At 38.6% G+C, this 144,179-nt stretch overlaps 3 protein-coding genes across 9 annotated transcripts in view; 2 read left to right on the top strand and 1 right to left on the bottom strand.

The window, feature by feature from the left end:
- grk6 (G protein-coupled receptor kinase 6) overlaps positions 1 to 19,316 on the top strand; it is a 38,444-nt gene extending 19,128 nt beyond the window's left edge. The window contains exons 4-16 of the mRNA XM_062048856.1: positions 38 to 115; positions 401 to 501; positions 589 to 681; positions 3,236 to 3,299; positions 4,286 to 4,426; positions 10,695 to 10,885; positions 10,982 to 11,019; positions 13,229 to 13,318; positions 13,400 to 13,608; positions 13,672 to 13,809; positions 13,894 to 14,031; positions 14,105 to 14,239; positions 18,484 to 19,316. Of these exons, the coding sequence (XP_061904840.1) occupies positions 38 to 115; positions 401 to 501; positions 589 to 681; positions 3,236 to 3,299; positions 4,286 to 4,426; positions 10,695 to 10,885; positions 10,982 to 11,019; positions 13,229 to 13,318; positions 13,400 to 13,608; positions 13,672 to 13,809; positions 13,894 to 14,031; positions 14,105 to 14,239; positions 18,484 to 18,534 (1,467 nt within the window). The 3' untranslated portion in view covers positions 18,535 to 19,316. The remainder of the gene's footprint in view (positions 1 to 37; positions 116 to 400; positions 502 to 588; positions 682 to 3,235; positions 3,300 to 4,285; positions 4,427 to 10,694; positions 10,886 to 10,981; positions 11,020 to 13,228; positions 13,319 to 13,399; positions 13,609 to 13,671; positions 13,810 to 13,893; positions 14,032 to 14,104; positions 14,240 to 18,483) is intronic.
- Positions 19,317 to 37,649: 18,333 nt separating this feature from the next.
- Positions 37,650 to 57,069, top strand: LOC133651005 (proline-rich protein 7). 3 transcript variants are annotated; one of them, XM_062048858.1, is made up of 4 exons: positions 37,650 to 37,875; positions 37,946 to 38,114; positions 41,210 to 42,104; positions 55,734 to 57,069. In XM_062048858.1, the coding sequence occupies exons 3-4, from the start codon at positions 41,762 to 41,764 to the stop codon at positions 56,264 to 56,266; spliced, it is 876 nt and encodes a 291-aa protein (XP_061904842.1). In that variant the 5' UTR covers positions 37,650 to 37,875; positions 37,946 to 38,114; positions 41,210 to 41,761; the 3' UTR covers positions 56,267 to 57,069. The 3 variants fall into 3 exon arrangements, with proteins under 3 accessions (XP_061904842.1, XP_061904843.1, XP_061904841.1); XM_062048859.1 differs by having other exon boundaries at positions 37,650 to 38,114; positions 55,737 to 57,069; XM_062048857.1 differs by having other exon boundaries at positions 37,650 to 38,114.
- A 1,440-nt stretch (positions 57,070 to 58,509) lies between these two features.
- dbn1 (drebrin 1) lies at positions 58,510 to 142,193 on the bottom strand. 5 transcript variants are annotated; one of them, XM_062048851.1, is made up of 16 exons: positions 141,931 to 142,193; positions 82,361 to 82,416; positions 80,931 to 81,043; positions 80,278 to 80,352; positions 76,250 to 76,393; positions 76,094 to 76,171; positions 73,937 to 74,088; positions 73,733 to 73,790; positions 73,600 to 73,656; positions 73,394 to 73,514; positions 71,205 to 71,324; positions 68,419 to 68,535; positions 61,713 to 62,182; positions 61,318 to 61,417; positions 60,886 to 60,970; positions 58,510 to 58,749 (listed from the first exon to the last, which is right to left on the bottom strand). In XM_062048851.1, exons 1-15 carry the CDS (start codon positions 142,176 to 142,178, stop codon positions 60,915 to 60,917), a joined length of 1,965 nt encoding a protein of 654 aa, XP_061904835.1. In that variant the 5' UTR covers positions 142,179 to 142,193; the 3' UTR covers positions 58,510 to 58,749; positions 60,886 to 60,914. The 5 variants fall into 5 exon arrangements, with proteins under 5 accessions (XP_061904835.1, XP_061904834.1, XP_061904836.1 ...); XM_062048850.1 differs by having other exon boundaries at positions 58,510 to 60,970; XM_062048852.1 differs by having other exon boundaries at positions 58,510 to 60,970; positions 73,394 to 73,508.
- Positions 142,194 to 144,179: the final 1,986 nt, after the last annotated feature.

Raw genomic sequence — 144,179 nt, 5'->3', positions numbered from 1 at the left:
GTCAGAATTTGAATTCACATATTGTGTCCCCCCGCAGGCCGAGTACGAGGTGACGCCAGATGAGAAGAGGAGGGAATGCGGGGAGGAACTAATTGATGTATTCTTCGATCCAAAGGTTCTCCAAATTCACTCTACTCCCCTCTATTCTGTTATTACTTTCTCTTATTTGCCCTCGTTTGACCCTAATGCAACCAGACTGCAGCATTAGAAAAGTGACATTAATGCGTCAATCTGCACCATAGTATCATTGGTTCTTCCCTCACAACCGCAGTCTACAATGCCTTTACATTCAACACACAAACAGGAACACTTATTACTGTATTTTTATGTCTCCTAATGTGAACTTCCAAGTATGCAGTTGTTTGCTGTCACAATTGAGCAGCTTTTTTTTGCAACACAGGGAGAGGACCACTTGCCAGAGGTGGAGGAGACCATGAAGACTCAGTGCGCCGAGCGGCTGCATCAAGAGGCGTGCAAAGAGCTCTACAAAGACTGTACCAAGTAGGTTGGCAATCTCAACAGCGTTAACGCCTGTTGTTGTATTTAGGGCACCTGAATGATGCACATTTTTGGTGCCTTATCTTGTAGATTGATCCACGACTTCCTGAGCATGGCGCCCTTCGCGGACTACCTCGACAGCATGTACTACAACAGGTTCCTACAGTGGAAATGGCTGGAGAGGTGATATTTTTTTATCCCTTCCTTAAAAGCTCCTTTTATATCAGAAATATAAACTGAAAACACTACATATGGGATTTACCATTTGTGTAAGACCCTTTCACACGGTCTGTTAAAGCCAGAATTTTTCCATCCTAACTTTTGTATAAGCAAAATCAACCCAGTTATTTTCCTGCCTTTGGAGGTAGTTTCAGAGCCATAACAGAGGTGCAACACTGCCTTTGTGTAAGGTTTAACATCCAGCATTAAATTCTCCAGACATAAATCAGTCTGTCAAGTATTTTATACGTCACGTCACGCATCAAATTATGTGATTGCTAAATGCTGAGTCACTGTGTAAAAGCACACACAGGTGCAGCAATATCTCGCTTTCATAGATTCTGAATAAAAAGGTACAGGCAAATACATACCAGATCTGCAGTTACAGCTTTGATACTGCAATTTTGTAGAATTTCTGTGTGAAAGAAACCAAGACAGAGTCCAGTGAACTTGGATATTGTCAGAGCTTTGTGTGATTTCACACAGCAACATATGTTAAACTAGACCTTTGATGGTTTTAAACTACATTTAAAACACTTCCTTGTGGTCTAGACAATATGTTTTGGTGAAAATGATGGGTAAATTTTTTTCCACAGTCACTTTTTAAACCTGTTTTTTGAGTCTGTCTGCAAGATGTTCGCTCTTGGAGGCATTCCCAGATTGCAAATGAAACCACACCCCACCCTCTCCAAAGTTATCATAATAATGCTGTTAGTTTTTCTAGTTACGATTTATCTAATGAATTACTTTCATGTACGTTACAACTCTGTTATTGATACGTTTGATGTAATGTGGCATGCTACTTCTTGGTGCAGACAAGAAAACTTTAGAATCCCAGCAAATTCACTTCAGAGTGTAGCTCTTTACTAGTACAAGTACACACACGTGCACACTCTAATACTACTACTACTACGGGGGAATAATGAACATTCAATAAAGTGACAATCATCAACAATAATATTCTTACAATACCCAATTTGTGGACAAGGAGAGACACAGCTATTGATGCACGTTTAATCGCTTCATTCATTATCAGTAAAAAACATTCCACCAGCGCTGCTGTCAACAATCTCCTTTCAGTTCGCAGACTAGTGATGTACGGATCGATACTGAAATATCGATACCGCTGATACCAGACCTATATGCTCTAATTTCGATTATCAAATCAAAATATCAATACTTATGATACTTAAGTTATTTGAGATAATGTATATCATTAACAAGAACAGTGTTACGTAACTAAATGAATGAGATGTTGTCAAAATATAATCCGATTGGCGGGAACTACTTTTTTTTCCATAGAGGTAAGTATGTAATGCACAAACGGAGTAGCACACTGTGTTGTGCTCCGTCATTCAGTCTGTCATTTGTTTGTTTAAGAAAATTACTAGCAAATAAAATAAGTCATTAAGTATTATAAAACAGCAAATGTATGTTTCCTTTTATTGTAGGCTATTTGGAGACACTACATACAGAGTTGATTATAAATAAGATAACGCATTCTTTGCAGAGTTACGTCGTTTCTCCCTCTGAATTTATATGGTTTGAAGATGATTCCCCAAGAGCAGAAACACTTGAAATACAGTACAGTAAATTTTACCAGACACATTTGGTATATTTGCACAAAGTATCGGATCGGTATCGCAGAAACGAGCCTAAATTTTACTTGGTATTATATATAGTACTTCTGATTCTCTATGGGATTGGAAAGAAAATCAGTGGTTTTACACATCACTACCGCAGACTACCAATACTGAGCTAAAACAGTCAATGAGCGCACCCTCGCTAATGTCACGATTCACTTGGCAACAGGCGCTGCCTTTTAAAGGCACACACTCACACACTCTTCTCTCATGAAACATCTCAACTGAATACACCAGATATATGAAAGTAAAAAAAAGTAACACATTAATTACTCTTACTGGTATTTTTTTGTACATGTATCAAGAGTAATTATGTTAGTAATCCAATTACTTTTTGAGGAAAGTAATGAGTAACTATAATTAATTACTTTTTTAAACTAACTTTCCTAACTGGTCATCAGTAATCCATGATGACGTCTGTGCAAATTGCAGAGTCCATGCATGGCTCTACGTGATGTCATGTTTTCACCAAAAAAACCAAAAACAAGGTGTGGTTATAGCCTGAAGATGAGTTGCATAACAACATCGGGAAATCGGGACCTGATACAACATTAGTTGACGGTAATTATGAGGTAGCAGGTGGTAAAACAGGCCTGTTGGGACATGTAGTTTAAATTTGACCCTGAGAGCTACCTCAATGTACTGCATTACAAAATACAGCAATAAATTAGTGGGCTGTTCGCTTACTGAAATGTAATGAATTCTCAGTGTTCAGTGTTCTTTGGAACGTGTTAGTAGTTTTTGCGGGCTGGTAACAGAAAAACATATATGCTTTTTACTTAAAATGGCAAGTTTTAGATATGGTTATGTATCTCTGAGCTGCAGGCTATGTAACAAATGACTTCTGCCTTTTTCTCTCGCTATGTGTCCACCAGGCAACCAGTGACAAAGAACACATTCAGACAGTACAGAGTTTTAGGAAAAGGGGGATTTGGAGAGGTGAGTAATTATAAGATAATAGCTGCATGAGTTAATAAAAAGGGTGCAATTCTGTATACATTATTATGTTGAGATGTACCATATATGTTGGATTATATTATGCCTTGAAGTAATATATATTTTTATGCATAGAGCTGCAGGACACATTGGAATGAAAATTAACACAAAATTGCCCTTTAATAAGAACAAAATAGCTTTTTGTTCAGAATGTTTAAAAATAGGTATTACGTATTTTAGATTTTTTTATGAATACAATAATTTGTTATAAATGTGGTTATTATCAATACATTTGATTATACTCACTAATTTGTTTATGACTAATATTTGTTATTAGTAATTTAATAATAATTACAGTATACTGATGTTTTTTGAACAAAAACAATATGTTGTTGCATCATTTTAAAGTTACTATTAATATTTTTAGAGTGATAGGAAACATGCACATCATTTCTTTTTCCAGTATTATTTATAGAAATTAAAGTTGTATTTTTCTATTTATTAAAATGTGTTTTATTACATTACCATCTTCAATTGCTTTTTTATTTCATTCTGTTAATGTATTTGCTTAACCAAATATGTGTTTTGTTGTTTTATTAATCAAAACTCACATTTATTCGCAATATAAGACATAAAACATTTTCTTTTTGAACAAATACAACTATTCTGTGGTGTTTTTTGCATGTTTGGGCTCTGACAAAGAGTCTTAAGTTTGCTCACAATGTTTTACTTTTGAATGCGTTTTCTGTGCATTTGATGTCCAAGTGCAGGGTTATGAGAAAAATTGATAAAAGACACATTATTGACAGCACAGTGTATTTTTAGCTTGCAGTTGTCTATTAATTAACCGCCTGTGGCTTGACACACACATAGAATATATACTCCTGCTACAGCATGTGCTGTTAATAGTGAATGTAAATATGTGTCGGGATGTTATTTTAGGCTATAGATCCAATTATTCTTTTCTCCTCCTCTGCTTTGTCCCACAGGTGTGTGCGTGTCAGGTACGGGCCACAGGTAAAATGTACGCCTGTAAGAAGCTGGAAAAAAAGAGGATCAAGAAGCGCAAAGGAGAGTCCATGGCGCTCAATGAGAAGCAGATTTTGGAGAAAGTCAACAGCAGATTTGTGGTAAGCAAATTAAAACAGATACACCAAAGTGATGGTGACAGAAGCTAAAAGGATGTAACATTTCATCCGGCAAACAAATTAAAGATGTATCTATCTAAAGATAACACATTGGAGGGTCCATGTTAAATTGAAGTCATTCACATAAACACATTTCATAGCACATCCAGATAATCTAAATTCAAAAATTATTTGAAAAAACTCATGCGTAAAAGGGCAACAGTTGATCGGGCATGTATTGGTCAAACAGATTTCTATTAGCTGCTCAACGTGACACCCTGTAGCAGTTTGCCTAAGGCACACAGCTGCTAGTATGGATTCATTTTCAATACGTTTCTTTGTCTTTGGGAATTTTAGGGTTGTATATTAGGCTTTCATGACCCACATGATGAGCCATCCCCTGCCTTAAGGGATGCTTTTTATATGCTCACACATACAAGTTATATTAAATTATGTATAAGAGATTAATTTTTGTTAGCTCCAACCAAGCACACAAGTGATATGAACATGATAAATATGTTGCTCATAACTTCAGGAAACCCCCGGTCTTTGTTGTTTTTGCTGCTCCCTCTGTGTATTGAAAGAAGAACCCCTTCGGGTTATGGTAGCGTGCATTGCTACTCTTCTGCTCTCACTGCCTCAATTTGGTCAAATTCAAACGAGAGTGAAAACTTTGCTGCTTTGAATGCATTAGTCGGAAAAAGACACACTAGCGATGTGGACGACTGTGTCACCTTGTTGACACAATGGATGAGGAGATGCTGTTCTGAAGGTCCAAAATGAAAAAAATCATGTTTAAGTCATAGCCTGGTACAGTTTGAACTCTGATCTGACACGGGAGCGGGAGAAGCAGAGGAGTGTTTATTAGAAGTGTATGTGCCAGCTGGCCAGCGGAGTTGTTGCTGCATTAATGTTGCTTGCTGCAAGTAGTAAAAATATAAGGGAGTCGTTCTGCAAGGCAAAACTGTCGTCTTTTCCGCGGTTTTCCAGCACTTTGGAAATGTATTACATCGAATAGAAAGATTTACTAGGTGTGTGATAGGCTGTACTAAAGTATCTTGGTGTTTTTAAGCACAGCTGTGATAAGGTCATGGATGTCTTTTGACATCGAGTTGCCTATGTTTGTCATTAGACACCTCCTTCATGCAAAAATTATCAGTATTTTCCAGATGTATGTCTTCTGAATAAAGTACTGTGTCATTAAATTTATTTGATAGTTAATGCATTGAATAAAAAAACCCACACATTTTCAGAGCATTAGCCATAGACTCATTGTCATTAATGATGCTTCCTTGTACTTTAAGAGAGTCATTCTTTTGGTGTTTTACTTACTTGGATTAGTTAGGCCATTTATATGTTGCCAAAGTTTAGAGCTACTTCCCTTAGACTCTTCAATGTTTTTAGTTATGTAATTAGTTTTGCTTCCTAATAACTGACTAATAACTTGATTTCTGAGGCCAGTATAGGCCAAATTATTAATTGTATTTTTGTTTTTAGGGAGTTTTCAAGTGCCTTATCACCTTTTTTCATTGTTTGCCATATGTCATTGTTAAATCATGGGAGAGAGTAGTTTTTTGCTGTCTTTATCCAGGTCTTTGTGTACTTTTTAATTAACTCATTAAATGTGGTTAGAAATGTATTTGCGCCTATACTTATGTCAGACTTTTTTGTAACAATGTTCAAGTTTATTTGATTTACTTCTCCTTCAAAATCAGGCACCAGCCAGCAGAGGTGCCAGTCCAGGTAGCTGCTGTGGCTGTAGCACAGTGCTTAAAACAGGTTCAGGATTTTTCTTGTCTGTTCCCCGTGGTTCTCAGGGTTCATGGCCAGGTTTTGTGTTCGGTGTTAACGCCGTCTTTGGCGGATCTCGGCGAATTGCCATCTAAAACAGCATTGTGTGAACGCCCCTTAACGGCCTTTAAAACTGAGCCTCTAATGGACTATTTTCACAAAAATTTTAGGCTAAGTCAAAATAAATGAATCCCCTTCATACATTACAATGTTTTCTATGTCCGCCAAAACCTGCTGATTTCCTCTTTCACCTAATCAAAGACCTCATTCAGTGGCACTTTTTGCCAAAGTGTTTTCATTTTGACAAGAATGTTTTATTTGTACATGATCACAAGAACAAGGTGTCTGAATTTATACTTTAGTTGCTGCCCCATGATTGTAGTGTATATTGTTCTTTATAAACATTGTGACAAACGTTTCCTTTCATGAAACCCTAGCCAATTTTTAACTTGTTTTTCTGTATTATTTTATTTTTTATTTTTTTAATCATTTATAAACATCTTACTACATTTTAGAAGAACAACATTTTTCGGAACTACAGTACTGCCCAGTATTACAACGCTTTTAAAATGTAGACCAAATACCACAGTTATGTAAATGATTATACTTATATAACGCTTTTCTACCTTTAAGGTACTCTCTAAGCTCTTTGACACTTTTACTACATTCGCCTAGAGATGACGTGGCATCAGAAGCAACTGGGGGTTCAGCCTCTTGCTCAAGGATACTTCGACATAGTCACAGGGGGACTGAGGATCGAACCCGCAACCAAGGCCAAAATCAGGGCTCGAATTTAACCACGGCAAACGCGGCAATTGCTGCGACTGCCCTTGTCTCTTGCCGTAATGCCCTAAAAAAATGACCAGCATCCACGGCAACAACATGCCGTGACCGACCTCAACTTTCTACTTGTTAATGGTCTAGGGATGTAACGATAAACGGTATAATGATAAACCGCGGTAAATTTCCAGACGGTTAGTTATACCATTTAAATTTTTAATTACCGAAAAACCGTCATTCATTAATGCATTTTAGGCAACTGCTTACTTTCCGAATACTGAAACGCCGTTCGGCTCGGGAAACATGGCGGCAACTTCATGGACTTCGCTTTGAAAATGTTCTCTCCGAGCTAACAGCGCAGATCGCTTCGTTTCACTTCATTTCAATCGTTTCTACTTCCGTGGAGTGTCGGTGTACGTTCAAGAGCGCAATGCTGTTGGAGGAGAAAAATATTTGATGTTGCAGTTTAATTTTGAACGTGCTGCTAACGTCCTGCCGTCAGCTGCTGGGACTGACTTAGCATGCAGCAGGCGATGTGTCGGGAACGTTGCCACAACTTGTTAATAAAGTATTTAGTTTGTTTACTGGGATGCTCACTTGTCCTTCATTTAACTGCTAACTTTGTTAGTGTTCCAATAACATCATTACCAGCTAAAATGTTATGTCATTTCATCGAATTGAAAGCTGGCTGAGTTGTCGGAGAGGCACAAAGATTGTGTGTTAGACGTGAGAGGTGTCACTCCTCTTTATTTTTGTTGGCCAAACTGTTGCACTGAAGTACATGGTTGTTGTTGAAGAACAAAGCTTTGTTTATTTGACTTTATCTTCATTAGCCAAACTGCTTTGTGTTTTATATTGATATTAAAAAGTAAACACCATGTTTTTTACATTACTTGTGTTTTTCTCATTCCACAAAGTAATTCTTTTAATAACCATTCATGTGACATAGCATTTTGTTAATGTTTTATGGTGTATAATTAATTCCTATATGACCGATTTCTGCTCAAACTCTCAATGGATCTGTCCCGATACAGCATGTACATACATTAGTACAGGGGTCACCAACCTTTTTGAAACCAAGAGCTACTTCTTGGGTACTGATTAATGCGAAGGGCTACCAGTTTGATACACACTTAAATAAATTGCCAGAAATAGCCAATTTGCTCAATTTACCTTTAACTCTATGTTATTATTAATAATTAATGATATTTACACTTAATTGAACGGTTTAAAAGAGGAGAAAACAAGAAAAAAATGACTATTACATTTTGAAACATAGTTTATCTTCAATTTCGACTCTTTAAAATTCAAAATTCAACCGAAAAAAAAGAAGAGAAAAACTAGCTAATTCGGATCTTTTTGAAAAAATTAAAAAAATAATTTATGGAACATCATTAGTAATTTTTCCTGATTAAGATTAATTTTAGAATTTTGATGACATGTTTTAAATAGGTTAAAATCCAATCTACACTTTGTTAGAATATATAACAAATCGTCGAAAAAACAGAAGCTAAAATGAAGAATTAAATTAAAATGTATTCATTATTCTTTACAATAATAAAAAAAAATTACTTGAACATTGATTTAAATTGTCAGGAAAGAAGAGGAAATAATTTAAAAGGTAAAAAGGTATATGTGTTTAAAAATCCTAAAATCATTTTTAAGGTTGTATTTTTTCTCTAAAATTGTCTTTCTGAAAGTTATAAGAAGCAAAGTAAAAAAATTAATGAATTTATTTATTTAACCTACTCAGTGGCCTAGTGGTTAGAGTGTCCGCCCTGAGATCGGTAGGTCGTGAGTTCAAACCCCGGCCGAGTCATACCAAAGACTATAAAAATGGAACCCATCACCTCCCTGCTTGGCACTCAGCATCAAGGGTTGGAATTGGGGGTTAAATCACCAAAAATGATTCCCCGGCGCGGCACCGCTGCTGCCCGCTGCTCCCCTCACCTCCCAGGGGGTGAACAAGGGGATGGGTCAAATGCAGAGGACAAATTTCACCACACCTAGTGTGTGTGTGACAATCATTGGTACTTTAACTTAACTTAACTTAAGTGAAGACCAAGTCTTTAAAATATTTTCTTGGATTTTCAAATTCTATTTGAGTTTTGTCTCTCTTAGAATTAAAAATGTCGAGCAAAGCGAGACCAGCTTGCTAGTAAATAAATAAAATTAAAAAAATAGAGGCAGCTCACTGGTAAGTGCTGCTATTTGAGCTATTTTTAGAACAGGCCAGCGGGCGACTCATCTGGTCCTTACGGGCGACTTGGTGCCCGTGGGCACCGCGTTGGTGACTCCTGCATTAGTACATGTAAATGTGTGTGCATAACTTTAAAAATACAGATAAAGGCATCATGTAATAAAAAATCTGACACGCTGATACTATTCATGAACAAAAACACAAATATTTGTCTTTAAATATATAGATCTAGAATCTAGAGCATTTTTTATGACATATTACAAATTACACCCCAACACTGTTTTACCAAACAATGAATAATCATGATTAATAATCGTGATTTCAATATTGATAAAAAATAATTGTATTATTTTGCCCTTTATTGTGCAGTCCTATGTGTAAGACTTGACCTCATATATGAACACTATTTTTTTATCTATATGGACAAAAAGTGCAGTTACGTCTTGTGTCAAAAGGGTTCCATCTTGCGAATATTTCACATTTATTTATAGTATTATTTAGTTTCTGCCATATTACTTTGTTTATAATGCTTGTGTTGCTTTCATATATGCACATTCAACTTTCTACTTGAGGTACATATACACATTTTGAATGTGTTGTTTGTGTTTAAAAAAAAAAAAAAACTTGGTTAAAGGATTTTAATATATGGTAGGTAGTTTTTGAAAATTTTGAGTACATTTAAAATTACCACGATAATAATGATAACCGTGATAAGTGACATCTCTAATATATATATATATATATATATATATATATATATATATATATATATATATATATATATATATATATATATACATATATATATATATATATATATATATATATATATATATATATATGTGGCGAAGTTGGTAGAGTGGCTGTGCCAGCAATCGGAGTGTTGCTGGTTACTGGGGTTCAATTCCCACCTTCTACCTTCCTAGTCACGTCCGTTGTGTCCTTGGGCAAGACACTTCACCCTTTGTAGCGCCTTGCATGGCAGCTCCCGCCATCAGTGTGTGAATGTGTGTGTGAATGGGTAAATGTGGAAATACTGTCAAAGCGCTTTGAGTACCTTGAAGGTAGAAAAGCGCTATACAAGTACAACCCATTTATCATTTATTATATATATATATATATATATATATATTGCCTTGACCTTAAAAAAGTAAAAATTCGAGGCCTGCAACCTCTCTACCACCTGATCCATGCTGCCCGAAAGTCACCTTTTCATTAATCTCAACTTTTTTTCTGAACTAGTTTTGTTGTGTATTTTAATATAATTTAATCATATTTGATTATTATTCATGCTTATTTTACAACAGTTTAGAAAGACTACATGATTGGGAACTTTAGCACTTGCCTAGGCAACACAGCAAACATTTGTTGTCAGTCAAAATTTGTGGTCCATGCACCCATGATGACATCTAACAGGTTGTTCGACAGACGTAGCCATTATTATACACTTCATTTTGCAATTTTACCACTATAAAATAAGAAATTATGTCCTCTGTCCAGGTAAGCTTAGCCTACGCCTACGAGACCAAAGACACTCTCTGTCTCGTGTTGACTCTCATGAACGGAGGTGACCTCAAGTTTCACATCTACCACATGGGCGAGGCGGGCTTCGACGAAAAAAGAGCGGTTTTCTATTCAGCCGAGATCTGTTGCGGCCTGGAGGACCTGCACAGGGAACATATCGTCTACAGGTGGGAATGTAGCTCCCTCGTAGCTCCCTCACAGACAGATGTTTTGTCCCTTACATGTCTTTTAGGCTTTTCTTTCTTTCTTTTTTTGACAAACAGAGATCTCAAACCAGAAAACATCCTGCTGGACGACCATGGTTAGTAAAGCTTTTACTGTTTAGGAAGGTGACATTACATTAAATCTAAGGTTTGCTGTAGTTTGGACTATTAAAGAAGAGTTATAATAATAATAATATGAAGAAGAATTTGGACTGTCAATAATAACAAGTTAACTCATGTGATGAATTATCGCATTATAAAAGAATATATGCAGATAAATCACACAATTTATTTTGACCGTACATGCTCCTTCACCTTATAGGTAGCGAGGGTTGCTGCACGGTCAGTGATTAGGTCAATGCACATGCCAGTGCAATGATGAGTGAGGAGACTCTGACTGTTGTGCTCGCTGGCAGATTTCACTTAAAAAAATACCCCTAGAGGGACTTTAGCCGAAACTGTTAGCAAGTTTTGAGCAAATAAATTTAGTGCATTCCAGTAAAACATAAATTAAAAAAAGACGTTCCTGTATGACATTCTGACAATAACTGCATTTGTGTCCAACTGTGGGGCTTTTTTTAAGTTTACTAAAATTATGCAAGCGAGTAATAACTTCTGATTAATCATGAAAAATTAATCCAAATTCAAACCAGTGATTAATCTGATTTATCATTTGACAGCACTACTATTAGTAATAATATACTGTACTCTATTTATAGTGCCTATTCATAAAACAATAATAATGGGATAAAATAAGAATAATGATGGTGATAGTAATAACACCTACTCAGTGGCCTAGTGGTTAGAGTGAACACACCTAAACTGTTCAAACCCCGGCCGGGTCATACCAAAGACTATAAAAATGGGACCCATTACCTCCCTGCTTGGCACTCAGCATCAAGGGTTGGAATTGGGGGTTAAATCACCAAAAATGATTCCCGGGCGCGGCTACGCTGCTGCCCACTGCTCCCCTCACCTCCCAGGGGGTGATAAAGGGGATGGGTCAAATGCAGAGGACAAATTTCACCACACCTAGTGTGTGTGTGACAATCATTGGTACTTTAACTATAACTTTAATATAAAAAACAAGAACATTTAATACATTTAGGTGAAATATTCAATATAATAATATTAGATATTATTAATAATAGTCTTTAAGGACATTTCAAAGCTAACATTAAAACTGCAGTATCCATCCATCCATTTTCTACCGCTTGTCCCCCTCGGGGTTAAAACCACAGTATAAAATATAAAATTACCAGGCCGACAATGATAAAATACATACATATACATATATATATATATATATATATATATATATATATATATATATATATATATATATATATATATATATATATATATATATATATATATATATATATATATATATAATTTAAAAAATAAAATAAAATAGAAAACCTGGCTTGAAGGCATGTGTTGTACATAACTTGGAGTATTTATTTCATGCTTTACAAGTGCTTAACATGGCCACCAAGATGACATGAGAATTCCTCCCAAACGCGCCCCAGGATGTTGCAATCCATGATTGTGTTGATTGCTCCTGTTATTCGATCTTTCATGTTATGGAGGTCTTCCAGGACTCTTTCCTTTACACAAGCACCCAGTCTCTTTAAACTGTTTAACCCACCGTCAAATGCTTTCACGATAGGGTGGATAAATGCCAAATTATGTTTTAAAATCACGCTGCACTGTGACAATGGCATTTGTTTTTGCAAACTTAAGCACACAAAACGCCTGCTGTTGAGGAGTTTCCATTTTGAGGGTAAACAAACACGTGGTCTTCCTACAATTGAACCGCGCCGAAAGGATTACATGACCACAATGGTGAAATTGTAACACAATAAAACTTGGATAACTCCTGTATCAAATGACCATTGATTCAGTCTGTTACAGTGCTTAAGAACTTAATGAATGCGTGACGATTTTGGCGTATTATTTTTGAATCACACTTTTGTTATATTATGAAAAATATTTAAAGAAAAAAGGCATGGTAAAACAACTGAATGGGGTCAATTTTCAATCTGTAATTTAGTTTTTTAACTCTTTATTTGTAAAACGCTATACGTATTCCATATGTTTTTGAAAATTAGTAAGACTAATAGGGATATTAGTATCTTTTTCTTATTCTATAAAGAACATACAGCCTTATATCAACCATTTTATTAGACAGCATCATTGCAATTGCAGTTTTTGGATTAAAAAACAGATTGCCTAAGTATTTTCAGCTCTTCCCCTGGCAGAATGATTCCATCTGAAACCAACAGTTTTGTGTGTGGTTTATAGGACACATCAGGATATCAGACCTGGGCCTGGCCGTACACGTACCAGAGGGCCAGACCATCAAGGGCCGTGTGGGAACGGTAGGATACATGGGTAAGACGCATTAAATCCACCTCTAATGGACAAATGGTGGTCGCCTGGTATCTAAACGGTTTTATTGGTCTTCTCTCGCAGCTCCGGAAGTGGTGAAAAACGAATCTTACACCTTCAGCCCCGACTGGTGGGCGCTGGGTTGCCTGGTGTACGAGATGATAGAGGGCCAGTCGCCCTTCCAGCAGAGGAAGAAAAAGATCAAGCGTGAGGAAGTAGAGCGGCTGGTGAAGGAGGTGGAGGAAGAATATTCCAGCAAGTTCTCAGAGGAGGCCAAGTCACTCTGTAAAGCAGTGAGTGAATACTACTCAATAACTTCCTTCCATTGGCTCTAGAATGACAGGTTTTTCTTCCAGCTGTTAGCTAAGGACCCCAGCGTGAGAGTGGGCTGCCAGGGAGGCGGCCCTTCAGAGGTCAAAGCACATCCCATCTTTCGCTCCATTAATTTCAATAGGCTGGAAGCAGGCATGTTGCAAGCACCTTTCATTCCTGATGTAAGTCCTACAGAGATAGCCATTCACTGAATAAAAACACACCTAAACTGTGTATTGTTTTGGCTTGGTGATGTGTATGTGCAGCCACAGGCCATTTACTGCAAAGACGTGCTGGACATCGAGCAGTTCTCCACCGTTAAAGGCGTGGAGCTTGAGCCAAAAGACGAGTCCTTCTACAGCAAAGTGTCCACAGGCAGCGTTTCAATTCCCTGGCAGAACGAGGTATGGTCAGACATTTTTATCAGTATGCCTGAAACATTTTTAACTGTGACGACTGTTCATTTTTGTCCCGCAGATGATAGAGACGGAATGTTTTGCCCAGCTCAATGTTTTTTACCCGGATGGGACGATACCACCTGACCTGGATTGGCGAGGGCAACCGTCTCCGCCACCCAAACAGGGGCTGCTGCAGCGGCTGTTTGGCAGACAGGTTAGTTGAGTATATGTGGTATGACAATATTATCAACATGGCAGACAGAAAGTAGTACTTTCATTGCGATTATTCATTATTATGATTCAGTATTTCATTATAACTATATAATATTGTATATATGTACCGTATTTTTCGGATTATAAATCGCTCCGGAGTATACGTCGCACCGGCCGAAAATGCATAATAAAGAAGGAAAAAAACATATATACGTCGCACTCGAGTATAAGTCGCATTTTTGGGGGAAATTTATTTGATAAAATCCAACACCAAGAATAGACATTTGAAAGGCAATTTAAAATAAATAAACAATAGTGAACAACAGGCTGAATAAGTGTACGTTATATGAGGCATAAATAACCAACTGAGAATGTGCCTGGTGTGTTAACGTAACATATTATGGTAAGAGTCATTCAAATAACTATAACATATAGAACATGCTATACGTTTACCAAACAATCTGTCACTCCTGATCGCTAAATCCCATGAAATCTTCTTCCTCGTTGTCGCTCCTGGTATGCGCCGCTAGCGTCCTTTCTTTCTGCTGCTCGATCGCCGTTTTCTGCTGCATATTTCACTACGTCCAGCTTGTAATCTGCAGTATATGATTTCCTTTTCGGTGCCATTTTTGTTCAGCCCTTCTCAGTTTTTTTTTTAAATGATCCATTTTAATAGCATCCGATGACCCACAATGCACTTCTGCCATGACCCTCCCCCGCCGAATTCTTCTTGGTTGACGTGTGTGTGAGACGATTGCTGACATTTGCTTCGTCTCTTCCGTGAATTAGATCAATAATATTATTTGATATTTTACGGTAATGTGTTTATAATTTCACACATAAGTCGCTCCGGAGTATATGTCGCACCCACGGCCAAACTATAAAAAAAACTGCGACTTATAATCCGAAAAATACGGTATATATATTTTTTATTAATTTTATTTATTAGTTATTTATATTTATGATACAAAATTGGTGACCTGCTTCAATCTAGGACAACGATTACCAAACAGTGGTACCACTAGTGGTATAAAAAGTGGTACAAAATACCAGAGCCGAATTAGGTTAAGTTAGGCATTAATTACATTTTAAATGGCCATTGTGTTAATATACATTGACATATTGACAAAAAAATTACAGATCTAAAATAGCTTTTAATACTATCATTATATTGTGATAATGCATGTTGACACATTCTAGCTGTGTCCCGTAAATTTGACAGCGACAAGTGAATGAACACGTCCTCAACGCAATGTAGCGTCCTCACTAATGGCTATCGTCCCTCCACGGTGCAAATCTACTTCTAAATCAGCAATCCTCGCTTGCATGGCGGAAAATAAACTATGTGTCTTACAAGTATCATCAGAATTAGAATCTTCAGTAGAGGACAAGGAATATCCACACATGCTACACTACACACCGTAGGACAGGATTATTCAAATACATAATGAAGAGGGCCGTAGTTTTAAGAGTCCAAGGGGTCAGGGGCCAGACATCAAAATTTGATGTCTTTAGAAAGTGCCTCCACTGGTTATATTCCTTTGAGACTATGTGTACTTATATACAAACTAAACACATCAGCTATCACATTACACCGTCAATAAATGAATTATTTTGCCCTTGCTGCTCGTTTCCAGCGTGTGCAGCTAGACAGATAGTTAATAAACAGAAGGTAAGTTTTTAGTTTTTGATGATTGACGTTCCTTCTTTTGAATTAGTTTTCTTCCTCATTTTTGTTTCTTTGTACGTCTTCCTTTATTTAGGTTTGTTTTTGATTGATTGATTGAAATTTTTATTACTAGATTGCCCAGTGAAGTACATATTCCGTACAATTAACCACTAAATGGTAACACCCGAATAAGTTTTTCAACTTGTTTAAGTCGGGCGGGGTCCACTTAAATTGATTCATGATACAGATATATGCTATCTTCATAATACAGTCATCATACAAGATAATCATCAGAGTATATACATTGAATTATTTACATTATTTACAATCCGGGGTGTGGGATATGGAGGGTGGTGGGGGGATTTAGGTTTGGTTGGTATCAACACTTCAGTCATCAACAATTGCATCATCAGAGAAATGGACATTGAAACAGTGTAGGACTGACTTGGTAGGATATGTACAGCAAGTAGTGGACACAGAGAGAGAGATCAGAAAGTATACGAAAAAGTGTCTACATTTGATTATTTACATTTGATTATTTACAATCCGAAGAGGTATGATGTGGAAGGGAGGGTGTTAGTTAGGGTTGAAGTTGCCTGGAGTTGTTCAGTGTTGTAACACTGGAAAATGTAAACATTACAAAAATATAACGTTCATTGTGTATTTTACATAAATATTGTCCATTGTGTATGTTACATAAATTAAATAGAAGGTTTAGTTTTAATACGCACAGCAAACATTGCACACATGTAATTTAACACAATTAAACCTAAGGTGTAGCTTTATCGCCCTCTGCTGGTCAAATTCAGCGCTACATGTATTTAAATCAGTTTTGATCGCCAGAGTTAAACAGCCAAAAACAACACGACTACGAATACAAAAGACATCGCAAAGTCAGCAATTTCAATATATTCATACTTTGTTGTCCAGTCGCTGTTAAAAGATTTTAGTGATTTATTTAGATTTTTTTAGGGTTTATAGTGCCATCTTCTTCTACTCACCTACTGCTGCTTCATTGTGACACCTATGCTTTGCTGTTGTCCCCTGCGGGCTGGTGGGATACTGCACACATGTGCAACCCTGTTTTGAATGGTTTTATCAAGCCTACTTGGGTGATGTTCGGCGGGCCAAATTAAAATCTTTGGCGGCCCGCCAGTTGAATAGGCCTACCGTAGGATGATATAATAACCGCTAACCACAAGCTAGAGCTCTTGAATGTAAACAAAAGTGGGCGGATCGATACAAGTATCAACAGTAAGGATAACAAGTATAGTATCAGTCAATACTACAGTAGTTCAATTTTAAAAAATTGTTATCGTCATTTTTGGTAGTTTTTTGCAGGAAATAAGTCCCTGAACACAGGATGGCTTTAAGGGCAAAAACCAAATGATTTAAATCAGAGCCAATAATAGGAAATAATTTAAATATTTAATTGATATTGTTACACTGCCATACTGTCTTTTTGTCTGATAATAATTTCCATTTAAAAATTCATTCAATGATCTTAAAAATGTTAAATATCTGTATCAGTTGTAACTACTTGGTATTGTATACCAACATTTGTAGTATCACAAAAAAAGAATGTAAGGTAACTAAAAAAACAGAATAATACGTGCTTAAAGTACGGTAACCAGATATTAACATTAAATTAGCAAGTACATTTATAGTAGTTTTGACAAAATAATACAACCAGAAATGACACAATATGTTGAGTTGAGTTGAGTTTGTGTTTATTTCGAACATGCAAGCATACAACATAATATAACACAATTTCCAGTTTCTCTATTCAACATGTTCGAAAAAGAGTAGGAAGAAGCATGGCTTATTTAATCCTACCCCTTTTCCTTTACATAGCAGTTGCTAAAACTTTTCACTCCTTGTTCTCAATTTATTCACATTATACTCCATAAGTAATAACAATAAAAATAAATAAATAAATAATAATTAGTGAAGTAAGTTATTTTTCATATGTTGAGGTAAGTAAGATTATCTACAAAATGAATGGATGGATTAAATAATTTCAGAATGTTTATCATGGTTCTTCTTCTTTGTACTTTGTAAACACTAAGTTTGAAGAGTTTCTTGAAGCGGGTTATATTAGTACATTGTTTGATTTCTTTGCTTAATCCATTCCATAGTTTAATTCCACATACTGATATACTGAAGGTCTTAAGTGTTGTACGTGCGTACAAATGTTTTATTTTACATTTTTCTCTAAGATTATATTTACCGCCAAATTAGGAGCTTTTGTAACCCGTTTTGAAATAGTTTCATTATCATTTACACACCAAATGAAATATCATGATATCTATTGTTATCGCAGGAGGCTGCAATATATATCACGCTATCGCCCATCCCTACTTACAATAGGGTTAAGGGTGGTATAAACCAAACCAAATGAGCGGCAAACCATTTGAGCGGCAAAATTGTCAACTAATTTTTAGAGACAATCGGGGAAAAATTGTAGAAAAATTCTGTTTTTATTTTTCATAGCTCTAAGACCTAAGAAGCTAAATAGTGAATGTCAAGCCATGTTGTACTAATGCTAGACTGATTGTCTCTCTGTTGCCCTTTAGGACTGCTGTGGCAATTGCAGTGACAGTGACGAGGAGCCAACCAGGCTGTGACACGCATCACATTCCATTCGTTTACAACTTTTTGCACATTTATATAGATAGTCGATCTCTAAATGTCAGAATGTATTTTCAGCATAGCCATAATGTTTTAATGTTATTTAAAAAAAAAAAAATTGTAAAATATCAGCTGGGATCCTTTTGCAGGCTCCAACTGGAATATTGGCTGGCCTTCTGTAAAAGTGCCTGGCTTGAGGGCACAACGACAGCGCTTCCTGAGTGAGAGCGGAGCCTTCCCCATTTGGTCCAGGGAATAAAACTAGAGACTGTTTTTGAACCGCGACTCCTTCACTTCCCTCCGCTGTGACCAACTTAGTTTTGGCTATTTTATTTCTTCTAATTAACACTTCTTAAGTGTGTAATGAAGTCGTCTGCAGATGTTTTTGTATACATCTATAAAAAAATCAACATGGAGAGAATCCTTGCTGTCAGATACAAGAGGATGCAACTGTACAGAATGTGTCTATTTAGCCTACTTTGCTAAAGTTTTTGGTTGAAAATATGTACTCATTGGACTGTGAGAAGGAAGATATTAGCGCCTCAACAGTGTGACTTGCAAATGTTTTCAGGAGCCAAAAGCACATTCCTTTTTGAAGAAACTGTCAAAAACACCTGAAAGAAATACTATATGTACTTATCTATAAATTATGTTTGTAATCGCTGAAAAGACACAAATCATCACAATAAATTTAGTTTTTAGATATAAAGTCGATTTTTATTGGATACAAATTTGTAATATGACAAAAATAAAGTCAAGTTTTTAGGAGACAAAAACATTGGTTATATTCTTAAAATATTCTGGTAGTGTTACGCCAAATATTATCTCACAATTTTACGTGAAAAAATATTGTGATAATAAGAATTAATGTGTAATAACATCATTGGGATAAAAAAAAATTATCGTTTTTTTGTTTGTTTTGTTTTTTAATAAAATCCTGTGTAAAATGACCAAAATAAAGTGAAAATGTTTAAAATATAATATAATATTTAAAATATAACAAATAAAGTATATTTTTTTACAAGAGAAATAACATGTAATATTTTATATTTCGAGGATTTATTTATTTATAATGCTCCAAAAGTACGATTAATTTTCAAATTTTATTTATGATGCTGCAAAAATCTACTTGAAATAGAAGAAACAAGAGAGAAGAGAACAAAAGACACAAGGGAAATCCCGATTATTTTTTACCTAATATTTTGATTTTTAGCGTGAAAAAACTGGGGGGTTTTCCCCTTCATTGATTGATTGATTGATTGAGACCTTTATTAGTAGATTGCACAGTACAGTACATATTCCGTACAATTGACCACTAAATAGTAACACCCGAATAAGTTTTTCAACTTGTTTAAGTCGGGGTCCACTTAAATCAATTCATGGTAATTGACATCAATTATGTCATCAAAATTGACATTACCTTCATGATATTAAACTTCTAACTCTCGGGTTCACATTTTGTTCTTATTACAGTATTTTCGTACAAATGCCATTTTTGTTCTTGCTATTTCAACTATTTTGTCACAATTCTTAGTATTTTTTGTTCTTTTCAGTGTACTGTGCTTGCCATGCATTGCTGTCTGGTCATACAGTAATGCAGCCTCTAGAGGGCGTCAGTGTGTCAAACATCTCTATGCAGTGTGACAACTGTCATGTGTCTCAGGGCCACATTGTCACTCAATGATAACATTGAAAAGTGAAAACACAGTTTATTAGCTATACAATGTTTGAGGTTTGACTCATACGGGGAACGTCTACACAGAGTAAAATGGCTTCTTTAATGACGACGGCCTTGATTTTAAGCTGTTGAATTTAAATACCTCTGAACATATTATTGTGACGAGTTGGGAATGTGAACGTCCAATTAACTGTGAAGTTACTGTATGTTCTATCTGTTTTTATTAGACAAAACAGACGTGAAATTCAGAGGAACAAGACACCAAAGCCTTAAAACACTATAAAACTGCATTGAAATGTTACATATTGTTCGATAGTGCCCCTACTTACCTTTTATTCAATATTTTGTTACCGCAACGTCTATTTTAATGTTGAACAACACATTTGGTCTGCTTGAACCACCATGTCAAATTGAGCTGAACGCAAAATTTTTGCTGCTAAATGTAAGCTATTCATCGAGCGTAGTACTGCAGGGTTCCCTATTAGATCTCCTTTCGTTTGCTATATGTTTCCATTAGTTTAGTTTAGTTTAGTCTTTATTTGAAGGGACAATGTACAGAAACATTAAGCTCAAAGACAGATATGTTCTGTACCAGATTATAGCTAAATAGCTAATTTCCATCTGGCTAACTAAATTAAAGGGATACAAAAATCATGCAATAAAATTATGACAATAAAATCATACACAAGTATTAAGAAAAAAGTCATAAAATGCCCTTTCATGGACACATACTTAATATACAATACAACCACACCTCATTTACATCATCACACAAAGACAATACATACTTTTGTTCACATCTGTCATCATTTGTAAAAACAACCATGATTTTAACAGACACACCTCACAATTTACAATAAAAATGCTCTCATGGATAAATATAATACACATTTGGTTGATGTGTCAAACATAATGCCCATCTTAGTGACCGTGTGAGCAACTTTGATTGCTCCAAAGCCACTTTTTAACTTCAATTGTGAATGAAGAGTAATCTGTTAGACTTTTCAAGTTTGTTGTGAGGTCGTTCCATTCCTTTATGGCTTTATATGAAAAGGCTGATTGTGCAAAAGAGGTTTTACATCTGGGTACGCTACACTGCCCCCTGGTGGAGGCTCGTGTGTTTCTAGTTGTCACAGCAGATGTAAACTGGACAAAGTGCTTAAGTGGCGCTGGTGCAGTGTTATTTAAGATTCGATGGGCCATTTGTATTGATGCTAATCTTTGAATGTTAGCTAAATTTAACAATCTATATTTTTGGAGAACTAAACAATGATGGTGGTGTTGTGGTTTTCGGTCAAGGATTTTGAGGGATTGTTTGTGCAAAGTTTCCAATGGCCTCAGTGTCATTTTGCTTGCCTGCGACCAACATGTTATACAATAATAAAAACGAGACATAATCATTGCATTAAAATAAGTTTGAGCTGCCTCCAGTGTTAATGAATTCCTGATACATTTGAACGTTTTTATGTTGTATTTAAGACTCTGGCACATCTATTTGATATGTTTTTTAAAGCCAAGTGTTGGCTCTAAAATGACACCCAGGTAACGATATTCACTAACATTTTGTATTATTTCCTTATTAACCGTTATATTTGGAAAGGATGACATTTTATATTTGTTTACAAAATACATTGTTGCAGTTTTCTTAATGTTTAATGTAAGACAAGAGTCATGTAGCCATCTTGCCACCTTCTCCATGGCTGCTGTACGTTTTCTGGCAACCGTTTCAGCGTCCTTTCCCCAAGTATAAATAACCGTGTCATCTGCATACATCTGGATATTTACATCCTCACATACAGATGGCAGGTCGTTTATATACATGGAGAAAAGAAGAGGGCCGATATTAGAGCCTTGTGGCAGGCCAATATCAGTAGCAGTGATACTGGATGTTGTGTTATCAATACGGACACATTGGGTCCGACCAGATAGATATGACATAATCCAGGCCAGAGTATCTGTCGACAGTTTAAAAGATGTTAATTTTGTAAGTAACGTGGGGTGACTGACTGTATCGAATGCCTTGCGGAGGTCTAAGAATATTGCTCCAACTACACCTCCATTATCAAGGTTTTGTTTGATTGTTTCTAATAGAAGGCAACATGCAGTTTCGGTCGAGTGATTTGCCCGAAACCCAAACTGCATGGGATGTAGGAGGTCTTCATAGTCCAAATGTTCTGTGAGTTGCTCAACGATCACTTTTTCTATTGCTTTGGATATAACGGGGAGAAGGCTAATTGGTCTGTAATTGTTGATGTCTTCTTTATTTCCTGCTTTATGGATTGGGATGATAGTGGCAGTTTTCAACGTGGTAGGGAAAGTGTTTTCTGTTATTGATTTATTTATCAATGTTGTTATAGGAGCAGTAAGACTATCTTTATACGTTTTTAGGAAGAAAGTGTCCAGACCGTATATATCTCTAGATCGTGAGTTTGATAATGCAGAGAGGATTTTGTTTACCTTTGTTTCATTCGTTAATTCTAAACTTAGTCCATCCTGAATAAATGGCAATTTTTTGCACTGATTTTGAGGGAATTTTTTATTCAGGGTTTGTACAGACTGGATGAAATGTTCATTAAAATGATTACTTATGTCCAGACTGTCTGTGATAGTAGTGCCATTGATATTTAATGTTATAGTGTTGTTTCTTGTTTGCTCTCTTCCAGTGAGTGTGTCAATGGTTTTCCATAACTGTCTAATGTTCCCTTTTGCAGCTTTGATTAATTCTAAGTGAAAGTCAGCCCTAGACTTCCGCATAAGCATTGTAACTTTGTTCCTCAAACTTTTAAAAATCAAACGATCCGTATTTAGACCTGTTTTAATTGCTCTTTTGAGAGCTGAGTCCCGATTTTTCCTAAGAATCCAAATTGTTTCATTAATCCAAGGTATTTTTATTTTAGCACTTTTCTTTCTGGGTTTTGTTTTAGTGTATTTACAGATAATCTCTTTGATTTTTGTCATTAGGTCATCACAGGCATGTTCGGTGCTTGTCCAATTTATGTCACTCCATGGGACAGTTTTAAGTTCATTCTCTAGTAAGTGTTGGTCTTTTTTAGGGATATAGGGCAAGCACTTTTGTGTACCTTTTTGGCTGTGATACCTAAATCTTGACAACTTCCGTGTTATCAATGTGAGGTTATGATCTGATAAGCCTGTTAGTAAATTGTACGTTTTTTTAATGCGATCAGGTTTATTAGTAAATACCAAATCCAGCAAGGTTCGGGAGGAATATGTAATTCTAGTAGGGCTGCTTATCATTTGTGTCATGTAGAAGCCGTTTATAATGTCCTTAAGTTTCTTTCTACGCGATTTATTTAACCAGTCCAGATTAAAGTCCCCCATAACGATCAATTCTTTCGTACTGTGCTGTTTGAGGATGTCTGAAAATGAACTGAGAAAAATGTCTTTACCTGTGGGCGGTCGGTATGCTACAATTACCTTGAAAGTAAATCATCCACTGTTGACCTGATTTAAGTTCAACAAGTTTGCAGCTTTGGATCCATACATGACAAACATTTAAAATGGTTAGTTGAGACCAAGAAGTGTTCTTTAGGGCCTTAATAATTACCAGGTTTTATCCACATGCCAAGAAACCACAAAAGGAAGGCAAGAAATGGCGTTGAAGGAATAAAAATAATCTTGACTAATATTCATTCTGGCAAAAACATGCTCTAAAGTTGACTTTTCACTCCCACATCCAAAGATGCCTTTTGTGGTGTTTGGGAAGGTACCTCGATTTATAAACAATGCATAGCAACAACTTTCCATTCCCTGAACGGAATAGACTACAAACTGAAAGATTGTGACTCTGGAGGATTTTTCAATAAGACAACGTTTTAATCAGGACTTGCTGTAGTTTGTTTCAATGTACTGCTGAGTTGAATACTGGAATCACCTAAGACAGGGGTGTCAAACTCATTTTAGCTCAGGGGCCACGTGCAGGAAAATCTGATCCCACGCGGGCCGGATGAGTAAAATCATGGCATAATAACGTAAAAGTACAACTATGACACATTCAGATTGTTTTCTTTGTTTTACTTTGGCCCAAAATAGAACAAGCACATTCTGAAAATGTACATATATCACAAATAATCCTCTTGACAAAAAACTTCAAGTAAGTTGAAAAATCTGAGGAAAAATTGGTGCAGTTTCAAAAACACCATGAAAAACACAATGAACTTAGACTTAAAGGCCTACTGAAATGAAATGTTTTTATTTAAACAGGGATAGCAGATCCATTCTATGTGTCATACTTGATCATTTCGCGATATTGCCATATTTTTGCTGAAAGGATTTAGTAGAGAACAACGACGATAAAGGTCGCAACTTTTGGTCGCTGATAAAAAAAAGCCTTGCCTATACCGGAAGTAGCGTGACGTCACCGGAGGAAGGACTCCTCACATTTTCCCATTGTTTTCAATGCAGCGAGAGAGATTCGGAACGAGAAAGCGACGATTACCCCATTAATTTGAGCGAGGATGAAAGATTTGTGGATGAGGAAAATGAGAGTGAAGGACTACAGTGCAGTGCAGGACGTATTTTTTTTCGCTCTGACCGTAACTTAGATACAAGGGTTCATTGGATTCCACACTTTCTCCTTTTTCTATTGTGGATCACGGATTTGTATTTTAAACCACCTCGGATACTATATCCTCTTGAAAATGAGAGTCAAGAAAGCAAAATGGACATTCACAGTGACTTTTATCTCCACGACAATACATCGGCAAAGCTCTTTAGCTACTGAGCTAACCTGATAGCATTGGGCTCAAATGCAGATAGAAACAAAATAAATAAACCCCTGACTGGAAGGATAGACAGAAGATCAACAATACTATTAAACCATGGACCTGTAAATACACGGTTAATAATTCCCAGCTTGGCGAAGCTTAACAATGCTGTTGCTAACAACACCATTGAAGCTAACTTAGCAACGGGACCTCACAGAGCTATGATAAAAACATTAGCGCTCCACCTACGCCAGCCCTCATCTGCTCATCAACACCCGTGCTCACCTGCGTTCCAGCGATCGACGGAAGGACGAGGGACTTCACCTGATCATCCGTGCGGTTGGCGGCTAGTGTCGGCTAGCGCGTCTGCTATCCAAGTCAAAGTCCTCCTGGTTGTGTTGCTACAGCCAGCCGCTAATACACCGATCCCACCTACAACTTTCTTCTTTGCAGTCTTCATTGTTCATTAAACAAATTGCAAAAGATTTACCAACACAGATGTCCAGAATACTGTGGAATTTTGAGATGAAAACAGAGCTTTTTTGTATTGATTCAATGGGGTACCAATACTTCCGTTCTCTCCGTGACATCACGCGCATACGTCATCATATATAGACGTTTTCAACCGGAAGTTTAGCGGGAAATTTAAAATTGCACTTTATAAGTTAACCCGGCCGTATTGGCATGTGTTGCAATGTTAAGATTTCATCATTGATATATAAACTATCAGACTGCGTGGTCGGTAGTAGTGGGTTTCAGTAGGCCTTTAATCTCAGTGGATCTACAAAACCATTAAACTCTAAATTACAGCCCATCTAGGATTGAACAAATAACAAAATAAAGCATAAATAAAAACTGTTCCATGTATCAACTACCTCATTTGTCATGTCCACATATTAATTATGTGCTAACTCAACAAACCATACAAACTGAGGTAGAAACTATTCAAGAGGGTTGAGTTACTCCCTGATCACTGTGTATTGATAGAAAAGTAAAAGCTGTGCAATGTGTGAACAATTTTAACAAACCAAAAATAAAAGCTTAAAACACTGACAGTATTGTAGTAAATCACACACTGTTCACTTTATTTAAATTTACACAGAAAATCATTTTCACAGAACTATATCAATGTACAGCATCTCATGCGTTTTTTTAAGTGGGGTTACCAATTGTTTTGTTTTTTACTCCTGTTTGTTTCACGTTGAGTCGATGGGGAGGAGTTGCAGCCCCGCTTTACCGTGTACCTCTTGCTGGGTATACTTGCTCACCAACTATTTGCTTGCCTAACAGAATAGCTATTGCGGCATCCAGTGGACACATTTAGAACAGCAGTTTCTTTCATTTAAAAATGCAGCTCAATTTTACACTTAGCAAACTCATCTCGCGGGCCGGATTGAACCTGTTCACGGGCCTGATACGGCCGGCGGGCCGCATGTTTGACATCCCTGACCTAAGATAACTCAAAGTTCGGACTTTTGTCATTTTCGAGGCAGAGATTACACTTTTAGCTCGTCAGCTACGTTATCTAAACAGACTTCCTGTTCTTCTTCCTACACATTCCTGTGACTTTTTAGAAGGTGAAAGGTAGGTATGTGTCTTGTTTTTATCCTGTGGCACTGCTACTATGTGGACTGTGGTTCATTTTTCTTAATACTGATGATGCTCTATGATGGGCTTCATGATATTTTGAAGTTCTTCTAAAAATGAAGTCACCTGCAAACACTTGATTAGTGGTAATGTACAGTATGATTTTGTACAAGAAGAATAAACAGTGCTAAGTAGAAAGATATACATGACTTTAGTGAACATTGTGGAAATACAAAAACAATGCCCAAATACAGCATTTTTAGCTTGAAGGCCATGTTTGTGGAATACATTTAATTAGGAAAATTGCTCAATTTTGCATACAGTTTTCTACAAATTGTGTGAAAATGTTGATTAGTGACATGTGGACTCTTTCTGGTCTGAGACTTTAAATAGCGTTGTCAAAAGGTCACCAGGAAATCCTCGGCCCTGATGCAAACTGCTTGTTTCATGCAAAGCTACTCTATTTGTATTGGCACTACTAAACCACAGTACCAGTGACTAATGTTCATTTCCAAAGTTCCATTATCATGATTTTCTCCTTCTCAGCTCGTCACCTGACGACGAAATTCATGATTCATGGGTGTGATTACACCTTGTCGTGCCACAAAAGAAACCGCTCCGAATTTGAGCATCCTGTGCTTCGGAGGGACATATAATGGCTGCGGATCATTTTAAGTCGGGATGAGTGGTCCTGCCGGGTTTCATCCCCACGGTTTATAATCACGAAGGAGCAAACGCAGGCGGGCGATCGAATTAACTGTAATTAGCCCAAGGATAGAAGTGCTCTGCTGAGATGTGTGCACATGACACAAGGAGGCTGCACTACATGCCTACACAATTTTTTTTTTTAATGCTGTACAGTATGGACGTAGGACGCTTGATTAGCTCTTATACATTATGAACATGACCGAACTAAGGACTGACAGACTAAAACAATTCCCACACTTATTCCTGCACACAAAAACAAGAAACTAACTTTGTTTATTTTTGAATTACTTCATAAATCATTTTTTAAAAAACACATTACAGATTGAAGATAAAATAATGCAAACACCGCATTATTAATATTAAATGTTTATAGTCAAGGTCTATTTTGAAACATTAATTAATTACACTTTAATTAATGTTAAAAAAAACATCCACTAGTGCTCTATAGTGCTGTTTAAATTAAAAACAGAATGCCAAAAAAGAAAATAGAATAAACATCACAATAAGAACAGAACATTCTGTAAAAACACAGCTAAACAAACCAACCAATAAAATGGTAAAAACTAAATAAATTACAGAAATTATCTATTAAAAAATGTCCAGCTCAGTTTGTGTCTTGGACGATTTACGTAAAAGTCTCGAGGGATTATGCGACATTGAGATTCAGATCTTAAAAAATTAAAATAGTTACTACGCTTTTACATACAGTAAAACGGTTTTATGTTTTTCAAAGAAATAATATACACATTTATAAAACTATACTGTGTATTATATAATAACAATAATCAAATATTATTCAGGTATAAATGATAAATGGGTTATACTTGTATAGCGCTTTTCTACCTTCAAGGTACTCAAAGCGCTTTGACAGTATTTCCACATTTCCACAGGTATGATGCATATAAAATATACAAACAACAGCTAAATACTATATTGTTTATTTTCCAATCTCATTTGTGTGCTTTTACATTGAAATTTGATTTTTTTTCTCTTAATGTTTTGAATTTATTTTTTATTTTTAATTAACTGTAATTCAGTGTTGTGCTACATGCTTTTTTGCTCGTTATCGAAAATTACTAACAAATTAAACCAGGGTTGCCTCAAACTTTTTCCAACTCGGGTTTCGCATCCCCCCCCTCCGCACAGCCAAACTTACTAAAACACATCATGGATTCTCCAAACATCAACATACAATAAAAAAAAAACTGTGTACGTCTACTTACATTAAAATAACTTAGGCCGCGTTTGTGTCAGTATCCCCTCTCCGTCATCCTCTCATGTGTTACTATGGCAACCCCAATGCCTGGCAGCATCTAAATGAAATGAATAGACGACAAGTTAGACACACACATACAGTTGACAAAATCATTTGCGTTCATTTCAATCTCGAATTCCCGTTGCGCGCCGATGTGATTGCTTGTTGATGATGGAGGAAAAGATTTAGGGTTAGAGGAGAGGAGGCTTCAGTAATCACCATCAGAGACATGGAGTGCCGCTTTTGCAGCTGAGGGGGGGCACTCAACATTTAACATGTGAGAATTTGAGTCAAATGAACATTAGGAAGCATTTTATTAACGCCTAAAGCCTCCTTTTTAGTATGTATGACATCATGTGGTCACATTAGCAATCACTCACACATCAGTCACAGTCAGTGTGTGTGGACTCTCAAAGTGGGAAGCACATCAATACACTTTGGAGGTGCTTCCACTCAACCACCAACACCACCTGCCGTCAGGGCTCACTCTGTCCATTTTTAGACGCTCCATCGGGATATAAAAAGATAAAACGCTTGTTTTTACTTTGTTTCCTCGCCTGAGTTGGAGGGGGGACGTTTGTTGGGAGGACAAACACATTGGCACCGTTACCTGTGGCAGAAATACTGATTTGTGGATGAAAATCAACTAATGCTGGAAATATAATGTGTTTTGCAAAATGGAATGACATGCACGATTGAAATAACGCTGTCTATACAACTAAAAAACTGTACAACAAGATTATTAAACACAGAAAAAGGAAATAAATGCCAGTTGACCTAACAGGCCTACTTCCTAGTTCTTTAAAGATGGCATAAACAGCAAGATCAAGACCGTCAAGCATGGTGGTGGTAGTATTATGCTCTGGGCCTGTTTTGATGCCAATGGAACTGGTGCTTTACAGAGAGTAAATGGGACAATGAAAAAGGAGGATTATCTCCAAATTCTTCAGGACAACCTAAAATCATTAGTCCGTAGGTTGGGTCTTGGGCGCCGTTGGGTGTTCCAACAGGACAATGACCCCAAATACAATACGTAAAAAGTGGTAAAGAAATGGCTAAATCAGGCTAGAATTAAGGTTTTAGAATGGCCTTCCTAAAGTCCTGACTTAAACGTGTGGACAATGCTGAAGAAACAAGTCCATGTCAGAAAACCAACAAATTTAGCTGAACTGCACCAACTTCGTCAAGAGGAGTGGTCAAAAAATCAACCAGAAGCTTGCCAGAAGCTTGTGGATGGCTACCAAAAGCGCCTTATTGCAGTGAAACTTGCCAAGGGACATGTAACCAAATATTAACATTGGTGTATGTATACTTTTGACCCAGCAGATTTGGTCACATTTTCAGTAGACCCATAATAAATTCATAAAAGAACAAAACTTCACAAATTTTTTTTGCGACCAACAAGTATGTGCTCTAATCACTCTATCACAAACAAATAAGAGTTGTAGAAATGATTAGAAACTCAAGACAGCCATGCCATTATGTTCTCTACAAGTGTATGTAAACTTTTGACCACGACTGTATGTCCTGGTTCATTAAAGATGGCATAAAACAACAAGATCACACCATTTCTGATTATGTGATGAGGCAATGGCACCATTGTGATGCGAATGGCAAAAAAAAAAAAAAATACAGCCCCTAACAAAAATGGAAAAAAAATGTGTATGTGTTTGTTTTTCTATCCGTTTGTTATCTAGCAGGCTACAATCAATTCTAACAAAAGACACAAAATATGGAGCAGCGCATTTCCATTAGTTTTTGCCTGTGTTTGTAAACTAGTAGGCTACTTAATCGTTCAGAAAAGATGACATAACAAGACTAGATTGTTACTTTTTTTATTCTAGAGGACGGGGAACAGGTTAGCTATCGAGACTCATAAAAACAAAAACAAAACTTGAACTGGGCATTTATGTTGTGTTTGTTGCTTACTACTACTTCCTGGTTCATGGAAAGTGACCTAAGAAGATGGGATCATTACATCTCTCAGAGGATGACTGGTTCCATCTTGACTCAAATGGCAAAAAGAGTAAATTATTGTGTGAATGCTCCAAAGCATTCACACATGGTTTTTTCTTCTTCTTCTTCTCCAGATTTTGGCGTGCTCTACCTTCCGTATTTTCCACCCGATTCAAACAGTTCCAACGTCAAACTGTTCAGCCTATTTGGGAATTGTGGGCTTTACCTTGGCAAATTCCCCAAATTCCCAGATTTCCCAGAATTCCAGGTTTTCCGGGACATTTTTCCCATTCGTGACGGCGTGGCGAAGTTGGTAGAGTGGCTGTGCCAGCAATCGGAGTGTTGCTGGTTACTGGGGTTCAATTCCCACCTTCTACCTTCCTAGTCACGTCCGTTGTGTCCTTGGGCAAGACACTTCACCCTTTGCCTCTGATGGCTGCTGGTTAGCGCCTTGCATGGCAGCTCCCGCCATCAGTGTGTGAATGTGTGTGTGAATGGGTGAATGTGGAAATACTGTCAAAGCGCTTTGAGTACCTTGAAGGTAGAAAAGCGCTATACAAGTATAACCCATTTATTATTTATCATTTATTCAAAATGAATTGGCCATTTTTCAAACTTCCACCATTTTCACATTTTTCTACCGATTCAAACCATTCTACCTTCCACACATTCCACCATCCTGGAAATTTAAACTACTTTTTTTCCAAGTTCAAAAAAATTCCAGGATTTTCCAAAATTCCTGTATTTCCAAAGCCCTATTTCCCCCTTTTTTTCTGGCGACTACTCCTTCCACACTTTTCAACGCATTTCAACCGTTCCACCGTCAAAACATTTCTTTTAATCAGGACAAAAACAAAGTTGTTTTTTGAACTGGAAAAATTCTCGGGTTTCCCAACATGTTACTACTTCAACATTTGTCAACCGATTTGAAATATTCCAATACCAACCATTTCAACTCATTCAGACCATTCAAGTTTTTACCATTTTCAAAAAAAATCCCGCTTTTGCCAAAATTTTTGAGAAATTCCCATTAAAATCAATGGAACATTTTTCAAAGCTCCACAACTCCCACATTTTTCATCTCATTCAAACTGTTCCAACTTCAAAATATTCAGCCTTTTTGGGAATTGTGTGCTCTACTTCAACAATTCTAAGAAAATTCCAGGATTTCAGTTCAACTTCAGCATTGGAGCATTCACACGCAATTTCTTCAGTTATATTATATTATATTATTATTGTAATGAATTCCCCACCAAAAAAAGACTAAAAAGCCTTTTTGTAAAAATGGCTGAACAAAATATGTGGTTGGTGTGCCCTCTTGTGCCTTGATGAAAAAGCAGAGGAAACTAGAAATAACTTAAATTTTGTATGAGGGTTCTGAGAAGCTTTTGAAGGGGGATGTGTGACCCTGAAATATGTAATGTTTGCCAAGAGAATGTTGGGTTTTCCTGAAAACAGGAAGAGGTGACGTCAGCGCTGTGGAACGGCTGGTCAGCATGATAATGAGTTCATCACAAGGAAACAGTCAATTTAATGTCTGGTTCTAAAAGTAGTGTGTGCGTGTGTGAGCTGTTGAATAGATTGATCTTTATACTGGAAGGAAAAAGAACAACAGTGTCAGTGTTCCAACGACTGTCACTACCGTGAGTGTGTGTGTGTGTGTGTGTGCGCGCGCGCGCGCGTGCGTGTGCGACTGTGACTCAACCAGCGGGCGGCCTCTTGCGTGTCAATCACATGATGCTCTGTCATCATCGCCACAGCTTTTCTCTTCTGTGATTGGAGTCCTCTCCAATCACTGTCTCCAATCAATGATTACTGTGATAGTGACTCTTCCAATGATTGAAGAATGCTTATATATAGTGTATTTTACCAAAGTACATCAATTAAATGAAGAGGATAGTTATATATGTCCAGTTTTAGACCAAAAGCTGTCAATATCATTCTTAAGTGGGCGAGGTAACCTATTTGGTTACTTCAGTGATGGTTAAAAATGGTTCAACCAATCAATGACAAACTATTCCGACATATGATCTTTACACATAAATGAACATGTCATTGACAAAAAAACCTTTACGTCACAAAAAATACTATGTTTTTAGACTTTCATTAATAACAAGTCTGTAATAAATATAAAATACAACAAGATGGGACGATCATTTCTATGCATCCAGTATCACAAAGTTTCCCAAATTCTATTTTTCATCAGAAAAAGACAAGGCCTACAACCAGTGCTGCAACGATTAATCCAATTAGAAAAAAAAGCTTAGATTTATATTATGTTGCTTTGATTAATTGTTTAATAAAACGATAAAAATAAAACATGATAAAATCCGGACCGAATGGAGTTCCGGGAACTTTAAATACACGGACATAGTTTCCACACGGCTGCTGCAATAGAAGAGCGCACATGAAAGCGGTGGTGTTTGGATGCCGTTATCAGTGTTCTGTGCTTTTCTATTCATGCACACATGTTAAAAGTGCACTTTCAATAATGATGATGTTCAAAAAACTAATGAAGGTTATGGCAAGCAGAAAAATTGTTGTTCATTTCAACTATTTTCTCTAAAATACGCATTGAGGTTAGGCAATGTGTTTTATCCGATTGCTCGACTAATCAAACAAACAAATCGATAGATTACTCAGTGACGAAAACAATCGATAACTGCAGCCACAACCAAACAAAAATGTCACATAAATGACAAACGAACAAAGACAAATTATTTGTGGCAAATAATAATTTGATGATATCTGATGGCACACTATTGTCACTGCTGTATCATACCTGTAATAGTGTACGTTTGATAACGATAATGGCTGTTATACATCCTCATCACTAGGGGCGCACTGGAGCATGAGATGTGTTGTTGGGTGTAGCCAGGTACCACAGAAGAAGTGTGAAGAGCTAACGTTTATGTGTGACTATTTTTATAAGTGACAAACAACTACAACAAATGGTAAATATATAACATTAGGCATATAATCACATCATGCTTTAAGTCAGTGTTTCTTAACCATAAGGCCCATTGTTGGGCCGCGAGCGTCGCCTTGAGGGCCACAAAAATTAAAGAAGTTATGCAGCTCTGGTCTGCATGGTGGTCCGTACGGTACTCAGTTGTAATACACGTTTCCACCACTTTTGGCAGTAATGACAATCTGAAACACACAGAAGAAGTCTGGAGCTAAAGTCACAGAGAAGCGTTTTAAGCGCAGAAATTATGACTAAAGTGGTGAAGATATATTTTCATTTTCACTTGCATTTTATTGATAGTTTAGTTATTATACATTCATTATTTATTTAGTTTATTTATTTTAGCAATACATAATGGTATACCGTATATTTTTATCTTCCATCAGTTATTTATGAGTCCCTTTTGATGCAGTCAATATGGTTAACTATCCATCCATCCATCCATTTTCTACCGCTTATTCCCTTTGGGGTTGTGGGGGGCGCTGGAGCCTATATGGTTAAATATTATTGTTCTAATCAGCCTGTAATTTTTTTTTTTAGATTAGTTTATTTCAAAGGGGACAATGCAATTTCATAAAACACACACACTACACATGGTTAAAAAAGCCAGAATTAGCCAGAAGGCTAGTTTTCATCTGTAGTCCCCTGGCCATGATGTAAAAAAGGCAGTAATCATAGTAATAATCATTTTGAATAAGGCATGATGTTATATCATTAGACAATGTTTTAAACTGTAAATAGGTTGGATATAAATATTTAATACAATTAAAATCAGGCATAAGATTACTAATTCAGTTTTTTTTTTGTTTTTTTTTATGGTAAATGGTAAATGGGTTGTACTTGTATAGCGCTTTTCTACCTTTTTTTTAAGGAACTCAAAGCGCCTTGACACTATTTCCACATTCACCCATTCACACACACACATTCACACACTGATTTTATTAATCAACAGAGGTGGGACCAAGTCATTGCTTTGCAAGTCACAAGTAAGTCTCAAGTCTTTGCCCTCAAGTCTCGAGTCAAGTCCCGAGTCAAGACAGGCAAGTCCCGAGTCAAGTCCAAAGTCAAGACTGGAAAGTCTCAAGTCAAGTCACAAGTCCTGCATTTTGAGTTTCGAGTCCTTTCAAGTCCTTTTAACCACAGACTAATATTTTTGCACAGATTGTGTATGCTTTTAAACCGCTGTATTTATTTATTAAAACAAGTGCATTTGAAATAGCAGTAAAAAAAATAGTACTGACATTGCAATTCATAATAGCACTATTAACCAGTCATTTTAATAGTTTAAACAATTTTAAACATTTAACTCATTCCTTTACAGAATAAACACATTTGCAAAAACAAGTGCAACTGTACTTATTTGTACAAAAGTGTTAACATTGTATTTCCATGGCATATTGCATTGTAACTAGTTCCACAGCAGTTTCTATTCTGTTCTTACCTTATCTCATTGATCTCATCTCATACTGTACGTGTGTTGATGTGTGTACACACATGAAAAACATAACAAATACATGAACATAACAATGAACAGAGTTGTACTTTTTAGATGTCAGGGCCCTATGCAATATGTACACATATTCTTAATATAGTATACATTTTAACTGACCTTTATTTGACTATGTTTGTCTTTTTGTAGGTGGCTAAAATACGCGGTGCTGCTGACCGTCGTCTAACGTTATGTTACTGTGTGTGATACATTGACTAACATAACGTTATGTGTAGGTACCTCATGCAACCCTGCTTAAAAAAAATCACTTGACAAAAAGTATGAATAAGGTAGCAAACTGCAGTGGACGCAACATATTGCTGTGTTTGAAATGATGTTATAACCATAGACATCTTATAAGTAGACGCAGTATTGGTTGCTGTGACGCGAGCAAATTGCATCTTGAAGTGGTGATGAGGAGCCGGCGAGCAGCCTAAACTGACAGTTGACAGGTAGAAAACAAAGATGCCGGGCTGGTGTTCAGCGTTTTCCTGCTCAAATGAGCGGACTGTTGAAAATAGGAATCGGGGGATTACTTTTCACAAGTAAGATTTAACATTAATGTACTATTGGTTGTATTTTATGAAAATAACATTACCACAGAGTTGAGAAGGAGCAAAGATCTTCAATATATGTATGTGAAAATCACAAACAAATCTTCTACAGGGGTTTGGTTTACAAACTTTCAGCCCCACCTAAAACAAAATTCACCAGCCACCACTGATTATGATGCATTCTCATTTTAGGCAAAATATAAGACAATACTTTCTTAACAGTATAATTGTAACCAGGAATAAGTCTTCAAGTAACAATATTCAAATACTAACATTGTTGGGTAAGACAGCATTTGGTTTTATTCTGAATCCAGTGAAACAGATTGGTGGTTTTAGCTGATATAAAGACTTTCAGGTGTTTATATATGTTTAAGTATTTGGCAGACGCTTTTATCCAATGCGACATACATAAAAAATACATATAAAACAATCAATGTAAACATGATCATTTAAGGGAAGAATGTAATACAAAATATCAATACAAAGTGTCAAGACAGAATGAACTCTCTGCTGCTGCAGCAACAGAGATACGGTCTATAAGATATATAGATATCTAATGTATTCATACATTGTTTATGTAGGATATACGCATGTATATATAACGTAATTATATTGTTTCTTCAACTTAAAAATAGCTTACCGTTTTTTCCCCCCTTCTCTGGGCTTATATTCCCAGTTTTGATCTCGGACGTCTGGTCACTTATAGCATATAAGAATATTATATTACTGTTAAGCAAACTATGAATAATAAAACATGTGTCCGTTATCATAGCTACACGTATGACAAAAAAAGCGTGTGAAAATGAGTGGTATTCAGTGAGGTCAAATGAATTAAATGCGCTGACAGTTCATTGCTCCTGCCAAATGAATTGCACTGAGTGGAGCGGATCACCACTCCAAGATGGCGGCCCCGCGTCTCGTCTGCGCCAGTAAGCAGTAGCGCTCGATGCTGCGTCTACTCATAAGATGTCTATGGTTATGACGTTAGCAGTGAGTTTACAGCCTCACTGATTTAACTACACAGCAAATAAAAGTCATGTTACTTAGCCAATAAACGTTAGCTTACATTCAAAACTTACCCTTCTTTGTGCAACTTCAAACGAAGTTGGAAGTTGTTGCGTCTCCGTCTGTAATATTCGAACTGCGTGATTTGCATACGGCAATTCGTTTTTTGTTGACCAAGTCGTAGTTTTTATACCCGAACGAAACCAACTTTGGTATAAATCTTTCTCACTGGCGCGTTGTTTGACAACTCTTGTTCATTGGTTGTCCTGCAATTTGATTGGCTGAATGCTGTGTGATGAAAACAATGTAGATCTAATTTGATTGGCTGTTGTACTGAGCGCACACACACTGACACGCAGCACACACGCTGATAGACAGACACGTAGAAAATGAAAGCTACGGAGCGCTCCCAAAAAACTTTTTAAGCTTTAGGTTTGGGGAAAGTAGCAAGTCATGTCAAGTCAAAAGGCTCAAGTCCAAGTGAAGTCACAAGTCATTGATGTTAAAGTCTAAGTCGAGTTGCAAGTCTCTTTACATTTTGTCAAGTCAAGTCTAATGTCATCAAATGCATGACTCGAGTCTGACTCGAGTCCAAGTCATGTGACTCGAGTCCACACCTCTGTTAATCAATCCAACAAAATAATACACAATAATACAATAATAATACTATTCCAATTCCAAAACCAAACCCGGCCCAGCAACATTCAGGATAGCAATCAACAGAGCAGTTGAGAGGCCCCACAAACATGACACAAAACAATCCAAAGGTAGTCAAACAAAAATGAAAAATATCAACAACAGTATCAATATTAATAATAATTACAGCATAGCAGTGATTAGAAATCCCTAATTGACATTATCATCACAGCCATTTATAAAAAATGTGTCACAATTCAGTGATTCACAATTCATGGGCCACTCTGCAGTGGAAAAGTTGGGTCCCGAGGTCAAAAAGGTTAAAAAACCCTGCAATAAGTCACAAAAAATTAACAAGGGTTAGAAAATAGACGGATAGATGTTTTCATAAACGTTACAGTGTAATGACTAATTAGCATTAAATACAACACGCAATTGGCAATAGTAGGCACTCAGCGCCACAGCTGACAACCGTAAACAGTAATAGTTGTGTATGTTTGACCCTTACCGCTAGGGGCGCTGCAGAACAAGAGGTGGGTTGTTGGGGCGTGCCCAGGTAAATTAACACAGAATAAGTGTGAGCTAGCGTTAGCACAATGCTAACATTCCATAAATCTAATCTCCATCCTTACAAAGTCTTCAAATAGAAACTCTAAACTCATTTTTGGTTGTGTGCGACTCCGTATTCTGTTGCCAAAATATCATGGAACCAAATTAGAAGCCTCCTACTCGTTCGTGAGTGATGAAATCCCCCCCCACCCCATAACAACCCCAACTGTGAGTGGTGCTTGCCAAATAGTGAGTCCTTGGAACCCCTCCCCATCATTCTCATCATCTATACGAACAGACGGTGTCACGAAGCCAGGGAAGAGGAGAGGGAGACGGGGAGAGGAAAGAAGGGAGGGACTCACCAGAGACGCGAGGTGCTCAGCCTTAACGAGCGGACCAAGAAACAACGCTCCGGTTGGCTACAAACCAGGTGGAGGTCAAGGCAAGAGCGTCAATCCCTGAAAAATGTGAGTTTACCTTCTGAATTTGTCAAACCTCTTACGGCTACCTTTTAACAATGTTGTTTTCTTGAAAGAATGGGGCCGATTATAAGTAGGTTTTTATCTGTCTTTCTTGGGCATTTCTTATTCCAGTGTAGGCTTGATTGACGTGTTGTGTTTTTAGTGCAGAGACAACATGTGCATGAAGGATTTGGGCGGTTTTGTTTATGTTTACTCACCTATGTGCAAATATGTACACGATTTGTAACTCAAATCTATTATTGTATGTGTTATGCTTTAAATATATCTTATAAGTGTGTGCACTGCTCACTTTCCTCTTCATTAGGAACACCCACCTGCACTTGTGGGAACCAATACAAGAACTCTATCAAAAAAGTATACATTTAAAAACTAATGCCCAGCTTTGATTGGTATGGATTTACAGTTTTTTTTCCATTTGCTTACACACAATTTTACTAACTATGTGTCTTTTTTCAAGAGATACACACTTTTCCAAACACCACATTCAATTTTCTTAATTCCTAGATTATTTGCAAAATGACACACTTCGGTCAAAACATATGCCCATTCGTCAAAATAAAGCGAGCATTTGTAAAAATGCAGTTTTATTTTCATCTCACTCACACAGACACACAGATAGACAGACAACATTCACACTCGCATTCACACACTAGGGCCTATTGGAGTGAATGAACTAGAACAGTGATAAATACAAAACACATTTGTAAAAAAACCCTATTTTAAGACACTCCATCCATCCATCTATTTTCTACCGCTTATCCCTTTCGGGGTCGCGGGGGGGGGGGGGGGGGGGGGGGGGGGGCTGGAGCCTATCTCAGCTACAATCGGGCGGAAGGCAGGGTACACCCTGGACAAGTCGCCACCTCATCACATGGCCAACACAGATAGACAGACAACATTCACACTCGCATTCACACACTAGGGCCTATTGGAGTGAATGAACTAGAACAGTGATAAATACAAAACACATTTGTAAAAAACCCTATTTTACAATAACAAATCACATGTTTGGGGCATTTTGCCCGACCTTTTTAGCATATGTGATGAATGATTACTGTAACTTGACAAAATATATTGGCAAATCTATAGCAATCATCATTGTTTACTTTAAAGTGGGCCTATATGTAAGGACCTGAATAAAAAGTAAAAATATCCTGTAATCTTTTCAAGAACTGTTCAACAATGATGCTGCAAACTGCAAATATTTATTTTGATCACAGTCAGGTAAAGTAACATATCACAGTAGTCAACAATGACATGCAGTACAAATTAAAATCTGAGACAAATAAAAAGGTTTGAAAAAAAATCTGGAGATAAAGATGTGTGTATCACAATCCTAATGTGTGTGTAAAGTGTGAAAATGTGTGTATCACAACCGTTAGCTGTGTGCAAGATGTGAAGATGTGTGTATCACAATCCTTATATGTGTGCAAGATGGGAAGGTGTGTGTAAAGCATTGTGTGTAATATTTCGCAAAAACTGTGAAGCAGAGTCTATGCCTAATATTAGGCAAATCTGCACAGTGGTTTTGCTTACTGTGTGTAGACTTTGTTAACTGTGTGAAAATTTAAAATTTAGTGTGTAAGCAATTGGAAAAAACTGTAACAGCATGCTTATTACTGTGGTTAAATTTGGCAGTGTTGTATACTCAGAGCTGTTTTTACTCCTATGGTGCCTTTATTTACTTTGATAAAGCTTAGTTACATTACATTTTAAACCAATAAAAGCTGAGTTTTGGATGCATCTTTTGTATTAGATCTGGTTAGATTGTCCCAACTCAATACCTAACACCCATGTTATGTCTTAATGTACAAACAAACAAAAAAATCTACCCAACTATTGATTGTCATTAATCGACCGTCGGAAAGACATTACACTGTCAAGTCAATTTGAGGGATGATGATGGAGGTCCTTGACATGTTATGCCCACAGGACTTTCGGTTCCCGGCAGCTTCATTTTTACAAGACTTTTGCGGGAACAAAGCCATTTGGAAAAAAAAAAAGAGTCCAGACAAGCGTCTGCACTAAGACTAGGTTCTAATCATTGTAATGAGACAGAAGCATTGTGGTGTTTTGGCTGAATCTTGGCAGACTTGCTGGCCTCCAGGAATCCTTCACATTCTTAAATGAGGACACTCACACACAGACAAAGACACACGCACACGCACGATATAAATATATATTTTTTTGTATTAAATTTTAAAAAATTGATGCCACAGTCACACTAGGAAATAAATGTCACTTTCAATAAGCCGCAGACTGTAAACATCGCTTTTGTTATTGTTCCAAAGAGGCGCGTGAAAATTGATATTCAGTTGCCATGGAAACTCCAGGTGTATAGTAAAAAAAGACAAAACAGCTTTTCCACGCAGCAGTCATTTTGACATTGAGAATAGTAAGACACAGTCAGCAGAATGACACCAACGTGCATAGAGGTACATTATGTTTTGGTGAGAATCTGAACAAAGGTGTAGCTGAAGGAATTAGTTTACAATATTTGAGTCTCTATGGCCTCCAGATTATTTTGGAATTTATTTGACTAAATTATCTAGCTCAACTATGAGGCCTTTTTTAAAATCAGTTTTTTAATGCGATGGTAGAATCAGTCTTTGAATTTTCTGAACTCCTGTTTCCATGGCAGTGCAGTATGTTAAGCAGCACAATGCTGCCTGGAATTGTGCCATTACATGGAAGGTACTCCATTTTGCCTCACTTTCTTCAAGCTGCGATTAATGGACAATCAGTTCACAATACTCGATTGACAAAACTGTCTTTGCCCAACCCTCGAAATGATAATGGTACCGCCCATCAGGAAACAGGAAGTAGCCTGCTAACTATAGCACAAAAGAGTTTGTTTGTTTCAGGCATGCTTATTAACATTTCACATCAAGGCACGTCACATTTCACTCTTGCACATTTCCACAAGGAAAAGGTGTAGGAAGAAGCAGCGCTTAACTGACATTTCAGCTAAATAAAGACATGTTAGCATACCTCATGGATCCAATGTTTGGTTGAGAAGAAAAATATTAACCTGATTTCAGTTTTGCAGTTCTCATCTCTTCTTCTCTGGGTTTTTGTAGACCACCATGAATGAATCGGCGGCCCGACGACTCCATTTTGATTGGATGGACACACTTTCGATTGCCACTGTACTGACTGAGCCACATGCCATCCTGAAGAATGGATACTCCTCCCAACGCCTCACATTCATTCAGCTTTACGGACATCTGTAATGATTGGTGTCACAGACAAGAATTCACCTTCAGGCCCGTGGAAAAAATGTGTGCCAGTTCTTGAGAAGCTTTTCAAACAGAAAAAAAAACTATTTCCCCATTAAAAAAAACTAATTTTTTGCAAACATTCTAATATGGACCAGTATTGATCGATCATGGTGGGCCGTACATGCTGTAATTTTCGATATTCATGGATCTCTCATGGAGGAGGTCATTGATCGTCTCATGCTGTTTTTTTTCTTCTTTGTGATCATGCTGCTTTTAATTGACCGCGCTCAGAAAAGTGAATTTTTTTCGTTTTTTTCATTCAGTCCACAAACAACTCATCTCAGATTAGTACCAAGGAGACAAATAGTCAAGTAGGAAAAAGCACCAGAGGAGATTTCCAGCCTCACCGCCATGGTGATGTCCCAGGGCACCTACACCTTCCTGGCCTGTTTTGCCGGCTTTTGGTTGGTCTGGGCCTTCGTGGTCATGCTCTGCTGTTTCTGCAGCTTCCTGCAGCGCCGGATCAAGCGGCGCCGCGAAGTTCGACTGAGGGAGCAGTGTCTACGAACCGTGGAGACGGAGCCGCTCGCTTGTCCCGCTCTGCCGTACCCTCCACCACTCGCCACTCCTCAACTAGCCCCGCCCCTGCCTCCGCCGACTTCCCAGCAAATGGCACCGCAGTTCTCGCTGTCGACGCCGCTTCCACTTCAAGTTCCTCATCCTTTGCCTGAAGCTAACTGGGTCAGCATGCCTGGTAAGTGGTTGGAACCGAATCCTTTTCTTTTTCTGTAAATAGTCGCCGGATGGTCTGGCATTAACAGCTGTGGCTGTAGGCAACCTCCTGATGTATTTTGGCTGTAGCTGCATTTGAAGTATCATGCAGCATCAATCAGCTGGTTCTCAGGACTACATATTAAGTTTTTAAATTTCAGAAATAACAGCCTCTCTCCAATTATTACCTTGTTTCATTGAACCTCTTAAGGTAGATGACGTCCCGGCTATAATTAAAGTAGAAGTGGTCATTTACGGCAGTGTTTTTCAGCCTTTTTTGAGCCAAGGCACATTAATTGCGTTGAAAAAATCCGGAGGCACACCACCAACAGAAATCATTAAAAAACGAAACTCAGTTGACAGTAAAAAGTAGCAATTGTTGGATATGACTTAAAACCATAACCAACAATGCATCAATATAGCTCTTGTCTCAAAGTAGGTGTACTGTCACGACCTGTCACATCACGCCGTGACTTATTTTGAGTTTTTTGCTGTTTTCCTGTGTGTAATGTTTTAGTTCTTGTCTTACGCTCCTATTTTGGTGCCTTTTTCTCTTTTTTTGGTATTTTCCTGTAGCAGTTTCATGTCTTCCTTTGAGCGATATCTCCCGCATCTACTTTGTTTTAGAAATCAAGAATATTTCAGTTGTTTTCATCCTTCTTTGTGTGGACATTGTTGATTGTCATGTCATGTACGGATGTACATTGTGGACGCCGTCTTTGCTCCACAGTAAGTCTTTGCTGTCGTCCAGCATTCTGTTTTTGTTTACTTTTTAGCCAGTTCAGTTTTAGTTTCGTTCTGCATAGCCTTCCCAAAGCTTCAATGCCTTTTCTTAGGGGCACTCACCTTTAGTTTTTTTTTGGTTTAAGCATTAGACACCTTTTTACCTGCACACTGCCTCCCGCTGTTTCCGACATCTACAAAGCAATTAGCTAACGGCTGCCAACTACTGATATGGAAGAGTATTACACGGTTACTCTGCCGAGCTCTATACAGCCCCGACACTCAACAACAACAACACGTAATTTGCAGACTATAATCACTGGTTTGCAAAAAATATTTTTAACCCAAATAGGTGAAATTAGATAATCTCCTACGGCACACCTGACTGTATCTCGCGGCACAGTGGTTGAAAAACACTCATTTACGGTATGTGAATCATCCGAAGTCATTAAAACACACCTTTTAATCAATGAATGAATCACGGTTTAGGCTAGCAATTTTCATCTCACTACATTTTCATGTTAGCACTCTAGTGGAAAACATTTCTGTTCCAGCGTGTCTTAAGGATGGGTACCTTTCACATTTGAATCCATACGGTACCAATTACCGGTGCCTGGGAATCGATACCGGTACTCAACGGCACCAATTTTTGGTATTTTAATATTAATATTAATTTTAATATTTATTTGTGAGCTGATAATGACAGCTGTGCTGTCCCTTTGTTAAACATTGTTTTCTTACACTTCTGAGTCTCATTTGCAAGTATTATATAGAAGAATATTTTTGCAATTCCGAGACATTAGATAGCAGTAGTGCATAGACTAGTGGTGCTAAAAAAAAAACGGTCTACAATTGAATCGCTATTATTATTTATTCTGATTTTAATTTGATTAACAATTAAATGAAAAAAAACAAGTTTAAAATTAAAAACATATATTTTTTTAAGAATACATTTTTCAAATTACCTTATTTAGACAATGGCTATGCTTACTCGCTCGCATGTATAGGTCATACGTCATCAACGAAAAGAAGGTTTTGTAAACTGTAAGCTGTTTTGAAAATGTTTTATTATACCAAATAATACATTGCAAAAATCGGTTTGTATTTAGAATCGATTCTGAATCGAATCGTCACCCCAAGAATCGGATTGAATCATGAAGTGCCCAAAGTCTCCCACCTCTAGTATAGACTATTGTACGTTGCCTTCTCAGGGAGTAGTCTTTGCCATTAAACTGAATCTACTCTTATTTTGCGCCCTACAAGGTGTTTATACTGTAAGTATTGTTCTTTATACACTCCAGCTGTTTGATTGTAACATGCAGCTTAGTTGTAGTTTTCCATCCATCCATCCATTTTCTACAAGCTTGTCCTTCTCGGGGTGACTGGAGCCTATCCCAGCTGCATTCGGGTGGAAGGCGGGTTACACCCTGCATAAGTCGCCAGCTCATCGCAGGGCCAACACAGAAAGACAGACAACATTCAAACACTAGAGACAATTTAGAGTTGCCAGTCATGTCTTTCATTACCAAATTTTAGGTGTTGAAATTGCCATGTAAAATCTCTAATGCTAATCAGTAGCATGTTAATGGAAAATACAAAGTAAATTAACATAGAGCTAGCACATTGTGAAAAGTACAGCCTTACTACTTTCGAGTGTTCTCTATCAAGCATACTTGCTTTGTTGGCATAGAACATTGCATCATTACCAAGAGGCAGTCCAGCTGTGTCCGTTCTAAGTGGTGCTTGAGTTCTTTGTTTCCTGAGTTTGCAACAGGACTTGCAACAAAGGTGTTGAATTATGGATATTTTTAGTTATAAAAAAAAATTATGTATATGTATTGTACGTATATATTTATATAAAAAAAAAAGTTTAAAATATTTTTATTTATTTAAAAGATTTATGGAACCGTTTGATTTTACGTTAATGGATACCTGTTTGTACCGGTGGAATTTGTGGGTGCCTATAAAAGTACTAAACTAGGTACTCATCTTTAAGCGGGATCCAAAATAAGGTCCATGAAGGCGAGCTTGGAAAAGTTTGGAACGGAAGAACCAATTTTCACAAATGACCCAACAAATACACTCAACTTGCTTACATTTCCACTTCGTGTCGGTTGGCGTTAACGACCCGCTGTCCCAATACTTTTGTCTAGACAGTGTAAAGTAGAGGTTTTGCAGCCATACAAAGTCCAGAAAAGGAAGTAAACGAGCATCAGCTGCAACCAGTGTGACGCTTGCTGAACACAATAAATGAGGAATGCAAAAAAAAAAAGGAAAAAGGAAGGAACCTGGCGTCACGGCCACAATACTGTCGCAGCGAGACTGATAGAGGGTTTTAGTATCCAGGCAGCACCTGGTCTGAAAGACAAGCAGGTCCAAATGGAGCCAAGAGGCGTTTTTAAAACTGTACAAGGACAGGGAGGACATGTCCACTTCTTTTTATATGCTTGACAACCTAATGGCCATTAGGGGGCCACGCAAAGAGCTTGAACCAGAGAGGAATAAAGTCATAGTAAGGAACAATCGAGGTCTCTCCTTCTCCAGTTGATTATCTACTACGCAGGAGGTTGTTGGGATTTTAGGATGCAGACGAACGAGGTAGCAGCGTGCAGTAAAGAAATTGATTATTTATTGATAAAACGAACAAAAAGCGAGAGCAACGGGGAAGTGCTCTGACCGGACAGGCTATGATGAAAACAAAACAAAATGCAAAACATTTGCGGGAAATGTGGAGCAGACGGCGTCCACAAAGTACGACTGTACTTGCGCTTAGCATCAACAGGATGGTCTATGGTCACCAGTGAATAGAGAATCAATAACAATGTCCTGACAATGAAGGTAGGGAAAAGGATCAACTTAAATAGTCTTCATTGCAAACAGAAAACAGGTGAAGGGAAATGCTCCGGGACAGAAGTGAAGCAGCCAGGGGAAAACACCAACAAAACGGGAAAAGCAGCCAAAATAAAAGCACAGGACAGGAACTAACACAAAACACAGAAGAACACTAACAAAATGGCCCGGTGTAACCAGACGTGACAATACTTAGTTAGCATCTGTACGTTTGTTGGCCTACAAAACCATAATCACAAGCTAAAGAAGCCAAGCTAATGTGTGCTAAGTAGGGATGTCCGAAAATGGCTTTTTGCCGATATCCGCTATTCCGATATTGTCCAACTCTTAATTACCGGTACCGATATCAACCGATACCGATATATACAGTCGTGGAATTAACACATTATTATGCCTAATTTGGACAACCAGGTATGGTGAAGATAATGATAAATGATAAATGGGTTATACTTGTATAGCGCTTTTCTACCTTCAAGTATTTCCACATTCACCCATTCACACACACACATTCACACACTGATGGCGGGAGCTGCCATGCAAGGTGCTAACCAGCAGCCATCAGGAGCAAGGGTGAAGTGTTTTGCCCAAGGACACAACAGACGTGACTAGGATGGTAGAAGGTGGGGATTGAACCCCAGTAACCAGCAACCTTCCGATTGCTGGCACGGCCACTCTACCAACTTCGCCACGCCGGTGTGCAGAATTTGTGAAAGCAATGTAAAACTTGGAACAATAGCGTTAGCTCAAAGGCTAGCTCTAGCATTTGGGATGTCCTGGCTGGTTCCAACAGCATACGAAACCATTGCACTAGTTTATTCATGGCAAGATGTGTACATTAAAATAAGCGCTGATGCTATTGTTAACAGCAGAGGTGTCCTGGCTGGTCCAGCAATATTTATTGACCATTGCAGTAGCTAAGTCAGAGCATTTTTACACTCTGTGCAAGCAAAGCAACAAGGTTTGAACAGAAGCGTTATTGGAAGAAGTTGTTCCGGTGTCCTGGCTGGTCCAGCAGAGTTCATTAACCATTGCAATAGCGGGTTCAGGGTCGCCATAGCAGCAACAAAGAATCCAGTGTTTCTACATATTGTGGCTTTAGCAATTCTTTATCATTCTTAATTGCTGTTCTGAGGTGCCCTGGCTGGTCCAGCAGTATTTATAAACCACTGCAGTAGTTGATTCTGTGTCACCATAGCAACAACAGAGAATTCAGTGTTTCTACTGTACATATTGTGGCTTTAGCAATTTGTGGTAATTGTTAATTGATGTTCCTGCGGTGTCCTGGCTGGTCCGGCAACATAAATAAACCACTGCAGTACCATTCAGGGTCACCATAGCAACAACAGAGAATCTAGTGTTTCTACGTATCGTGGCTTTAGCAGGGCTTTATTGTTGTTAAATGCTAGCCTGTTCCTGGGGTGTCCCGGTGACCACTTTTCAATAATCAGTCCTCCAGCAACATTTATAAACTACTGCAGTAGCGAATTCAGCGTCGCCATAGCAACGACAAAGAATCCAGTGTGGCTACATGTGGCTTTAGTCCCACGTTAATAATAGTGTTGTTACATCATAATATTATGACTGCTCCAAATACAATATGTCCGTTAAGACGAGCTACAGTATGAGCTCCTGAAGCGTGATGGAGGCGCGGTGGGACGGCGGCCAGGTACACACACACATTTGGCATCCATAAATTCGACATCCAGCGCCATGGCAACACTTGAAAGAGATGCTGCATTCGAGGGCGAAGGGCCAGATATATAAATACAGGGCGGGCAAACAAAGTGCAGCGAGAGCGCCTGAAAGAGTCGTAAGGCTGCATGTGGGCAGCATCGGAGTGCTGACTCGTCACAAAAGTGTTGTGCCAATGCAGCGCAGGTGTGCACGCTGGGCCAGGAAGTACATGACCAGGGGAGGGAAATAAAGACGCCACAGGGCCGTGACTGATGCGCAAGAAAAAGTGAATTACAGCAGGTGGGACGGATGCTAATGAGCAGACTAATGACTACTAATGGACTCATGACTGTGCAGGACGGACAAAACCTAAATAGTCAGCAATTCACTGACACTTTCCTTTCGACTTTAATAAACAATATCTCCTTATTTTTTTCCGGAATGTTCTGAATCCTGTTTCCACATATAGTGTTGAGCAGCTCACAAGCCTTCTTTAAACAGCAAACTAGCCAGAACTGCATCAACAGCGCCTCTGCTGGTTGCAAGTGAGTACTGCCTTCTACTTGTCATGACCCTCCATCCATCCATTTCCTACCGCTTGTCCCTTTTGGGGTCGCAGGGGTGCTGGAGCCTATCACAGCTGCATTCGGGCGGAATGCGGTGCACACCCTGGACATGACCACTCTTCAATAATCAGTCCTCCAACATTTTTTAAAATTCTTTCTGGCTTCCAGTCAGAGGTCATTTTGCATTTAGCCGCCAGATCCAGCAGATGGCACTGTGAGTGTGTTGTGGGGTAAAGTTCTACTCAATACTTGTGTTTTTAGTACAGAGCACAGGGACCAGCGGTAGAAAATGGATGGATAGTTTAGATTGAACGCAAAGAGAAAGGAACTTACTTGGTTCTCCTCTGCCTCCACCGTGTTGCCATGGAAACACCAAAGTAGGCGTAACTGCGGGCTGTACATTTTCTGAAGCAGTCCAAGGTGTAGTTTCTGGGAAAGGCTCCAGCCCACGTCCTGACCCTGAATGGGATAAGACAAAAAGGACGGAGGGAGGGAATTCTGCCGAGCAACAAGCGGCCTGGCAAACTTGGAAAAAGCCATTTTGTAGCCAGAAATAAACTATCTGATTAGTCCTCATTTACATACATATAATCCTCATATACATACATACATGTAATCCTCATATACATACATGTAATCCTCATATACATACATGTAATCCTCATATACATACATATAATCCTCATTTACATATAATACTCATATGCATATATATAATCCTCATATACATACATTTTATCCTCATATACATGTAATCCTCATATACATACATATAATCCTCATACACATACATGTAATCCTCATATACATACATATAATCCTTATATACATGTGTAATCTTCATATACATACATATAATCCTCATATACATACATGTAATCCTCATATACATATATATAATCCTCATATACATACATATAATCCTCATACATACATGTAATCCTCATATACATACATATAATCCTCATACATACATGTAATCCTCATATACATACATGTAATCCTCATATACATGCATGTAATCCTCATATACATACATGTAATCCTCATATACATATAGAACCTTTATTTAACCAGATAAGAAAACCCATTGAGATCAAGATCTCTTTCACAAGGGTGACCTGGCCAAGAGGTCAACAGCACATGTCACAGAGCAGTTTCAAAATAAATACATTAAGACATACATTTTAAAATACATAAGAGAACTGTAAAACAACAGAGATTTACATCTTTAAAAACACAGGCACTGTGCAAACGTCTCTCGCTGTTTGTCCCTCAGGACAGAACGGAAGGCTCCAAATGGAAGTAGTTCTGTAAGTTTCAGTTTCGTCTGCAATTCATTCCATGCCATAGGGGCAGCAATGCCAAAAGCTCTTTTGCCAAATTCAGTCCGTACATGAGGAACAGTTAAAACATACAAATTGTTAGAACGTAATGCGTAAGAGCTGCTTTTTCTTTGTAACAGAGTACACAAGTATGGAGGTATTAAACCTAAAAGAGCCTTATAAATTAAAGTCAGCCAATGTGTGTATCTGCGTGCACTCAATGAAGATAAGTCTGACTTCATATACAGTTGACAATGGTGGGTGAGACTACGACAGCCAGTAACAAATCTTAGTGCTGTATGAAAAACAGTGTCCAAGGACTGGAGGCATTTAGATGAAGCACTAAAATAAAGCACGTCTCCATAATCAATTACAGGCAAGATAGTTGCTGTCACCAATTTCTTTCTGACTTTAAGAGAGAAGCAGTTTTTATTTCTAAAAAAGAAACCAAGCTTTACCCTAAGCTTAGAGACCAAGTTGTTAATATGGGCTTTAAATGAAAGCTCCTGATCAAGAGTAAAACCCAAGTACTTGTAATTTAAGACCTGCTCTATAGGGTTTCCATTTGATGTTACAATATTTGGAATATTTTCCAGTAGCACCCTTGAATGAGAGAAAACCATTACCTTGCTTTTATCTGTATTTAAAACCAATTTAAGATCAAATAAGTGAGCCTGGATGACATCAAAAGCAGCTTGTAAAAACTCAAAAGCCTGAGTGATGGAGGTTGAACAGCAATAAATAATGGTGTCGTCTGCATAAAAATGGTACATTGCATTTGACAAATTATTACAAAGATTATTTATGTAGATAGAAAATAAAATGGGCCCCAGCACTGAGCCTTGTGGAACGCCTTTGGTAATGTCCAGTAATGAAGAGGTGGTCCCAGCCACCTGTACACATTGTGTTCTGCTGGAGAGATAGTCTGTGAACCAAGCAGCTGCATTTTTAGATAATCCAACGTGATGAAGGGCTTGAATTAACAGACTGTGGTCTACTGTGTCAAATGCTTTTGACAAATCAATAAATAGGGCGACACAATATTTCTTGCCGTCTACAGCCTCGATTAAATCATTGAAGACCTTAAGAGCAGCTGTAATAGTGCTATGCTGTTTTCTAAAACCAGATTGAAATGGAGATAAAATATTGTTTGATTCTAAAAAATCCTCTAGCTAGTTACTGATGATCTTCTCAAACAATTTTGCTAAAATGCATAATTTAGAAATTGGTCTGTAATTATTTATATTTGTGGGTTCACCCCCTTTTAGCAGGGGAAGAACAAAGGCCGATTTCCAGATTTTTGGAATGCTTTTACTTGTTAGACTTAGGTTAAAAATATGCGAGAGAGGCTCAGCAACAAAATCAGCAGCCAATTTTAAGAAAAAGGGTTCAATTTGGTCAGGTCCTGCTGCTTTAGTTGTGTCCAGGCTCTTTAGTGCACTGTTTACCTCGGATATTGATACAGGTGTGAACTCAAAAGTGCAGGTGCTGCGTCTATTTACAGCCTGTGGTGTATTTGGTATATTAACATTAGTTAAACCAACATTTGACAATTGAGGATTCAATGACTCAAACAAGGATCCGGCAGAAACAAAATACTCATTAAAACAATTTGATATAGTTGTCTTATCAGACAAAGTACCAGATTGAGTAATTAAAGGACTTGGAAAGTCATTTGTTGTCACATGATTTAAAGAAGCTTTTATGGTTTGCCAAAACTTTTTGGGATCATTTATATGTTTTTTGCATTCATGCAGGTAAAAATCAGACTTGGCCCTCTTAACAAGCGAAGTACATTTATTTCTAAGCTGGCGGAAGCTAAGCCAGTCAGCCTCTGTCTTTGTTTTTCGAGCCCTGGCCCAAGCAACGTCTCTCTCTTTGAGAAGGTTTCCAATTGCAGAGGAAAACCAGGGATTATTTCGACCTTTAACTCTAAGTTTTCGAAACGGAGCATGTTTATTGACTATACGTTGAAATTCATTATAAAAGTATTTCAACGCTATCTCAATATCATCAATTAAAGCAACTCTGTTCCACTGAAAGGCAGCTAAATCGTATATAAAAGCTGGGAGGCAAAAGTTTTTAATATTTCTTTTGCATGTAATAGTGGGTTTTGATTTTGGTAGCTTGCAGTTTCTTACAGCTGCAATTGTACAATGGTCACTCAAGTCATTGGCAAACACCCCAGTGCCAGTGTACTTATGGGGAGCGTTGGTTAGAATGAGATCAAGTAAAGATGATTTTGAGGAGTTTTTAGTATTGGGTCGAGTTGGGGAAGTGATTAATTGAGTTAAGTTTAGTGAGTTGCATACAGCTTTAAGGTTATCAGAAGAGGAAGTCAACCAGTCAAAATTTAAATCACCAACCAAGAGAAGTTCACTAGCTTTTAACCCACTCATAAAGGATTCAAGCGAGGCAAGGGCTTCAGTGGAGGCAGAGGGAGGTCTATAACAGCCTACAATTGCGAGAGGTTGGCCATGTGAGAATTCAAGCTGCAGGGCAAGGAGTTCAAATTGTTTAGTGATTGACAGTGATGATAATAAGGTAACATTAAATTTGTTTTTGATATACATAGCCACTCCTCCACCTTTTCGAGGACGATCGCATCGGAAGACATTATATCCATTTATAGCAATGTCCTTGTCAGAGACTGCTTTGGTTAGCCAGGTTTCTGATAAGATAAATATGTCTGCATTGGTTGTTTGAATCCAGATTTTGACTAAGTCTAATTTTGGCAGTAGACTTCTAATATTTGAATGAATTAAACCAAGACCTGACCTAGCTCTAAATTCATCAGGAGTACTGATGTTGTACAAAGCTGGGCCTGGATTTGGTTGCACATTGCCTGATAGAAGAAGTAAGAGCAATATAAAAATGTTTCGTTTCATGTGGCAAGGTAACCCGATGACAACATTACTTGGCTTCACAATGTCAAAATGAGTAATTTCAGAAGGAGAAAAACATCTATTTAACACAGAAATACACCATAAATGAAGCTGGTTAGAATTATTTAGCACTGACCCACATGTAGATATCAATAAGCTTTGTGTAAATGCTGTAGTTTCGTAGGACCAGGTGATTGTTATTGCGTTCGGTAGAGTTAAAGGTTGGTGGAGCACCTGGTCAGGTACCCCACTACAATTGCAGAAAACAAGTCCAGGAAAAAGCATTAATATTAAATACAGAGCTTTTGTCAAAGTCATTGTTAAATTGTTTTACTACCTACCCAGGTCCAATATTCAAAGTTCAGATGTCCAGGCTACAGCAGTTGGAAGGCCAAGCTAAGGCTAGCAAAGGCCCAGCCTTAGTCAGTCTGAGGCGAAGATAGATCCAGGCTGTGGCAGATGGAAGGCCAAGATGAGCTAGCAGACCCAGTCTGTAGGCAGTGAGAGGCCAAGCTGGGGCTAGGTTAGAGCCAGGCTGTGGCAGATGGAAGGCCAAGATGAAGCTAGCAGACCCAGTCTGTAGGCAGTGAGAGGCCAAGCTGGGGCTAGGTTATAGCCAGGCTGTGGCAGATGGAGGCCCAAGATGCAGCTAGCAGACCCAGACTGTAGGTAGTGGAAGGCCAAGCTGAGACTAGGATAGATCCAGGCTGTGGCAGATGGAAGGCCAAGATGAAGCTAGCAGATCCAGGCTGTGGCAGATGGAAGGCCAGGATGAAGCTAGCAGATCCGGTCTGCAGCTAGCAGATCCTGTCTGTAGGCAGTGGAAGGCCAAAATGAAGTTAGCAAACCCAGTCTGTAGGCAATGGAAGGTCAAGCTGGGGCCAGGATAGATCCGGGCTGTGGCAGGTGGAAGGCCAAAATTTCAGCTAGCAAAACATCTCCTGGCTTCAGCAGGTCAAAGGCCTCCAGATTTCCAAATCCAACAAAAGCAGTCAGAAATGCCACTTTTTGGAAGTAAGCCTTCATTCATCAAATGTTACGCTTAAAACTAGTACAATTTACTTAATTTGGCTAAAAAATAAATTAAAACAGATAGAAATTCAGACCACTTTGACAAGCAGACAAACAAAAGACAGTGCTGTCGGCCATCTTGGATTCAGCCATGAACATAGAGGCCAATGCCTCATACATACATGTAATCCTCATATACATACATGTAATCCTCATATACGTACATATAATCCTCATTTACATATAATACTCATATACATATATATAATCCTCATATACATACATATAATCCTCATATACATACATTTTATCCTCATATACATTTTATCCTCATATACATACATATAATCCTGTTATCACACACCTGTTCCAGCACAGACTCTATTTTTGCCACACTATAATCGTTCCTTGCAAAATCCGGAGTCAATTTGTGCAGTATGGCAACTTTATTTGCCCGAAACTATAACCTGATTTTTGCAGAAGTTTTTCCTCCACAAAATTATGAAGATTTTTTTTCATATGTACAGTAAAGGCCAAACGTTTGGACACACCTTCTCATTCAATGCGTGTTCTTTATTTTCATGACTATTTACATTGTAGATTGTCACTGAAGGCATCACAACAACATGTGGAGTTGTGTACTTAACAAAAAAAGGGGAAATAACTGAAAACATGTTTTATATTCTAGTTTCTTCAAAATAACCACCCTTTGCTCTGGTTACTGCTTTGCAAACTCTTGGCATTCTCTCGATGAGCTTCAAAAGGCAGTCACCTATAAGGGTTTTCACTTCACAGGTGTCATAGTTTTGATGCCTTCAGTGACAATCTACAATGGAAATAGTCATGAAAATAAAGAAAACGCATTGGAATGAGGAGAAGGTGTGTCCAAACTTTTGGCCTGTACTGTATGTATATATATATATATATATATATATATATATATATATATATATATATATATATATATATATATATATATACACATATATATATATATATGTGTATATATATATATATATATATATATATATATATTTATATATATATATATATATATATATATATATATATATATATATATATATATATGTCTTAATTAGATTATCCAAAAAATAGTGCTCGATACCGTGGTAGAGCGTAATATGTATGTGTGGGAAAAAAATCACAAGACTATTTCATCTCTACAGGCCTGTTTCATGAGGGGTTTACCTCAATCCTCAGGAGATATATATATATATATGTATATATATATGTATATATATATATATATATATATATATATATATATATATATATATATATATATATATATATATATATATATATATATATATATATATATATATATATATATATATATGTCTTAATTAGATTATCCAAAAAATAGTGCTCGATACCGTGGTAGAGCGTAATATGTATGTGTGGGAAAAAAATCACACGACTATTTCATCTCTACAGGCCTGTTTCATGAGGGGTTTACCTCAATCCTCAGGAGATATATATATATATGTATATATATATGTATATATATATATATATATATATATATATATATATATATATATATATATATACATATATATATATATATATATATATATATATATATATATATATATATATATATATATACATATATATATATATATATATATATATATACATATATATATATATATATATATATATATATATATATATATATATATATATATATATATATATATATATATTGCTTGTAACATTTGCTTATTTTTTTGTTTCATACTGACTATTTTTGAAAAAATACTATATTATTGCAAAATTATACAATTTTTCTCATAAAATCCCATTATTTTAAAAATAATTTTTATTCACCTATTTTTTTTTGCTAAACTTTATTCCTGTAATATAACAAATGTATTTTAATATTACATTAATAATGTATATTATATACTGTGTTTTTGTTCATAATGTTAGCTTTTTCTTGTATTTTCCCCCATAGTGGTATGACTATTTTTGAAAAAGTAAAAATATTATCGAAAAATTGTAGAACTTTTGCCCTAATAATGGCATTAATTCATTTTTATATTCCCAAAAAAGGTTTTCTTTCTTGCTGACCATTATTCCTATAATAGCTCACATATATTTACATAATATTCCAATTATTGTTTTTTCTATTATTATATATTTCTCGTAACATTCCCCCCTCCATGATGTTATGACTTTATTCTAGTCAAGTTTTTCTTATGACGTGTATTCTCATAATCTCGGTGTGTTGCTGGGATTGTCTCCAGCCCAGGCGTTTACAGTAAAGAAAAGTGGACAGGTAGAATTCCGCCTAGCAACAAGTAGAGAGACCTTGCGACTGTAACAGCCAGTGTGGCCGTGCAAACCTCCCCTCCGGACACCTTAAGAGCTGCGCTGGACAGTGTGCTGATAGCGCAGGGCTTTTAGCTCATTGTCTGGACTTAACTCGCATTCTGTGTGCATTTGTGTGATTTGAGCGTAATACTGCACTAGCGTGGAAACAGGAGTTGAGAACAGTCACAGAAAGCACACAACATTGGATCTTAATCGCCACTTTCTTGTGTTCCAGAAGCAGATCCTTTCGGAAAGCCGCCGTGCTACGAGGAGGCGGTCCTAATGGAGGACCCTCCCCCTCCTTACACCGAAGTCCTGTCAGAACCGCGAGGGGTCACCTACCTGAAACCCTCCCCTTATCGATCCGCACCGCCGCCCCTGCGGGAACACCAGGATCCCAGCCCGGCGTTCCCGTCCAAGACCGGCAAGCCTCCGCCGCCACCGCCGTCGTCCGTGTTTGCCGGTCGGGGTTACTCCTCCCTCATCCGCCTGCCTTCGTCGCAGCGCTGGGACTCTTTGGGCCACCTGCTTTCCAACATGGACCTCAACCAGTACAACCTCACACCGCCGGGGGCTCGCTCCCTGCGGGTGGGCGTAACCATGGCGACCATGCCCCGCCGGGAGAACAGGACCGGTGAGCTTAGAGGACGGATGCAGGGACTCCACCATGCGGACTTTGAAGGAGGCGTGCAGAGGCTAAGAGGCCTGGAGCCCGGCTGTGGTCTGCCTACAGCCTTCCCTCTGCTAGGCCGGAGCACTGCTGTCTAAGTGGGCGGAGTCATCTCTTCAGGACGCTAATTGAGTCAAAGATTCAGACACTCAGCGAGGCGTTTTCATCTCTCAGCGCCCGAGCCTCCTATTGTTCCGCAGCAGCCGTTGCCATGGCGTCCGGGCCCTGCGTGTTCACGGCGACGACCTCGCTCCTCCTTTTATCTGCTCCGTGTAACGTAGGATGGACACAGAAAAGTTGCCAGCATATAAACACGCTGCTTATATATTGTATCGTCACCCGCGTTCTTTCAGCGCTTTGTGATGCCACACGGGCATCTTAAAATACTCCTAAAAGGCAAATTATCTTGTTTTCCCACACTGTTAAAGACCAGCAGGCTGCAGCCTTCAGGCCCGTGAGTCACCGATGATCAATTTCATTTTGCACCCTACGCCTTTAAAAATAAACAGAAATGGATCTCAGCCACTCAGGACAAGCCCCTCCCCCATCCCCCAACGAGCCTCTGATTCAGCCTCTTTAGAAATATCCATCCATCCATTTTCTACCGCTTATTCCCTTCGGGGTCGCGGGGGGCGCTGGAGCCTATCTCAGCTACAATCGGGCGGAAGGCGGGGTACACCCTGGACAAGTCGCCACCTCATCACAGGGCATATACTGACATTTATTTAGCCTGTTGCTCTGGTCAATCAATGGCTTTAATACAATTCTGTATTTATGCTAAAAGTACATTAGGAAAGCCAATTCAAAAAATAAAAAAATACAAATAATTTGTCAACTAATATTGGAGTGCAATGTAAGCGAAATGTCATTTATTTAAATGCCCGAACCCATTTATCTATTTCATGACCAAATTCATATATGTTATATGTATTAACCTTTTTATGCATGTAATTGCTTTTTATTACATAACGTTACAGCAAAATGAGAAGCAACATGAAAAATACTTGTCGTTTACTAATTAGTTAAATACATTAATAATATTTATATTATAATGGCTGCATAATCTCAATATAAAAATATATATGTTAATATATAAAAAAAAAATTTTTTTATCCAAATTTGGAAATATTAATTAATACTTTTGTGTGTTTTATTTTATTTTAAAGAAAAACATTTTGGGGAAAATTAAAACATATACAAATACAAATTGCTAATATTTAAATATATTATTTTACAAGTTTGTTTGTTTGTTCTTTTATACATTTGGACACCAATACATCCATAAAAAAGAAGCAAAATAAAATAAATGAAGTCACTCATTAAAAGTAGTTAAATACATTAATACTATTGGTGTATTTAAAAGCTTTATCATCTCTTTATTTGAAGATATATATTTTAATGTAAAATAAAAATGCAGTCCTTTTCAATCTAAATTTGGAAAACTTAAAATGTAAACAAAAAGTCTCCATTTTCTCTTAATGTTTCTTGTTGTTGTTCACAAAATAAAGAATTTATGACTAAAAGTGGAAAGAAAATTTGCAAAGATTTAAATATTTTATTTTGTATATTTTGTCAAATTTGGACACAAAAACATTCATAAAAGCAACATAAAATTAATATCAGTTATGCATTAATATTATGTATATATATATTTTTAATAATATATGTATCATTTCTATTAAAAAAATATTTTAACGTAAAAAAAAAAAAAGCATTGTTTTTTCAGTCCAAATTTGGCAAAAATGTAATATTTTAATTATTTTGGCTCAAAACGTCCATCCTCTTAATATTTTACATGTTTTAACTGAAAAATAAGGGATTTAGGACAACAATGTAAAACCAAAAAAAAAAGCAAGGATTTAAATATTTTTTTCAAAATTAAGACACAAACGCATCCATTTTTTCTAGGTAAAAAAAAATCTTACATTTTCAGAAAATCTATTTCAATATTTAACTTTGTTAAATATTGAACATCCTTAAAAATATTTGACAAAAAAAAAAATCATTTAACAATATGATTACATGGTGGTTGTATTTTGCAATGACTGTTTCTAATATTTAGCCCTTCTCGTATGTACAAAAGAGGTAACCAAAATATTAGGAACACCTCTTCAGTTTCCCCTCCGTCAGCCGTCTCGTCTCAGGGTGGCATCTGTATCAGTCTGTGTTGCCTGGCAACCTGTCTGGTCTTGTTTTAGAGTGCACCCATACATGTTGTCATGGTGACGCCCGTCAACACAAAGCATTATCTGATCACCTAAAATGCTACATGAGAGGGGCAACATATTAGAATATAATGCATGGCGGATACAACAAACAAACAAAAAATCATGAATTTCACCTTTTAGAAAAGACAATTTAATGCATCAGTTGACATATTAGAAGAGATGACAATGGAGGAACATGGTGATTATGTACGTTTAATATATCTGAAGTGAAGCATGAGATAATGTGACAGGTGGACAGGAAACCATCAAGAGTGCAGAGTTGGAGGGAAAGGTGACAATGGCGCCATCTAGCGGCGGACATGTGAACTACAAGGAGGAGTCAGCTATTGCAGCAAACGAAGCAGCTTGGAAATCTTCAACAGTGGCAGAAAGAAAGAGAGAAAAGTGTGTGTGACGGGTTCAAGGCATCATCTTTTAATTCAATCCAACAAATAATTCACTTCTCTTTCAACTAATCTTCCTCTTTAATATTCTCAACACACACACACGAGCCACTTTTAGCAAATTAAAGTTGCATATTTGTTGACTAAACTGATTATTACTTATTACAGAATGTAATCAATGTGGATGTGAGATTCTAAACAAGGCAAATGAGTCCAACGCGCTCACGCACACATAATTAATATGATCATGATTATTGCCTAGGAGATTTTCTTTTATTTTCTACAAGGAATAGAAGCAAAAAGACTAACAATGTCATTGCTAATATTCCAAAAAGGGGCCTTGCAAGTCACTTGCTAGCAGACTTCTTTTTTTAACAGCATTTTAAAAACAAACACGCCCCCTGGTGGCAAACGCCACACATATCTACTGTATTTAAAATTTAACAAAAATATTTATTTTTTTGCACTGACACGGAACAAAAACAGTCGAGCAACAGGGTCAGAATGGAAGAGCATTAGGGGCACACTGAAAAAAAATATTTAGAATTTAAATGTCTAAATTTCTTTTTAAATGTAAAAAATAAAAATCTGTTATTTTTTCACAAGTTTCTAATTAAATTACAACTTTTTTGAAATGTTTCTTTTTATTTTACAATTAATTATATATATATATATATACGTTCACTTCATCATAATAATCTGACTTTTCACCGCAATTTTTTTTATTTCTAATTTGACAAGCTTAATTTCGTTATTTTGGTACTTTTCAATTCTTGGAGAATTGACACTTTGTGTCATATTACAAAGACTTTCCCTTGCAAAAAAGTTTTAATGTTTATAATACATTGTCGAATGCAATATAACTAGCTTACACTCCTGGAATTTGATTAGTTCAGTAAAACGACTTAAATAGGAGAAACTGTTTTTTTTTATATCAGAATAAGCTTGCTATATTATGTGGAAAAAAGATGCAATTTTACAATAATGTGTAATATTTATCAGAGTTTCTAATTATGAGAATAAGCTTGCATTATGAAAGTAGTAAAATAATAAATGTGTCATACTATTAAGAGAAATGTTCCTACATATTAAGAAAAACATTTTACAAGACTATTCCTAAAATATTACAAATGTTTAATGTAAAATTACAACTTTTTTCTCATAATATTTTGAGTTTATTCTTGTAAAATATATTTTTTTTCTCAAAACACTTCACTATTACTACAACTTTTCATAGTGGTATCATTATTTTATCATTTTTGGTGTGGCCCTTAATACTAATACAATCTGCCTGCAGGACAAAATGTCCACTTAAATGCATTGTTACAGATAAAAGTCATATTTGCTGTTTCCTCCCACTATGTAACATATGTCCTGTTTGTATATGAGTGGAGAGTAAAAGAAAATGTCCACACTGCTCTTCTAAAAACCTGGAAAATATCTACAGTATAATCATCAGGATTAGATGCAAAATGGTGTATTTTTTGCGTCGGTAAATGTGCCAAAATTAGGGCAAAAAAAATTGAAAATAGCAAAACTGGGTGTAAGCAGACAGGACTTTTAAGCTGCTGTTCATCCACTAAATAGGCAGACAAAAAAGTGCAGCAAAAAGAAAAAATAATAATCATCAGGACACCTAATCTGAAATAGAAGATTAAGCGACTTGTGTCTTGGCAGGAAGAAAAAAGGTAAGCAAAGGCAGGTGAAGACAACATGGCGGTCGTATGAGCTTTACAGGCTGCAGTATTTTCTTTAAAGCACTACAATGCGCTTCCCATTGTCTCTACCGTGCAGCACTGCGCTACTTTAATACCAAGAAGATGTCGTCGCAAACTAAAAGTTACCCCGCCCGCTCCCAGCTAATACATCTGCATAGCAAAAAAAATATATATAAAGAGAAAAACAAATAAATAAAGTATCAAACACACAAAAAAAACAATTTGTCTTATATTTCAACCCCAGCTTGTTTGGCTACCGTTATTATTTTCCTCAAAAAAGATACACACTTGGTCATGGTTTTTTTTTTAGGTTATTTTTTTACAATTTTTTTTAACACAATTTTATTTTTTTGAAAAAAAAAGTTTCCTCAAGAAGCGCACTTCCTACTTTTGTCTCGGCGTGTGTGATTGGCCGGCTTAGTCGTCGTCTTCGTCCACCACGGGGTCTGTGTCCCAGCACGTGATGTCAATCTCTGGACACACAACAACACACGTCAAGTGAATCATTTACAACCGTAATTGATTCATAACCACCCTTTTTGGCTGTTGGCTATTTTAGCCAATCAGAGGCATGAAGAAAGCTATTTCCGGAAAAGGTAGAGCCTTGGGGAAAAAAAAGGAGTTACAGTTGAACTTGTAACCAAACAACACGAGTGGCACTATAAGCCCTAACGAGCTGTAAAGTCACTTTAGCCAATCAGAAGCCAGAAGAAAGCTATTTCAGGAAAAGACTAAATAACAATTCAAAAAATAAGGAGACAACATTTTGAGATGGATTTATCTTTTAAATATACTCGGTAAGAAAACAATGTGGACTCACCGGGGGGCTTATTATAAAAGACAGGTGCCGGTTTTGCCGTGCCTTCATCTGATTGGCCGAATTCTTCCTCCTGTGATTGGCTGAAATAGCCTTCACTCGCCTGTTAGAAACAAAAAAGCCATGTATCAACAACTCAGTTACACCCCAGTCCAGTAGGTGGCAGTCATAAGCATTAAAGTTGGGGAACAAGCTCTTTTCACTATAGCGCCATCTGCTGGATGCCTCGAACAATAACCCAAACCTGCAATGTAACAGTTTTTTACTTTGCTCGTGCTTCAACGGGAACTAATTTGGTGTTTTTCTAGCGTAGTCCTGCTATCTATGAAACAAAGGGCTAACATAACCTCTTGACATTTGCACCAAAGAAAGCCTGATTGCCGCATCAGCATCCATACCTGAGTTCCTTCTTTCGTCAGCGTCTCTCCATTGGTCAACAGCAGCTGTCCATCCTCCAGCTGCGTGCTGTCGCCGGCGGCGTGCTGCAGCGCATGCTGGTAGCTGAGGGTCATCTGCTCAGAGGTGGTCACGTCCACCAGACTGGTGGGGTCGTCCTCGGCGGTCGAGCAGAGAGCGCCGTCTATCATGTCGTCGAAGCTGAGGAGGGGCTGAGCTTGACCGCTGGTGGTGACGGTGTTAGGCGGGATGTCGTCTTCGCCCATCAGATCCACCAGATTGGACGAGTGGGAGGCTTTGGAGGGCTCGCTAGCGGGGGCAGCGGCGTTGCTGTTCCACACGTCGACCAGGTTATCTGTGCCGGAGTCCCACATAGAGAACCCAGAGGAGTCGCGGGTCTGAGGGGCAACGCTCTGCACGGGTTTGGAGGGTGTCGACTCTTGAACTGGAGCCTTCTGCTCCTGCTTTGGCTCTGAGGAAGCACAAACAACAGTAACATTATATATACATAACTACATAAATACATATATTGATATATACATATATATATGTATATACATGTGTATATAAATATACATTATGTATATATACACTACCGTTCAAAAGTTTGGGGTCACCCAAAAATTATGTGGAATAGCCTTCATTTCTAAGAACAATAATAGACTGTCGAGTTTCAGATGAAAGTTCTCTTTTTCTGGCCATTTTGAGCGTTTAATTGACCCCACAAATGTGATGCTCCAGAAACTCAATCTGCTCAAAGGAAGGTCAGTTTAGTAGCTTTTGTAACGAGCTAAACTGTTTTCAGATGTGTGAACATGATTGCACAAGGGTTTTCTAATCATCAATTAGCCTTCTGAGCCAATGAGCAAACACATTGTACCATTAGAACACTGGAGTGATAGTTGCTGGAAATGGGCCTCTATACACCTATGTAGATATTGCACCAAAAACCAGACATTTGCAGTTAGAATAGTCATTTACCACATTAGCAATGTATAGAGCAGGGGTGGGCAATTAATTTTTACCGGGGGCCGCATGAGCTACCCGAGCACTGCTGGAGGGCCACATCGACAATATTTCAATTAAATTTTGCTCAATATTATTTTTGATATATACCGTAAGATAAATAATAAAAATAATAATAATAATAGTAATACTTCAACATAGTGTGTGTAACAGCATTCCATGACTAATATAAATAAATTAACATTAATAATAAATGACAGTAAAATAAGCACACGTATGACTGAGGAGTCATAGTGTAACTTTGTGTGGTGTTTGAGTTGTCCGACTTTTTGTGTGGCCTTAAACGCACCAGTGGTTTAGTGCTATGCGTGTTGGTGACAGATGACAAGTTGGTTTTGGCCTGGTTTGTACGGCAGAAAATGACGAGTTTTTCGAGATAGAATTGTTTTACTCATGTTTTTGGTGTGGTTATGTCCGAATATAAACAGTTTTGTTCAATAAAGTGATCGATATAATTCCTGTCCTCGAAGCATCTCGATAGACGTTACAATAATTGAACGGTGTTCAATTGAACGGTGTTGACGAACACCGTTAGGGCCGCTTGTTGTCACTGTCACTCAAAGTTGCATTGCAAAATTCCATAGAATAAATATGTTTATTTTGTTTAGAATTCAGATGGGATTTGATTTGGTGCGCGGCATATATTTGCTGCGCGCAGCAGACGCTTGAGCAGTGCGCAATTGCGCAGGCACGCACCTTAGGTGAGGGGACGTTGCTTTGCAGTTCATGTCTTGTTGGAAACACGGCATTCCTCATCAACTTTTCTCTTTTTGGCGTCTCGGGTGTAAACCGTGCATCACTTGTCGCTGCATGTGCACCTTCACTCGCAGGTTACACACGGACACACGCCCATAAATAATACTTTTCAAAATAAAAGCAGCACAGTTGTATTGCGCGCAGGACATAGATGTTTTTTCAACTTTATTTTGTAATTGCAGTTGTTCACATTCACTCACAATCACGCATACGTCCACACGGAAGTAATACAAATAACGATTTTCAAAACAAAAGCAGCACCGTTGTATTGCACACTCGACATAGATACTTTTTAAAATTTATTTTGTAATTTATAATTGGCCTCACGCGGGCCGGACAGGGACGCACAAAGGGCCGGATGCGGCCCGCGGGCCGCAGAATGCCCAGGTCTGGTATAGAGTGTATTTCTTTAAAGTTAAGACTAGTTGAAAGTTATCTTCATTGAAAAGTACAGTGCTTTTCCTTCAAAAATAAGGACATTTCAATGTGACCCCAAACTTTTGAACGGTAGTGTATATATACACACACACACACACACACACACACACACACATATATATGTGTACATATATGTGCGCGTGTGTGTACATATACAGTATATATACATATGTATATATATAATACACTGAACAAAAATATAAACGCAACACTTGTTTTAGCTCCCATTTTTCATGAGTTTTAACTCAAAGATCTAAAACTGTTACTATATACACAAAATACCTCCATCCATCCATCCATTTTCTACCACTTGTCCCTTTTGGGGTGGCGGGGGGTGCTGGAGCCTATCTCAGCTGCATTCGGGCGGAAGGCGGGGTAAACCCTGGACAAGTTGCCACCTCATCGCAGGGCCAACACAGATAGACAGACAACATTCACACCCTAGGGCCAATTTAGTGTTGCCAATCAACCTATCCCCAGGTGCATGTCTTTGGAGGTGGGAGGAAGCCGGAGTACCCGGAGGGAACCCACGCAGTCACGGGGAGATAATCCATCAAGATAATCCATCCCACTATATCAAGATGCTGATTAAACAGCATGATTATTGCACAGATGTGCCTTAGCCTGCCCACAATAAAAGGCCACTCTGAAATGTGCAGTTTTACCACACAGCACAATGCAACATATGTCGCGAGTTTTGAGGGAGCATGCAAGTTGGCATGTTGACTGCAGGATTGTTCACCAGAGCTGTTGCCTGTGAATTAAATGTTCATTTCTTTACCATAAGCCATCTCCAAAAGCATTTCAGAGAATTTGGGAGTACATCTAACCAGCCCACACCAGCCCAGGACCTCCGCATCCAACAGGTGCACCTCCATGATCGTCTCAGACCAGCCACCCAGACAGCTGCTGCAACAATTGGTTTGCATAACCCAATAATTTCTGCACAAACTATGAGAAACCGTCTCAGGGAAGCACATCTGCATGCTTGTAGTCTTCATCGGGGTCTCGACCTGACTGCAGTTTGTTGTCGTAACTGACTCGAGTGGGCAAATGCTCACATTCGATGGCGTCTGGCATGTTGGAGAGGTGTTCTCTTCAGTTTTCACTGTTCAAAACAAATGGCAGACAGCGTGTGTGGCGTCATGTGGGAGAGCGGTTTGATGATTTAAACAATGTGAATTGAGTGGCCCAAGATGTGGGTGTGGTTATGGTATGGGCAGGTGTACATTATGGACAATGAACGCAAGTGCATTTTATTGATGGCATTTTGAATGCACAGAGATATCGTGACAAGATCCTGAGGCCCGTTGTTGTGTCATTCACCCGAGACCATCGCCTCATGTTGCAGCATGACAACGCATGGCCACATGGACAACTCCTGGAAGCTGAAAACATCCCAGTTCTTCCATAGCCAGCATACTGACCGGACATGTCACCCATTGAGCATGTTTGGGATGCTGTGGATCGGCGTAAACGACAACGTGTTCCAATTCCTGCCAATATCCAACAACTTGGCACAGCCGTTGAAGAGGGGTGCACCAACACTCCACAGGCCACAATCAACAACCTGAAGGAGATGTGTTGCACTGCGTGAAGCAAATGGTGGTCACACCATATACTGACTGCTTTTCTGACACCCCCAGACTCCCAATAAAGCAAAACTGCACATTTCAGAGTGGCCTTTTATTGTGGGCAGCCTAAAGCACACCTGTGCAATAATCATGACGTTTAATCAGCATCTTGATATGCCACACCTGTGAGGTGGGATGGATTATTTTGGCAAATAAGTTCTCACTAACACATATTTAGACAGATTTGTGAACAATATAATAGGTCTTTAAGGCCTACTGAAATGAATTGTTTTTATTTAAACGGGAATAGCAGATCCATTCTATGTGTCATACTTGATCATTTCGCGATATTGCCATATTTTTGCTGAAAGGATTTAGTAGAGAAAATCGACGATAAAGTTCGCAACTTTTGCTCGCTGATAAAAAAAGCCTTGCCTGTACCGGAAGTAGCGTGACGTCACAGGAGCTAGTATTCCTCACAATTCCCCGTTGTTTACAATGGAGCGAGAGATTCGGAGCGACAAAGCGATGATTACCCCATTAATTTGAGCGAGGATGAAAGATTCGTAGATGAGGAACGTTACAGTGAAGGACTCGAGAGGCAGTGATGGACGTATCTTTTTTCGCTCTGACCGTAACTTAGGTACAAGCTGGCTCATTGGATTCCACACTCTCTCCTTTTTCTATTGTGGATCACGGATTTGTATTTTAAACCACCTCGGATACTATATCTTCTTGAAAATGAGAGTCGAGCACGCGAAATGGACATTTAAAGTGACTTTTATCTCCACGACAATACATCGGTGACACACTTAGCTACTGAGCTAACGTGATAGCATCGTTCTCAAATGAAGATAGAAACAAAATAAATAAACCCCTGACTGGAAGGATAGACAGAAGACCAACAATACTATTAAACCATGTACATGTAACCACACGGTTAAAAATTCTCAGCCTGGTAAGGCTTAACAATGCTGTTGCTAACGACGCTAAGGCTAATTTAGCAACTTAGCAACCGGACCTCACAGAACTATGATAAAACATTAGCGCTCCACCTACGCCAGCTAGCCCTCATCTTCCCATCAACAGCCGTGCTCACCTGCATTCCAGCGATCGACGGCGCAACGAAGGACTTCATCCGTGGGTTTGGCGGCAAGCATCGGCTAGGCGTAGTAAGTAGTCCTTGTTGTGTTGCTGTAAGTATTGTACTTAGCTGCTAATACACCGATCGATCCCACCTACAACGTTCTTCTTTGCAGCCTCCATTGTTCATTAAACAAATTGCAAAAGATTCACCAACACAGATGTCCAGAATACTGTGGAATTTTGTCGAAGAAAACAAGAGGTTTCTGTATCGGGTTCGATGGGGTCCAACCACTTCTGTGGATTTTGTGACGTCACGCGCATAAATCATATCCAAAGGAGTTTTTCAACCGGAAGTGTGGCGGGAATTTTAAAATTGCACTTTATAAGTTAACCCGGCCGTATTGGCATGTGTTTCAATGTTAAGATTTCATCATTGATATATAAACTATCAGACTGCGTGGTCGGTAGTAGTGGGTTTCAGTAGGCCTTTAGTGTACATAGTAAATGTTTGAGTTATTTGAGGTCAACTCATGAAAAATGGGAGCAAAAACAAAAGTGTTGAATTTAAATTTTTGTTCAGTATATGTATACACTACCGTTCAAAAGTTTGGGGTCACATTGAAATGTCCTTATTTTTGAAGGAAAAGCACTGTACTTTTCAATGAAGATAACTTTAAACTAGTCTTAACTTTAAAGAACTACACTCTATACATTGCTAATGTGGTAAATGACTATTCTAGCTGCAAATGTATGGTTTTTGGTGCAATATCTACATAGGTGTATAGAGGCCCTTTCCAGAAACTATCACTCCAGTGTTCTAATGGTACAATGTGTTTGCTCATTGGCTCAGAAGGCTAATTGATGATTAGAAAACCCTTGTGCAATCATGTTCACACATCTGAAAACAGTTTAGCTCGTTACAGAAGCTACTAAACTGACCTTCCTTTGAGCAGATTGAGTTTCTGGAGCATCACATTTGTGGGGTCAATTAAACGCTCAAAATGGCCATAAAAAGAGAACTTTCATCTGAAACTCGACAGTCTATTCTTGTTCTTAGAAATGAAGGCTATTCCACAAAATTGTTTGGGTGACCCCAAACTTTTGAACGGTAGTGTATATTTATAAATATATATGTATATAAATATAAAGATTTAGCATTTAAAAAATATGAACTTCTGGTACTGGTACTTCTAGTACAAACATTTGTAAAATAAGATAAAAAGCAGGTAAAAATAGGTTTAAAAAGTAGGTAAACATAGATAGAATAAGGTAAAAGCAGATAAAAGAAGGTTAGAAAAGGTAAAAGATAAAAGACGGTAAAAGATAAAAGAAGGATAAAAAACAGGTAAAAGAGGGTAAAAAAGTAAGTAAGCATAGGTATAAGAAGGTAAAAGTAGGTAAGCATAGGTCATATAAGGTAAAAAAGAGGTAAAAGAAGGTAAACATGTAGGTAAAATAGGTAAAAGAAGGTAAAAAAGAGGTAAAAGAAAGTAAAAAAGAGGTAAGAGAAGGTAAACATGTTGGTAAATAGGTAAATGAAGGTAAAAAGTGGGTAAAAAAGAAAAGAAAATAGTAGGTAAAGTATTACTACTACTATTACTACTACTCCTACTAATGATTATAATCATATAACAGTATGAATGATATGACTAACAGTAATATCAATAACAACAAATGTTATCACTATTCATATTTCAAAATGTATGTGACGTGTGGCTTTAAAAATATAGTTTCAAGACGGTTTGCTGTTATTCAGATTATTAAATTATCATTGAATCTGAACACCCCCCCCGCCCCCCCCAAAAAAAACAAAAAAAAAAAACATTACCCCAGTCAAATGTCTGGTCCTGCTCCTGATACGAGTCCTCTTTGATGGGCGTGGTGACGATTTTCGGGATGGGTGACACGGCAGCCACGGTGCGCTCTGTGCTCGTTTGGTCGTCCTCTAGGGAGTAGAATAGTGGATCATAAACAAAATGGTCCAGGATGGTGTCCAATAGAAGTCTTAATGGGAACGTCCCTCATTAGTATGGTGAATCACAGTGGCATCATGCACTGTCAGTTAGCGCCGGGAAAAATAAATCAGAGAGGCCTTGAGTGTGATTTGTCAGATTACACGAGACAATAAAGTGCAGAATAAAAGGAGAACACCGACAGTAGACAAGATGAGATAATAAATCACTTCCAGCTCGGCCATTCGAAAGAGATCGTAGAATGTAAGCAACATCAACAGTCCTGGAAATGGTTAGATTCACAGTGTAGTGTCACCTTCTTTTATTATTATTTTTTAGATCATATAAAGAAAAGGACCATGACTACAGAAAATGTGCATCACGGAAAGGTTTTGATACAAAAATTTAGCGGATTACTTTTCTGCCTTTTCCCCTTACTATTAGGAATGTGCCAATCAATTGGGCACTGATCAGTATCGGTCGATTTTCATGAAAAAGTACACGTAATTTTCTGAAAAATGCCTTTTATTGCTGATCACAAACGCGGATCCCTCCTGGCTGACTGATTTTATTACCTATTCTGTGTTATGTGTTTTATGTTGCACGATTGCACCAAGAAAAAGAACCCGTTCTCAAACAATGGCAATAAAAACTATTCTAATTCTGATTCTGACACTATATTTATTTTTAGTCTTCCGGCAACAACTATTTATGCTGCTCCAAAGACAGTGTGGAGCTGCACCCCTAAGCTACTAATAGTCCCCTCTATTTGTAGTATCTTAAGTATCATTGTCAAGTAACATTATCACTGTAGGACAAGGCTAACCATGAGAGCAAGCCAGGAACTATGCTAATAGCTAAGCTAACTTTAATCATCACCAATAAATGAGGACTTAGTAAACATTAAAATGTAACCAGCTATTAATATGAAATTAATATGACACGTATGAGGAGGGCGGATCAATCCATAAATTGGTGGTGTCGATAACAAGGGTAGGATCAGTATTTGATCAATACTAGAGTGATTAGGTCTATATTTTTACTTAAAAACATATTTTTGTTATTGTTTCTGTCAATGTTCACCAACTCAGGGAATAATTCTCCGAGCACAGAAGGACTTTGAGAGCAAAAACCAAAGGACTTAATTAAATAAGTAGTAGATTGTAGTTGTTGCTTTCGTTTAGTTTTTGTGTACTATTGACAATTGTATGTAATGAACAAAAATAAGGAACTAGATTAAATGTTGGGTTGATATTGTTAAACTGTCCAAAAGTGTTCAAACTGGAAAAAATCACAAGTAATACATGTGATCGGTATTGGTATGGGTTGATCTCACTCATGGATGATCAGTATCGGAATCGGCAGCATAAAACCCTGATCGGAACATCCATACTTAACAGCGTTGACAGGAAGTGAAGGCATGTCAACATCCGGGAACGCCGAGGTGATATTCAGTATATTCACAAAAGTCAGCACACCACTCATATTTCAGCAGCCATTTTGTTATATATCGTCAAGGACCTACAGAAAGTAAACTTGGATATACTTTAGAGTAGTCAGTGTATAGATTTACTACCAAGATAACACAGGTGAGTAGTGAGCACGGGTATCTAACAGTGAACATGTTCAAATTGTGTCCTCAGTGTGAACATTGATTGTGTGCACAATAGTTCCTTGGTACTGCCTTAATCCTCTTGGTCAAGAAATTGGCCAGTAATGTACAGGTTGTCCTTTTCCACTTCTCCATTTAGACATCACTTGTGGACACCTTCCTTCCTTAAACTGGTCTTAAAGGTGCTTTGTTATTGTGCAATACTAAGATATTCAGAGACTACTGTATAGCGTCACTATTAGCTAGTTGGCAACTAGTGTGCTAATCACTAGCCCCGCTGCCCCACTAATCACTACTAACAACTTGAACGCTAATCGCTAGCTGTCTTAAATTCTAACATGGATATATCAATACAGGGGTCTTCAAAGTTTTCCAAACCAAGGACCCCCACCCTACATATATATCCTGTATACAATTGTGTTTTAAATGACTAATTTCAATATATATAATTACTAAAGGTACCTTGTTGGTGTGCTATATTAAGATATTCAAAGAATACTGTAAAGGGCCCCTGATAGCGAGCTGGCAGCTTGCACGTTATTTGGGAGCTAGCAACTAGAGCGCTAATCGCTAGCTATGTTAACATGAATATAATGATACAACATAATAGAGTTGCCATGCTACTGTCATTTCTAAACTACACTACAGTTTGTTGGATCCATTTATATTTGTGGAACAGAATATAAAAGATATAAATATAGAAATAAAATAATATATATGTATATATATATATATACACACACGCACACACACACACACACAAGTATATATCTACATATATACATACATATATACTGTACATACATATGTGTATATATATATATATATATATATATATATAATTAATATAATACACATATTTAAAAAACATATATACATATATACATAAATAATAACAAATCTAAAAAATATGTTAAAAAGTCTATCGACCTCCCTGTTGAAGATCTCTGCTCTAAAGTATATCCAATGGTTGCTGCGATTGCAAGGGAGGAGGTGTACTCACTTTTGTAACATACTGCATGCTGGGGTTCAGATATGTTCTGTACCTACCGGCTTGCCGTGTCCGTACATGTGGCGGTGTGCGGAGCGGCGACACACCCCTGGTCGGGGGAGTGGAGCTGGGGCTGCAGGGACTGTGCTGCTGCCTCAAGAAGGGGCTGTCCAAGCGGCCTGGCGGGGCGGGTCAGGTCAGGGCAACACACAGCCGCACACACAGCCCAACACACAGGAAGACGACAAGCAACGCAACCAAGATAGAAAGACGTGTAGACGAGACATGACGTAAAGAAAAGGAAACAAAAAAGTGAAGAGAGGAAATGTTAACAAATAAATGATAGAAGGAGAAAAGAAGACGAGGTTAGTGCGCTTGCACACGATGACGGTGCAGACAGCATGCAAAGAATGAAACGCAGCTTGGGTTTTCTTGCCATTAAGTAGCAAAATAAACGGCCAAACCAAGTTGGCTTTAGCAAAATTAGCAGTATTCATAGACACAAAGCAAGCATACAACCGCATCGCAATAAATGAGAATATCATGCAAAAGTTATTTGACTTCAGGAGTTCAATTTGGACAAAGCATCCAATTAAAGGTGCAGGTAGTTTTTGCATTTTTCTAATAAGACACTTAAGGCCTGATTTACTAAGATCTAAACACCACGCAGTAAACAATAAAATAACGTGTACTATTAGCGGGCATATTGCATGCTTGTGCAATTGAAAAGTGGTGCAGACTGCCTTATTTAAATAAGGATTTTGCATGTACTATACTGGGCATCACCACAGAGACACTCTTTTACTGCACATTCATGTTATCATGCTCCTCCTCCCTGTGGCGTTTTGGTACGTTTTCAAACAAGCAGGAGACATCTACCACTTTTTATGGGCATTTTAGCAGCAGTCGTGCAGTGCATCTACAAACGTACATTGACACCACTTTTTTATTTATCTTTACTGCTGAAGGTGCGTGGAAGAGAGGCTGCACTTACTACGCTTAAAACTCAAAAATGCATATTTCAAGAAGTTTTTTTCATATAAGAAATATTTTGATAATATACTGTATATTGTATGTGAAAGAAAAGAACGTCATTTAAAAAATACTAAAGGACAACAAAACATATTTATTATATTCAGCCCATTAAGCCCTCTAGCAGCCATAAGATTATAAAATTATGTAGCTGAATTGACGATGTGTCAAATATTTTTTATTTCTACTGTCCAAAATGTTGACACACACACACACATAGGACCGAGGATTCTCGCCTGTCCATCGTCTGTCTTTGCAGCGTGAGCACTGATCCTGCAGCCGTGTGAGGAACTGTCAGTTTGCACGTCCTTCTTACAGGTGCTAAATAAAACGCCAAATAGTGCTCACAAAGCGGTGATGAGTGTTGATAAATCACATTGCACGTGCTAAATAATTATATTTCTGTCTTCTCCTCCCAGTATTGTGGGCGTTGTGATGATCAGCATATATTTTGCATATTAATGAAGACACAGACGCAAAATGGATTTCACGCTTTATTCTGCTCGATCCACTTTACACAAGTTTAGTAGATACGGTTTGCGTTTGCTATCAGGTTTGCACGTGTTGTAGTACACGCAAACCTTTAGTAAATCAGGCCCTAAATTTGTTGTTTTGTTTTTTTGCTTTAAACTACAATCAGAATTTTGAGGTCATTTTGAATTGAACTGCGAAAGTAAATGAACTTTTCAAAGATATTCTAACTTGTTAAGATGCTGTTAGGCGCAGCGTAGACTGTTGTCATAGTAACGTGACAGCTGGGAAATTTCTCTGGGAGTTTTATTTAGGACGGGTTTGAAAATTAGAGTTAAATGAAAATGTACTTAAGCTTTTATAAATGTTGTAAGATTGCATGTCCTTAACACAAACACTATTGAACAGAGTCAAGTCTTTGGTAAGAGACCGTTCATTCTTGGTTCTTGTTTTTTTTTTTTTAAAGTATACATTCTTTTACCTTTTGTAAACATCGCAAGATTACATTTTTCAACATATTTCTATTGTGCTTTTTTGGGAACTTAGTTACTTGGTTAACTTTCCATACAGCAGTTGCAGAGTCTCGACAGTGTGACGTGTTGTGCTGTAAAGCGCTGTTTTAGCTTTAGTTGTTGTAAACACAGTTTGCCTGAAGAATAATATATAAAGACCATCCATTTTTTGTTTTTTTAATCACCTTTGTGTACATTCTTCAACCGTTTCTATGTTAGTTAAAAGCACTCACCGCTGCGGTGGATGGTGACAGGTGAGGTGTCGACGCTGATGGTCATGGCTCGTTCCTTCTGTTTGAAAAACTCCCGCGGGTTCCCCGACCGCAGAGCGATGATGGCCTTCGCCTCCTGAACATGCGCGGTGAACGACAGGGTGTTTTTTTTATTACACAGGATTCAAAGCACATGTCTTGAGAATGCCACCACTAATACTACATACTTCTACTTCAGACTCCTTCTTGTCCAGGCTGAGGTCATCGATGCTCGGCTCTGCTGGCTGCAAAAAAAACAAAAATATAAAATACAAAAATATGATTTAAAAGGTAAGAATGCGACAAATGTAATAATCTTACTAAGGTGATCTGACTCTGCAGTCTCTCTTTGGCCTCTTCTTCCTCCTGCATCTTCTTCCTAATCATACAGAATCACACATTTTTGACAGTATAATGCTCAGTACACAGATTTACCGTACCCGCTGTAGATTGAAATGATATAGAATTGCACTGCATTATACTGCAGCACATGAGGCTAAATATTAGTTGTATATGTTTGCTCACCTGTGCTCTTCAATCTGCCTCTCTCGCTCACGGTACCTCCTCTCTCGGTTCTCCTGCTCCTTCCTCTCAAGCTCCATTCGCTCCTCCTCGAAACGCTGCCGCTCCTCGGCCAGCTTCTTCTTCTCGTCTTCCTTCCTTAGCTCCTCCTCACGCTGGACAGTGACACACATGCTGTCATTGTTTATATTATAGGCAAACTTTTTCCTCAAATATGTAGTTTAAGAGCATTTTTTAAAAATATTTTACGCCCATTTATTGTGTCTTGTTTATTTTTTCAATACGATACATGGGATGCACGTGATGTCACCCCCACTTCGGCTTGGCGATCACTCCAGCAGCACTGAGAGCGGACTGTGCCAAACTACATCAGTGCTTCTCAATTATTCTCAAACATTTTGCACATCCCCCTCTCCGTCGCGACTATAAATAGTATCATTTGTCTACAAATTGTTACAAGTACACCTCTGCATAACATTGTATCATTATTAACAATAAGGTAAAAAAAGGAAATATAGCTCATCTTACAACAAAGAATGAGGTTTAAAATGCATCAATTTGGCTGAAATTAAAAAAAAGACCTACTTATTTAAACGATAAACGTTTTTTGACCGTCTTGAACCATTTCATACTTAAAAATACAATTAAGTAAACCCAATAGATAATAATACATTCAAATTGATCAGTAACATTAAGTCAGGAGCACAATATATAAAACACCTAATTACAAACCAAAAATAAATATCAAAATGAGGAAGTCAGGATTAATTGTTACAATGAGCAGGTTTTGTACTGCAAAGATTTTCGAAGTGGAGTTTGAAGTATGATATCGGTAAAGCATGTTCCCCGGGGCCACACGCAGCCACCGTATGGTTTCGCACAGCTTTCCCCCAGAGGGGCCCGCCCCACGATTTGAGCACTGCTCTAGGTAATGTTGCAATTTTCCATGCCAACAAAGCAACTGAGTCAAAAATGTGCTAGCTTGATGCTAATATACATTGGCTTTGCTATTGACATGCTACTGATTAGCATTAAAGATTGGCGATTTCAACACCTCCAAATTTGTCATTGAAAACTACAACTCCAAGTTACAATCAAACACCTGGTGCACAATAAGTACAATACTTACAGTATTTTTAGGGTGCAACAAAATACCAGATTTAGCAAAGACTGAACTGACTAGGCAACACACCATAAACTATACACTAACGTCTTGCACTTCCAACTGTAATTGCAACGTCATGTTATACTTGAAAATGAGAAGACATAACAACTGAACAGCTGTTGTCATAATCAACTCATTTTGAAATTTTGCAATAAAAAGTTGTGTTTTATCATCATAAACATTTTATGTTTATTAACACACACAAAAGTACCGAAAATTGGTACCGTTGAGTACCAGTATCCATTCCCAGGTACCAAGTATAGGTACAGTATTGGTTCAAATGTGAACAATACTCAGTTAGGAGATATCGAACACTTTTCTTTCCTCTTTGACCTATTTTTTTACCTTTTCATTTGAACTTTGGACATTAACTGCTCCCCTCACCTCCCATGGGGTGAACAAGGGGATGGGTCAAATGCAGAGAACAAATTTCACCACACCTAGTGTGTGTGTGACAAACATTCTTACTTTAACTTTAACTTATTTAACATATTGGGGTTGAAATAAACTCTAGTTATCAATGTAGTGTTTTTGTTTATTTATCATATATATACATTTTTACATCATTTATAAAATATTAATAATACGTTATTCATCAATTACTAATTCTAAAAGGTACTTGAACTCTATGTTTGTTGGTTGTGTATTTTATGCACACACCCAGACTCCCATAGCCAAAAAACGAGTGTTACAGTAAACCCTTGCTGTTAATTGGCCGTGGTAAATTATTTTTTGTAAACTAAGAAATATTAAAAACCTGTTTACGTCTTCCTAAATATGTATTTAAACATGAAGAAAGCCTTTTAAAGATTAGATAACACCCACATAGCCACCTTTGCAATCCATAAACTTAGAAAGTGTGATGTGGCGAGGGACGACTGTATTACAATACTCACCCTATAGCCTCCAGCGTGTTACATAAGTAATATTAAAGACCCAAATGGGGCCACAAACTAAATATTGTTTAAAAATGTTTGTTTTGCATGTCAACCAACCTTGGCCTGCTCCCAGAATTCCTCTCGATTGATTTTCTTCATCTCCACCTCCGCATTAGTCTTCTCGTACACCGTTCCCTTCAAAGTGTAGGAAAAAAAAACGTTGAGTAAGGGTTACATTAGCGTCAAGCATGTCCTACCCCTCTGTTCAAATACCACATCTCCGTGTTCCTCGTCTCTGGTTTTCAGGCGGCTCAAAACCGGACTAGCCACGACCGCCGTGCCGTTGGTAAGACGCTGTCCGATGGCTGATGGATCGATGTCGTCCAGACTGCTGGCGTTGATGATGACCGCCACACCCTGAAAGGACACAAAGTGTGTGTGTATCCCTTACATTATTTACTTCACTGGCAGGATGATGGTGTTGAAGTAATGTCTGAGAGGAGAACACCACTCAAGCTACCCCTTTGGTATGTTCCGATACCAATATTTTGGTGCGGGTACCAGTACCAAAATGTATTTCGATACTTTTCAAAATAAAGGGGACCACAAACAAAATGTGTTTCTTATTGCTACCAAAGAATAATTTTGGCGTTAAATAAAATATTGAACATATAAGACCAGGGTTCCCCAACCTTTTTTCCACCAAGTACCAGTTTGTGTGCCTTATTTTCACGGAGCGGCTTTCCACGTGTGGCAGATAAAAACAGTAAAAAAAAATTAGCATAAAAAAATGTGCCTTTGGCTACAATCTGGCATATGAATATTTTATATGTCCATTAATGTGCATTGTCCCATGTACTATAACAAAGGAGTTTTAATATACATCTATTAACAAGCTTATTGGTGTGTTTAGTGGGACAGGCGAAAGTTAAGTCGGCGAAAATGCAGTAGTTTCTAAATTAATTAGTGTTTCTGTGCGGGGTAGGCTCGGCTAGCCAGTATCCACAACAACAAATCAGCACTTCATTATTCACCAATGACGGTTACAGCAGCAAGGTTGCATTCAGGAAAACTCAGAATTTCGAGCATCAAACATTACAACTCAAGTAAGTTGTTTTTCACATGTTTTCTACGTTCTGTATTGCTGCAATAAATATGACAGTGTTGTAGAATGTATTTCTAATTTTTTAAAGTATTATTTAGATATCACTTCATTTATTTGAATGTAACAAAATTCCATAAAAATAAAAAGGCATTGTTATTTTACAAAAATGTGTATGTTTTCCATTGTTTTGGGTACAGTTTAAGCACCAGCACCGTTTTTATAATATAGATTTGGTACTAGTATCACTTATAATATGAACCAAGGTAAACATGCAGCGGCAGATGTATTTGTGGAGGTTACAATTTATTCGTGATCACTGACGTACATGATCCATCCCATCCATTTTTTACCGCTTGTCCCTTTCGGGGTCGCGGGGGGTGCTGGAGCCTATCTCAGCTGCATTTGGGCGGAAGGCGAGGTACACCCTGGTGTTATTGCTATATCATCATTACAAATATAATAACAAAACAACATAAAAAATATTTTTGGAACTTCATTGATTTTAAGGATTAAAATCTTTCTATCTTTATTAGTTTTATTGTTCTGCGTCCTCTTGTGGCTGACAAACATATGAGTGAAATTTCCCCGGTGCTTTAGTCTCTTCTTTTTATCGACTACGCACATCCAAAAATAGACTCTCGCCCAGGTGCGACACACACACACACACACACACACACACACTCACACACACATTAAAAATGGGCATGGTGAGAGGAGGCCTCTCAGCATTGAGAGATTACTTAAAAGAGTGATGGTATTAGTCATGTACTGCGACACACCACGCACACGCATGCACACACACACGCACACGCGTGCACACACACACACACACACACACACACACACACACACACACACACACACACACACACACACACACACACACACACACACACACACTCACTTCTTTGATCATCCTACAAGCTTTAATGTACTGAAGCTTGATTGTCGGCCACTGCTGCTCTAAAACAAATATTGAAATGTTCCAGTACATTCTGTATTGTATGTCCAGTAAATATACTTTATGCCAGTAGAATAAATGGGCAGCTATAATAAAATGTGTTATTGTATACCATATTATATACCAATGCTGACGCAGATAACGAACCTACACAATTATGATAGCTACAAAACTAGCATAACACTATGGATTGTTGTCAAATGCTTTGTGAGCCATGCTAACATACAGTTATACGTATGTAATACAATATTCTTAAAGTTGTATAATCATTAGACAAACCGTCAATGACTTATAGCCAATTAATGGCCATGTTTTTATAAATAAATGATAAATGGGTTATACTTGTATAGCGCTTTTCTACCTTCAAGGTACTCAAAGCGCTTTGACAGTATTTCCACATTTACCCATTCACACACACATTCACACACTGATGGCAGGAGCTGCCATGCAAGGCGCTAACCAGCAGCCATCAGAGGCAAAGGGTGAAGTGTCTTGCCCAAGGACACAACGGACGTGACTAGGAAGGTAGAAGGTGGGAATTGAACCCCAGTAACCAGCAACACTCCGATTGCTGGCACAGCCACTCTACCAACTTCGCCACGCCATCCCTTTTTGAATCAATCTTGCTCATGTGCTTGTGTGCCACATTTTGTGGTGATTCAGCTTAAAACTTTAAAGCATCCATCCATCCCTTTTCTACCGCTTGTCCCTCTGGGTCGCGGGGGTGCTGCAGCCTATCCCAGCCGCCTTCAGGCGGAAGGTGGGGTACACCCTGGACAAGTAGCCACCTCATCGCAGGGCCAACACAGATAGACAACATTCAAACACTAGGGACAATTTAGTGTTGCCAATCAACCTATCCCCAGGTGCATGTCTTTGGAGGAACCCACGTAGTCACGGGGAGAATAGCAAACTCCACACAGAAGGACCCTGAGGACCCCTGTTCCACCATGCTGCCCACTTTAAAGCAGTGCTTCTGAATTATTTTCTTCTAGGAAGAAGAAAATATATGGCAGCCGCAACTACAAATAGTATCATTTGTCTACAACATTTTTTATAAGTACACCTTTGCATAACATTGAACCGGTATTAATATTAAAAGAAGACAAACATTTAGATCAACTTACAACAAACAAGAACTTTATTAACATTGTAGCAGAAAATATTTAAAGCGTATCAATTCGCCTGAAATTAAAAAATATATAAACATACCCTTATTTAAACTATAAAAAATGGTTTGCCTGACTAGAACCATTTGATAACATTAACCTACAAAATACGATTTTGGAATTAATTGCGATTCTTATTTGTAATGATTTCAATTTCGATAATAAATTAATTTGTATTTTTTAATTAAAAATCGATAAAAAAAATAAAAATTCACATTTTTATTTATTTATTTAATTTGTTCTGTCCAGCCACTCAGCCAAATCATATTGTTGATGTAGATGCCTGTATCTACTGTACAGATTTATACTTCTCTTGCCTAATTTGTATTTGTCTTTATCAAATGTTTGGGTATATTTTTTTTTAAACATTCCTTTAGGTAATATAAAAAATGTTATTAGAGCCGTTCATCTATTTTAATGAGGAATGTAGTTAATTCTAGAACTGGGACACAATGTTATTAAAAAGTATTGATTTTGAATTGAGAATCGTTTTGAATCGAGAGTCGATTCTGAATCGAATCGTTACCTCCCAAGAATCGAATCGAATCAAATCGTGTGGTGCTCAAAGATTCAGAGCCCTTATGTCTGATTTTTTTAATCAAAATGAGGAAGTCAGGATTCATGGATAAAATGGGCACGATTTGTAGTGCACAGCATTTCGAAACGGGATTTGAAGCACGATAGTGCATGATACTGATGAAGCATGTTCCCTCGGGTCACACGCGACCAAATAATGCCACCCCAGAGGCACTATTTGAAAAGGACTGCCTTAAAGTTACAGTGGATTGTTTTGTAAAGCCCTTTGAAGAGTGAAACATTTCAAGCCGATCCAATTTATAGCTTAAATAACAGCGCCACCTTGTGGTGTATTTGTCAAAAAAAATAGTAGTGCAAAGTAGGAGTGCATGTTGTGGCAAATATTCACTCTTTTGTTTGCAGCGGTTCAGGAGTAGAGTCAGGCTAAAGGTTAGCATTTAATAAAAGGGACTTACCAGGTGTTTCTCATTAAAATACTGTATTATAAAATCACTTAGATTGTTTCTTTGGTACAAAAGTGACAATTTACCTGGAAAAAGTCTGCAATTGTGGCAACATGGCTGGCACAGGCGCACTTCCTTGCATCCGGCACGTCCTCGCCCACCTGAGGAAGTGAAGGGTCATAAAACAAAATAAGCACAGGCTCGCTAGCACGGCGAAAAATAGGCAGCGCTCCACTAACTGTACATTTCATCCAAAGCCATAAAAATGAAAGAGCGTATTATCTCTTCACCTGTTATGTCCCCGTTTTTTAAACAATGACACTCAGTGATCACGGCTCATTCAAATAAAGGGGAAAAAAAAGTTAGATTGGGACTGAAGCCACTTTCTACATGACTTAATACATTTCTGAAATACAGTATAAGAAGAATGCTTCATGTACAGTGGATTGTGTCGGGAGGATCCAGCGGCCTGCCGAGCAAGGTCGCCGCAAAGCACCCCTAGCCACTTTAGAGGGAAATAGACAAGGGCACCACAGGAGACCACAGCACGGTTGTCGCTATTCCAAAAATGTTTAACTGTATTGTATGAATTAAACTGTCAAAAATAGGCATTTTGATAGCTGCGTCTATTTTTCTGGATTTGTTGTTAATAGCAGGGGTTACATACGTTCATGTACCCCCTGGGGATCAAATGTATATGAGCTTGATGTATGGATCTTGTATGTACTGTATATCTTACCCAGTTGATGAGGATGTATCGTGGCAAGGCAGCGTTGGGCTCCTTCACGCTACAGAAGCCATACATCACCCTGCCATTGTCAAAGGACAGCGTGATCTCTGCGAGGCCACCCCCTGCAGCACAAAGAGTGAATAATATCCATCAACATTTTTGTATTTTTTCACAGAAAATTTCATTTAAAAAGTTGTTGCAGAGAGAATAATTACTGGAAATACTGGAGTTTAACTATTGAACAAATAAATAAACAAAATTAAATTAAAAACAATTTCAACAGAATTGTATCGCACTGAATAAAATAAAGTAAAAATAATATACATTTGAAAATTAAAAATTAAAAGAAAAATGTGAATGGAATGGCATCTCCATACATATAAAAAGGAATAATTGCAACACGCTCAATAGAGTAGAATAAAACAAAAGTAAAATACAAACAAATATGTGACATTTATTTACAAGCTGCAAGAAAAAATTAATAAATAGGAAGATCAAATTTCAATAAATTAATACAAATGTGAACAGAAGTATATCACATTGAATAAAATAAAGTGAAAATAAAATATGTTTCAAAGGTAAACAAATTAAATGTGAATAGAATTCTAGCTTAAATGATAAAATGAAAATACATAAAAAAATAGAATTGCATTGAACAGAATAGAATAAAACAAAAATAAAATACATACAAATACATGACATTTATCTGACAGCTGCAGGAAAAGCAAATATCAAATTCAAATTTAAATAAATAAACATAAAATGTTGAAAAAAATTGTATCGCTTCAAATAAAATCCTCAGTGCTCTGCCATGTTTTGTTATTGTCAATAGTGCTGTTTGTGTGTGTGTGTGTGTGTGTGTGTGTGTGTGTGTGTGTGTGTGTGTGTGTGTGTGTGTTTGTGCGTGCGTGTGTGTGTGTGTGTGTGCGTGCATGAGTGTTTTTTTTTTTTTTTACTTGCTGTGCATGAAAACTGCTATCTGATTAAAGTTTGGTTGAAAAAAAAATTTAATACATAGAAAAAAAAAAAATCAAATAAAGGACCATTCAAATATAATTGCAAAGCATTGAAAAAACAAACATTATATTCATACAAATATGTGAAATGTATCTGTTAGTGCAAGACAAAGAAATACATAAATAAAAAGGTCAACTTACAATAAATAAATCAAAAGAAATTAGAATTTAATTGTATTGCATTGAATAAAATTAAGTAAAATTAAACACATTTGAAAATTGAAAAAAGAAAGATAAATGTGACTAGATTGCATCTAAATTAAAAACAATTAAATAAAATGCATGAAATAAATAAAACAGACAACAAATGCACACAGAATTGCAACACATTGAATAGAATAGATCATGCCAAAAATTAAATACATACTAATAAGTGACATTTATCAGTTTGCTGCATGAGAAATAAGTATAACTCAAACATACCTCCTGATGATGCCAGCGTTAAATTGTTGCTGTCATCGTCGTATGCGTACAAAGCCCTGTTCACAAGACAGGAGGGGGGATACATTACCATCATTCATCATACTCTCTTTGATATAAACACCAAAGTATATGCAATTGCGGAACATGCTTTCATAGATTTTAACGTAAACGTATTGAAAGATCACACATTCTCTTCGGGTGAGAGGAAATGAAAGTGACAAGAGGTTAAAATATACAGATTAAATGTGAATTTGTTAACCTACTACTACTACTAATAAAAGTCTCAATCAATCAAAAAAAAACCTCTGTCATACAGTACAGTGCCATCGGGGGATTGAACTATGACCTTAGCAAGCAACAAAAAATCTGATAATTTCTATAAAATATTAATAATAGAATAAGTATTGTTTGCTTCTTAATCCTGCTGTCCAGGGATGTTGCATTGTGTGTGCCTGGGCGTGTTCGTGGCTATAGTGGCAATTACTAGTCAGTCCACACGACCTTACACTATTGCAGCCTGAAGCGTTGCTCTGACCTTGTGCTGACCTCCCCACTCATTCTGTCTCTTTCTGCTTAGTCACATGCCTTCCAAAAAACATTCCTCTTCCTCTCGGTTTATGTCATCGTTTAAGATCACGGAAATAGCCACAGCCCTTTGCCCTGTAATTGTTTAACCTCACAAATAATACTGACAGCGTAATATCAGCGATAAAGTGCACAAGCAGGGGCAATTTATTTTTGTTCTTACTATTATTTTGTGGTACACCTTCCTTGTCTACATTCTTTTCATCTTTTCAAAGATGCAGTCTTATAATGTAGTTTAACAGATTATTTTTGGGTTGTACCATTTAGTACATACACAAATAAATACAATAATTTAAAAAATACACCAAAAGTAATGAATTGTTTAGTTTAAACATTTTATCTAATTTATTTGTTTTATTATTATGTGTAGGTTGTGCAATTAAAAAAAAGTTTTAATGCAAAACTAATAAAAAACACTAATGTTATTGTTATCTTGCACATAACTGCACTTACTTTTCCACTTTCCAGGCGCATGGCAAAACCCACATTTTTAATCTTCAGTTATTTAATGTCTAGTTGTTTTTCAGTGAATGAGTGATGTTTTTTGTATTCATTGCTTTTTAGTATTCTATTAATTATTGTATTGTCTTTTGTAAAATGCAGTTTATAGAAAAACACTTCTAAATAAAATGTAATATTATTATTATTATTATTATTATTTTGGGCTGTGTAATTAAAAAAATAAACAGATATTTAAACCTAAAAAAATGAAAACAAAAAACGTATGCAAAACTAAGGAAACTTCATGCTCAGTTTTTTTAAAATATATTATTTTTGGGTTGTGAAATTAAAAATCTATAGTTATAAAAAATGCATCGTTATTTAATCTAATATATATTGTTTTTGGTGTTGTGTATCTAATGAAAAATACATAAATAATGGATAAAAAGCATAAAAACTAACACAAAATTCTAAAAAATATTCCTTGACTTAATTTATTATTTAGGGTTGTCTGACGAAGAATCATATATACAATAATAAATGTTTTATTCCATTGTATTCTTTATTGTTATTATTTTTGGACTGTGCAACTGATGTGTATATGTTTTTATTTAAAATGATATATTTATTTATTTATTCAAAATTGTCATTGGAAAGCTTGACCACAGTACAAATGTCTCAATTTGTACCATTTAGAAGGAAGTGGCGGTGATATGTCCATATACAGTGCATGGCACGATGTGTGGGGTGGATTTTTAATGTTGACCAACATCCCTTATGTATAGTATACATATCTGGAGCTTTTGGCCTTTGAAAATGGAGAATCTCACAAATAAGCCAATGAAATGTGGCTTTATGTGAGTGTAAATTGGTCCTCAAGGGACATAAATATCCTCTGACTGTGCCTCTACATGCATAGATGACTATGCAATGTGTACAAATGCAACAACATGCCTCTGATGGAAACACCAGGAGGACAGTCACCAGGGCACTGGCTAATTGCTGGAGACAGAACAGCTGAAATGGCAAAAGACGACAAAACTGTGAAAAGAAAAACAAAAGAGTGGATGAAAAAAGAAAAAAGCGCGGTTAATATCGCGAGGGGCGCTCTATAAATAATTCCGAGTTAAGCAGACAGCTGTTTATTATTCATACTGAGGCCTCATGACCCAGAAACCACTTGGAGAAAAATAGTGTGAAGGAGGAAGGAAGAGAAGAATAAAATGGCGGACGGATGAAGCGGACGATTGATGAAGGATGAAGGCAAATGAAGTGATGAGTGCTAAAAGAGGACGGGGGATAAAGATAATGAGGGATTGTGAAAGGACTCCATTAATCAGGATTAATCAAAAGTTTGAGGAGCTTCTGCAACTTTCTCTGATCTGATCTGCTCAAGAAGGATACGGGGTTCCATTGCAGACCTTTTAATGTGTTTTAACACCACGGAAAAATAGCCCACTGGTGAGTTTCACCATGGTAACTGGGCATCATCACCCCCCCCAATCCCCTCCCATCGCTATGGAAGCAACAGCAGAGTGGGACCTGAGGGGAGCGGCCTTGTTAAATAAAGATAAGACACAGAAAGCAGCACAACACATTTTACAAGAAACATCTTAAGAAATAATCTTACATATATTGTTTATGTTTTTTGTTTTCTTTTTTTAGACCCACTTTCAAAAATGTTTTACCTTACTAGTCTAATACCACCAGGGGGCAATGGAGATCTTTTGCATGGAGAGAGCTCTGATCTACAGTACCGTGAATATCCATCCATTTCCTACCGCTTGTCCCGTTCGGGGTCGCGCGGGGTGCTGGAGCCTATCTCAGCTAGATTCAGGCGGAAGGTGGGGTACACCCAGGACAAGTCGCCACCTCATCACAGGGCCAACACAGATAGACAGACAACATTCACACCCTAGGGCCAATTTAGTGTTGCCAATCAACCTATCCCCAGGTGTATGTCTTTGGAGGTGGGAGGAAGCCGGAGTACCCGGAGGGAACCCACACAGTCACGGGGAGAACATGCAAACTCCGTACTGTGAATACTTTTCACATAATCGCCTCTTCCTTTCTTTGGACAAATATGCTTCAAAACTTGAATTTCAAACCATCATCAGCATGCTTGAAGTCCAAAAAGAAATATATAAATATATATGTATATTTTTAAAAGTACTTTTTGTATTTCTTTATGATGCTAAAGAAGAAAGTGTGATGAGAACCATAGAACAGCCACATAGAGTAAAGAGTCTGGCTAGTACAATACGAGTAATGTAAGTTAAGGGCGCCGCCCTCAACTGGTTCCGGTCGTACCTAACCGACAGGAGTTTTTGTGTAAAAATAGACAATTTTATGTCTTCCACAGCTCCTTTACCACATGGGGTTCCCCAGGGCTCAATCCTTGCCCCAATCTTATTTGCGCTTTACCTTCTCCCCCTTGGTTCTATTTTTAGGAAGTACGATATTGCATTTCATTTTTATGCCGATGATTGCCAGATTTATTTTCCCATGGCACAAAATAACACGGTTGAACGCCTTATTGACTGCCTGCACGACATCAAAACCTGGCTTTCAGCTAACTTCCTGAGCCTAAATGAAGAGGTTATGTTGTTCGGTCCAAGTCGCTCTCCCTCCCCCAACGTTGACCTCGGCACTCTGACCCCGTATCTCAGCGACTGTGTCACAAACCTGGGGGTAAAGTTCGACTCAGATTTGAAATTCGAAAAACAAATCAGCAGCGTCGTTAAAAAAAGCTTTTATCAATTACGCCAAATAGCGAAAGTGAAACCGCTTCTATCAGGACATGATCTCGAGAAATTAATCCACGCCTTTATCTCCACTCGTCTTGACTACTGCAATGCCCTGTATGTAGGCATTAGCCAGGCCTCCCTCGCCCGCCTGCAGCTCGTGCAGAACTCTGCTGCTCGTCTGCTAACACAGACCCGCAGATGTGAGCACATCACCCCTATGTTAGCGTCCCTTCACTGGCTCCCTGTGCGTTACCGAATCAATTTTAAACTCCTTTTATTTGTTTTTAAATGTCTAAACAACCTCGCGCCAACATATCTCTCCGACCTCCTTCAGCCTTACTGCCCCACCCGATCACTAAGATCAGCCGATCAGCTGCTACTGACGGTCCCTGACACAAGGCTGAAGCTTAGAGGTGACAGAGCTTTCACCGCTGCTGCTCCCAAGCTCTGGAACAACCTACCTCTGAGTGTTAGACAAGCCTCCTCTCTTCCTGTTTTTAAATCTCTCTTAAAAACATACTTTTATTCCATGGCTTTTAACACTGAGTGATATCCATCCTGCAATGGCGCCCCATAATACACCTGCTGTGAACCTGTTTTTATGTTTTATTTATTTTATTTATTTATTTTTTATCGTGCTCTGTTTGTGTTGTGTTGTGTTTACTCGGTTCTCGTATTATCTTTTAACCTGCCCATTGTACAGCACTTTGGCTACCCCTGTGGTAAATTTTAAATGTGCTTTATAAATAAAGTTGATTTGATTTGATTTGATTAATGGATGTAAAACACGTGGTGGCATTGTTGTTTACTGTTTCCTGTCTACTGAGCATCTTCAAAGGACAACTACTTTTACTTTACGTCTTTAGCAGTTTGACTAGCAGTTAGGAATTAATCAATGTTATGTAAAACATTGCCTGCACGGTTAATGAAGTTTAATGGCGGTCGCGGTTGGACTCCAGAACAGATTAAGTTACTTTACATTTTCCTATAAAGTTGTGGATGATTTTAGGAGGTCCCACTATGTTCTTTCAACTAGGATATCTTTTAGAACAGGGTTGTTGGGGTCCCTTGTTGGGCCGCGAGCGCCCCCTAGCAGGCTGCCCAAAAATATCTGTCTACACTTTTCCACCACTTGTGGCATTAATGACAATTTCAGACAAACAGAAGTATGGAGATGAATTTATAGAGTAGATTCTTAAGTGCAAAAATGAGGTGATGAAAGCTATATTTTTATTTGCACTTTTAATTTTATTGACAGTTAAGTTTAGAAACATTCATTATTAAGTTAGTTTATTTAAGCACAACATAATTGTAAGTACATTTATTTTTGTGTGTTAATATTTGAATGGGTCCCGGGCCCCTCTGTAGTGTAAAAGTTGGGCCTCGTGGTCAAAAAGGTTAAGAACCCCAGTTTTAGAAAAACATTTACCGACGTTCAAGCAATACAGCGGAAACATGTGATGACCATAAAACTGTAAATTTAATTAACTGCAACATAGGGAAGTGTCTGTGTTCTTAGTACAATATGAGCAATCCCTACAAAACACCATTATTTGGAAATATTGCTTATGTGTCTAATGCAGGGCTACTCAATCGGCGGCCCGGGAGCCAAATCCAGACCGGCCTGCAAGTACATTTAAAAACGTGTGAGGAGCCTTACATATTTGCATCACATTCCTAAAAACACTACAGCGCTCTCATATAGCAAATTATTTTGCGCAAAATAAAGTCAATTGTGCAAAAATAACTAAACATACGCAAAAACTACTCTTGGCTCTGATTTTAATATTTTGGGTATTGTCCTCGTGTGTCCAGGGACGTATTTCCTGGTTTGTAAATAATAACCAAAACAATTAAAAAAAAACTATTTTGTGAGAATAAAAAATATCGATCTAATCACTGTTGTATTGACCATATATTGATACTACACTTTGTATCGTTATGGTCAATATTGCATCGATCCGCCCACCCCTGTTTACATTCAAGCGCTCTAGCTAGCGGTTAGCATATCTATCTACAGAGTGTATAGTAGCATGTTTAGCTATTCCTCATCCTCCAGTGATAATGCTACATGTAAGAAACAGTCTATTCGGCACCACGGAGGCAAGAATTTCTCACTAAAAGAAGAGGTTTGAAACTGTGAAGGAATGTTATCTGCTAGCAAGGACGGAGAGTTTATTTTGAAGCAAAATGATGTATGCGTATGTATTGACCTGATCACTGACCTTTTATAAAACCCACACCGCTTTTCAGGAAACCATTTGATTGTTAAGATAAAGGAGCTCAAAATAAATTGGTGTAAAAAATCACTTTAAAAAAAACAACTTGATTAATCTGCATATATACATAAATAATGCAATTTTGTGGGATTAATCACATGAGAGTTAATTTGTTATTTTATATATATACACACACACACATACTGTATATACACATACTGTATACACACGCACACACACACACACACACACACACACACACACACACACACACACACACACACACACACACACACACACACACACACACACACACACACACACACACACACACACACACACACACACACACACACACACACATTTATATTACCACTGTTAGACCCCGAAACAGATTTATTTATTTAACATGATTTCCTATAGGAACATGTGCAGGTTCCACTTGAGTTAGACTGCCTTTTCTGAGTTTCAACTGCGATATTTTAAGCACAGAGTCTAATGATGTTCAATCAGCACAAAAGGCGAAGTAATTTATGGACAAATTGCATCATCAGTCGCCGTGACAACCTCATGAAAGTGGCCTCATTCAATGGAGGTTTAAGTATGCAAAGTAACAAGAGTTTCAGTCTGAATTAAAGACTTGCAGAGGCTCCCTCTAGGCTCCGCCAGTCCGGGCCTGCTGGTGAGAATAAAAGTCACCACAAGTTAGAACCGTTATGTTATGAACCGTGCCAGCTCTCGAAGCGGTTGTCATATCTCCGACTGACTCGGGGAAGATGACAACGGAACGTTGCTGATCCATTAGGGATGAAAAGCCAGATGATGACGTGCGCAAGGAAATAGTTCCTTACATACAGGACAGGAGATGTGACACGCTGCTTTCTTTCATTTGCCCGGCCTCACAAGTTGAAATAAACACTACATCTATCGTCAGAAGTTTCAAGTGACCAGTGATTTAATAGCAAAAGCATGCGGTTGGCTAAAAGTATGTTCATAGTGACCAAACAGAGCGAGCATTGGAGAGAAGTATGCGGAAAACAGTTAAGATAGCATTGTTATTTATTGAGGGAGAAAACCATTGCAGTGACTTCATGCAAAAGCAATGAAGCACTTGAGGGTGGGGAATTATGCGTGATGGCAGGGAGTAAGGCACTGAAAGACCAGAAAAGTCCACAAAAGTCCATATTGGGCATCAAATACCACTCGGAAAGATCAAGTTGGGGGCTTTTTGGCAACGCTAACATTACGAGCATGTCTTTTGTCTCTCCTAAGCCAAACGAGAGCACTTTTTTAACAGCCGCTAACGGCTAGTGATGAATTGACCAGATGGGAATCCCAGTGGTCTTGCCAACCAGCAGCAGCAGCTGAAGCAGCAAATTGAGGAAGATTTTTTTCCATCAATGTGAAAGGATGTTGTGAGCAAAGCGCCACGTTTGGCTGTGTCACCGTTTACAGGAAAAAGGCTGAGTTTGATCGTATTCAATTAGTTGGGGGATCGTTCACACTGTCTCGAACAGAAGGGAAACATTCATGTCCAAATGTCTCCAATAAAGGAAGTTAAAAGAGAGACTTGTGTTGCAATACTAACCTCAACCTTCCCAGTCATACTTGTTTTAAAGTGAAATGAAACCAGAACTACTAAAACAGAAGTTAGAGGTACTGTAACTAATGTAACCGACAAAAAATAAGGATATTACCTTTGATCCAAAACAACAAGTATCGAAGTATTGACTGTTTTTAAGGGCCACAAATAAAAACATTATCCTACTTAATACCAAAAGTTCACAATTAAACTTAGTGCGCACTTCAGTAGGGATGGCTCCCAAATTTGGTACTTCTATAGGCACAGAGAGTATTTAAACACTTGGCGGGCAAACAAGCACTCACGTGAACTCAGCTGGACTGCCTTTTGGTAATGTGGTAATGTCCATTAGTATGCCTCAAATTTACAGTAAGCCTCCACTTTTCAAAATGCGGTAGTTTGATGCTGATCTATAATAGATTTGCTATAGACATGCTACTAATTAGCATTAGCGAGTTCAACACCTCCAAATTTGGTAATGAAAATTACAACTAAAATGCACGTTACAATCCGGCAGCTGGTGTGTAATAAGTACAATTCTTACAGTATAAACACCTTTTTAGGGCACAACAAAAAACTAGATTCAGCTTTAATGGCAAAGGCTACTTCCTGACTAGGCAACACATCGTAGTCTATACATTACTGCTATGAGGAATGAAAAGTCTTCTACTGCATATAATACTTGCAAATGAGAAAACAAGATATAACAACTGGACAGTACTACTATCACCAGCTTACTGTTAAATGTTAAATACCGTATTTTTCGGATTATAAGTCGCAGTTTTTTTCATAGTTTGGCCGTGGGTGCGACATATACTCCAGAGCGACTTATTTGTGAAATTATTAACACATTACCGTAAAATATCAAAATAATATTATTTATCTCATTCGCGTAAGAGACGAAACAAATGGCAGCAATCGTCACACACACGTCAGCAATCGTCACTCACACGTCAACCAATAAGAATTTGGCGGGGGAGGTTCATGGCAGAAGTGCATTGTGGGTCATGGAATACTAACTGCTATATGCTACTGCAGTAGCTATTAAAATGGATCACATCAACATTGGCGGTAACTTATAAAAACTGAGAAGGACCGAACAAAAATGGCACCGAAGAGGAAATCATATACTGCAGATTACAAGCTGGACGTAGTGAAATATGCAGCAGAGAACGGCAATCGAGCAGCAGAAAGAAAGGACATACCAGAGGCGACACCGGGGAGGAAGATTTCATGGGATTTAGGGATTAGATTGTTTGGTAAACGTATAGCATGTTCTATATGTTATAGTTATTTGAATGACTCTTGCCATGATGTGTTACGTTAACATACCAGGCACGTTCTCAGTTGGTTATTTGTGCGTCATATGGCGTACACTTATTCAGCCTGTTGTTCACTATCCTTTATTTATTTGAAATTGCCTTTCAAATGTCTATTCTTGGTGTTGGATTTTATCAAATAAATTTCCCCCAAAAATGCGACTTATAATCTAGTGCGACGTATATGTTTTTTTCCTTCTTATACTCCGGTGCGACTTATAGTCCGAAAAATACGATACATTTTTAAAAATGTAATTATTAAACAAATGATGATTTATTCACACATGAACGCACACAAAAGTACAGAAAATTGAGTACCGGTATTGTTTCTTAGGTACTGGGAATTGGTAGAGTATCAGTTGAAATGTTACAGCTACCCACCTTCGGTGCACTTCACTTAAGAGTTGACACTGGTGTTTTTGTCGTGGCACCAATGTCTGTGCGGTAAAAAACACATGCTTACATGAAAATATGATTAGGTAACTTTATGTTGTGGTGTAAACCTAGCTGTCAACATTTGCAGTTTAAAACATGGGAAATCTGCTGGGAAAATTAAGAAAAATAAGGCACTCTGCAATCCCAGAGTCCTGTATGACAAATATTTGTCGAGCAACAATCGCTTTCAACACATCAGGACAGGCCTCGGTTTATACACGGGTACTACTGTACTTCCAAAAAGTGCAAAATTGCCGGTTTTAACTCATTTAATGTCAGTGAGGTTCATACAGAACTGCAACAGGGCAATAATGTGGAAAAATTGCTTCTTTTTGAGGCAGTGTGGGAGTGACTTGTTGGCCAGTTGTTTTGAATTTAAACTCTGGACATTCTAGATGAGTTTCAGCCTTGCAGGGTTCTCTTGCCCCTGACTCTAATAGACTCTGGGGGGGATGATGGTTTAGCCTGCTCCCTTAGGACAACATTGGGGATAGAGTGGCTGCTTGGGTTCGGTAATCCAATGCAATCACAACAGCCAAGTGAAAAGCCCTTCAGTGTCCCTCAGGGAGAAGTCGGAGTGTCTGTCCATCATTCCACAAATACTTTAAATGCCCTCGAATTCTCCAGTCAATTTTGGATTTTCTGCAATAGCAAAAATACTTTTTGTGAACTTCTTTTCTAATTTAGACAACATCTGAATTTTGATGTGATGCTAAGTCCTAGCTGTCGTGACTCCTCATCAGAGGGGCCCAAGTCTCGTTCACAGTCTTCCATTGTGTACAGCTCGGCTCATAATGGACTTGCTGTGACTACTTCTGCTGCCGCCTCTCTCCTTCGCACCAATCAGAACCCAGCGCTGACCAGCACAGAGTCCAGCGCAATGTTGGGCCGTTGCCATGTCAGCGAGTGTAAACAAGAATGACAACAGAGAATGTTTAGACGGGCGAGGGGATGTTTGACTGTGACCCGATGTTCTGCGGTGATAGCCCAAACCCCTTTTTGTATTCTAAGACATTTAGCCTGGACTGTGGATTTAAGCAAAGCAGTATTTTCTATTCACAACACTGTCCTGAAACACAAAGTGTACTTCTCCAATGAATCAAACCAAGACCATACATTGCCAATCAACCAAACCGCACACCCCCTCTTTGATTGATGGATTCATTTTTAATTCATGTTGCATTTCCTGGAGTCATTAAATACATTTTAAGGTAAATAAAAAGTCATTAAAATTAAAATATAGGGTTATAAGTTAATATATATGAATATATATATATACATACATACATACTGTATATATATATATACATATGTATATATATATATATATATATATATATATATATATATATATATATATATATATATATATATATATATATACACACACACACACACATACACATATATATATATATATACACATATATACATACATATATAAATATATATACATATATGCATATATACACACACACACACACACACACACACACACACACACACACACACACACACACACACACACACACACACACACACACACACACACACACACACACACACACACACACACACACAGACAGAGAAGCTAGCCAACAAATCATGCATCAGGGATCTTTAAAGAATGAGTAGTTATACTTTGGGGCGGTATAGCTCGGTTGGTAGAGCGGCCATGCCAGCAACTTGAGGGTTGCAGGTTCGATCCCCGCTTCCGCCATCCTAGTCACTGCCGTCGTGTCCTTGGGCAAGACACTTCACCCACCTGCTCCCAGTGCCACCCACACTGGTTTAAATGTAACTTAGATATTGGGTTTCGCAATGTAAAGCGCTTTGAGTCACTTGAGAAAAAGCGCTATATAAATGTAATTCACTTCACTTCACTTTATTTTATAGTTATTATAGGGTGGTTTACGGTACTTCTTTTTATACTTGTATGATGGTTAAGAATATTAAAATGTTCATAGCCAGTTCATCAAGGTATTATGACAACAATTAACCTTATTATTTCCAATAGATGTCAAACAGCCAGAGGTGGACTTACCTTTAGGCAAACAGACAGATTTCTGGGCGGCCCAAAATATCTCATAAGAAACAATTATAATGTTTTCTTCAACGGTATCTAAAACAAATCTTTATTATTTTGTCTTAGTTTGTGCACTTCAAAATACTTTAAAAAGCTTAATCATGTTTTTGACAGCCCCCCCTTCTTTCGCACGCAATGAACGATTACCGGTACATGCTACTGCACACGCGCAGGTTTGATTCCGGAAAACAGACCAAACCAAACATGTTGGTGGGGTTATCAGAGGTTTTACCCAAGTGGAGCATAGAAGAGGGGAAACCGAGAAGAAAGCAAACATTTTTATTTAAACTGCCTAAGGTCTCAACCTTTTTCACATTCAGTGCAAGCCCCTAGAGGCACTTTTTTTTAAAGTCAACAGTCGTTCAAACACAGCCACCGCCAAGAACTCTCTTTTTCCCCATCAGTCGCACTCCTTTGGCCTTCACAATAATTGTGCTACATGTCGCATCCGGTTAAACTCTGCTAGGAAAATAACGATCGCTATTTGATGTTGATTAATGTTCCTATCCATTACAGTAAGAGCGTTGGGTAATTGCGGGGCTCGCTAGGCTTTAATGTGCAGCTCGAATGGTCGTTTCCAACATGGTTAAATACCATGTTATTTTTATTATGTTTACCTTGTACCCCTAAATGACTAAATACGCCCCTGCAAACAGCATCACGAAACGAACATTCGCTGCAAATCGTTCTATTATGCCCTTCTATTGTCAACACGGACTTGCCAGTCGGGCGTTGAGTCGTCATTTGTGTTCATTAAAAATCAGCAGGTGTTGTCGACTGGGTGAGGTCCCCACTGACAGAGACGTTTGTGTCGCAGGGTTTGAACTTAAAACAAAACAAGAACTCACACAGAGTGGCTTTGATAGGCCGGGTCAGCGTAGGCAGTCAGCCAGCGGGGGCCTTTCATCCGCTCAGTACTCTGAACGCCACAAACTCCCGCTTTCTTGCATCTCGATACTTTACACTCCTTCCTCCACCGTCTTTTTCTTTCTCTAATTTCCGCTGTGAATGCGAGCGCATATGGCGGCATGCCAATCAGAAGCACATACGCTGCACACTGATGCTAAAATAGGTCGGTTGAGAAGTGTGACAGACAGTAAAGCAAAGTAAAATAGATAGGAATCAATATATCTCTTTAGAAGTAAGAACTAGCATGACAAAAGCATTAAATGCAATAGTTTCCGCTTTCATATCAAAGTGTGGCAATTTACTAAAGTACATTATTAACAAGACTATAACTCAAGGAGTTATAAAAGAAGAAACGTCTATTTGAGACACGTGAGACGACCAAACACCACAACACTCCAGACACTACTAGAAATGCAAATGTTCACAACAAGGGAGTAAATGAAATAGGGTAATGCTAATAAAATGTGTTTTGCTACTGTAGATTAAATAAATAAGCTCTGCTATCACAGCTTTTTGTCCAAGTTAACATTATGAGCTACATGCTAAAAGCTAGCTAGAGATAGTATTATGGTATGGTACGGTATTGTATGATCTTTTTTTTCATTGTACAACAAGTACAACATTTCCTTTTCACCAGAAACCCGTTCAAGATTAGACAAACATTGTACAGGTATATATACTCTAGCCATTAAATAGACCCCCCTTTTAGACCAGTTGATCTGCCGTCTCTTTTCTGTTATGCCCCCCCCTCTCCTTCGTGGAGAGGGGGGGCAGGGGGGATCTGGGCCGAGGATGTCGTTGTGGCTTGTGCAGCCCTTTGAGACACTTGTGATTTAGGGCTATATAAATAAACTTTGATTGATGGATTGATGATGCTATTTTTTGAAACAGTACAACGCTTGCTCCAATCAGCAGGTGTCCTGTTATCATGGTTGCAAATCGGTAAATAGCATGATATCGCCGTACATGCCGACACAGCTGTCAAATGGTAAATGGGGTATACTTGTATAGCGCTTTTCTACCTTCAAGGTACTCAAAGCGCTTTGACACTATTTCCACATTCACCCATTCACACACTGATGGCGGGAGCTGCCATGCAAGGCCCTAACCACGACCCATGAGGAGCAAGGGTGAGGTGTCTTGCTCAAGGACACAACGGACTTCACAAGGTTGGTAGAAGGTGGAGATCGAACTAGGAACCCTCAGGTTGCTGGCACGGCCACTCTCCCAACTGCGCCACGCCGTCCCCGATACACACCATAATTACTTATTTTATAGAGAATATACAAACCCTTTATTTATTGAATCAAAAATATTGAAATTCAGCGACTTAGTGCATTTGCAAACAGCAACAATTTTGAACGATGCAAACTATAACTTGCTACCCAAGAATGTTCAACAATGCTTCTCAACAAAAGAAGAGAAATATAACCTTAGAGGAAAATCTAATTTAAAACATCTGTATGCGTTTACAACACTTAATGACAGTTTGTTGTCGATTTTAATGCTGTTATTATACTATTCATATGTATAATAAAAAATAAGACCTTTAGCATATCTATATGTGGAATCATTCAACTGTTCTGTTACAAACAGAGAACAAGGAAATTGGGTTAAAATTGCTATGATATGAAAAGGGGTAGGATTAAATAAGCTCTGCTCCTTCCTACTCCTTTTCGGACATGCTGCAAAGAAACAACTGGAAATATGTGATGCATTACATTGTATGCATGTTTGAAATAAACTGGAACTGAACTGAAACTGAAATGTTATGCTAACATTGTAAGCTATTTTAGTTATGTAGGTATCCAACATAACATTATACCTGCCTGCTGATACATTTCTTCATTTGAGATGTTGACAAGACAGATACGCATGATGCTAAATTACGATAAACTAAAAAGTGGCCCAATTTAGCACTCAGATGCTAATCTGGATACATACTTACAATAGTTGTCTGCTTCCCTCAAACACACAACTCCCCCAAATGAGTCAAAATAGCAATATTGGCATATGATAGTCAATACCAATGTAAGAAAATGTGCTATTGGCAGTATTGGTATTTTGGTATCGAGCTGCCCATCACTGCCTATGAACAAAATGGATGCTCGTCATCTTGCCAGGTTGCTTTTCTAAAGCTCAAGTTGTAAAGTCACTCTTTCTCATATGTTGGTATTTGCCGCATGCTCCTACACCCGGGTTATGGATCGCCTCTTGTCAATACAAGCAGCATTTGTATCGCCACTTAAAAACTTCTACTTCTGCTGCTTGAACAATAAAAACAATCTATTTCTTTTTGTAAATTATTTGAATGAATGGTAAACACGATAAAAAAAAGTAATTGAAGCTTTAATTGGAAATGCATCATTTTTTTTTATTGGCTTTGTTAGATGCTTCCCTAGGGTCGGCTGCACTTTGTCGTGACCTTTACAAGCTCCATGTCCCCTGTCGCATCGATTTTATTTAAACGCAGACTCCCAGTGTTCCCAGCAGGGCTGCGCACTGGACCTTTACATAAGAGGCGGCTTCTAATCGAGGTAACCGACACTTTTGAATGCTCCTGAAGAGAAAAATATGTCCCTCGGTCAATAACGCTGAATAGGGTTAGGGTTCGATAAATTTGGCACCACACTGCGGGGTGGATGCTGGCTACTGCCGTAAAGGCTGGCTACTGACTGACTCCACGCTACAAACGACAATCAAGACCTTTGCGGTGAAGGCTGAAGCGAAGAGATAATGTGAAATAAAAGGTCAGCTATGCCACTGTCGTATCATATCCCATTTACATACCACATCCTCTTTTAGAATTGGACTTAGCTTCTTCTTAATGATGGCCATCATGATTTGTGTGTTTCGGAGCAAATAAAAAAGCATTGTCTTACCTGATATGATCAGACGCCAGAGAGAGAAAAGAGATTAGTAATCGATTAAATGTGGAGAATGTTATTGATTTTGATTCATCAGATTGCCGCAATAAAACAGTCGGCTGTAGCCAGCCGAGGCGCATTTGATTCCCTTACAACTAAATTGCTATCTAAAGAACGTCACTCTTCAGTACATTCAGAGAGAAATGCTGAGATATTTTTTTTTATAAGAACCACAAAAAGAATAATTGGAAGTAGGCAATAACTGAACAGAGGCTAATATTTCCGAAATTATACATAACTTAATTTCTTAGCTGACAAGTGTCGTACTGCAGTACGGAAGACGTAAGGAAAAACACGAGAACCAGAGGGCGCTGGAAAAGAAGAGCAAAATACGCAAGTTATAGAGGAAAATTGGAGAGTTTACAAGTATGCCGTCAATTGTGTCACGGCTGAGCCGGCGGCCTGAACCCAGGATGCAGAAATGGGAGTCGACCTATAGGTAAAAAAAAAGTTACTGACCAAAAAATCGGGAAGCGCCAGCGTGGACGAAGCAAAAATAAACTAACAACGATCAAACAAGAACAAACGGCAAACATTTACAGGCATAAAGCAGTGTGGAAAAATATGGAACACGGGATGGGGTACGGCATCAACATGAGGCTGTTCTAAGCACAAGGAGTCAAACAGACAACGCTGATTGGCAATCAGAACCAGGTGAGCCTCCTGATTGTCAATCAGGCCGGAACAGGTGAGGAGCCAGCGCTGAGAGCAGAGGTAAAGTTACCACTACACATGGAAAAACAAAGTGGACTTGGCAAAACAAGAGTGCTGTAAAGGAAACAAACTTAAACACATGAAATAGGGTTTAAAACACAAAACAAGTCCATGCCTGTCATGAGGGATCATGATAAATTGGACATATTAATTACCCATCCCTATTTTGTACATAGGATAGACACGCCGACGACGGTACTTGAGCTAAAATCTCCACATTTTTACAAACTTGACTGATTTGTTCCAATGTGTCTCTGAATTTTTCACATGTCAAAGTTGTAGATGTAATTGTTATGAATGCTCCCAGAACTGTATAATCGGGGCTGGGGACTTACCGAAGTGATTTCTCAGAACTTTAGGGAGGAATAAAAAGTACTTTGTTAGTCTTGAAGCTTTCATCTCAAGTAAAAAAATATATTTTAGTTTCACTTTATAAATGTTCGACAAAATGGTCGTGCTTCAATTAGTGGAACTAAACTATTTCAGCAATCTGCATCAATCTGTGCAGCCAGGAAGTATCATTATTATGTACTTCAACGATCATGCAGCAGCTCTGGCACAATTCCAAAGGAAATAAGTCCAACAAAAAAATGTGGGTGGATGGTTTAGCAAGAGAGAGAAAGAGAGAGAGGACTTTTAGGTAGGAGGATGCCCTCAAAAGATTACGATATCAACCTAAAAAAATCTGCCTTTTGTTCTGCTTATTCATCCAAAGTGAAAGCCTACGACGTTATACATTGCTTTATCTCACAATCTGTGCACACATTGAAAAATGTTGATGATTATACTGGGCTTAAAAAGCCTCATTTGGATCACTTGTCTACCACCTACTGTGTCAATTTGCTCCGCATGACAACATATAATATCTGCCATTCAAACAAATACACCAGAGGCCGGGAGCTACTGTCAATCATAAACAGACACACCTCTCCAGCTACTGTAATTCAGACACGGACACAACTTCCTGCAATACGATCAATCAAAGACAGCCACGCCTCCGTAGCTGCAGCTGCCATCAAACACCGACATTAAAATTAAGTCATATAAATACAGACACCACCTGGTGGCTACTCTCAAAACATAGTTACGCCCCCACAGCTACTCTCAAACACTGACACGCCTCTCCTGATATTCAACATTTTCTGTAGTACATCTTGTCAAAGGACAACATTATAGACATTTTACGAATAATACTGGGATGTTCCAATCAGGGTTTTATCCTGCCGAGTCCGATACCAATCATCCCTATGTTAGATTGGCCAATACCAATACTGATACCTAACCCATGTATTAAATGTACATTTTTAATGTACTGATGGTGAGTGCTATTGACATGTTAACATCAGCACACTAACATAATTAGTTCCTTATTCTATTTTATTACATACAATTGTTTAATCAAAACAAAGTCAATAGTACAGAATAACTACGGAAAATCAATAACTACAGCACTATCATTTACTCATTGAAATCATTATAATGGGTCCAGGGACTTATTGTCTGAATTGGTAAACATTAACAAAAATATTTTGAGAAAATAAAAATATCAATCTAATCATTTTAGTATCAATTATATATTGATCTACACTTGGACTACGTTTACACTGCAGGCCAACGTGATCAAAATCAGATTTTTTCTAAATCAGATTTTTTTCCAGATAACAGTTTATCAGTCTCCAGTATAAACGCGCACAGGCCCCCATGTGGCCCCAATGTGGCCCAAATGTGGCCTCGGCGTCACTGCCATGCGCAGTTCGATAAAGTGAAAACAAAGGAAGTTGACCGGATTCGGTAAATGAACAAGGAAGTTGCTACTACTACAAAATAAAATAAAAGTTGTCACACTTTAAAAAGTTTGTTTTTTACGTGAAAATAGATAAAAGCAATACAATGTATGAACTATATACTGTATATTAGGGCTGCGAATCTTTGGGTGTCCCACGAATCGATTCAGTATCGATTCTTGGGGTCACGATTCGATTATAAATCTTTTTTTTTTTTCCGATTCAACGCGATTCTCGATTCAAAAACGATATTTTTCCGATCAAAACGATTCTCTATTCATTCAATACATAGGATTTCAGCAGGATCTACCCCAGTCTGCTGACATGCAAGCAGAGTAGTAGATTTTTGTAAAACGCTTTTATAATTGTAAAGGACAATGTTTTATCAACTGATTGCAATAATGTAAATTTGTTTAAACTATTAAATGAACCAAAAATATGACTTATTTTACCTTTGTGAAAATATTGGACACAGTGTGTTGTCAAGCTTATGAGATGTGATGCAAGTGTAAGCCACTGTGACACTATTGTTCTTTTTTTTTCTTTTTTTTTTTTTATAAATGTCTAATGATAATGTCATTGAAGGATCTTAAATCACTGCTTTGTTGAAATTGTAACTAATATTGATACTGTTGTTGATAATATTAATTTTTGTTTCACTACTTTGTCAACAAAGCAGATGAATCCAGCATGTCTATGCAAGAAGAAGATCAAATGCTGGAGATCGCAAATGACGGCAGCCTTAAAAGTGTATTTCAGACAAAAACTCTGCCTGTTTTCTGGATTAAAGTCATGGCAGAATACCCCGAGATCGCCACCACAGCACTGAAAACACTGTTGCCATTTCCAACATCCTATCTGTGTGAAGTGGGATTTTCTGCAGTGACAGCCACCAAAACAAAACAACGTAGCAGACTGGACATAAGCAACACACTTCGGGTGTCTTTGTCTCCCATTACCCCCAGTTGGGACCGTCTCGTTGCAGAGAAACAAGCTCAGGGCTCCCATTGATTAAGCGTTACGGTGAGTTAAAAATCTCATGCACTTTATATTTATTTTTAATGTTGTATCTGCATCTTATTTTGAAGGCATGTAAACGTTACCATAGCAACGAAAATCAGAGCGCGTTTGGGCAGAGGGAGGTGAGGGAGAGGAGGAGCTTGTGAGTCGACTCGGGCACACAAACATGCAGGAGGCTTATCTGACGGTTCAAACTGACAACTTTATTTCAGCTGTTGAAAAATAACATTCATAATGAAAGTAGTGTGGAATTGCTAATTCTTGTCATTTATATATTTTTCCACGTGATTTTTTTATTTATGTAATGGGCAGAGAGGAAATTACCAGAGACGTTGATGTTATACTGATGTTATGTTGTTGGCGCAATGTCCTAATAAAGGTCCATATGAGTACACAGTGGATTCACGTTTATTATTTTACTTTTTTCATGAAAAAAAAAAATAAAATAAATAAATCACCCCCCCAACTATCGTGGGATTACACTCCTCAGCTTTCCCGGTAAGGTCTACTCAGGTGTACTAGAGAGGAGGCTATGCCGGATAGTTGTCCTGGTCGTGGAACTGTGGACCAGCTCTATACTCTCGGCAGGATACTTGAGTGTGTATGGGAGTTTGCCCAACCAGTCTACATGAGTTTTGTGGACTTGGAAAAGGTACTCAATTGTGTCCTTCGGGAAGTCCTGTGGAGAGTGCTCAGAGAGTATGTGGTATCGGACCGCCTGATTGTGGCTGTCCGCACCCTGTATCATCAGTGTCAGGGCTTGGTCCGCATTGCCGGCAATACGTCAGACCTGTTTCCAGTGAGGGTTAGACTCTGCCAGGGCTGTTCTGTTTCCAACTTTTATGGGCAGAATTTCTAGGCGCAGCCAGGGCGTTGTGGGGATCCGGTTTAGTGGCTGCAGGAATAGGTCACTGCTCTATGCGGATGATGTGGTACTGTTGGCTTCCTCTAGCCAGGATCTTCATCTCTCACTGGGTCATTTTGCAGCTGAGTGTGAAGCAACTGGGATGAAAATCAGCACTTCCAAGTCCGAATCCATGGTTTTCGCCCGGAAAAGGGTGCAGTGCCATGTCCGGGTTGGGGAGGAGATCCTGCCCCAAATGGAGGAGTTCAAGTACCTCTGGGTCTTGTTCACGGGTGGGTGAAGAGTGGATTGTGAGATCGACAGGCGGATGGTGCGGTGTCTGCAGTGATGCAGACCCTGCATCAGTCCCTCGTGGTGAAAAAGAAGCTAAGCCAGAAGGCAAAGCTCTCAATTTACCGGTCGATCTACATAATCTATCTTATGATCATGAGCTTTTGGGTTATGATCGAAAGGACAAGATCACGGGTACAAGCGGCTGAAATGACTTTCCTCCGTCGTGTGGCGGGGATCTCCCTGAGAGATAGGGTGAGAAGCTCTGTCACTCGGTAGGAGTTCAGAGTTAAGCCGCTGCTCCTCCACATTGAGTGCAGCCAGATGAGGTGGTTCGGGCATCTGGTTAGGTTGCCCCCAAACGCCTCCCTGGGGACTTGTTTAGGGCGCGTCCGACGGTAGGAGACCATGGGGAAGACCGAGGACACGGTGGAGAGACTATGTCACCCGGGAAGAGCTGGGGAGAGCGAAGTCTGGGCTTCTCTGCTTCGGCTGCTGCCCCTACGACCTGACTTCGGATAAGCAGAAGAAGATGTATGGATGACTTTGTGTTGAGTCATTTTAAGTGGACAGCAAATAAATTCTGCTTCACAAGCTATACACTGACTACTCTTAAGTATATACAAGTTTACTTCCTTTAGTATTATCCCTTGAGAAGATATAAGACACATACCTAAAATGTGAGGCGTGTACTCCTCACACTTGTTAGTTAGGCTTTAAATTTAGATTGATCCAGCAAGTCCACCATGCTCAGCGTCTTGCTGTTCCTCATTAACAGCCTTGTCCGTTCACACCTCAAGGCTGCCATACGAACACGCCAAGACGGACAGACTGAACGCCAGCTGCTTTCAAAGCACCCGTCAGATCATTGCTACGAAGAATATCTCAGTGGGTTCCTTCCATTTTGGTAAACAAATGTAAATGAAGTAGCCTCGCTAGTCTCGTTCCAGGATATTAGTAAACACTTTACAGGAAGGAGAATGAATCTGAGCTGGCGGAGGAAAGCCCAATTTAGTCCCCTGGTAGGCAAGACCACAATAGTTTAGAGCGGAGAGTCGCTGACCAAGAAAACAAAAAACTGTGTCAATGTGTTTTTTAGCTTGAGACGAAAAGAGGTTACATATTTTACTTTTGTATTACAGACTTCATAAATCCATGGCAAATGGCCGAGCAAGCATTTTGGTGTCACTGTAGATTATTCGAGACGAGGTGGCAACACTCCATGCCAAGACGCCACATGAGGTCTCCACCATGGTGTTTTCTCTGCAGAGAGACAGCCGCCCTCTTAGGCACATCCCAGAGACAAAAATGAGAGTGGGGCCAGATCTTTGTTTGTTTTTCTGTCAGGATTGATGACAGTGAGGGCGAGCAAGGGCAGCTGGAGACCAACAACAACAAATGCATCATCAACGTCTTGCTGAGAAGCTGACATAACACTAATGGGTTTTAGTCGCAGAGACCAATTGGGTTAAAGTTTGGATTTGTTTGTGTTTAGAGCGGGAGGACACAAATGTTAGCAATGTTAGCATAGCACTGTGAGCTACACTGCTAACATTAAAGACACCATGCTAGGTTGGCATATTCATTGAAAAAAAACAAAAGGATCAAACCTTCATATGAATACCCCATCAGACTCTCCGTGCGTGGCGCTCCAGACTATAATTGATAGCTGTGATCTTACACAAATAATACATTAACCCACGCATCGCAACGGTAATACCATAGATCTAGTCCTTGTCCGGGGTGTCACCACCTCCAAAGTTATGGTATTCCCACTAGCTTATCAAATTTGAAGTTCTAACTCATTGTCAACAAACATTTATGCAGCCACAACTAAGACTCTTGCTGGCCTATTGCCCTCGGTATTGGGACCATTTCTAAATTATGTGGGCTCTATCGATAACCTCACTAATAACTTTACGATGCCCTGCACATCTGCCATCCCTTCCAAGGTTTCTCATTGTCCCCATTGGGTTGAGTTTTTTCTTGCCCTGGAGTAGGATCTGAGCCGATGTCATTGTGGATTGTGCAGCCCTTTGAGACATTTGTGATTAAGGGCTATATAAGTAAACTTTGATTGATTGACTGATACTTACTGATGCACGAATAAATCCAACTTTGTCTTTCACAGATTAATGCTTAATTTGTGGACCCCTCCAGATGTGAAGACATGATGTACCTCCAATATTTTCTTCTCTAAATCCGTGTGAGTGTCAAATGAAGTGAGGTCGTAGCGAGCAGTAACATCTTGGTGATGATGAATGGTTTAAATCTTTTAAAAATATTTCTTCTTAAGAGTGTTTAAATTTACTTCATCCCATAGTAAATATATTTTTCTTGATCACTTATATATTTGCTTTCAAAAATACGCCCAAATCTGCACGGATGCAGGTACATAAACAGTAGCCTTAAGGGGCTCTAGACGCTTGAAACCCGGAAGTGCCTCTAGGTCACATGATGGCAACCCAGCAATACTCTACAGCAGGGGTCCCCACACTACGGCCCGCCAGCGTCCAAAATCAGGACCGCGGGAAGTCCCAGGTATAAAAAAAATATATAAAAAATATACTGTATATATATATATATTTTTTTTTTCTGTCTTTTCTTATCCACTTTGTACCGCTTGCTACTCACGGTGACTCCTAGCCGCTCAGGCAAATCATATTGTCTAAAAATGCATTTTCTCATCGATAACGTGACATCATCGCACGCGCGGAATATATATATATATATAAAATCTCTAACATATATATATATATATATATATATATATATATATATATATATATATATATATATATATATATATATATATATATATATATATATATATATATATATATATATATATATATATATATATATATATATATATACACATATATATATACACACATACATATCTAATATATATATATATATATATATATACACATATATATATATACAGCCCAGCCCCCGGCCAAATTGTTTTAACCCAATGCGGCCCCCGAGTCAAAAAGTTTGGGGACCCCTGCTCTACAGTGTCGAGTTGAAACAGACGTAGGTGTCTATAACAGGAAGTGAACTTGTGTCGCATAAACTGGAAGTTAAGCAAAACAATCACCAAATTTGTATTTAGTAAAAAACATTCTAAAAAGCTTAATAAAAATAATTGGCTCTTCTGAAGCCAGAACAATACTTAATGTTCCCTCTGCCGAGAAAGTACTTTGTGTGTCTAACCATTTTAGTTGTTTATAAAAAAAAACACTTGGTTAAAAGATTTTAGTGTGTGTCCAAGTACTTTTTGAGCAAATTTAACAATACCACAATATTAATAACCATGATAATTTTTTTCACAATAACAGTGACATGAGATTTTTATATCGTTACATCTCCACTATCAACAGTATGTTCAAAGCGCATGGTCTATGGAGCTTGTTGACATCCAAGCATGGGACTATTTGTTTTAGGGAAATGTGAAAGTCTGCTGACGGTGACGTGATGAAAAGCATTTGGAACACCATGTACTTCAAAACACATTTAAAGAAAGATTCACATAATTTAAATTTAAAAAACAGCGGAAAACTACTTTAGCCGCCATAATCGAGTCACATTTCTTTGAAGCATCACTTAATGAGATAAATTGCGTACTGACTGAGCGTTAAACAAGATAAAGAAAAGAAAGGGCTGGCTGGCTTTGAGGAACAAATAATTTGCACGACTCACATTCAAGCTGTTTTGAAAGCACTTTGTTAACATGTCGGGTGATTTAGAGACGCACTTTGGACAACATGGCTACACTCAAGACAGGAAATGTAAACATGTTGGATGGAGTATGCTATTCTAATTTCACAGTCACCAAAAAATTAAGCCGCCATCTGATTCAAATCTGGGTCACTCCGCCTGCAATATCCTCTGAGTTGATTACAAAATTGATTGCGTAATGGCTTTAACACAGTTTTTATTGATGCTGTCAACACACGGTCTCACACACGCTTCTCTACAGCATTCGTCTGTGTACCAGTCTGCCATTATTTCATCGTACAACACTTGTATTATTAGGATAGGCTTTTTATAGGCCATGTTATTGCAATGTTCTTGACTTTGCGGCTTATTTCTAGACTACTGTATTGTCCAAGTTGAATTTATCATTAATCATTTTTGGAAGGAGCTTCTTTTGAGTGTTCTGTAAGTAAAAGTATTGCATCTGTGAGGTGTGACGCCTGCACATATGATGGGTCGCAGCATCCAGGTCCCCTCCCCCGCCTGGCAGGCTTCTCCTGGCCTATATCTCTCGAGCGCAGATCCCATCCTACCACTCAGAGACAAGCACATGGAAAGAGTTTACGCAGCAGCAGCAAGCATCAAAGATAGCTTTCGGATCTGGAAGTGCTCTTGAGGTCTGGAGCAGAGGGGTGTCAAGAGTTCAGCTTTGTTAGTCGTCACCATGCTTAGCATCGATACAAATTGTACAGACTTGCACTCAGTTCTAGATAATACACCCATCCCCCCATAAACCTGGTCACTTAGGATTGCACTGGAGACAATCTGTATAATAAATAATGATAAATCAATCACAGCCATGGCATACAACGCCTGAAAGAGAAGGCTTGTCTTTGAAGTCATCACTGGAATTTGCAAAAATTGACCAAAGAAATTTGTTTTTTAAAGGTTCCTTATTCTACTATTTTTAAACCATTTCAAAGTATTCATAATAGTGTTTTGGAAGTATGTCGCCCAAAAATAGCCTAACATTGCATCACATTATTTGTAACATCAAGCTAGGTTAGGATATTCACTGAAAAAAAACAGAATGATGAAACTTACGGCTTCTACGTCTGTCTGTAGCTGACTGAGGTGCAGTTGACTTCATTTTAAGATGTGTTACGCTCGCATTTTAATACCAGCATCATTAGGGATGGAATTCGAAAACCGGTTCTTGTTCAAAACCGGTTGTCAGTGTATCAATTCCTTGGAATCGCTTGGCATTTCTTCAAACGATTCTCTTAACGGTTCTTCCGGGTTTTTAAACAAGATATGAATTAAGAAAATATCGTAATATCGATATAATTTATTTCACGTTAAAATGACCAAACTGCGCTTTTTTGTTGTGTTACTTGATTCTGCCCCCGCTTCCCACTCCCTCTCAAAACCCCTCCCTCCTTCCAAGACGTGCTTGCCCTCTCCCACCCACTGTACTGACCCACAATCAAATATGGAGTATGACTGTGCCACCAGCGACCCGTGTGCCAGTACCAACTAGTAAGTAAAACCCAAACTTCTGCATACTTGCCAACAACTACGGTTCACGGCTGCAGTGGTAAAAACTACAGTTTTCCATTAAAAATAATTAACTTAAAAATCGAAGCTACGTAGCTGCTCAACTACATTTCCCTGTAGCTTCGCTACTTTTTAAACAAGTAGCGATTTCCGTAGCTTAGCTATTTTTAGACCCATGTAGCGGTTAGCTAAGCTACATGCTACAAAAGAAGAGAGGGAGTAGAGAAAGCGATAAATGGACTAGTGTAACTTCACGGGCAGGGGCCAACATATACAGGAAAAAATAATGATGATTGATTGGTTTACGTATAAGAACATCCATGATTGGTTGGTTGGTTTACTATGATGAGTCACGATTGGTTAAGATTAGGGCAAAACATTACGGACAGGCCAATCAGAGGCAAGATAGGGCGGGTCATCGAACCAGGAAGGGAAATCACAACAGACACTCCCATCCCAAATGACGGCGAAAGAGTCGGAGAAGAGAAGACGGAATATTCAAGCGGGCGATTTATATATTAAAAAACTAGTGGAAGATGGCAGAGGAATTCTCTTCCTAGATTTTTCTTTTAGCGATGTAGACGACGTCCAGGAAACCCACAATGCGTCTACTTGGCCACATTTGGACAAATGTATGCATCTGGATAAAACAATGCCCAAAACATTCATTTTAGTTGTTTAACATGTAAGCCCAAATCAAAACTGCTCTCGACACGGAAGACGTGGAATAAACATTTAAGAACACACATGGTTGTGGCAGACATGTGATGACTTTTGCTACAGTATAGCCTGTCTAAATGCTAGATTTCATTTTCATTGGTGTTTAGAACAAGACAGTAGCTGACATTTTGTTCATTATTTCTACTGTTTATATTTTGACATTGAATAGTTGAAACATTTTAAAACATAAACAACATGACTGCAAGATATTTGTTATTTCATGCTATGAGTCACACATATTCAGATAAAGGAAAGCAGCTAATAGAATAAACATTGTTTGTACTCTTTATGATTTTGGCAGTTTTTTTGTGTGTCAAAAGTTGCCCCTGATTATGACAAATGTAAAGGTTTTAGCCACAATCTAACCTGTCTGAATGCTAGTGGTGTAACGGTACGTGTATTTGTATCGAACCGTTTCGGTACGGGGGTTGCGGTTCGGTCCGGAGGTGTACCGAACGAGTTTCCACACGGACATATTAAGTAGCGTAGCGCACGTTGTGTAAACAATGCACACTGAGGCACAACACACGGCATGCTAGCAACGACCGGGCTACTACAACATGTAAAAGCCAGACCTGGAAGACCCTCCTGCCTCGTTAAGATCTCCCGTTTGGGAACACTTCGGCTGTGCGGTGCGGAGGACGGAGGTTTGCCGACATTGTTCAGCAGCGGTAAGGCATGCTTCTGCCAACACGTCAAACATGCTAACCCATTTGAAGCGGCACCACCCCCAAGTGAACATCGCTTCAACAAAGTAGAGACCGACTTAAACAAGTTGAAAAACTTATTCAGGTGTTACCATTTAGTGGTCAATTGTACGGAATATGTACTGTACTGTGCAATCTACTAATAAAAGCTTCAATCAATCAATCAATCAAAAGATAAAGACGAGCAAACAGCTCCCACCTCTTACTGCCAAGTTAGCCAGGCTGGGGGGGAAAGAAAAGTTAATCTGAGGCTGAGTTGACTTGAAACTGTTTAATGTTGCACTTGTTATATTTAGAAGAAAGGCAGTTTACTGTACTGTGCAATCTACTAATAAAAGTCTCAATCAATCAATCAATCAAAAGCACTTTATATGTAGAAAAGTTTTGTTGAGAAACCATTCTGAGCCTTCTCTTATTTAGTTTTTATTTTATATATGTTGACCACATTAACCCTGGCAATGGACCCTGTGTGTATATGTATGTTATGTTATTGTTTACAAATTTGGTAAATAAATAACCAAAAATGTATATTTTATTGTTTTCTTACTGTACCGAAAATGAACCGAACCGTGGCCTCTAAACCGAGGTACGTACCGAACCGAAATTTTTGTGTACCGTTACACCCCTACTGAATGCTGAAATACATTTTGCGTCGGGGGGCTGAACCCCCCACCAGGACTTTGTCCTGGACCTACCGGGGCCTGCGCCCCTTGGACCTCTGCAACTAGGCTTTTTGAGTTTTAAAAGTTGGCAGGTATGCGTCTGGCTCGGTTGTGTGACGTTGGTTCAGATTTAAGCCACTGGACAAAAAGCAGTAGAAACCCGTGGCTACAAAAAGTTTGAGCAAAACAAACCTAGTGGGAACAGATAACCAGAGCGATCGTATATCACATTGCTAAAGATCTAGTCCCCATTTCCACCGTCAGACGCAACGGGTTTGTTCGCCTTATCAGAGTCCTCGATCCTAGGTACCTGTTGCCAGGCCGGACAATTTTCGCACGAGAAATGCTGCCATAAATATACGCCGAAGTGAGGAAGATCATAGTCGCACAATTAAGTAAAGTCACTTATTTTGCGCTGACCACCGACATGTGGTCTAGTATGATCACAGAACCATACATGTGTGTGACAGCAACACTTGTAATAATTCCAAGGTTGCTATTTCATCAAGAGGAGGACATACGAGCAATATTCTGAAACATTTGAACATATAGCATGCAATATTCATAAATATATGTCACGTTTTTGAACCGCACCGATCTTATCCTAGGCAGCAGCAGTCATCTGACGAAAATACAACAGGTATTAATACCGGCTATAATGTTAGCACTTTTACCTGTTAATTTAAAATGAATGCCTTCTCTTTCAGATGAGCATGACAATACCTATTCTGACTGGTTTGGAAGCAGGCAGTAATGGCTCCAGCTTACATCTGCCACTAGCTTTCACCGCGGCAGGCAAGAGAACCACTCTGCCAGGAACGATGAATGTCACTGAGCAGCTTGCGACAATTTGTCACAGTGGATGCTCCTTCAGTAGGTGAATGTTCAATTGTAGTCAGAGAAAAGCTGCATGTTTTCCTCCAACTACATTTTCACTTGGTCATTATATTATACAGGTGCAACTCATAACATTAGAATATTGTGCAAAAGTCCATTCACGTCAGCAATTAAACTTCAAATGTGAAACCAATATGTGATATAAAGTCGTTACATGCAAAGTGAGGTATGTCAAGCCTTTATGTACAAACCCCGTTTCCATATGACTTGGGAAATTGTGTTAGATGTAAATATAAACGGAATACAATGATTTGCAAATCCTTTTCAACCCATATTCAATTGAATGCACTACAAAGACAAGATATTTGATGTTCAAACTCATAAACTTTATTTTTTTTTTGCAAATAATAATTAACTTAGAATTTCATGGCTGCAACACATGCCAAAGTAGTTGGGAAAGGGCATGTTCACCACTGTGTTACATGGCCTTTCCTTTTAACAACACTCAGTAAACGTTTGGGAACTGAGGAGACATATTTTTTAAGCTTCTCAGGTGGAATTATTTCCCATTCTTGCTTGATGTACAGCTTAAGTTGTTCAACAGTCCGGGGGTCTCTGTTGTGGTATTTTAGGCTTCATAATGCGCCACACATTTTCAATGGGAGACAGGTCTGGACTACAGGCAGGCCAGTCTAGTACCCGCACTTTTTTACTATGAAGCCACATTGATGTAACACGTGGCTTGGCATTGTCTTGCTGAAATAAGCAGGGGCGTCCATGGTAACGTGGCTTGGATGGCAACATAGGTTGCTCCAAAACCTGTATGTACCTTTCAGCATTAATGGCGCCTTCACAGATGTGTAAGTTACCCATGACTTGGGCACTAATACACCCCCATACCATCACAGATGCTGGTTTTTCAACTTTGCGCCTATAACAATCCGGATGGTTCTTTTCCTCTTTGGTCCGGACGACACGACGTCCACAGTTTCCAAAAACAATTTGAAATGTTGACTCGTCAGACCACAGAACACTTTTCCACTTTGTATCAGTCCATCTTAGATGAGCTCAGGCCCAGCAAAGCCGACGTCGTTTCTGGGTGTTGTTGATAAACGGTTTTCGCCTTGCATAGGAGAGTTTTAACTTGCACTTACAGATGTAGCGACCAACTGTAGTTACTGACAGTGGGTTTCTGAAGTGTTCCTGAGCCCATGTGGTGATATCCTTTACACACTGATGTCGCTTGTTGATGCAGTACAGCCCGAGGGATCGAAGGTCACGGGCTTAGCTGCTTACGTGCAGTGATTTCTCCAGATTCTCTGAACCCTTTGATGATATTACGGACCGTAGATGGTGAAATCCCTAAATTCCTTGCAATAGCTGGTTAAAAAAGGTTTTTCTTAAACTGTTCAACAATTTGCTCACACATTTGTTGACAAAGTGGTGACCCTCGCCCCATCCTTGTTTGTGAATGACTGAGCATTTTATGGAATCTACTTTTATACCCAATCATGGCACCAACCTGTTCCCAATTTGCCTGTTCACCTGTGGGATGTTCCAAATAAGTGTTTGATGAGCATTCCTCAACTTTATCAGTATTTATTGCCACCTTTCCCAACTTCTTTGTCACGTGTTGCTGGCATCAAATTCTAAAGTTAATGATTATTTGCAAAAAAATAATGTTTATCAGTTTGAACATCAAATATGTTGTCTTTGTAGCATATTCAACTGAATATGGGTTGAAAATGATTAGCAAATCATTGTATTCCGTTTATATTTACATGTAACACAATTTCCCAACTCATATGGAAACGGGGTTTGTATTATCATTTTGATGGTCATGATTTACAGTTTTTGAAAACCCCACATTTTTTAGATTTTCAATTTAAGGTTAACATAAGCTGTAAGCCATAATCATCAACATTATATCAAAAGAAGGCCTGAAATATCTTGTGTTGCTTGTTATGAGCCTATGTTATTGTTTCCCCTTGTAAATCTAAAACCATTAAATGGTATATTGCACGGTATATTTTCTAGGCAGATGACGAACATTCTTAAAAGTTTTATAATTGTTACGAACTGTTACATTCTTGCGTAATTTCCACAAATGTTTGTTTATGTTAAACTCTACAGAATTGTTTTTACATTTATTTTGAAAGGATTTTTTCTAGGGTGACTGCACCTTTTTTTTTTGCCTATCGTTCACAATCATTATAAAAGACATGACAATAGATGGATTGTTTTTAATGCCATCTAAATATTAATTCAATGCGATCAATTGAGCCTATGGTAGCCTATCTATTTTGCCTATAAAGCCCTCAAAAAACATCCAAACCCTTCCATTAAGGTTTTATATACATGATGTGAGTTAACAGGCACATTTGTAATAAGATTTAATATTTATATATTTTGATCATTTTAAGCAAAGGCGGCGCAATAGTTTCAAAAACGCATCACAACATTTGCTTTTTTTTTTCTTCATCACTGATTACTACTTACTGCAGACTTTATGTGAGCCAACAAACATAAAAAACACCACTTACTGTACAAGGTCTGCTGTCATTAGGATGCCGACTGCTAGGATGTTCATATATTCCCATTTAGATGAAGAATGATTCATAATCCTCACGACGACAAGGGCAATGGAACCAAGCATCTTTACGTGTCGTCTAAATTGGCTGTCAAAGTGTCCTAACTTGTCGGAATACTCCTTTGTCCTTCTACTATCTATGTGGGATGCATGATTTATGATCTAGAATAAAGTTTGATGAGCAAGGAAGCAGCTCATCAGTCGATCATGTCAACACTGACACTCAAGCTTGTGAGCATGGTACCGCTATAAATAGTTTGTCTGCATTAGCGCTCTAATAACAATATCACAAATACTTGATTAATATTCAAGTCACAAAATGTACATGGAGTGTTGTTGGCACTTTTTGGATGTTTTTATTGGATTTTATGGGCGGAATAGAGGGCAGCCATTGGCTCCGCAGTAAGCGAACTTTTACTTACGTTTATTTACGAGTTAGAATGCATTTAAAAAAATACATCCGTAGTCATAATGATTGTGAACGATAGGCAAAATTCCCCAAAAAAGTATGATTCCCCTTTAAGACCGCACTGTTGGCTTTGTAAGGTCATGTTAGCTCTAAACTAAACAAAATTGATGCTAATCCACCTTTTTTCCCAAATAAGAATCGATAAAGACCCAAACCGTTAAGCAGAATCGAAAGTGGAACCGGAACCGGAAAAATTAGTTCAGGTTAGTTGCTGAAGAAAAACAGAATTAAAAAATGTTCGGCTTCTACATCAGTTGCTGATGAGGGATCGTTAGCTTTATTTTAAAATGTGTTACACTCACAATTTAATAGCAAAATCATGCTAGGTTAGCATACCGGCTGAAGAAAAACAGAATGAGGAAACTAACGACTTCCACATCTGTAGCTGACTGAGCGATAGCTTTATTTTAAGATGTGTTGCAAAGCCTGTTTTTTTTTTTACAAAGTTGTTTTTTATGAACTGGTGAGCGTAGGCCACAGATGGTATCATGTCCATCAGGAGGGACGTTTTTCCTATATGAGATCATGAATAGTTGTCATTACAAACTGATTGAGTGCAACAAGTAAGGGAGATGATAGATGTTTCACACATACCTCATAAATAGGCTCGAGGGGCACATTACTGGAGGGGCACATTACTGGAAGAACATTATTAAAAAGTTAATTTGACATAATGAGGGACCTTTTTTAATCACATGATAACTTTGGAATATTCTTGAGACATAGACATCCGTCACCTTTTATTTCCTGTTAAATTGAGGAAACCACCTGAATTTGCTTTCGGTTTACAAGAAGCCATCTGAGCAACAGTGAAGTGAAACACTTAGAGCTTTGCATTTAAAATCAATAACTTTTCTCTGAGCGCAATGAATTCTCTACGAATCCCTGCGGCGAAAACTGGAACCATTACGGGATCAAGCAGAGAGGATAGGGGCTATTAAGCTACATAGAGGGGTGAGACAGCATATGTCCTTGAACACAAATCAACTGAAGAGCCTGGCGCTATGAATAAAACATGACATTTACTTCGTCTGACTGAAAACAAAACTAATAGCGGCGATGAGGCAGCAGAAAAGCAAAACGCGTCTTGAGTGATACTTCATCAGATATCTTTTCTGGTAATCACTCCAGTCTGCCATTTCTTAATTATGTCTGCAATAGTGGACAGATAAAACAATGTATTTCCATTGAGCACACAGTTATTTCATGGAACAAATGGAATCCACCCTAATGTCCCTCACACTGTAATAATTCAGCGTAGCACTCTTCAGCTCGTCGTAGGCGTCCAACAGAAATAGACTTAAGTGTGTCAGCGTCATTCGGTTTACCGGCTTGTCTGACACACCGGAGCACTTTCAAAGGTGTCCTTTGTGATTCAACATTCAGGTGAAATGGCTCCGACATGTGTGGCATCAAAGAATGGATTGTTGATGATTCGACGGGGAGGATCTCAGACCAGTAACGAGGACTTAATGGTCTTATGTAAAAATGTTGGAGGCTGCAATGTTCTTATCGACCTTTGCTCATTCCTTGCAAAAACAGCACAATTACAGAACATCCTGCATGGTGTTCTATTTCAGTGCAACCTATTTCAATTACAGGTACAATCCCACAGGATTATTTCAGCCTGTGGATATTTATAGCCTGCTCATTCGAAGTGACAGATACTGCAGCTTCACCTTCTTTTATTATTTACATCTACGTTCAAACTACTTATCCTAGAATATTCCTGTCCAGCAACAGCATCAGTTTTGCTTTAACCAGATGGGAGGAAACCCAAAAGCGTTTTTAGGAATGATTCAATTCTCATCAGGGTTATTTTCAGTGGGAGCTAAGATGTGTAGGTGCAAGTGAAATTAGTTTGAATTGATTATTATGGTGTATAAGAGGGATAGATTTATAATATGCAGAAGTCTCTTGGTATCACATTTTTTCAATATCTGCAGTCTGTTTTTAGTTGACTGAAATCAATACAACGTGCTATCTCGGCTCTCAGCTCATAAGGTTTTTGGGATCCGAGACGTTTTTTGGCTAACTGTTTTGCTTTAGGTTGCAAGTAAAATTTCGGGTAACGAGCCTCCCCACAGCTAGTTGGCGTAGTGAATGTCACAGTGAACCCTGTAAGTTCAGTCTTATTCACAAGCAGTAGCTTTTAGCTAGAGATTGACATAACGTTGTTTTTCCAACCATGGGAACGGATAAAGTGAGTGTAAATGACAGTGCTAAGAAGAAGAAGCGGATGATATTTGTTGAATTAAAAAAAAAAAAAAAGGAAAAACATGGCCTAGGTGTGTGTTTAGCTGACTCTGCAAAGCAGTACGAGGCTAACGTAGCACTTAACAATCTCCACCATTAAACAGATGACATACAGTATATCCGTGAGAATTTAGAGAAGCAGCTCACAATACAGTAGAAGTCTGCTCTCCAAGGTAAATTCTGAATATTATTATTACATTATTTCATAAAACTACTGTAGTTGTTTGTGGCACAATACATATGGCATGGTTTTTGACACGATATCTGTTATCTAAAAGTTTCTTTTTCTCATCAAAAGCAGTATTACGTGTTAAAATAGTGTTGTTTTATTGGGAGCTCACCATGGAATAATCGCATTACAGTTAATTTCACATTTCAATTGGGGAACATTGATTTGAGATACGAGTATTTTTGCTTTACAAGCGCAGACAATTAAAACAATTAAACTTGTATGCCAAGGTACCACTGAAATAATGTTTTTGATTTGGCAAAACACTTGGTTTGAGGTGAACTGTCTAAAAAATGGTGGCCAATGCAAGATATTCAAACCAATTCAATAGGAAAGTCAATTTTTACAGGAACTAAGTCCAGAAATCGATACATTCAGAGACTAATTATCTCTTATAGGCCGCATTGAGTTTATATGTGCCGTCACTTCATGATGCAACACAATACAAACAATTTTGATGTTATGGTTTAATGGATATTTTCTGGTTGCCTTACTGTAATGAACTGAATGTAAGATGAAATATAAAATGAATCTCTTTTTCAATAAATTTTTGGGGAAAAACTATTTTTTAGGAGAAAAACAGGCACAGTTTATCTTCAGTCACCAGTGAAATAACAACTGGTAGATATAGATGGATACCTTTCACATTTGAACGATACGGTACAAATTTCCGGTACCTTATCTGTATTTATAAAAGTACCAAATTCACTACTCATCACTAAGTGTATACATATTTCTTAGCTGCGCTACTGCTTCACTAATCACCATTAAAATGAAAATTCGCATAATAACTCCTACTCTGCTAACTTGCTAATAATCTTTAAGATTGTTGGTTTTCATTTATAAATCTATATATCCTGAATACAGTATATGATGACTTTCCAGAAAATATTTAGATTAATACGACAAATGGCCGTCTGTCATGTCAAAATAGTATTTTGTAACCCAGAAACAATGTGTATAGAATCCAATTGAGATGGGAGTATAACCTTTAAAAATATATAATGCTGATTCTCTGTCTGTGTGCAGAATGTGTGTGGGGGACTCGCGAGGGCAGGGTAAGCTTCATACTTTACATAATAGCCTTATTTTGTGTAACACACAAACTGTACGCTTGCCCAAAAAGCCCTAATCTCTCTCTCGCTCTCTCTCTATGGGGGGGAATTGGCAGCTTGTGGGCCAACAATCTGAAAAGATCAGAGCATTAAAAAGACAAACATTTGCAAATGACGAGCAGGAATCTGTCTCCAGAATCATTTAGTCATTTCATCACCGTTTTTTTCTGTGGCTTCTCCACTCAGCATGTTGCTTTTTTCCTGTTACAAACTCAACAGGATCATGCAGCATCTGGACCGAATGAGGGCTGGGTTTTAGCCAGCAATGACGTTATCGCTTTGCTCGATACTCATTCCGCAGACACAAACTCAATTGAGTCTGACATTAGTTGATATATTGTCACATAAATGATTTAGCCTTTTCCTTAGGCCTTTGCTGTTGTTTTTAGGGCTAGGAGAGCTTTTAGTTCACAGAGATTGTGGTGTAACAGCAAAACAACCCAGCCTAAGATTTAAGGAAAAACTTGGGGTTTTAACCGAGCTATCTTTGTTAATTTATCATACTGATTTATCTTAAGTCATTTGAAAAAAACATGGCTGTCTTTACTTATGTCTGCTAGCTGACTGATGTGTTCAGGCGTACGGAGAGAGCGACAGTAGAGACTGGCTGGACCAGTCCAGATGGGCTGAGAAGGATGTGTCAAGCGTGAAAGGAGGAAGACACCAAGAATGAACACTGCCAGTATCTATGAATGCCTTGTCTGAACGTCTTGTAAGTCTGCCCAGACACTCAATTAACCACGACTAAAATTGAAAGATTTATAGTGAATGAATTATTTAAGGGGAAGCGGAGCGGCACAGTTTTCCCTGTCTGGCTTTGGACATCCGTAAAAAAGCTGTGTGCTTTGGGACGTAATCAAGCTCAAATAGCTCTGAGGCATCCGGTATCGGCGGGCTGATTGTTGGAAGCAAACAGGCACAGAAAAACAGACCGCTGACTGCGAGGAAGCTTTGCGCAAAAGACATCGAGTTTTGGCACAGCTTGCGGCAACGGAGACATGTCATTAACCTTATTTAATCGATGTAGCGATGACCAGTCCTAATACAGAAGGTACAGCTTTCATACTTCAGGCGCAGAAGGTAGGAACAGCCTAGATATGACAATCTAGAGATACAGAGAGAAGCTTGTATCCAGGCAGAGGGAGAAAACCTGTGTGGAAACTACCCACAATGCCTTTGTGGACTGCCCTCCCTCCCTCTGAAGCACACACTCATTGCAAAACGGCAGAGTGCTGAACTCAGCAAACTGCGGGCCAAGCTGCTATCTCTCGAATTGGCACTCAGCTCTTGTTATTCAATAATTTCGGTCCTCTGGTTTTGCAGTTGCTGCTGCTTTGTCTGCGTAAGTTAGCATTTAGCTAATGACACCCTCTAATTGACTGTGACATATGTACTCAGATGGGAACATGATATCCATCCATTACTATACCTGACATTTTTGTAACAACTTCTTATGTTTCTGAGGCAAAGGACTAGGATTATGCATTTACATGATATGCACCTATGACAGTTCATGCCAAACACCCGTTATGTTGTTTTCGTTGGCAGAACTCCCAGTTTCTTCCACAAACAACTCCCTACACGGATCTCCCGTGGTGTCGTATTGGTCGGAGATTGGCTTAAAAATCGAGATTCAGATCCGTCTGGAGCATTAGTGTCGCTGCTAGTACCGATTTATTTCCGCTGTCACAGAAACAAAAGTGTTATGTCCTTAAATGAAAGCAAATTTGGGAAGCTAAGAAAATGAAGCTGCGAATAGAGGATAGGGTGGAAAGATGACTGTAAACAAAACAAAAGTGTGATGTGGCGCAAAGACAATCGCAGGACAGCAGGAGGTAGGAGGTTGTGCTACAGATCTTTCTTTTGTTTTTATTAAAATACCAGTCCCAAAATAGCATGAGGCCTGCTAACATCTTTTCTTAACACAACATTCACCTCATAAATGTTTTTGTCAAGGTATTGACAATAATACATTTTGGGAACTGAGAATAATGACCATCCTAATCTTTACAGGAAGAAAATGCGGCGGACAAACCTTGTTACACTAATGATCAGGATTATTTACAGTAAAGCAGGGATATTCAACTAAATTGTTTTGGGGGCCACATTTCCACAAAGCTAAGGACTGGGTAGCCAAACTTATTATTATTAGTCCTGTATTGTACATTCTGGAGAACCAGCATCCTCTACAGTGGACATTCGATTGTGTCTGAGTTACAGGAGCGCTCTGCTGTTTTTAAGGACCTTCTGCAGAAAAGCTAGACAAAGATCATCTCTTTGACAGCACTCTAGTGTTTTTGAGAATCTGCTACAAAAATGTGAGTCTCTCACTAGTTTTTTTTAACTGATCTTGCGGGCCACCAATTGAATAGCTCAAATGATGAAAAAGAGAGGACTTAAAATGGAACCTTGAGGAACACCACCAGTATAACTAAAGAAGTTAAACAAATGACTACTGACTGCATCTGAAGTAAATAGGCTACACCAACACTTTAGTTACATAAATCACATTACGAATACTTACTTACTAGGGTGCCTCTGTTATGTAAATCACAAGTTTGGACCCGACTGTTCCATATTTGCTAGCAAGGTTAAAATATCTACGCAAGGATCTGCCAATGTGTTTACAATGGTACAAGTTCCTCAACACAACAAGAGCAAAGTCGTGTTTTTAGGAATTTGCTCAAAAATGTTGATCTCCCAAATTTTGAACTGAACTCAGGGGCCAGTAGGGTGTCATGTCCTGCCAGATTTGGGACTCGCCAGATGATTAGCCCTGCAGTATAGCCTCTTTCATACAATCATCCTGCACAATTGTCATAGGAGGAGATCCTACTGTGCACTTTTTACACAGAACCGAGCGATCAGGTAATTAGATGTGACGGCTCTGATACAATCAGCAAAAATCGCTTTCAAAAAAAGGTGCAGGAAGAGGTCTTTGGCTAGTCCCTTCCCACACAGGAAAGGTCCAGGCTTTGTTAAGACTCAGATACTACCTGGTTCAACATACCCCATTTTGTGTTTATTACAAAACAGCAACTCTAGAAAAAATTGTGTGGAAAAAAGCTGTTTTTCACAGGCAGCATGAATGGAATTAATTTTTGTACCAACACATAGATATAATGGAAGGACAATGTGGTTAGAAATGGTCAATAACCCCAGACAAGCTAAAATGCAAATGCTAGTAGACAAAAATAAGTAGCAAACATTAATTCCAAACATATAAAAAGTGCCATGTTATGTTAGCAATAGCAACTCATACAAATAACACAGTCCTGCAACAACTTCTCCTTTTTATTTCAGGGAAGGTTCAACCTCTTCTATGATAACCAGCGTCCACTGCAGTGGACATTTGTTTTTAGTCTGTATTTTTCTGCAGAGGACACTGGTTTTCAGGAGGATATTTGACGGAATCGCTAGCTCCAGATAACTCTTCACCTTTGAGGGGTATTTTGTGTCTGAGCAAAGCATTTCCTTGAGTGTATATCCATTCATATTGCAAATATTATAGCAAGTATTGCAGGACAATACATTGGACTACATTTGAAACTGCATTACACAATGAGCCTCACAGAACATAACATAGTTGGTGGCTCGTTTACTGTAGGATATTTTAAAAATCTCTATAGAATGTCTTCAAACATAGCTCAAAGTAGCTAAGTAGGCTTGAAAACAATGGGTTTTCTTTATTTTTCTCAAACTTTTGCGCCTCACACTTCAAGAAACCAACAAATTACCATATGATAAAGCAACTTTATTTGACTCAGTCTGTTAGGCTTAGCAGTTGAGGTATCGTGACAACACTAAGAGATCATATTAGGAGTGACGGGGGAGTCTGGTTCAATGAGTCCCTGGTCTTTTGGGGCTCAGTGGTGGAGCTTTCACCCCTGCTGGGATCCAACATGTAAAGCCAAATCCTTCTGCTACACACACACGCGTGCCATACAAATCCTAGTTAAATACCAGGGACAGGCCCGACTAATGGAGAAGGGTGGGGGGAGAGAGTCGCCCCAAACACGCCGAGCTTCAGCAGGACACCCTTCCAATTATCTTCAGATCAAACACAAAAGGCCACAGCTGCAGATCACCACGTTTGACATTATTACTGTCCTATCTGGATGCTGAAAGATCAGTTTGTCAAACTCGCTAGAGGGGAGATGGATAACGTTCTTACAGTTTTTGTTTCTTTATGCCTGCAGCTGAAACCACAGAGCCTTAAAAAGGCCCAAAACAATACAGGCAAACCATCAAACATTTCATGTGAGCATCCAGGTGCATGTGTGTGCGTGTGTTGCAGTATATACTTTCACCAGATTTCCATTTCATCCATTCTCGCGTCTGTATTTTTTATTTTTTACCATCCACCTGAGACGTGAGCAGCATTCCTCGATACGCTTCGCACTCTTTTGCTCGTCTGTCCTCTGGGAGGAAATGTTAGCATCATGGAGGCTCACAAAAACAACAGTGGACTCAGTTTTTTTATATACAGTAGATCCCTTCCTATTTGCGGTACCATATTCACTCTTACACATATTCATTGATTTCTTTAAATCGTAACTTAAATCGAATGTGGTTTGATGACGCTACCTGTAGGGGCAAAAGTGCTGCAGCTTCGAATCCAGATTCACAAGCAGTAGTGGGTGTAGTAGTCAAAAATATACATATAGTATATATAGGGTATAGTTTATACTATATTTATAGTACTTACATTTTTAGAGTAATATGAATCAAGTAAAAGTAAAAAGTAGTCATCCAAATGATTACTTAAGTAAGACTTTTTTTTTTTTAAGATGGCGCTGCTATAGTGGCAGCTGGTTGCAGGATCTCTATGCTCTTATGTGTCTTCTGTGTTCTTTGACATTTCCCTCTTGTGTTTTACCTTTTGGTACAGGCCCCTTTGGCACTGCGGAACGAGGGGTGGCATTTTCGTGACTTCTGTGTTGCTTTTTGGTGATTTTTGTGGACTTTCACATCTGCCTTATTGAGGGATGCCTTTTGGCCATGGCTCGGTTGTTTGCACCTGAGACCAGCTACTGGCTCTGTCCCACACTGATGTTCGCGTGGAGAGACAGGACACAGGGGCTGCGTAGCTGCCGTTGGGCGTCGGGAGAAAGGGCGGAGGTTTGTGCCGTGTTTGCCATCGGTTGTCATGAGAGAGGTTTACTCTCTCTACAGCAGGATGCATGGGTTTCACAGAGCCCTGGCTGGATAATTATGTATAGAACACTGTCTCCCTGGACTCATCCGCACGGACCGGACATTGGCTGGAGGCTGGTGGGGAGCCTCGGAAGGAGTGGGCTCTCTCGGTCGCTTTGTTAGGTCTGTTCCTGTCTTTGGCCGTGCTGCCACACCCCAGGGGATGATGGCATGGAGCACCGCAGAGGCCACCGCGGTGTTCTATGTGGGTATTGAGATAGTGTTTTAGTTTTGTTGTTTGTCTATGCATGGTGCAATCGTATATACGCAATATGTATTATTTATAGTTTTTTTTTTTTTTTTACTTTTGTTGCTGTATGTAGAAATGGTGCTGCTGGAGTGGCAGCTGTTTGCATCAGCTCTTTTAATATCTTTAATGTCCTTTCTGATTGTAAAGTTTCTCTCTAGTTTTTATCTTATTTTCCACATAATTTACCCATTGTGGGATAAATAAAGTCCTACATAAATAAAATATATCCTATCCTTTCCAATGTATTCCACGAAAAAAATATTTCAGTACTGAGCAACTGGTGAGTAACTTTGTTTACTAGCTATTTGGGTCATGTCTTGTTTTGTTTTGGTTATTATTTACAGTGTAGTGTTCTGTTTTGTCATCTGCGCTCTTTCCTCTGTTTACTTTTCTTGTTGCTAAGTGCGCTAATTAGACACTCCTGTTTCTGTTTAGTGATTAGTGTTCCCACCTGTATCTTTAGTTAATCACTCCCCTTTATGTTATTTGGTTACCCAGCCTTAGTTGCTGGATAATTGTTCGCTACATGCGACAAGTTTCGCTTTTGGTTTGCGTCTGTTTAGTATGCCTTCTAGCTGTATGCTTGACGCTGCTACCTTTGTTTTTTTTTTGCTGCTAAAACTAGAGATGTCCGATAATGGCTTTTTTACCGATATCCGATATTCCGATATTGTCCAACTCTTAATTACGATATCGTTATCAACCGATACGATATATACAGTCGTGGAATTAACACATTATTATGCCTAATTTTGTTGTGATGCCCCGCTGGATGCATTAAACAATGTAACAAGATTCTCCAAAATAAATCAACTCAAGTTATGGACAAAAATGCCAACATGGCACTGCCATATTTATTATTGAAGTCACAATGTGCATACTTTTTTTTAACATGCCTCAAAACAATAACAGTGCACTACTTTTTCCTAACATGGTCACTACTGCCTAGTTTCTCTTGTTACATTCTTATTTTACTGTTATATTTTTATTCTCATTGTTGCTTTTTATTTTTATTCTTATTGTAATATTTTTCTATTCTGTTTCCATTTTTACCCCCATTATTTACTTTTTACTTTTTAAATTCGATCTCAATTCTGTACACTGCTGCTGGAATTTTAATTTTCCTGAGGGAACTCTCCTGAAGGAATCAATTAAGTACTATCTATCTATCTATCCAAACAGCAGCATGGAATTTGGGACATGATTTCCCTGAGAGAGACAATGAGGAGGTTGAGGTGGGCGGGGTTGGGGTGGGTGGGGGTAGGAGGTAGCGGGGGGTTTATATTGTAGCGTCCCGGAAGAGTTAGTACTGCAAGGGATTCTGGGTATTTGTTCTGTTGTGTTTATGTTGTGTTACGGTGCGGATGTTCTCCCGAAATGTGTTTGTCATTCTTGTTTGGTGTGGGTTCACAGTGTGGCGCATATTTGTAACAGTGTTAAACTTGTTTATATGGTCACCCTCAGTGTGACCTGCATGGCTGTTGACCAAGTATGCCTTGCATTAATTCGTGATGAGAACAGCCGGTAGATATTATGTGACTGGGATGGCACGCACGCAAAGGCAGTGCCTTTAAGGTTTATTGTCACTCTGTACCTCTCCCTACGTCCGTGTACACAGCGGCGTTTTAAAACATCATACATTTTACTTTTAGAAACCGATACCAATAATTATGACACCGATACCGATAATTTCCGATATTACATTTTAAAGCATTTATTTATCGACATCCCTAGCTAAAACTAAACTTGCCGTGAGCATCACACAGCGGCACAACACCTTTTTGTGTTGTTTCTTCCTTAAGATTAAATATTCTTACCTGCACATAGCCTCCTTCTTGTCCATTGCATCCTGAGTAACATGACTTTCGTCAACGCGACCAGTTAGTGACAGGTATTTATGTATTTATTTTCAACATGTTATTTATTGTTTTTATTTTATTTTAACTGCATTTCCACTTGTATTTTTGTCATGCTCTCATGTTTGATAACAGTAAAGTGTTCTGTTCTACTAGAGTATGTACTGTACCACAAAAGATTGTCGCTTATAATGTCATAACAGGGCTAATGTTAGCTAGCATATGATCAGCTATAACATATAAAACTGCTTTAACTTATGTTTTCTATAGTTGGATGTGGAAAATGACTGACTGAAATGTGAACATTTTTATTGACACAGATGACACCGCAGGATATTGCTGTTCTTTTTCGCAATTTGTAAGGTAAACATTGAAGAGGCGTGCTGCTTCCTCTGACTGCGAGTCGCACGCCCTTGTGTCACATTTTACGGCGTGGGGCCGCAGAAGTTTGATTGCGATCCTGTGACTGCCAGCCTCCGTTTGATTGGTGAAATGCAGTCGAACGTCACTAGTGTTTACGTTGGATTAAGAAAATAGAGTCACGTGACAGTGGCCGCCGGAAGAAGTCTCTCTAATGAACCAAAACAATACATCTTTGCAAGCAGTAATCAATAGATTATAAAGACATGTAATGATGATGTAAATAAATGTAGCATTTGAAATTAAATTGTGTAACGCACTACAAGTAGAGTTTCTTCTTCACAAAAATACTCAATTAAAATATGTTTCATTAAAACTACTCTGACAAGTACACATTTATTCTAAAAGTTACTTAAGTAAATGTAACACGTTACTATTCACTTCTGCTCACAAGTCAATCAAAAAGAAGCTCTGACAAGACTTGATGTTGTGTAAGTGCATGTTTTGTGAGTACAATAGCTTACTGTATGACTATAATTGTTTTTTAATGAGTAAAACTTAATGCAAAAGGCACTTATTATAAGGTAGTGTTCACTGGGGGCGTTGAACGTAACCTCTGTGAATAGCAGGGATCAACTGTACTTAATTGTTGGTGGTTTGGTGTATACAAAAGATTGCTCACTATGAGACTCTAGGGGCACTTGCTACTGTCAGAATACATTTTAAAAGCACACTTTGCACAATAAGGGACTTCTGAGTTTGAAAGAATCAGAATTAATGACTCTAGACAATAGCTGATGCTCTCCTGCAGCTGCTTCAATCTCAAACCTGCAGCAAAGCCAAGAGATGCAGGGATCAGCTGGCTGGCTGGATGCGCAAACAAATCAGAGGCATCATTGTGAGCTAAATCATGCACATTTGCTGTCAACAGGCTCAACTGAAGGGCAAGCTGACACTTCGGTGCCCCACATAGCTAACATACCATCCCCCTCTGATGCTCCCAAACAGCATGCTTATACTGTTAATTTGCTCAGACAAATAACGTAATCGGTCTTTTGCAGTATGTTGACAAAGGAGCATTTCTCTGCAAAGATGTCTTCATTGAGATGGAGCCACAACTGCGGGGTTTAAATTGGACAAGACTGTCTCCTCATATTGTGTTTGGACTCCAGCAAAGCCAGACAGAACCTCGCTGTGAGTGACTCCTAATGGACAACAGTCCAAGTTTGAGGAGTCAAGCTGCGCTCAGCTGCTTTGGTGCCAACACGCTTGCCAGGCGGGGGGCTTATGGGATTGATGGAGGAAGAGAGAAAGACATGACACTGACATGAACACTGGAATTAAAAAGTCCAGCTGAAGGAAAGCCTCACAGGCTCATTTGGAATACTACTGGAAACAGGAAGCTGCATGTTTAGAAGTGCTTAAAGATAGACCTAATGGCTGATTGGGTATTTGACAGGACAGGAAAAACACAGTAACTATCTTATTATGGCAAAATGTTAAGTTGTTAGTATACGTGTGCATGCTTTTAAGACATTACAGCACATTGAAGACAGTAACAAATGCTGCACATTTCTTCACCTCCAGCATTTAAACCCTGTAACTGTGCATCCCTGAGCCGGGCTGCAGAATGTAATCACCGGCAGACACATTTTAACAGTATTAACACATGTGGAAGGGGTTGGGAGGAGCAAGAGATGAATATGTATGAGCGACGCAGCAAAGAGGCACAAAGAAAAAATGAAGGACTGAACGTTACTGGAACTAAACACGCTGTCCTTTTAAACATGCAATAAAAGACACCACAGAGCTAAGTGTTGACGCACATTGATAGGGACGAGATGCTAGGATGCTGAGGTCTGCACTCTTTTAGGTGTTGTAAGCGTTGATATCTCTGAATTGGCTACTGTTGATCTAAAAAAAAAACAATCCCCCAGCTATCGTTATTTATTTATACACCTCGCCATTCTGTGTAAAGGGAATGGGGTAAGAGAACCCGATAAACCAGCAATGGAGATAGTAGGAGTTCCAATGTATGAAATTCTGAAATGTGAGCTAATATCACAAACAGCGAGCGCAAACATTTATGGCAGGAAACGTGCAGAAACTAGATCAGCAACTTAGGTGCTCATTGACAAGTGTTCCAAGGTAATTAGACAATTTTAATCAAACTGCACTTTGTTTGGTCTGAACACATTAATCAAACACAGTGTTTAAAGTAAGCAAACACAGCTTATAGAAAACACTTTGAGATATGGTTAGCATACTATCATTTCCGGGTGTGTTTTCTTGTATAGGTCAACCAGATAATTATTAGTGAATAAACAAAGCCTGATTTTGCACCACATCGCCTTTATTTGCGCTACTTCACTCACTACTTCCTGGTCCTGGAACCAATACCAACACTATCTCGTTTTTGTTATCAGAGCCATTATATGTTCCAGACAATTCTAGACAATCAAGATGTGGCTATTCCTTAAAATGATGCCTTAGGGTGAAAATGCCCATGAAATTATAAAATTATGGTACTAATAAAATGCTGATAAAAAGGAAAAGCACCACACCACACCCCCACACTAAGCCTGAGCCCTGCAGCCTCTCCACTACAACTGACCCAGAAAGCAACATTTAAAATACGATGATATGATAAAGCCCCCTTTTTAAACGGTATCCCACCCCCTACCCACGTCCCCAAATATGAATACCTTCAATCTTCTTCTCATCCCACATTGTGCTTTTACCCTCAGTGTCTGGTAATCTCATTTCAAAAAGCCTCTCTGTTGGCTGCCTCTGTTTTTGAAAGGAGAACTCCACATATTGTGCACCTCTGCCGAGGCTCTGAAGCCATCCTACGCAGCAAATAAATCACTTGACATCTTCCCAAATGTCCCACAGCTCTAGTTGCCAACTAGCAAACATACAACAGCATCAGCAGAAGTCAACACTACGGGTTTGCAAAAGAAAAGCGTTGACATGGGTTCATCCAGGGGGTTGTCAAAGAGGCGTGTCGACAAATTGCAGGAGAAAACAGACGGATAACAAATGAGCGTCTGAATGTGAATGAAATGAAAGAGAGTGCTGTGAACTTCCCCTGCTTTTCTAAGTGTCTTCCATCGCCACAGCAGAAGCCAAGAAACAGGAAGCCTTTTACCGAGCCAACTTGGAATGAGACAAGAGGGTGATAGCGACTGACATGTGGACGAGAGGCGGGGAAGGACAAGGTGTCTGCAGAACCGATGGGCCCATGAGTAGCAGTGACAATAAAATATGTGACAGGAAGTCCGCAGGTTTGATATTACAGCGGGCTTAACTGGAAGAACCTTTCACACAGAGACAATAAATTCCACTCCAGACTTGAGGCCGCAGCTGGAGACTGAACGGCTGTCTCTTAGACAAAGAAACCCAAAAGTGCCTCATGGGACGGAAAGCTGAATATCAGGAAAATGCCGGCCAGAAAAATCATGGTCGAGTCTTCATTGCCTGGAGGGAAAGAAGCCTCGGACAAAGATGGGTCTGTTCGGCATTAGTATGTTCTCTGTGCTGGACCGCAACATTAGGATGACCAGTTCTTAATGGGCAATAGTAAAAAGTGAAACAACGCAGTTGTTTTATATTCTGGAGATTTACACACGCAAACAAACAAGTGGTTCCAAAACCACTTCTCTTTCAAGTGAGTCAAAGCTTTTCTTCCTGTCACTCACACAAACCAGTGTCTTAATGGTTGCCAACAAACAACAGATGCTAATGGTGATGAATGAAGCTAAGAAATATGTCTTTTTTTGTACCAGTCTTCCCTTTCTTGTATTAAATATTGTCCGTCTCAAAAAAAAGAGATCTCTGGGTCAATACAGGTACTCCAGTCGGAAATCTCATAACCGGATTGTCCTAATTTTTCCTTAAAGGTGCCATATGTAATAATTTAATGTCAAGTCGTCATTAAATGGCCCTGATATGTCAAAAGGCATTAATATATCATGTTATTTTCGAATACCTTTATAACTGATAACGGTAGTTCAGCCGGGATATGCTCATTTCAAAATTAGATTTACAGCCCCAAAATATTGTTATTGTTTTAATTTCGATGCCCCACCCTCCACCGTTTCACCAATTAAAAAGTCTGTGAGTGTGTCACATCCCGGTTGCCAGTTACGCACCGCCCTCTTCGTCGAGCTACTGCCCCTGGTAAAGTTACTAAACATGTCAGACCTTAGAAAATCTAAAAGGCGTCATTACGATTCTCAATTTATTAGTGATAAAACCAGGAACAAAACGAGGATTTTCATCTTTAAAAGATAGAGGCGATTGAAGGCGGAGAAGATTTTTTCATCTCACGCCATACATGCTAATTTCCTCCCTGATAGGTAAGTCAGGCATTTACGTTTTCTTATTACATGTACAAAATGAAAATGTACATTTTGTATGTAAACTACATTGTCCAATACAGTCTATGATCTTGACTAACAAAGCTAGTATGTTCGTGCAACGAATACTTAGCATGCTAGCCCAGTCAATGACACATTGACACATAGGTTAAAGGGGAAATATATGCTTGTTAGTCTGTATATCGATGTGTCATCCAACTGACAGGGAAAAGTATATTTTCGACAAATAAAACCTATGTGGATATGGGTAGTGTCAGTGCCTATTTCGTTATCAATATGCTGATATGCTGAGGAAATGGGTTCCAACATTAGCACGGCTAATTGCGGTTTCTGGTACTGTATGTGCATATATATGGGGTGGTGTTTGCTTGGCACAATATAATGCATTACATGTAAGGATTTTTTACTTTGTGTATTGACATGGTAGTAGGCTATATGATTTATGCGTAACGTGGTTTTTGCGTAACGTGGGTTGGCTCATAGAATTGCACTCTGCTCTGAAAGATGGTGATGTGCGTACATGGAAGAAAATGCAGTGTGTCAGGTTGGATGCAACATGGAGTTATGCTGAACAAAATGTGGCGGTAATTTTACTGTTGGCCTTGACTTGCCATCAGAATCAGAATCAGAATCAGAAATACTTTAATAATCCCAGAGGGGAAATTAACATTTTCAGCACAATCCCATTCAAGATCAGACAAACATTACAGGGAGACAGTAGGCCAATGTGATATATAATATATTATTATATATTATTATTTATAATTATTTTGATGGTGGTCCGTGCGGTCAAACAACACATTTTAGCAGGCTAATGCCAACAATTTGTCCCGACTCCCGACGAAAATATTGGGTAACTTTACAAATACATTTGTCTAATTGACATCAGTAAAATGTGGCATAATTACTTAGTAAACCATCTTGCAAGAAGCATAAACAAGAGAAACCTACAGCGTAGGATTCGTCGACTGCCATTTGAAGTTCCTTGGAGTAGGATTCGGATTCGGCTGCGTATCTGGCAACCTCAGTCATGGAGAGTGGAAGGGGACTACATAATTTTGACAGTGATTGCAGTACCATTTCTGGCCACATTGCTACATATGGCACCTTTAAGACCCCATCCATCCATCCATTTTCTACCGCTTGTCCCTTTTGAGGTCGCGGGGGGTCGCTGGAGCCTATCTCAGCTGCCTGGACAAGTACCTTTAAGACCACTCTTCCTAAGTAATTTTTTACAGCTATTCATACAAAACCTTCTGCAGAATGCTACAGCCAGATGCAGACTCATCCAAGATGAATGCTATCAGTTTATTAGCTGTTCTCTTGGAGCATTGCTGCCTTTTTTTATCTCCTTATACTGCAAAACATCTGCAGCAGCTGTCCTCTCACAGTGATGCTGCCGTCATTTATCCATAATGCTCTCACACCGAAACAAAACAAAAATGTTGGCTTCTGCGTGACCACCTCGTACCTATTCAACAGTCTCAGGAAATGTCAGTGGGACTCTCCTTCGTCTATTCATCCATCAATCTATCCATACATCTATTCCTCTGTTCGTCCATCTATCTGTTGTTTCCACAGATCTAGAGGCATGAGTCTTTAAAGTTGCGATAGTTTGCTGTTTTGAACGAGAGCTCCAGCAGCTTTGTGTTGATGTTGATGACAAAAGGGACAAAAGAGGACTAACTATCAACTTTAATAGGTTTACGAATCCAATACTACAATGCCACGGGAAGGATGAGGGGCATGCGCAACTAGCACCCAGGTTTCCCATTCCAGACTCAACTTAAACAAAGAGTACTCCGCCTATTGGTAGGTCTCAGTGAATGTGTAACTCAATATTAAAGAATGAGTCACAGCGACTGAACTATTGGTGTGTGTTTTTCTTCGACACGTCTGGCATAATAACAGCAAGCTCGAGAGAAAACTTGAAGCCTTTTCCAGTCTTTTGTTCGCTGGTGGCCTCAGACACTCACTGAAAAAGAAGACACCATTCACGAGGTGGAGGAGATGCTGAAAAGACAGATCTCACAATTTAGTAGGGTTCAAGGTATGAAACAAAATACCAAGAATACAAGCTCTTTAGATTGCTGCCATGAAAGGAGTTCAGGCAAGGGATTAATTGTTGCTGCTGCTGTCATCCACTGGTGGGGCATCACCTTCCTCATCCCTCTTCCTCATGAAGCTGACCTCTGTGTGACACTTTGGCGCCTAAAACACAATCTCACGGGTTTCTGGGATATTTACCGGAGGTTAAGACCCCATTATTTGTCCATGAGGACATGGGTCACAGTGTGACACCTAAGGGTTTTGAAAAGAAGCAGCTGGAGATGTTCAGGAGAGCAGTAAGAAATCGAATGACGGTTTCACCAACTCCTTGACATGTATATCTGGTCTAAAGACTGAACTCTAGAAACACACATCATTATTGATCACATGTATACCAATGGGCATCTTTTGAATTTCCACAATTAAAGGTACTCCTTCTTATGCAAACTTGACTTTCTAATGATGTTCTAACAGTACCAGTAAGCACCATTCATGCCCACCAAACTTTTGAAAAAATTATAACCTTCCTCATTTGTTTACTCCACGTTTGGGAGAAGACATAAAATTTGAAGTTCCAGGTTTTCATCATGAAGGAAAACACTTTATAATATGATACCGCCTCTGACCTACCCCTAACTAGTTCAGTATGTACATGCATACCGCCGAATAGGACATTTGGGGCAGTGTGGCTCAGATAGTAGAGCGGCTGTCCAGAAACTTAAGGGTTCCTGGTATGAATCCAGATCCTAGTCAATGCCTTGCTCTTAGTGCCACCCACAAAGGTATGTGAATGTTAGGTGATGGTCAGAGAGGCCGTAGGTGCACATTGGCAGCCACGTTTCCGTCAGTTTACCCCAGGGCAGTTGTGGCTACAAATGTAGCTTACCACCACCAAAGTGTGAATGTATAATGGGTTCTTGTGTATGCGCTTTGAGTCACTAGAAAAAAGCACTATATAAATATCATTATTACTTTTATTTAAAACATGTTTTTTTTAAAAACAGGCTTTGCTGCACATTTTAAATGACGAGTGCAGAGATATAGTGTATGCGTAAAAATCAAAAGCTCTTCTTGGAAACACAGATAGGAGTGCACAAATTAGCATTATCATCAAAAATCTAAACACGCAAAACGGGATGTTATAAATCCGGTATCGCTTACGGAAATCACATGAAACTGTCCAACTTCCAGCATCATCAATACATATCGGCCAATACACGATTGACTGACTCTAAATGACACTAATTGTTATTTAAAATTGTTGAAAAATGTCACAACATTGGACCTTTGAGACTAGAGCTGCTCAGGTAACAGGTCCTCCTGCTCAGCTCCTCTTACTGGCCCTTTCTCCTTCTGACTCACCAGGTAATGTCCTCTCTACACAGCTGGAGAGGGTCATGGGGGTGGTGGGGGTCATATGACAGACAGCAGCCTTCGGCCCAATCAGCCGCTGCGCCGCATTCCATTCGACCTGTCGTCTGCGGATTGTTTGATATGGGATAACCTTGACTTGCTCACCAGTCTTTTTCTAGAGCGTCACCTTCACTGACATCTTGACATTTCCAGTTTGTCGATGAATGTCTTTTTTTTCTCTTATGGCTTCAGGGAAAGCAACGGCAAACATCAACTACATCAAACATCCCTAAGACTATCCATCACTTCTGCTTCTTCTACAACAAACGTGATAATTACATTTTTAGGTGGTACAATAGCAGTTTCATCACAGGTTTAACAATAAAACCTATATTGTTTCATCTGTATTCTGTACCCTTCAGTATGGTTTGATGATGACCATTGCTGTTTAGTGACTGGAGTGGAAACGCAAGCAGGATCACGGTTTACCTTGGTGGAAACATGGCTAATGTCATGCATGTAAAGATGACCTTCCCGACGTTAATCCTAACAGCTTTGCTTGATCCCTTCACCGGGCACAAAGTCAGAGAGACACGCTGACATCTTGATCTTCAATTTTTTTAATCATCACCTAAACCAACGCACCTGCAGTCGCTGACTGGATGCAGATTAAAGTCATTTTCAACAGTTAAAACAAACCCGTGGCGTTTTCTGATCTGCAGTCTCTGGATTGATGAGTGTATCATTACTGGGGGCAGCGGTGAGGGGGGATTGTCAGGGGGGTGTTGTTTGGGGTCAGTCGCGTTTGGAAGTCTCTGCTTTTGTTCAAATCTTGTCAAGTGTGAAAAACGGGGCCAGGCCTCAGGCCCTCTGCTGCATCACCATCACACCAACTACACCATTACAACATTTTACATTTCAGACACAACAAACCTTTGCCTTAATTATTAATGTATAGCAATGATCCGCCAAAGGTCTTCTTATAAACATCCCTGTGGCTACAATTGTACGCAGTTAGCACAGCTGCTGATGGATATGGATTCTCTGGAAAATAATTAAACAGTCCAAATTTGTGAAAAACAGTTAGCTGTAACCTTATTTCCGCGCTAAAGATTGATCTAATTAACAGTGCAGTGGTTAAAATGAAAAACTTAATCAGCACTACCAGAAATATTGTATAATGTATGATAGCATAGTTGCTAATGAGAACTAATTGACAACAGTTCTTATTGACAACAAAACAACCAAGCGTTATCAGTACAAAATTGTGAAAATCTTGCAAGAGTTAGCTTTAAGTTTGCATCTCTGCCTAAGATTGATCTTATAATCATGGCTGTGTTTCAAATTAAACACAGCTAGTCATCACCGACGCATATACTAACATACTGCTATCAGTCTAAATTACGAAAAAATATTCAACAACTTAGCTTCAACCTCGTATCTCTGCTTAAGATTGATCTTGTAAATACCGCCATGGTTCAAATTCGACAGTCAGCACGTCTCGTAGAAGATTCCAGCATTGTTGCAAATGACTATTGATTTGGCAGAAAATGACTACCAAGCGGACAGCACGATGGCAGAGGGGTTAGTACATCTGCCTCACAATACGAAGGTCCTGAGTAGTCCTGAGTTCAATCCCGGGCTCGGGATCTTTCTGTGTGGAGTTTGCATGTCCTCCCCGTGACTGCGTGGGTTCCCTCCGGGTACTCCGGCTTCCTCCCACCTCCAAAGGCATGCACCTGGAGATAGGTTGATTGGCAACACTAAATTGGCCCTAGTGTGTGAATGTGAGTGTCTATCTGTGTTGGCCCTGCGATGACTTGTCCAGGGTGTACCCCGCCTTCCGCCCGATTGTAGCTGAGATAGGCTCCAGCGCCCCCCCGCGACCCCAAAGGGAATAAGCAGTAGAAAATGGATGGATGGATGACTACCAAGCGCTTTCATTTAAAATTTGTGGAAACATTTGTAAGAATTAGCGTTACCCTTGTATCTCCACTAGGAATGTAGCGAAATGACAATTTTTATATCACAGTTATTGTCACCAAAATTATCACGTTTGTCATTATCACGGTATAGTTGAATGTGCTCAAAAAGTAGTCATAAATACAATAAATAAATAGCCACACAATCTACTTTCTTGGCAGAATAAATATGTTAAATAATGATATTGTTCTGGATATTGTTCAGGCCATACTGTGAATTAAAAAATGTATCTGTGATGTCACACAAATTCACTTACTGTTGTCACATTCCTTCGACTATCGATCAATTCTGACTAATAGAGCCGAGCCTATAGGTTCAATTTGTACAATTTAATTTCTTTGTTGCTCAGACAGTAATGTGTTTACATAGGCTTAGGTTGGCGTATGTCGTTTTATGATGGGGAAAGAGGTTAATGTGTATTGTATTCATGTTAGCATTTAGGCTAGCTGGCGGTAGGTTGCTTCTCCAGTCATGAGCAGTGTTTATCAAAGAGTTATCGATTAGTTTAATGATAATTTTAATTTAAAACGATAATACTAACCGTGGGTAGTTTTATCGCGGTTTATCATTATATCGTTTATAGTTACATCCCTTATCTCCACCTCCGATTGATTTTATGAATAACGCTGCAGTTCAAATGTAACAGTTTGTCAGCACTGAAAAATAGTTTGTAGAAGATGATAGCATATTCGCCAGAAAATAAATCTTAAAACAAGTTAGCTATAACCTTGTATCTCCGCTTAAGATTGATCTTGTAAATATTTCCATGGTTAGAATTCCACACCGTAAATCAGCACGGATTGTAGAGGATGGAGTTGCAAAACAGTCTTGATTTGGCGGAGAATAACTACCATGCCCTATCAGTCCAAAACCTTGTATGTCGAACTGAGATTGCTCAATAACACACTCATTTTTGTCCCCCCAAAAAAAGACTACTGGGACTAAAATCTCCAAAAACATGTTTGATTCTGATGACCAGTGTCCCTTGGCTTCCATTCATATGTGTACTTGCGTGCAAACAAACATGTAGTCCGAGATAAAAACATTGCATAACCTGTGTTTCTTCCTTCCTGCTGATATAAGGCAGCTGCAGAGAAAAGTAACTTTCAGTTTCACACCCAAAGCAAGAAATGAGTCACTTGGTTGGGTAAAAGGGAAATTAGCCTCCTGCTGAAGGCAGCTTTTTCGGCTTTCCCCTCAACTAAAACGACAAAATTGGCTGTTTGGGAATACTTCAGCTGCTGTAAAAATACAGATGGACACAAAGGAAGTTTAGCACTCTCTGATGCTAAACGTACTTCCGGACACAATAGCAATGACAAAGGCGAAAATTTGAACATGATCGTGCATCCACCATAGCAGCAACCATCGCTATTTAATAAGTTCAATGTCAAATTAAAGTTGTGTTGACATTAACTAACTACACGTTGTATCTAAAATTAGTGAAACAAATACTAACTCCTTACCAATATTTGTAATAACGCTCTTACGAATACAAACGCTATTACTTTTACTAGTAACAAGTAATCTAATTAATTACTCTTATGTACGTTGCAACGCCGTTAACGATGCGTTTGATGTAATGTGGCACGCTATTTTTTATGTGGTTTTATGTCAACAAGACAGCGTCAGAAGCAAAGCAAGTTAAATGCAGGTAATATTTTTTTACTAATGAAACAACCAGCATCGTACTAAAATGAACTGGATTTCAAATAAAAGGCAACATCACACAGCAAACATCATGTAATACACGCACACATACACATTACTACTACGAGTTAATAATGAACAACAAATCAATGATTGAAGTGACAAGCTTGTAATCCTACAATACCCCCGTATGTGGACAAAAAGATATGATTCAATCTCTTTATTAACCAGAGGCAACACAAACCAGTGAAAAGATTCAACAGAGCTGTCTTCACTGTCAGTAAACTAACGCTGTTAAAATCCTGCTCAAAGCGTGCTTTCGCTGACGTTACACATCACACACAAACACATTTTCTGCCCTCATGAAACGTCTATCAGCATATGCCATATATGTGATATTTTTTCTTTTTTGAGTAACACATTAATTACTTTCGGTAGTACTTAATGACATTTATTAAATAGTAAATCCATTAAATAGACAACTACTTTTTGGTAAAGTAATGAGTAACTAAAATGTATTACTTTTTCAAAGTAATTTTCTGAACACGGTTAGTGACACAAATACACATTTTTTGCTGATGAAGTTATAGCATGCTAACATCTGCTAGCTAACATGACGCGAAGAATAGAAGCACAGTCATAATGTTATATTTTACTTTAATGCTAAAAAAAAGTTACAATTCAGGCAGACAATTAGTCATTGATGATTATTAATTGATAACATTAATAGATGGTATAGTACAGTACATACTCGAAATTCAAAAAAACACAGCAATGCAGTGTTATCTCAGATAACTGTACATTTGATGCGAAAACTTTCATTTCAGTCAATTGAAACTCGAGACTCGACTTGGACATGGGACGAAAGACTTGAGACTTGATTTGGACTTGGAAAAAATGACTTGTGAACATCTGTGGTACTTGATACTTAAACATGTTCGAAATCAACTAAACCATTACCGTGTACTTTTCTAAAAAAAAACAAAAAGGTGTCATGTTCAAGGACAATAAGTTACAGTTTAACTACACGTCTGCTGAAAGTCAAATATGACCTATGCCAATGACTTTTTTACCTTTTGCTCGATCGGCCCCTGGAAGGAATAATTTACTTTCTGTCGTACACACACACCCACACACACATACAAATCATTCCGGACCAGAAGGGCAAACATAAGTACATGCCATATCTATTTAAGATGGAGTCCATCATGTGTGGTGTTGGATTTAAATAGTGATAGTTAAACGACAATAGAGGGGCACCATATATTGATTTTTGTTCGATGGCCACAGCTGGGTGACGTGAACACATTCCGCTGTCAGCACTGATAATCACAGATGCTCGCCGTGGCTTCTATCCAGAAAAAAACTTAAACGATGGCCGTGTTGGTTATTTGGCAGGATAGAGCAAAAACTGCAGGAGCAGAGCTCAAGACAAGTACATTTGGGGCAGACCTGTTTGATTAATCAAAATATAAGTTTTGCTTTGCTAATGCTAAAAAGGTGCTAACCAACTACGCGTCAGCATAACAATCGATTATTAAGAATTCTATCGATCGCGTGAAACCGATTAATCGCGTCTTGAAGCAATTGAGGAAAATCTGACTGCACTACCTGGCTGCAGCCAGCAGGGGTGCTGTCCATCTTGTTAATAACAATATATTTAAAAGTATGACTTTATTTAAAATTTTTAACCAGGATTGCACCTATTAAATTCCCCCCGCCCCCTCGTCGCCTCTCTATGAGAGCAAATGTACCACGGAGTCTCCGATAACCGCCTTTTCAGAAATTATTGCCATTGACAGTTGTGGCTGTGGGCAACCTCTTAATGTAGTTTGTTGTTATTTGCCTTAAACAACGATAGTAGCTTTTATTTAGAGCATAGGTGTCAAACTCTGGCCCGTGGGCCAAATTTGGCCCGCCGTGTAATTTCACTTGGCCCTTGAGGCGATATCAAATTAACACTAGAGCTGGCCCGTTGATTATATACAGCGGCGGTGCCGCGGTAACACAGCATTAACCGCTAATTCTCATACTTGTCAACTCTCCCGGGAGACTCACAAATTTCAGTATTTTGTAGCATCCCGGAAGAGTTAGTGCTGCAAAGGATTCTGGGTATTTGTTCTGTTGTGTTTATGTTGTGTTACGGTGCGGATGATCTCCCGAAATGTGTTTGTCATTCTTGTTTGGTGTGGCTTCACAGTGTGGCGTATAATTCTAACAGTGATAAAGTTGTTTATACGTCCACCCTCAGTGTAACCTGTATCGCTGTTGATCAAGTATGCGTTGCATTCACGTGTGTGTGCGTACAGAAGCCGCACATATCTTGTGACTGGGCCGGCACGTTGTTAGAATGGATGAAAAGCGGACGTAACGACAGCTCGTAGAGGACGTTAAAGGCAGTGCCTTTAAGGCATGCCCCCAAGACTGCGGTCCGGGTGGACTACGAGATATAATGACTGATGAACACCTTCGTTCGATAATGAAGGTTGCCTCAGCTCAAAGCCTGAGCCCCGACATGCAGGTATCTGGCTTGGGCACATCAGATTAGATCAGTGTGTTGCAAACTGAGCAGTTTAAAGTCCTGAATGGTTGGTTATTTTCAAATGTTTTAGCTTGTGGAAAAAGTTTATGTTGATATTTACCTCAGAAGACTGCAAATAGAAAAGAGGCCTTCAATTTTTATTTAAATTGTACTTGATATGCCATTGATATTTTTTAATTATTATTATTATTATTTGAAACTCGATTTTGCATGTCACTGTAAAGTTATATAAGCCTTGCTTGTTCAATATTCAATGCAAAACTTGTTTGGGTCCCTATTAAAAGGTTAATTTGTTCAACCTTGGCCCGCGGCTTTGTTCAGTTTTAAATTTTGGCCCACTCTGTATTTGAGTTTGACACCCCTGATTTAAAGTATCAGCATAATTTATCTTGGACTTTAAAAAATTGCTACTCCGCGGTCGGTTTGAAACTCGCACAGTTGTTTACAGTAGATGCCGAGGTAATAATGCTAACTGAGCAGTGTGCTCCTGGTGCTGCACGAGTATAGAGTGATACCTCAACTCAACAGTGTCCCAACTTAATGGGTGTGTCTCTCAGCTAATTGTTATGCTTTAGGTCGAAAGCAAATATGTGTGTTGCAAGCATGCCCGACATTTGTTGGCGTAACAAATGTCACAATGAACCCCGTAAGAGCCGAAACCAAAACATCTGGTCGCACTCGCTAGCATTAGCTTATAGCGAGAGATCAACATAACTTTGTCTTTCCAAGCATTGGAAGGAAGAAAGTGATTGTGAAGGACAGAGCTGAGAAGAAAAAGTGGGTGATATTCATTGAATTAAAAAAATAAAACATCAAAAACATGAGTGTAGAAGCAATTGGAGCGTACCACTGCTAGTCTGAGTTGATAATGCCAGCCAAGAATTTTAAAATAGTATTTAAACAGTGCACATTTAACCATGAAAATATGGAAAAGCTGCTGATGGTGTGTTTGACGAAGAAGAAGCTGGAAGGAGACACAGTGTAAGCGCACACTCCAAGGTAAACGGCGTAGGCGGTTATTACATTACCTCATTGTTCGCATCTTCTGTTATATTGTTTCATACGATATTTCATATTTAAAGTTTGTTTTTAAAAGGCATGCTACATGTTCAAATTGTGCCGTTTGGGGGTGGGGGAGAGGCACCAATAACATTGATTTGCAATTCATTCATATGGGTGACACTGATTTGAGATACAAGTGTTTTGACTTAAAGGCCTACTGAAACCCACTACTACCGACCACGCAGTCTGATAGTTTATACATCAATGATGAAATCTTAACATTGCAACACATGCCAATACGGCCGGGTTAACTTATAAAGTGCAATTTTAAATTTCCCGCTAAACTTCCGGTTGAAAACGTCTATGTATGATGACGTATGCGCGTGACGTCAGTAGTTAAACGGAAGTATTCCACACCATTGAATACAATACAAAAAAGCTCTGTTTTCATCTCAAAATTCCACAGTATTCTGGACATCTGTGTTGGTGAATCTTTTGCAATTTGTTTAATGAACAATGAAGACTGCAAAGAAGAAAGTTGTTGGTGGGATCGGTGTATTAGCGGCTGGCTGTAGCAACACAACCAGGAGGACTTTGACTTGAATAGTAGACGCGCTAGCCGACGCTAGCCGACGCTAGCCGCCGACCGCACAGAAGATCGGGTGAAGTCCTTCGTCCTTCCGTCGATCACTGAAACGCAGGTGAGCACGGGTGTTGATGAGCTGGCTGGCGTAGGTGGAGCGCTAATGTTTTTATCATAGCTCTGTGAGGTCCCGTTGCTAAGTTAGCTTCAATGGCGTCGTTAGCAACAGCATTGTTAAGCTTCGCCAAGCTGGAAAGCATTAACCGTGTATTTACAGCTCCATGGTTTAATAGTATTGTTGATTTTCTGTCTATCCTTCCAGTCAGGGGTTTCTTTCTGCATTTAAGCATGATGCTATCACGTTAGCTCCGTAGCTAAAGTGCTTCACCGATGTATTGTTGTGGAGATAAAAGTCACTGTGAATGTCCATTTCGCGTTCTCGACTCTCATTTTCAAGAGGATATAGTATCCGAGGTGGTTTAAAATACAAATCTGTGATCCACAATAGAAAAAGGAGAAAGTATGGAATCCAATGAACCAGCTTGTACCTAAGTTACGGTCAGAGCGAAAAAAGATGCATCCTGAACTGCACTCTAATCCTTCACTCTCACTTTCCTCATCCCCGAATCTTTCATTCTGGCTCAAATTAATGGGATAATCGTCGCTTTCTCGGTCCGAATCGCTCTAGCTGCATTGTAAACAATGGGGAAATGTGAGGAGCCCTTCAGCCTGTGACGTCACGCTACTTCCGGTACAGGCAAGGCTTTTTTTTTATCAGCGACCAAAAGTTGCAAACTTTATCGTCGATGTTCTCTACTAAATCCTTTCAGCAAAAATATGGCAATATCGCGGAATGATCAAGTATGACACATAGAATGGATCTGCTATCCCCGTTTAAGTAAAACCAATTCATTTCAGTAGGCCTTTAATTAAGAGCTGCGTCATGGAATCAATTAAACTCGTAAGTTGAGGGATTTTATTCCCACATTCTCATGCACTTCCAATCGTCATCATAATGGGGAACATGCTAGCATTAACAATATAATCAACATATTTCATGACCCCCCCCCCCCCCCAAAAAAAAATATAACAAATCAAAATATATGTGTGTAGCATCAGATATCCACGAGGCCATCATGACTTACATGAAAATATGTTGTTTCCTAACCTTATCAGCTAAAAACTTGGAACACACTAGTGTAAGGCCACAAAGGGTGATGATGGAAACCCCCCTCTTCCTCATCCTCCTCCTTCTTCTTCACTAAACCAACCCTCTACGAGCCTCGCCCCTCTCTTCCTTCCTTCCTCGCCCTCATTTTGGGGATGCAGGAGCTCATCAGTATCATACTGTATTTTTTTTTTTTGGCAAGTCAAAAATTGCTTCCAGCTTACTGCAGTGCAAAAACACGAGTGGGCTGAAACAATAATGGAGTTCCACTTATTAAGGCTCTGATAAGTAGTCACACTTTGGATGTTAAATGGAGGCTGACTCCACATGCTCTTGCGATGGGACTTAACCCAGCATCCTCATCGGGGACACACAAAAAGATTGAGCATCCCGAAGATGAGAGCAGGTTCGTGGGAGGAGGGGCGGAGGGGCCATGCAGGACTCACCAGTCAGTGTCGGAAGTCTCGTCAATGACGTCCTGGTAGGCGGTGAGCAGAGCCAGTCTGTTCTTTGCGAGATTCACAGCCATGTTCGAGCCCGGCGAGCATCCAGGCCGCTGCTGATGGGAGAAAAGACGCGGAATGAGCCCCTCTGAGGCGACGGCGGCAGCAGCAGGAGGAGGAAGTCCTGAGTGGGGGAGACAAAGGGAAACGTCACGGTGGCCGAGAGGTCCTAGTGCCGGAAATTTACACATTGATAAGCCCGTTTGTGCCACGTGAACGTTTCTGTGCTGTCAAAAATCCCAACAAGTACATCACAGCAAATCATAACAGGCGTCAGGCCCAATGAAAGAAGGCAATGAAAAAAATAAATAAAACAAGACATCTGTTATTTGTCTTGCGGAAAGATGCATGTCCTAATATTTAAGGAATTCGTTTAACAACTAGAGACATATTTACATGCACAAAACATAGAATTGTAAAATGATAATGATGATGTTGTATACAAATCTTTATAATTCATGAGTCATGAATACTTGAGGGATCCATAAAAGGTAAAAGAGAAAAAATCTAATTGATTTTTTTTTTTTAAAGAGACTAGTGAAAGTTGACGTTGATGATAGTAAAAAAAAATCAACATTTCAAGAAGCATAAGGTTAGAAAAAGTTTACAAATATTTTGCTCGAGGCATTAAATACTTAAAAAAATAAAAATAAAAGAAATTAATGATAAATACAGATAATATAGTACTATTAAGACCAGGGGTCCCCAAACTTTTTGACTCGGGGGCCGCATTGGGTTAAAACAAGTTGGCCGGGGGCCGGGCTGTATATATATATATATATATATATATATATATATATATATATATATATATATATATATATATATATATATATATATATATATATATAGCGCACTTTCCGCGCGCGTGATGATGTCACGTTATCGATGAGAAAATGCATTTTTAGTCAATATGATTTGCCTGAGCGGCTAGGAGACACTGTGAGTAGCAAGCAGTACAAAGTGGATAAGAAAAGACAGAATTTTCATTTTATGTTATTTTTTTTAATACTTGGGACTTCCCGCAGACCTGATTTTGGACGCTGGCGGGCCGTAGTTTGGGGACCCCTGATTAAGACAAATAACAATAAAAATAATAAACATAATAATGAACAAAAAATTTGCAAATGATAAAAAATATTTATTAAAAAAAATAAAAAATAAAATAAAAAGGCATTGACGGACAAAAACATCCGAAATCATGACACATAATAAGGAATCCACTAAATCTGAAAATAAATTCCCATTAATGAATACCATTTTGAAAAGGTTTAATATTGACTAATACATTTAGTAGACAAATAAATACTGTTAAGGGAATAATTTTTAGTAAAAAAAACAACAACCAAAAAAACAACAACTTTTGAATATTTTGCTAAAGACAAAAACAAACACTACTACTAGTACTACTACTCAGGGGCGGATTAAGAAATTTTGGCCCCCTGGGCCTGACATGGTCTTGGCCCCTCAACCCCCCGCGCGTGTGGGCGCACACACACGCACGCACTATGCAAGAAATACTGTATACTGTGAACAGACATGCACACTGTACTGTACAGAAGAGTGCACATACTGCACACACACTATTAGGTATACCACACAGACACTGACAAGCACAGGTTTCACACAGACACAGGGGGAGGGGATAAATGGCCTAAAAATAAACATTTTTGAAAATGATTACGCCCACTTCAGTGATGGTGCATTGGGTCATTTGAGAGATATTATGTATTGGAAGTTGGTAGCTATCATGAAATAAACCCCCCAACCCACCCAAAAAACTAAATCGGACATGATTTTTGCCCCCTTTTCCTCCCTTCTATCATTAAAAATAAAATAATATCTTAGGAAAACACATTGGCATAACGGCAGCTGTGCAGCAAATTGAGGCTCAAAGTCTGTATCTATTTGTGGTTAAGCTTGAGGAGAAGGAGAAAGGTAAAATGATAACATGCATCGGAGAGCACCACAAAGAAAGGTGTAGGCCAGTTCATGGTACAAGGGCTGCATGCAGGTCAAGATAGCCCATTTCCAAGAATGCTATAGTGGCTGGACAGGCACTGGACATGTCCTGAACTCAGTGTCAGACGTGGCTGCCGAATACTTGGATGAAGTGAAGCAGCTGACAGATCTCATGCTGCCCCATCTGAAGACTGTCCTGGCCAGGCAGAGGATGGATGAGGAGACCTTCC

This window comes from Entelurus aequoreus, linkage group LG05, assembly GCF_033978785.1.
Source record: "Entelurus aequoreus isolate RoL-2023_Sb linkage group LG05, RoL_Eaeq_v1.1, whole genome shotgun sequence".
NCBI classification, from domain to species: domain Eukaryota; kingdom Metazoa; phylum Chordata; class Actinopteri; order Syngnathiformes; family Syngnathidae; genus Entelurus; species Entelurus aequoreus.
Note: the sequence above shows the minus strand (reverse complement) of the source record. Positions and strands in the feature narration are given on the sequence as shown.

What these genes read in the sequence shown, in the direction of transcription:
- LOC133651005 (XM_062048858.1), top strand. Translation starts at nt 41,762, where the DNA reads ATGGTGATGTCCCAGGGCACCTACACCTTCCTGGCCTGTTTTGCCGGC. An exon ending in TAACTGGGTCAGCATGCCTG is followed by an intron (nt 42,105 to 55,733) that starts GTAAGTGGTTGG and finishes CTTGTGTTCCAG; the next exon opens with AAGCAGATCCTTTCGGAAAG.
- dbn1 (XM_062048850.1), bottom strand. Translation starts at nt 142,178, where the DNA reads ATGTGTAAATTTCCGGCACTAGGACCTCTCGGCCACCGTGACGTTTCC. An exon ending in ACGAGGAACACGGAGATGTG is followed by an intron (nt 76,172 to 76,249) that starts GTATTTGAACAG and finishes TACACTTTGAAG; the next exon opens with GGAACGGTGTACGAGAAGAC. An exon ending in AGAAGGAGTCTGAAGTAGAA is followed by an intron (nt 73,515 to 73,599) that starts GTATGTAGTATT and finishes TTCACCGCGCAT; the next exon opens with GTTCAGGAGGCGAAGGCCAT.